The sequence below is a fragment of the Xenopus laevis genome, chromosome 3L, assembly GCF_017654675.1.
Source record: "Xenopus laevis strain J_2021 chromosome 3L, Xenopus_laevis_v10.1, whole genome shotgun sequence".
NCBI classification, from domain to species: domain Eukaryota; kingdom Metazoa; phylum Chordata; class Amphibia; order Anura; family Pipidae; genus Xenopus; species Xenopus laevis.
The window spans coordinates 87,008,865-87,141,994 of record NC_054375.1 but is presented as its reverse complement, the minus strand read 5'-3'; the positions used below and the strand labels follow the sequence as shown (position 1 = coordinate 87,141,994).

The window sequence follows — 133,130 nt, the reverse complement described above, 5'->3', positions numbered from 1 at the left end:
TAAACACCTGTTTCCTGGATGTAGAAGTTCCATAAGCGCCACTTCTCCTTTTGCAAACCGAAAGTCACCCGTACACAGAACTGTGCCACTGTTTCCTTGAAACAAAAACCTAGAAAACATTACTGATCAGAAACGGATATTAGAGCATTTCAGTTTTCAGAGAATAAAACCAGCACAACGCACATAAAACTTCTACTTATGCAGTGGATTAAATGACTTGCTAAAATGAAGAAAAGCTACCAAACACAATTTGTACAGTAAATACTAAGCAAGTAGGTGAACAGATCCAAATTGGAAGCTGCAGAACCAAACAAGGCAAATTGCTCCTGGCTCTTTAAGCTTTCCAAAGTTTACATAGATAGCTATAAACTAGCCAACATGCATATGGATGGCCAGAATATCACCACCAAGAAGGTTCACTGGAAGACCAAATTCTCACTCTGCACAGACTGACTGTAATCAACAGGTTGGTCTGTAGTAACACTCAGAAGTTACATGTATTTTCAGTTGGTGAGAAATATGGTTGAAATTAGCCAAACTTCCTGAATATATCTTAGCTCTTTTATGTCTTCTGAATGGAAAAATCTCCAGATAGCATGCTGCCAACTCTATAAAAAATAAAGCCTGCAACAAAAGCTACAGTTTCTCTTCTGCAAAGTGATTCCCAGAGAGTACTCATGGGCTACCAAAAGCAACCACTGGCCACTGCACTAAAGTAAGCAGATGGCAAATTCTGAGTTTTGATATTAACCTGCTCTTTTCAAGTGTCTGCTTAAGACTAACATTTGTGTCACTAACATTTTTTTGGCATGAAGGTCATACATTGCTGATCCTGGACAGTGACCTGCAGGTCTTTCTGAAATACAGAGAAAAAATAAAAAAATATCCACCCTCCAGTGGTATAAATATCAGTATACTGAAACTCTTCTACCAATAATATTATTAGTAATTGACACAGAAATGTTAAGCAGCATTCAATAACTATATTTGGGCTCAGAGCTAAAACAGTTTTAGGGAGATAGAAAGGTCCCAGAACATTTTGCCCTCAACACTTGGATTTAATAGTATTTTGCTTCTACAATACTATAAGAGCCCTGTACAATTTAAAGATAGTGTCCAAGTCACCTTAAGTCATTGAAGTTTCAAGTGCGGTGATTTGTGACCTCCCCTTCTGGTCAGGGACACTACAAAAAACCCACAACTTTTTCCTTTGGTGTCAAGAAAACGTACAACATGATGGGCCACTTGTCACATACAGGGCTAAACAAATATTGTTTTGTAAGCAGTATTCCCTGTACATCCATGATGGTTTTACAGCCCCCAGTGCAAAGCTCTCTGGACTAGCCCAAAAGCATATACACTGGCAGTCTGCTGCCCCAAGTAGTGCATTACAAGCAGATGACAGGTAAAGACAAAGAAAAACAACAAACTGGGAAGTTCAAATAAGCTGCGGAGAAGAGGGACAATATCTTTAGCACTGTATCTGGCAAATGGTACAATAGCTCTATACCATGTATCATTGCTATTGCAATATGTTGAGACATAGAGAAAAAGAAGAAAAATTGATCAATATGTTGAGAGGCTTTCCCTTTATTTTTACTAGAGCTCAAACATATTGTTATATATCAGTACTTTGTCAACTACAGGTTTGAGACCTGTTATCCAGAATGCTTGGGACCTGGGGTTTTCCAGATAACAGATCTTTCCGTAATTTGGATCATAATACCTGAAAGTTTACTAGAAAATCATTTAAACACAAAGGATTAATAACATCTTAATTTGGACTAAATACAAGGAGCAGGTATTGGATATGTTATCCTTAAACCCGTTATCTAGAAAGCTCCGAATTATGGAAAGGCCATCTCCGATAGACTCTATAATTAAATAATCCAAATTTTTACAAATGATTTCCTTTTTCTCTGTAATAATAAAACATTGTACTTGATCCCAACTAAAATATAACTAATCCTATAAAATGTATTTCCTTTTTCTCTGTAATAATAAAACATTGCACTTGATCCCAACTAAACTATAACTAATCCTATAAAATGTATTTCTGTATTTCTGTAGAGGCAGTTGTCAGAAAGCAGATTCAGCATTTAATGTTGAGCTGTATACAAAGCAGAGTACTGGTGGGTGTCAATTATTGTGCTATAGCCTGTGATTGTGGGACACTGGGCCACAGTTTACCCTCAAACCCTCGCAATGTAATTTACTTAGTTTCCCTGAGAATTTACCATGTAACATTAGGGCATAAGCACAAAATGTAAATGTAACATGACCTACATCTCACGGAAATAGGGAATTTTCTACATATTACCAATGTTTAATGCTGTACTGTTTCTGGTATGTTACAATTCAGTTTTCCCTTCTTCTACATAGCATCTGTTTATTTAAGAAACCTATTAGGGATGCACCGAATCCAGAATTGGGTTCGGGATTCGGCCAGGATTCTGCCTTTTTCAGCAGGATTTGGCGGAATCCTTCTGCCCAGCTGAACCGAATCCGTATCCTAATTTACATATGCAAATTAGGGTCAGGGAGGGAAATTGGATGACTTTTTGTCACAAAACAAGGAAGTAAAAAATGTTTTCCCCTTCGCACCCCTAATTTGCATGTGCAAATTATGATTCGGTTCGGTATTCAGCCGAATCCAAAATAGTGGATTCGGTGCATCCCTAAAACCTATCAATGCAAGGGAAACCCAAACGAACCGCATGAAAAAAGCAAGCGAAAATGCACAGACAGTGTGCATAAAGAAGTAGCAAAGGATATTAAAAAAGAAGATACCAGGGTTAATAGCTTTGTACCTCATACATGACTGTTCATATCAGACAGGGATCCCCAACCTTTTGAATCTGTGAGCAACATTCAGAAGTAAAAGGAGTTGGTGAACAACACTAGCATTAAAAATGTTCTTGGGGTGCCAAATAAGTGGCCATTTGGTAGTCCCTATGTGGATTATCAATCTACATTGAGGCTCTGTTTGGCAGTGCAACTAGTTTTTATACAACCAAAACTTGTCTCCAAGCCTTAATTTCAAAAATAAGCACCTGCTTTGAGGCCACTGGGAGCAACATGTAAGGGGCTGAAGAGCAACATGTTGCTCACAAACTACTGGTTGGGGATCATGGATATAAAACATAAGGCATATACTGAACTTTTCCCTAGTATGCTTTTGTACAAACTAGGTGGTGTGGTTAAAGGATGGGGGCATACCCCCTTGTTCAGCATGTTTTCAGAAATTAGGGCTAAACATAACATTTTTGTTAATTAAAAGGACAGAAGAAGGGTAATTTTAGTATTAAACTGATACACCCCATGCATTATGGACTTCTGCTTATCTGTAGGGATGCACCGAATCCAGGATTCGGTTTGGGATTCTGCCATTTTCAGCAGGATTTGGCTGAATCCTTCTACCCGGCCAAACCAAATCCTAATTTGCATATGCAAATTAGGGGCGGGGAGGGAAATCACATGACTTTCTTACACGAAACAAGGAAGTAAAAATATTTTCCCCTTCGCATCCCTAATTTACATATGCAAAATAGGATTCAGATTCGTTTCAGTATTCGGCCGAATCTTTCGCGAAGAATTCAGCGGTTCGGCCGAATCAAAAATAGTGGATTCGGTGCATCCCTACTTATCTGTGACCTAAAACAGGCACGCCAAAGGTTGAAGGGAGGGGGTTGTTTAAACAGAGCTCAACATCACTGGTTAAACTAACTCGGTTAATTAATGGATGGCGTGAAAGCACAACAATGCTCTGTTTTAAAAAAAATTAGAAAATGTGCATTTCCAATTAAAGAAAATAGGCAGAATGTATTTCCAGCAAAAGTTAAATTTATTGTTTTGGCACCCAAGTTTTTCCTAACAAACCTATTGATGGAAATGCCTGGAGACTCCTTCATGTGTAACGCATCGGGAAAGAACTTATGGTGAAAGTATGGGTCCAATCTACCGGCCCCACTACCTAATAGCTACAACTCTAGCAAAAAATAAATATATATGTATAAAAAAAAAAAGCCCGGAAGTGGTAGCAAGCCAATCAGAGCGTGTCGCATCCTGGCCAATAGGAAGAGAGAGATGAGTGGGCGGAGTCTTCATAACGTATTATGATTTAATTTTTAATAAGAAAATGGTAATAAACTCATTATTCATTTCGGTGACTATTTCGAAAGGAAAGCAAAATAGTTATAGACCACATAGGTAATGTTAACCACGCCTCTTTATAAAAGTACTTGTAATTCGAAGGGTATACGGCCTCCTGATACGGCAGGCGATTGGCCAAGACACATACGTGTGCATGCTGATTGGCTAAGACACATACATGTGCATGTTGATTGGTTGTCAGTCTGATACTCGAACTTACTTGACCTCGGGTTAGCTTTCACTTGGCCTGCTCTGCTTTTGCCAATAGCGAATTCGCATTATTAGTTGCTAGGTTACCAGCGTGCCTTAGAGACTGACAAAGCGTAATATTTGCGGTTCAGTCTTGTTGCAGTTGGCGTTCTGAAGATCAACTTAGCCGCCTATAGACAGGTAATCAGACAAGTCTCTTCTTTTCAGGACAGTCCTGTTAAAGCTATAGTAGAGGCGACATACGTACACGGCCAAAATGACTGAATAACTCTGTGCCAAAGTTGATGACTGCAAATTAAATTACTAGAAGTGTATTATGCCCTTTATAAGCGATCGGAGTTACACCTTTCATATACAGAACTGTAAAGACAATCTTAATACTTATATATGAGGAAGAACATTTCATAGATCAGTTGCCTACAGACATGTCTTTATTGCTATTCACTTTATTGTTAGCTCAATGTCTGCCTCTGGTGCAACACCAACGTCAATGACTCGTGCAGAACAGTGGTCAGATGAGATAGAAAACTTGTACAGGTTTCAGACTGCTGGATACAGAGATGAAGTCGAATACAGGCACGTAAAGCAAGTGGAAATGGTAAGTTTATTGCACCATTTCCTCCTTTTATTAAAGGATAAGTCAATCCAGCACACAGAAGTCTCATTCTTTATCATTAAACAGGAACCCCAGACCAATATTCGTAATTTGCATTTTGTGTGATGAAAGAAACTAAGGATTTCAGGATTATTGATACTAGAAAGCATGAGTAATTTAACTAGCATGCTTTTTTTTCCTTTGCATCACTTGCTTTTTATGTGCAGGATTTTACTTCCTAGATTGATTTTATTTAAAGGATAAAAAGCGTGGTGGATTTTAGGAAGCAAGCTTTATTTGTTACTTAAGGAACTCACTTTTGTTTTCTGGCATCACTCAACTTTGTCTTTCTGTCCTTTACTATTCCTTCACCTGCTCCCTCTGACTACATACACCACTGAAACAATGAAGCATGATCTAACTCCCCTCCAGTCAGTACTATTATATACAAACCTCAAGAAGGGTCTCAGTGGGGACTGCAATTTCTATTATACACCAAAATAATTTATTATAACATTTTGACAGATCCTTTGCATCCTTTTTTCTTTTTGCACTTGCACATATACGCTTCTTTTCATCAAGCTACATGTAATAGAGGGGTTTTCTCTAAATATATAGTATTGCTTCAACTTCAGAAGGAAAGAGTAACGTATTGATTTGGATTTAGTCTAAGATGCATGTTCAAATAATTCCTTCCATCCAGATAGAGGAACAATAATTCTTTTTGGCTCCAAAATGGTAATTAGACGGTAGACCAGTCCCTGAACATCTTTTTACAGTGAGTATGATACCTTTAGGACAATGTCACACAGAGAGATTTGTTGGCCGAGATCTGCGCTGCTGCGGCTAACAAGTCTCCGGAAAATGGCATCCATTTCGCTTTCACTTCTCTTTTCTTTCGCATTGCAGGTGCTAAAAAGAGCATGCAACACTTGGCTGTAGAATTCCACAGCTTTACAGTTCCTACAGTAAAAAAATTCCATACCTTAAAATAAAACAGTTTTTTTCTTTTCAACTTAAGGTGGATCGATGGCCTGAAACTGGATTTGTGAAAAAACTTCAACGGAAGGATGATACCTTTTATTATTACAATAAACAGAGAGAATGTGAAGAAAAAGAAGTTCATAAAGTTAAAGTATATGCCTATTAAAGTTCATGTATTTGTTGTAGTATTTATTTTTATTTTCTTTTGGCAAACTATTTTTATACAGAAGTAGTGCTATGTTCATTAAAGTAAAGTAGATGATTTATGTGCTGTAGCACAGTATTTTTTTCCTGAACGGCTATGTTTTCTAGTTGAAGTATATTATCTAGTACTTTGTATATTATATTATTATTTTTACCATTGGGGATACATTATTCCACATAAAGGCACAGACAGGCAGACGAGACAGATAGATTGATAGACAGGACCATGTTATCTTTTCTAACTCCATGTTATATTTTAAATCCGACGATGGGTGCACAGTGATCCAGAATAATGTTGCAATGAAAAGATGACATGGAATGCTTCTCATTATTACATATATACATTTCCTAATTGACCTGCACCAAATTCTGCAATAAGCTTGAGTGCAATGAGTTAAATATAAGGATATTATAAGTTACCGAGGCGTTCCATGACCATATATATTTTTATATATCCTTATATTTTGCAACAGGGGGTACTTTATTTATCCCAATACACAAGTTTCAGTGAGTCATGTACCGGAAATAACATCAGCTCTGACTATAACCAATGACATTGTTAAGCACTGTTTATAAGGATATATATATATATATATATATATATATATATATATATTATACACATGTATAATAGACATGTATAATAGTTTAGCTACATGCATTAAAATAGAGATGGCAATTAATATTCCTTCCTGTATTGCAAGGACATTTATAGAAAAGTATAATTGTACACTCATATAAATAAATAGCATTTGCAATTTAAATGTGTAAGAAATCGTGTTTGTTGTTAAGTTCAGCAAGTTTGAAAGTGAGTGAGTGGGTTCCATTTTGTTTATATTTTAAAAGGCAAGAAAAAGAAGATTACCATAGAGGGGGCGCCTTACACATTGGCATGCCACAAGGAATGCACTTTTCCTTGTCCTTAAATGGTTTCAACTCAAATTATATCAGATACTTTGGTGGAAGTGAGAACCACCAAATATACATAAAATGGATTCAGATTTGAATGCCTCTGTTGCTTGCACTACAACTTTCTTTACCTCAAGCAAAGATCGGCTGCCATGGTGACAGGGCACTGTTGGTCTCAGTCTGTGGGATGCATGATAAACTGCTTTTGCATTTTGCACGTTTGAATCAAACTTTCTGCTCTTTATATTGTTAAAGGAAATTTTATGTAAGGTGAATCTGTTCTAACTGTACATTATTGGCAAATAATAATACTAATATTTATGTGTTTAGGCAGGTTTCATAGTGACATAACAAACAATGTATCGTCCAGTAGTGCATGATGCCGTTAAAAACATATATTTACTTTCCCTTAGTGGGGAAGTCCGTGTCTTAAGTTCAGTTCAAACAATGGCTATGAGGCGGAATAATATGTATACATCAAATTAAATATCTTTGCACTTGAATAGCAACTATGAATTATGTTAATTGAAAGACCTACCTGGAGAATCTGAACTATTGCAACAAAGATTGTCAACATATCAGATTCTTTTTAGCCCAAATCATGAATTATATTATCTCAAGAAAGATCCTCACTCTTATTTTCAGTGAGGTGAGACTTATTTTCAGTTGATTTCCCCATTCTTCGCCTGATGTTCTGTGTTTCCAGTTTAAATCATTCCAGTATCTCCATGGGGAAACCCACTCAGAACATTCTTTTGCAATGCCACCATTTCAGATATTTGTTTCTGCATTAATGTTTAATGGATATACCACATTGACAGGAAAAGCTCTGAAATGACCCTCCTGACAAGGCCAACTATATAGGTCCGTATTCTCAGAAATCTTTTTGTCAGGTATTTTTATGATTCACCCAGATTATAGTATTTTATAATCAACTTCACAAAAACTACTTGCTCCTGAGCAGTTGTCCTATGTCTTGTGGCAATCAGCATGTTGTCTTGATAATGATTCATCTCCATTCAGCTTCACAGTGAACACCAGGAGAACATTACAAATTGTTCTGGGTGAATCCAAGAACCCGAAAGGACAATAGTTGAACTAAAGCGCTGTCTTCAAGATGAACATGAAAAAGAAAATTCCTTGGCCAATGGAATATGAAGATAGACCTATATTCTTTCTATGCAAGCCATGTTGCTTTGCTAGTTTTCATGGTTGGCAACCTAAATTCAGAACCGATGCCAAGAACCCTGGTCTCGGCTCGTGCTTCTGCCTGTAGCAGCCGCCTTTGGCCTCGGGAGGAGCCCTCAGCTACTCAGGTGCCGCCAGGTCTTATAACGAAAGGTGCAAGGCGAGGGGTTCTGAACAGGCAAAGGGGCACAATGGTATGCAAAGTCTTTGGGCAGAAGGTCGCGGTACAACCCTTTGAAAAACTGAGATGTCTAGTTCAAACTACAGAGGTGACAACCCTTTCATTATCTATATTCTGCCTGATGAGTAAGCCCAAACTTCTAATTACACGTATGGGATCTATTATACAGAAATCACTTATCAAGAAAGATCTTCAATGCAGAAATGCTAATTTAGAAAAAAAATTGTATTTTTGATTAATTCATTGAATGGACATAGGTCTTTTTTCAATCCAACTATGTAACTATGATGGGCTTTTTTTGTTTCTGTAATGATAGAAGAAAATAACAGCACTGTATTAATTTTTGAAAATGTAACCACAAAGACGCTACAGTTAAGCAACGGCTATATCTCGGGTACCTCTAATATTTACCTCTAGTCTGAGAAATGAAGCGGAACAGAAAATGATTTCTTAGTCATCAAACAATCGCGGGACCTTTGATCGTGAGCCGGCAATTTGCAGGCTTGTTAAGTGTCGGTTATTCTAGTATTGCTGAATTAAACTGAACACGCATTCATTTTGCTTCATTCATTGTCTTCACAGCATTAAGCCGAAAAGCTTTGATTCCGTTACCAAACCGTTCTGAAATTCACAAGGTAACCGCTTATATACCTATATTCTTAGGAACAGCGTATGCGTCGGGCGCTTGTTACAAAGGGGTGGATCGCCTTTAAGAGAACTTTAAGTATGTTATAGAATAGAATGTAAAATGCAACTTTTACATTGGTCTTCATTATTTATTTTTTACAATTTTTAAATGATTTGCCTTCTTCTTTGGACTCTTTCCAGCTCTCAAATGGGAGTCACTGACCCCATCTAAAAAACAAATGCTCTGTAAGGCTACACATTTATTATTATTATTGCTAATTTTTATTACTCATCAGGCCTCTCCTATTCATATTCCAGTCTCTTATTCGAATCAATGCATGGTTGCTAGGGTAAGCAGGACCCTAACAACCAGATGGCTGAAATTGCAAACTGGAGAGCCACTGAATAAATAGCTAAATAACTCAAAAAACACAAATAATAAAAAATGAAAACCAATTACAAATTGTCTCAGAATATCACTCTCTACATCATACTAACAGTTAATTTAAAGGTGAACAACCCCTTTAATACACAGTGGTTAATCTTTTAGGGAGGGGTAGGAACTGTGCAACTGTACTAACAGTATTAAAGGGGTAGTTAACCCTCTCCTATTAATATTCTCGTCTCCCCTTTTATCCTCTGCTTAGTTGCTACAGCAAGTCGGACCCTAGCAACCAAATAACTGATGGCATAGCAAACTGGAGGGTTGCTGAACAAAAAAGCTTAAAAAAAAAAAAATATTTAAAACCAAATGCAAAACTGCCACTGTCTGCATCCTACAAAAAGTTGACTTAAAGGGCAACAACCCTCTTTAAAGGGCAACAACCCCTTTAATGTGTTTGGCAAAACAATTCACAGAGGTTGTGGGTAATATTATTCACCCCCCCTCCCAGTGTGATATATTCCAACAGGGAATAACTGAGCTTGCTTACTTTACCACAACACCCTTTTCTGTTGACCCAAGTGCTGGAAAAAGAACATATATTATAATATATTTCTATATTATAATATATATATATATATATAGTTTATATATCGATGCCGCTTCTTTCCCAGGCATTGGCTTGTTGTATAGCATATGTGTGTTTAAACTTCATATTCACATTTTAAGTTAACGTAGCTTTTTTTTATTATTTTTCAAAAAGGACAGGAGACAATTAAATTAGTGGCGTAAAGAGCCGTTCCTCGTATAAACGCAAAGGAATTGCACTTGATTCTCATGGAGATTTTTTTGCAGGTTTTTTTTTTTTTTCTTTTTAGATTTCAGGGAAACTGCTCAGGTCTCTGACGCTGGACCATAATTGGGTCGGGTGCATTGACAGTAAACGGGACACAGTATAAAAGAAATTCGAATAAGGCTCGGGGTTTGCACTTTTTGTGATTTCCGATTGGACAAGGATCCGACTGCAGGATCTCTATCAATGCTGCTTTGGGTCTTGCCGAAGCTTTATTTGTGTCCACAAGCAAGTGCCAAATATTTGTAATATAAATTCTTTTTAATTCCCAGTAAGATTTGAGAACTAATGAACCTAGAAGCAGTTGGCTGTGTTTTGTGTATTTTTTTTTTTAAAAACTAAATGGGCAATCATTCAAATCAAGTAGAATGGATGATAAATGATATATTAAATAAAGTATTAATACTTCACTTTCCAAATAAGAATTCCACTGACTGTGATGACTTCTCTGCAGGTAGTACAGCGCTGCGAAGTATGCTGGCGCTACATAAATAAATGTTAATAATAACTAAGTCATGTTAAGGTGAGAACCTTAGTATTTAAATGTTTTTATTTATCGGACAGATTATTTTTCCGGTTTCACAAGGCTGAAAACCCAACAAAAAGTTGAGACCCGAACAGGTCTTAGAAAAACCAAACTGTTCTGGTCAAAACTGAACAGGTGGCAACCATTTTCTATGGACAACAGTTTTCTGGGTCATGTGGTTGCGGAGAAGACCCGACATTACTCCTTGCAATAAGATGTAGTTGGCATCAAGGTGTATTTGTAAAATGTGGGGGGGGGTGGTGATAACTGCAAATGATTTTCCCTTGTTGTCAGACAAGTCAATGATATGTACTAAGCCAAATCCGTTTAGGTACAGCAATTCCCCCCTCCTGTCGCTAGATGGCGCGCCTATCGTAAAATGTACGTGAGCAATCGCGGGATTTGCTGAAGGTGGAAGTGGATGCGTTCCAAGCTGGGATGCATATTGTTTGCTCTCACACACTGATGATAATGATTTACTGCCGTTTCTAGTCCAACTGCAAGAGGAGGAATAATATGCATAGACACAGACTGAATACGCGAGCGCGTAAGAGGAAATGCGATTTTATATGTCCCTCCGGCCTCTTTCTTAGCGTTAGAGTTGACTTTATGCAGCATTTATAGGCTCTATAATGTGCTGCTATCTATACGTAGCAACTTTATTACTAGGGCTGTTCTACATTTCGTTTGATGCTTCTTAGTAATCCTCTATATAGATATATCTAAATGAGCCTGTATTAGTCTCATGCTGCTTCTGGGCTAGTGCAGCTCTTTGCATTTGCTTTATGTAAGCGTGTTGTTTGTAGCATTAGGATTTCTCTTTTTGCCTTTATTATGAGCAAACTGTGAGTGTGCAGCAGTTGGTAAACTACAAGTAACTGCCTAGTATTGCTGGGAGTAGGAGAGGCCATGCCTGGTGAGAGGTACGAGTGTTTATTGACTGTGCCTCACAGTATTGTGCAGTAACAGGAGTGTGAAAGTCTCACAAATAGCAGGAAAGTATGGGCAACATTTTAAAAGAAAAGTAGCCCCATAAATTGTACTACACAAAGTATCTGCACTGTTTCTTTTTCTTACAGGGCTTGTTCACCTTCAAACAACCAGTTGTTTTCAGATAAATTACCAGAAATAATTACTTTTTAACAATGACTTTCTATTTTCTATGTGTCACCGGTTTTCTAAAATTGAAGTGTCAAGTGTAATATTTCACCTTCTGAAGCAGCTCTGGAAGGGGGGTCGCCGACCCTGTAAACTGTTCTAAATGGATACATTTAGTTGATCCATTTTGTATCTTTGTCCCTGCTGAGCAGAATCTCTGGGTTTCATTATAGGCAGCTGTTAGAATTGATACAATAATTGTTACAAGGGTTAGTGACCTGCCAAGCACATTTTTAGGTTCATTTGTTTTTTTTAATTTTTTACCAGAAATAAATACTTTTATTCAATTGCTTTCCATGTTTTACTTTTTACCATTTTTCCAAAATTGAAGTTTATAGTTTAATGTCCCTGTTTCTGGTGTTTGGCAGCTCAACAATTCAGGTGCAGACTGTAAACTGTTACAGTTTTGCTACATTAGTTGATACATTTCTCAGCAGTATCTCTGGAGTATTAGCAACTATTGTATCAAGTCTAACAGCTGCCTGTAATGAAACCCAGAGATTCTGCTCAGCAGGGACAAAGATAAGAAATGTATCAACTAAATGTATCCATTTAAAATGTATCCATTTAGACCAGTTTACAACGTCAGTGATCCCGCCTCCCAGAGCTGCTTCATAAAGACATAAGAAGGTGAAACATCCAATTTTAAACTTCAATATTAGAAAAATGTTCACAAATTAGAAAATTGAAAGTCGCTATTTTTGGTGAACGATCAAACTAACTGAACTGAAAAAAAATTGTCGGAAGGTGAACAACCCCTTTAAAGGAGAACTAAAGCCTAACTAAAGAAATAGCTAGAAATGTGGTACATGATGTTTTGTGCTTCTGTACCAGCCCAAGGCAACCACAGCCCTTTAGCATAAAAGATCTGTGTCTCCTAAGATGCCCAAGTAGCTCCTCATCTTCTTTTCTGTTGATTCCCTGCACATACTCTGTGCTGCTGTCACTTACTGAACTTAGGGACCTACTCACAATATACAGTACACATAGAATATAAATGTCACAATATACGGCTGATTAGTAATTAATACAGATAATTACTACATGACAGCAAAGAAACCAGTGCAACTAGCATCAGAATTTAATAATCAGCCTTGTAGCATCAGCTTATATTACAGACAAACCTCATTTTCTGCTTGATAATTTGCAATGACACCTAAGCTTTGCTGCTCAGAGCCCACTGAGCATGTGAGTGTCACAGACACTTTTTCCAAGATGGTGGCCCCCTGTGAAAAGTTTGTCCTAGATCATTGTTGCTGAAAACTTTAGACTGGTGAAATAGGTTCAGTATATAAAATATGGCATGTTTAGCCACATTCATCTTTAAGGTTTAGTTCTCCTTTAAGCACATAAAAGGTTATGAAATAGTTCCATGTCATGGAATAGTCAATATTACAAAGTCACCCACTACAAGTAAATTGTAACTGGCAAACACACTTTTAATTTGGCAAGGCAGCTCTCTCTGTGAAGAATGTGACTAAATGATTGTATTACACCTTTCATGTAGCCACACCTTTCTGTCAGCCAGGGAAAGCTTCATTTCTTTACATAATGTGTTTTTACAGGAAGAAGCTCACCATGAACTGAAGATTTCTCTTCCAAGCCCCAGACTGGCACTTCAAGTGTGAATAGTCCACGATCAAACAATCCATGCCGTCTTCTAAAGGTGCCTACTTTCCTGCTGTTTGGTAGATCCTCACACAGACAGCTTAGGTTAATGACTGAAGAAGCCAGTCCGTTTATCATGGAGGACTACACCACCAGAACCTATGGAACTGGGGGCATAGACAACAGACCTTTGTTTGGGGAGACCTCAGCAAGGGTAAGTGTGCTTAAAGGGGTTGTTCACCTTTGAGTTAACTTTTAGTATGATGTAGAGAGGGATATTATGAGATAATTTGCAATTGGTTTTCATTTTTTATTATTTATGTTTTTTTTTATTTAGCTTTTATTCAGCAGCTCTCTAGTTTGCGGTGTCAGCCATCTGTTTGCTAGGGTCCAAAGTACTCTAGCAACCATGCATCGATTTGAATGAGAATATGGAATATTAATAGGGGAGGGTCGGAACAGAAATATCAGAAATAAAAAGTAGCAATAACAATGAATGTGTAACTTTAGAAAGGAATTGTTTTCAGAGGGGGTCAGTGACCCCCTTTTGAAAGCTGGAAAGAGTCAGGAGAAGAAGGTAAATATTTAAAAAACTATAAATAAATAATGAAGACCGATTGAAAAGTTGCTTAGAATTGGCTATTCTATAACTTAGTAAAAGTTAACCTGAAGGTGAACCACCCCTTAAAGGTAGATTCTTCTGATTTTTCTACCATTTACAAATGCAAAAACATTTAAAAACCCTAAAAGTTGTTTACATATAACAAAAGTCTATTCTACTGTCCCAAACAGTCAATCTTTCTTTATATTTTTACAGTTGGTATAAACCAAGTCGTTTCTCTTCAGCACAGCATTTGATGTAAATGTATTTTAATGTAACTTTGATTTTCCCTCTAATTATTAACAACACTTTCATTGTTTGGAAACTATTTTTTTTAGTTAGGTGTCATGTGGCCTCCAAAAAAAACAGATTTCCTTGTAGGTCAGCTGAGGATCATGTCGTTTATGCCTATAATCATTTATTTATTTTTCCTTTTGCGCATAGTTGATGCATGGTTTGTGAATGTATTTTACATTTATTTTGTACCAAAAAAATGATGCCACCTTAAAGCAACAATAAGATATTGCCAAATGCAACTTTTTATCCTATCTATGTATTATATATAGTGTAGATCTCATATGTAAAAGAGCAGGGTCATTGTTCATTCACTTTTTTTTTCCTCTTGGAATTTAGTGCACCGTCATGTGACGGCCCATTTCGTCCTGCTCTTTCAGAATAAACACTCACACAGCTGAAGTGGCTCTGTATGTTCTGATAATAGTGCGTAAAGAACACATCAAATACAAGGGAATCTTTGGTGTTTGCTTACGAGAAGTGGCGTTGGGAAATATTTTCAGTAGCAGGCAGACATGGTGCCGGCAAATGAATGCTTTGAGATTTTAATACTCCAATTTCGATTTGCTGTTACAGCGCCATTAAATTGCATTGTGTATGCTTTTGGGAGGCCATTGACCATGCGAGGCAGATTACCAAGTACGGAAAGGGATCCAGCCCAGGCAAAACATCCTGCATTTTGACCAATTATTTTAGGATAGTGCCACATGAGGCTGATAAATAGAAATACAGGATGATAGTCAGCCAATCTGATGGCCTCTGCCTGCTCCTGTGTCTTCACTCACAGAAGCACTGCATCAGTCTGGGTACAGACACACCAGAGTGGATTTCAGCTTGAAAATACATACTTATTTCCAAGGCAAAGCCTCTCCGTGTGTCTTCACTCAGGCCAATGCAGTGCTTCTGTGTGTGCAGGATCAGGAGTGGACAGATACCAGCAAATCGGCTGATTCTCACTGGCCCAAAATCAGCTTTGTGTGGTTCTAAACTTAAAGGTTTAATCAGAGGAAACTAAAATGTATGGTGGTGGCCTTTTTATTCCGACACCATAGATTCTATGTTCCTGTAGCACCTAAATGATTAAAGTACTGACCTCTATAACTTAGTTAAGTTATCTAGTTTATTTTATTGAGCTTTAGTACATGCTAATGCTATCCCACTTACTGTATGCTTTTCTTTCTGTATTTTCAGGACAGGATCATTAACCTAGTTGTTGGTGGACTAACATCTGTGTTTGTACTTGTAAGTCTAAATATGTATCTATATGTCTCTTTTTGCAAAATGGTTGTCGCCTTTTAACTGCAAATGACTGATATTTCAAATAATCTGATAACAGGTATGGGTCCAATGTTTTTCTACTCTCTGTGAGACATATAGATGCTGTCATGGTAGAATACTTTAAAGGCACACGGGACTGTGTTTTTTTGCAATAGCTTGAAAATGCAGCACCCAAAGCAACTACCTGTAGTCTAGAATGTAAATCATCTGACAAGCACTTATGACAATTTACAATTGAATCTATTGAGTATTGCTTTGGTGCTGCATTTTCCGGTATCCTAAGAAGCTCTATGTGCCATTGCCTTGAAATACAAGGAAAGCTTAAATCTCTGGGACTTGCCTTCTGTTCCAGGTCACTGTGCTTCTATAAATAAAAATGTGCTAGCTACCATCTTTTTTTCCCCATCTCTCAGGTAGTTTTTGTAAAAGCTTGAACTGGATGCAGTGTTACAACTCTGTTACTGGTATGGGGTCCGTTATCCGGACACCCATTATCCAGAAAGCTCCGAATTACAGAAAGGCCATCTCCCATAGACTCCATTATAATCAAATAATCCAAATGTTTTTAAATTTCCCCTTTCTCTGTAATAATAAAACAGTACTTTGTACTTGATCCAAACTAAGATATAATAAGTACTTCATCAAGTACAGGTAAGAGACCTGTTATCCAGAATGCTCGGGACCTGGGGGTTCCAGATGACAGTTCTTTCCATAATTTGGATCTTAATACCAGAAAATCATTTAAACGTTAAAAAACACAATATGCTGGTTCTGCCTTCCTAAAAGATTAATAACATCTTCATTTAACTTAGATAGATTAAATACAAGGTGCAGGTATCGGATCTGTTTTCCTTAAACCCGTTATCTAGAAAGCTCCGAATTACGGAATAGACTCTATTATAATTAAATAATCCAAATTTTTAAAAATGATTTCCTTTTTCTCTGTTATAATACAATTGTAGTTTGTACTTGATCCCGACTAAAATATAACTACCGTATATACTTGAGTATAAGCCGAGGTACCTAATTTTACCTACGAAAACTGGGAAAACTTATTGACTCTAGTATAAGCCTAGACACAACTACAGCCCTGTCTCCCAGCAGCGCACATTCTGCCAAAGTGACCCCCCTGGCGATCAACCGGACTTCTTTGCAAAGTTGATGGTGACAGAGAATTGCCAAATGGATTACTGTGTGTATTGTTCCACTGTCCCACTACCATGTGCAGAGGGCGCTGTTTGATATTGCCATCACTGTTAATCTTTCGTATAACCAACAGAGGGAGCTGTGTGATATTGCAGTCACTGTTATTCTTTCATATAACCAACAGAGGGCGCTGTGTGATATTGCAGTCACTGTTATTCTTTCATATAACCAACAGAGGGCACTGTGATATTGCAGTCACTGTTATTCTTCCATATAACCAACAGAGGGCACTGTGTGATATTGCAGTCACTGTTATTCTTCCATATAACCAACAGAGGGCACTGTGTGATATTGCAGTCACTGTTATTCTTCCATATAACCAACAGAGGGCACTGTGTGATATTGCAGTCACTGTTATTCTTTCATATAACCAACAGAGGGCGCACTGTTATTCTTTCATATAACCAACAGAGGGAGCTGTGTGATATTGCAGTCACTGTTATTCTTTCATATAACCAACAGAGGGTGCTCTGTGATATTGCAGTCACTGTTATTCTTTCATATAACCAACAGAGGGCACTGTGTGATATTGCAGTCACTGTTATTCTTCCATATAACCAACAGAGGGCACTGTGTGATATTGCAGTCACTGTTATTTTTCCATATAACCAACAGAGGGCACTGTGTGATATTGCAGTCACTGTTATTCTTTCATATAACCAACAGAGGGCGCACTGTTATTCTTTCATATAACCAACAGAGGGCGCTGTGTGATATTGCAGTCACTGTTATTCTTTCATATAACCAACAGAGGGCGCACTGTTATTCTTTCATATAACCAACAGAGGGTGCTCTGTGATATTGCAGTCACTGTTATTCTTTCATATAACCAACAGAGGGCGCACTGTTATTCTTTCATATAACCAACAGAGGGCGCTGTGTGATATTGCAGTCACTGTTATTCTTTCATATAACCAACAGAGGGCGCACTGTTATTCTTTCATATAACCAACAGAGGGCGCTGTGTGATATTGCAGTCACTGTTATTCTTTCATATAACCAACAGAGGGCGCACTTATTCTTTCATATAACCAACAGAGGGTGCTCTGTGATATTGCAGTCACTGTTATTCTTTCATATAACCAACAGATGGCATTGTGGGATATTGCAGTCTCTCCCCAAGTGGTTTGTTGGTATAGGAATGATTAAAAGTGACTGCAATCTCAGCTACTGCCCGCTGACCCGAGTATAATCCGAGGTAGACTTTTTCAGCACATTTTGGATGCTGAAAAACTCGGCTTATACTCAAAGTATATACGGTAATCCTTATTTGAAGAAAACCTAACCTATTGGGTTTATTTAATGTTTACATGATTTTCTAGTAGACTTAAGGTATGAAGATCCAAATTGCAGAAAAATCCGTTATCCAGAAAACTCCAGGTCCCGAGCATTCTGGATAAGAGGTCCCATACCTGTACTTCCTAGTGTAACGTGCATGCATTCACCCCAAACCCAGACAAGGAGTTACTGGGAGGTGAAAAAGATGATGGTGGCACTCTCCCCAGATTACACACAAATGATAAATTAGTAGCTGACCAAGTGGTGAAGAACATTCAACACACACATTGTATTGACAAATGTGGAGTTAGTTGCAATTATAATGTACTAAGTAGGAAGTCATTGCAGTTGCTGTGACTGCTGACATAGTCCTTCAAGAGATGGGACACGTGAGACTATATATCTGTGAGAAAGTCTAATCATTTAATTTGATATTTCCTGGAAAGAAACCTCGAGGCTAGAACTGGGTCATTGTTCTATTTGGGAAAAAAAAGGGCTGATGCTGTGAAAAATATCAGTACAAATAACCCAACCCTCATTGTTTTTCCTTACCAATTGTATTACTATGTAACCTGTGTCGGTCCTCCCAGCTACTTGGGAAGTAATGCAGATTCTTTGCCATTGTGATAAAATCATGTGCCCTGCAAATCCTTCCCCCTCCTCTTGTCCTTGTGGTGAGGGAAAAGTCCAATGAGTTTTCCTGCATAAAGGATTCTATTGTTTACATGGCTACTTTACATCCAGAAATCCTGCTTGAAAGCCTTCTGATCCTTTCTCTGTGTGAGTCATTTTGGCCTAATTCAATGAGATATTTACTAGCTTCTCTAAACTGATTTTGCCGGTAGTTTGGAAGACTTCAGCTTTTGCTTGTGAGAGTTGCTGCCCCTGTAAGGTCAGTGGTTTTGTCAGCTGCTTGGATAGTAATGCAGTTGTGGTCATGCAGTTGCTTGAAGTGATAATACAAAAAACTAATAGTTCCTTTGCTTCTGAAAAGGATTACATAGATTCTCACAGGCTCCTATATGACCCACAATCCAACTTACCTGCTGCTCCTGAGACAGATACATGGGGCATTTTTATCTCAATGGCATTCGTTAAAACACTTTCCCCCTCCCGGTAAAGTCCTGCAGCGGGTCGGGTACCCTGCGGAACGAGGGTAGGCTTTTCAGGTGTATAGATGTGGGCCTGCGGGGTCGCGGGTCTCTTCCTGCTGCAGTTCTCCCCCAGCAGCGCGCTTCTGTCCCTCTTGGCTATCGGGCACTTTTGATGATGTCAACGGTCGGGCAGTTGTGGGTCCAGGTCGGGTAGCGGATCAGAGTGGATAAATATGCGGGTTCGGGTCTTAGCAATTGGTTCTGAGCAACATAATAGTCCCAGATTTTCTCAGGAAAGCATATATACAAATGCAACTGCAGTGCAACCCAGGCTTGTGTATTTGCTATCCAGCCAAGCAAGAAAGATGACTGACAGAGAAAGGCATTTTGATTGGACTGAACAGATCACAATACATTACGTGCCATTGCCTTTGGTGATGCTTATAATTACTGATTGGCACGTTCCCATTTACTGAAATGAAAAGTGTGCTGCCTTTGAGGATCTAATGATTGGGAAGAAGCCATTTGTTCACCCCAAGTGGTTGGGAAGTAGCTGTACAGTATGTAAAGACAGGTGTTTATACTCACTCCTGTACTCTCATGGGAGAACTGCAGAGATCAAGATGGCTATGGGTGGTGGGTTTGCATATGCTCAGCTCTGATTATGTAATGGCAGCCTGAAGGAAGGAGCTGCTTCTCTGCAGTCTTTCACTACTTACTAAAATGCAATTGAATGAGAACACTGGGCCCATAGGACCTATAAATGGCCAATGAGGAACTTTGTTACCTCCATTCTGCACAGTGCAACATTTTCTTTGGGAACAGAGTGCACAGTATACAGAGTGTTGTCTCATTGGCGACACCCTACATATTTAGTTATCTTTTTGGCAGCCCCCACAGGGTTAAAAATAACGTTAAAAGTAAAGTGTTTAGAACAAAATTCCCTTCCACATTTTCCATTCTTTATTTGGGGGGAAATGCAATTTTTTTGTTGTTGCTATTTTTTGTTGAAGGTGCTTTTCCTATGACTTGATAGCTATGGATTGTAGCATTGCTTTATATGTGTGTATATATTTTGTAATCCGTTTCTTCTAATTTATCTGTGCAGGTAACAATCGTCAGCGCTTTTGTTTTTCCACATACCCCCCCGAAACCAGTGAATATTTTCTTTGCCTTCTGCATTTTCTTGTGCTCAGTAACTGGAATTATTCTAGTAAGTATGAAATGAATGGGGGGGGGGATCAAGGCAGTGATGCCCAACTGGTGGCCCATGTGCTAAATTTTGGTTCCCACGTTCATTGCACAAAAGAACATTTCACTGTTTCTTTAATGGAAGGTATTGATTGGACTATGCTATTATCTACATGAAATCTATGTATGGTGCTTTTGGAATCCAATGGTCACATGCAAGGCCTTTGAGATTCACTACTACATAGTGTTGCATACTTTAATAAAACTGAATATAATAATAATTAAATAAAACTGAACAAATGTGTACTGGTGGTAAAGAGGAAGCCGCAGTGTGCCCATATTAGTTTATACCATATTATAACAGTGTATGTTTCTATATTAAGAAGGGGATCCTTTCTAATATTTTTATCCCCCACTTCTCCCTTTTAGATTTTCTGGTACAGACAAGGAGACCTAGAACCAAAATTTAGAAATCTCATCTATTATATTTTGTTTTCAATTATTATGTTATGCATATGTGCCAACCTATATTTTCATGATGTGGGCAAATGAAGCGGCACTAGAACATGATCAGAACTGCACTGGAAACAATGTTCTATGGAGGAAAATGGCTGAACAAAGGACTTGTGATTCTTTTATGCAAGAAATGGCTTAAACCATAAAACAATTTTGTGTTGCACTTAATCCAAAAGCGAGACTTTCCCCTTTGCCAACTCGGACACAAGGAACACAAACTTGGCACCGGATATGTGAAATATTCTTTATTTTGTTTAAATATAATACAGTGGTTTCTTTCTACTATGCAACAAATGCCAGTATCTACTACTTCACATTGCCAGAAGAGTAATATTAGCTTGTACAGGACAATTTAAGGGTTTAATAAATTAAAACAAAAAAGCGCTACACCTTTCTCCTTAATGGCTGCAAACTGAAGGCATCACCAGCCTTGGATGTTGCAATGTTTAGAAATAAATGACATTTGCAATGATTCTGCTTCTAAATATGGCGGAATTGCAGATAACATTGACTTCCTGTATTATATAGAGTTGACTAATGGAAAAAAAAAATCTGTTTAAAATAATTCAAGTGAAATCTTTGGTATTTCTTTAGACTCTAGAGATAGTCATGGTACACAGCTTGTTTTTCAGCCACTGGAGAAGTACATGATTGTTGCTTTCAGCTTACCCTTTACTGGTGCACAAAGGACAGGCCCTTCTCCATTGTCTGGAAAATGCAGGTGGATTATACACAAGTGCCATAGGCCTTGATCTAATGTATTTGTGAGCCTCTACAAAGAAGCACAAAGAGTATTGTTTCAGTGTCTACCAAAGGACTGCAACTAATGTACCAAAATACAAAAATAATATAAAGGAGAACGCCAAAGCTACACCTAACTTGCATATAGTTTTGAAGTGCTTTCCTACTTTTTCTACAAATACATTTTTATTATAATGGCAGTTATCATTTTTAGGGGCAAGATAACAACAACATAAATACAGAGGCCTTGGGATAGCTAAGGACAGAAAATATAGAACCCTTCTGGGCCATAGGCTTCAAGTTGAACAACCCTGACTTTAAAGAAATGTAAACACTTATGGAATCACATTTCACTTCAAATAATGGCAAATTGGCAAGAATACAGCAAGATAAAACCTGTAATCCAACATAGCAGCTTTTTATTTATTTTTTTAAGCGCAGCACTACTTTCTCATCTGCCGAGTGCTCTGTGTTACTCCCTTTACTCCCTTAGATCTTTATTCTTGTGATCACGATGAACATTTACCATAATCAAAACCCTAAGCAGCAAAGTGTCCTCCATTCTGATGTTTGCTCAGAGTCTAAAACTAGTGAGCTAAAATGTAGACTTTGGCAGTTAACAGCAGATGTAGTGCTGGTAGGCAGGATTCTCGCAGGGAAATCCTCATCCATTCACATTTATGCTGAGGACTAGAGTCGTGAGCAGCATGTGGCTTCTTTGGTCCAAAAGACTAAGATGATGGGCATACTCACAACATGCATAACCTTTTAGGAGTGGTGACCGATCAGATCATCAATACGCAGATCCACCTATCACCATACAGACAGTTTCTCTGTAGTGCCCTTTTTATGCATTCCAACACAAGAGAACACATACATTGGCAGAGTCCATTCTTTTCAATAGAGGCCACACTTACTGCACATTAACCACTGATCAGAGCCAGTTGTATTTGGCTGTTCCCTGCACTGCAGTCAGTATCACCTCGTTGGACATGGGCTCTGTCAACTCACTTGCAGTAGAATACATAAACTGGTTGTCTCTAAGAGCCCTTATGCATGATTCTGATGTATTACTATGGGTAGCAGCGATAGGTGGGTAATGGGGTTTTGCTCTCTGCTAGTTTCTGGTTTATTACAGTGGTCAAAATGGACAGTGTGCAATCAGCTTCATAAAATATAAATGGAGACAAATTAAAATGGCACAGATATTTGCTTGAATTCCAGCAATGTGATAATCGTAAGACAAAAGAACCAAGTTTTTGCTTTTTCCATCTAAGTGATTTACATAAACATTAAACACTTGGGAGATTCCAGAAGACAAAACCCCAGGACTCACTCTTTACAGATTTCAGTAACATTTGCCTGGAGCCATGTGTGCACTTCAAAGTTATGTCATTGTTGCTTGGAAACACTGAAATTAGTAGAGAACAATTGCAAGTAGTTGCCTAGGTGACAAAATGGCAGAATTGCGCTGAATGTCTGTACAGATGTGTGTTGTGTTTCCAGGCTCCAGTACAAATACAAAAAAAGGGGGCATAATGTAAATGCGTTTAAAAAAAAAAAAAAAATACATTACTACTTTTTAATACCATTTTTACCATCTGACTTTCATTGACGTAAAATGGTACTAAATATGGAGTTCAGGCAGCATAAAACAAATGCACACCTTTATAAAATACCATATTTTGAACACTGCTGCTTACACCATTCTTCCAACATAAATCATTTTACACAGCATGATAAATAGCTCTGAGCTAAGTTTAGTTCTATTTAGCACTTATATAAATATCATAAAATGTTGCTGCCTCCATCAAACCTGTTTTCTGCCAGCTCAGTTTTTCCTTACTCCTCCATGTTTATAAAGATTGTGATCAAAATGTCATTGATTTTACTTTTAACTTCCTCTGTACAGAAGAAATCAATATTTTTCTACCTGTTAAAGTACTTAGTTCTATTTTAGTACTGGACTAAATGACTAATTCTACTCTGCTCTTGCTCAATTACATTGCATGACCGCTTTAACTTCTAGCAGTTGATCTAACTAATCACCTACCAGTAACATTTACATTTAGTAATTTTTAGCCCCAGTAGTCTCATGTGTAACTGCCAGTATCAATGGCCCCTTGTATTTTCTCTCCATGCCACCATTAAAAGACTTTTTATCCTTTTTCTAAATTTGGTTCTAAGATATGAAGCATAAAAATAGCTAAACTTTGGTTTCAATTCCCCCTTACTATTGTTTAATTGTAGATAAAAAAAAAAAGAATAAATAATTTTTAAATTAAAACTATTTTACAGCTGGCATACAATTTTTTTTTGTATTTAGGAAATAGTCTTTTCATCCCAATGATGGCTCCAAATCAGAATCAATACAATGGTTCTTATAAGTCAAATCAAGAGATTGTAATTCCAGGTTTATATGTCTAAATGCCAGTTTGTTTTTTGTTTTTATAAATAAAATGGTACAGAGAAGGTTGGCTGCCCTGTGTGCAGAAAGTGAACCAATTTTCAAACTTGTATCTGAAAAAAAAAGTTATGAAGGAAATCAAAAAAGTCTGCTTACAATTCCTCTGTAACAGTCATGTTGGAGAACACAGTGCATGTGGTGCAGGTAATATATGCTGGGATCTCCAGGCTAACACAATGCAGTGTTTAGAAATGGTAAAGGAATTGTTCAGTGGAAAAATAAAAACTGGGTAAATAGATAGGCTGTGCAAAATAAATAATGTTTCTAATATAGTTAGTTAAAAATGTAATCTATAAAGTCTGGAGTGACTGGATGTCTAACAAGTCAGAACACAACTTCCTGCTTTTCAGCTCTCTTTTTAGCTACCAGTCAGTAACCATGTGGGACATAATTGTTCAGTTAGTCCTAAGGATCAATTGCAAACTCACTGAACAGTTATGTCCCATGTGGCCCCCCTTCAATTTACTGATTAGCTCAGAGTTAGAGAGCTGAAAAGCAGGAGGTTTGGTTCTGTTCTGTTACACATCCAGTCATTCCAGCATTTATACATTACATTTTTGACTAACTAACTATATTAGAAACATTATTTATTTTGCACAGCCTATCTATTTACCCAGTTTTTATTTTTACACTGAACTGTTCCTTTAAGTGAGGGTAAAAGAAGTGTGCTGTATAGGAATGTATTTTAGTGTTAGTTTTATAAATCTTCAAGATCCTTTGAGTCGTCTGAGTAAGGGCCATCTAGTGAAGAGTCATTAAGGTGTGATCTGTCCCCGTGGTGCTGCAGAATAGGATCTATGGACAAACAAAATGCAAACACTTAACATATATTTCTGATACCGCTCAAATATAGAAATGTACTTCCCTCAACTTCAGGAGTTACAATTTGTTTTCATTTCATTTTGGTCCCAAACTGTTGTGTTGGTACTCACTGGTAACCACATGAAGTCCTCTTTCTCTTTGTGGCCCTCGTCCTTTCAATTAGATGCAGACTAAACCTTTTAAATGAGTCAATAATGCCTGTCTGATAATGATCTTATATTTAGCACAGAAATGACCAGTTGTTAATATAATGGTCCTTCCACAAGATGTGCATTTGGCTGTAGCCTGCGTATGATCATCAGAAGTTACGGAGAGTTCAGCTAATTATTATCTCTTAATATTACCTTAGCGAAATGGAAAAACTAACACACACACCCCCCCCCCCCGTACTAGAAATATCACGACTGTAGGCATTGCCAAGATGACTCTGAGAATTACCTGCAAGTGTTGTAAGAGGAAGTACAGACTCTCCATCAATATCATCTTCTGTCTGGATGTAGCCAGGTGGTGATGAGACAATAAGTACTCCATCATTAACAGTGGAAGACTGACTAGCCTGTTCCTCAATGGCAGAAGCATGGAGGACCTATAAAGAAAGGCAATGACTTCACCCTATAGGCAGCAGGGACATGGATATCAAGTTGTTGAGGGCATTACATGCCCAGCAAAAAAAACCCACAGGTTTTGTTTTTTTTATAGTAATATCACATTTTTAAGTGTTTTACTCAAGGCATAGTCTGGCCTAGTTATCAACTGAAAGTTTGTTAAGATTACAACAAAGGGTGCAAAGAGGCAATCATTTCAGTATTAATGTGGACATGAAAATAAAAGCTTCCCACCTTTTTATTGAGGGGATATTATTTAAACAGGAAAAAGAAAAAAAACAATTACTAATTACCACATTTGTCATCTACTATTAAAGTGCATTACCTTTTTCATACAGGAGCTAGCCAGGTCATTGTCTGGCTTTATGTCCACCCCTTCATCATCCCCAACTTGATGCATTAAATCCATGGAACTTCTGCATTTTATCTTTAGAGACGGAGGCTCTCTACAATACCCAGAGTCTTGCCCAATATCAACAGGCTGGATCTGCCCAGATAAAGAGTTCACTTCCAGAGCACCCTGATGATTGTTCATATGATCTTGCTGTAAGTCTGAATCAGCAGTAAGATCTCTCGGAGTATGAGGTGAATTCATGTCTTCAGAAGCCACAGTGCGAATTATAATCCCAGGCGTATGGCAGTGAACTGTCACATTATCACCACTGTTGAGGAGATGTTCTTGCTAGGAGGAAATAATGGAATATATGTATTATAGCATGAAAAAGAAACTATCACCAAACCATGATAGAAAGACATCCTATTGTCTGTGGCATTGAAGGGTTGGGGAGGTGTAAACTTTTACTGAACAGCTTTTTATAATAGGAGAAGATGAAATTGTGGCTAAGAAACTGCCTACTAGGATATTGCTGGTTTAAGTAAAGTCTATAAGTGATCCAATGGCACCAAGCAGCCTACAGAGACCAAAGGAGCAAAGACACTGCTTAAAACAACATACATTTCTGCCCTTTACTTTAAGAAGCACTAAGAGGAAGTGAAGCACATTCCTACATGTTTAGAGGGTTGAGTCAAGTGTATTTAGGCTTGTGGTAAGGACTTGTGGCTTTACACAGAACGCTTGATCGTTAAAGGAGAATTTTTAAAAAGAAGCATAAAATAAACAGGTCAAATCATTTGCTGACAAAGGGCCAGCAACACCAAAAATAAATAGTTTATACTGTATGGTGTTTGCTAGAAGCTCTGCTGTATTTATTTTTTTTATCTATTGTCTCAGGCTCCACTGAACACCATACACCAGGTGGGGTTTAAGTAGGGATGCACCGAATCGCTATTTTTGGCGAAAGATTTGGCTGAACACCGAACCAAATCCTAATTTGCATATGCAAATAAGGGGAAACATTTTTACTTCCTTGTTTTGTGATAAAAAGTCACGCGATTTCCCTCCCGCCCCTAATTTGCATATGCAAATTAGGATTTGGTTCGGCCAGGCAGAAGGATTCGGCCGAATCCGAATCCTGCTGAAAAAGGCCGAAATCCTGGATTCAGTGCATCCCTAGGTTAGATATTTATAAAGTGTCCCTCAAAGCTGTACACAGATTGAAAAAAGTGCTTACTAAAAGGTGAAAGAACATTCAGCACCCCCTACCAAAGAGAAGGATGCTGATAGCTGTAGTTCTGTCAAAAGCAGCCTGCCTGACTAGGTGGATCTTTAACTGGAAACATTGCCTCCGCTCAGTTGCAGGCAGATTCGGTGGATTTCGCAGCAAAATCATTTCAGGGTCAAAATTGTCCACATCCGACTGTAGCTGAGCAGAGGCAATGTTTTCAAGTATAGGCACTTCAATCATCAAAGCAGCATTGGAGGAGCACATTCTCTTCACAGGCAGATATCTGCCTCGTTTGGCCATAGCCCTATGTATATCTATGTCATGAATGCATATCACGTTTGTTGGTTGCAGAGTTAATTAGATGTATACTCACAGATAATGTGTGCACAATGATTTGTTCTGGCGATGCTGGAGACGAGTTAGATGTGAGTGTCACTGCTTGGTTAGAAGTTAGTGTTAATGGAAGACTTTGGCTGGAACCTGTCTGAAGAATGAAGGTTCCTGTGGTCCCGCTTGGTTGTAAGTAAAATGACTGAAAACAAAGAAAAAAAGAGAGTAAAGAAAAAATATCCAGATTATTTTTTACAAATTCAAAAGAACGTGGTTTACTTTTTTGACCCATTGTAACTGCTAAGCAGTGTTTCTTGTACATATTGTAACAATTTTATCGAAACACATTTTCTTAATGATGATCATTTTTAGGCTTCAAGCCTAAAAAGCATTAGGTGCCTATGGTTTCATTTTGAGCTACATCAGAGGTACATTACTTCTCCACAAACTGTGGGGTGCAAAAAATTATTCTATATACCGGTATATTCATACTTCATTAATGTGCCAGATGCCACCACCTGGTACTCCTTAAAGAAATTAGAAATATTGTTTTGCAGTGGGATGTTTTTTAAAGGGTTGTTCACCTTTAAATTAACTTTTACAAAGATGTAGAATGTGACAATTTGCAATTGGTTTGCATTAATTAGTATTTGTAGTTGTTTTTATTCAGCAGCTCTCCAGTTTCCAATTTCAGCACTCTGGTTGCTGGGGTCCAAATTACCCTAGCAACCATGCACTGATTTAAATAAGAGACTGGAATATGAATAGGAGAGGCCTGAATTGAAAGACAAGTAAACAAAAATAGCAATAACAATAAATTTGTAGCATTAAAGATGGGGTCAGTGACCCCCATTTCAAAGCTGGAAACGGTCAAGAAGGCAAATCATTAAAAAAAAAAAAAAAAAAACTATAAAAAATAAATAATGAAGACCAATAGAAAAATTCTTATAACTGCCCATTCTATAACATACTAAAAGTTAACTTGAAGGTGAACGACCCCTTCAACAATTACATTCTAATTCCACAGCATTTACACAGCTGGACCAGCACAATTTGCTCTGATTGGAATCCTGTCACAGATTCTGTGTGACCCGAGTCTCAGTCTGGGCATGCTTGATAAAGATACATTCTAAACATAAGGTTTTTATTAAAATATATCAGCAAAAGATCAGTGAAATGAATATGAGAGAGCTCACTTACTGGAAGGATTTCAAATGTCTGTAGTGTGCCGCTGTTTAGTGCTATGGTTTCTGTGTCAGCCGAAGGAGAGGCTGGAGCAGAAGAGGCTGTAATACAGAAAAAATGCATATTAAAGGAGAAGGAAAGCTACTGAAGTGGTCTGTTGGCAGTAGATTAGCCACAATAGTGCAAGCTATGACACTATATTTTTTCTGCAGAATGCTTTACCATTCTTGAAGTGTTCTCTGTCTGTTTAGGATAGCAGCTGCCATATAAGCTTGGTGTGACATCATATCCCGCCTGAGTCTCTCCCTGTTCCCTCATAGCTCTGGGCTCAGATTACAGTAGGGTGGGGAAGAGGAGCAAACTGAGCATGCTCAAGGCCATGCCCTGGAGGTTTGAGCTGAAAACAGGAAGTCTGATACAGAAGTCCATGTGTACAAAATAGAAGGAAAGAAATGCTGTGTTTCTTTTGATAGAGGACTCAGAGCAGCATTACTTTGAGGTTTTAGTGGTGTAATTATATAGACCTTTCTGATAAAGATTACTTAATTTTAGCCTTTCCTTCTCCTTTTTAAAGCTAAGAGTAGCTTAGAATGGCATTTTAGCACAGGCAATATTCATGTTCATCATTTACACCACTAGGGCATCCACAAAAAAAAACAAAACTAAATTTAAAAGATGCTTAGGCTTTGTTTGCATTCCTTGCATAGAGAAGGCGGTAACCTAACTGGAATGCAGATTTCCAGAATTTGTGATGGTGTTATTGAAAAAATAGCAAGAATTACAGCTTAATTTCTGGGAAAAAAAGATAGGCATCTTTTATTCCCAGAAATTAAGCAGTAATTCTTGCTATTTTTTCACAAGCTTTGCAAGAAAAACAACTGACGTGTTTGCTTTAGAAACACTACTATAGTTAATATAAACAACAATGCTATGTAGCCATGGGGGCAGCCATTCAAAGCACAGGTTACATAGCAGACAACAGATACACTCTGTAAAATACCATTGTATTCTGTAACAGGGCTTACCTTCTGTTAAGTAACCTGTGCCTTTTCATCTTTTTCAACTGAAATGCCCCCATTTTAGCTGTCTTTCTAAAACAAACATAACTTTTACCAATGCAGGGCACCAATACATCTTAATTACTTTAAATCACTCTTATTTATTGGTGATAATGTGCCTTTAAGGACAAAAGAGAATACTTACCTAAACATTTCTCCTTTAATACGGAGTCACTTACCCACTGAATTTTCACGCTACTCACTACGATTCATGTCTGTGCATTCCCCAGGAGTTATTTCTATGCGGTGTACTACTTTTACAAAAAAATGAAACTTGTGTGTAAAACAATTCTTGGTCATTACTTACAAAGATGTGTAATCTGTACAGGAATCTGTAAGGCTGCCAGGGAGCTCTGGGATAGGCCTGCACTCTCCTCCAAATGTGCTACTCTGATCTGGACGTGCTGTACGGTGGAGTTACTGCTTTGTGATTGGACATCAGACTTGTTCTCAAGCTCTTCAGCACCCAAAAGAGTTGCCTGGCTTTCATGCAGCTGCCTTAGGCCTTTAATTAAAACTAAACACAAACCGTAGTTCGGCAAAGAATCAAAATGAATGAAGCATTCTCGTTTGCCCTCATCCTAAAGTGATTATTCTTAAAATTTGCTTTTTCTATATGTTAAACAATCCTTTACTTTTTAGTTTAAAGGGATACTGTTGCATCCAAACGCATCAGATAATAGTGCAGCTCCTGTAGATTTCTGCACTGAAATCAGTTTTTTAAAAAAGCAATGTTTTTTTTATATTTAATTTTGAAATTTGACATGGGGCTAGACATATTGTCAGTTTCCCAGGAACCCTCAGGGCATGTGAGAGTGCAAGTTGGAGTGATATCACCCCCCTCCCTTCCCAACAGCCCATCAACAGCCTATCAAAAGAACAATGGGCAGCTACCTGACACCTCTGCTGAAGAATTTGTTGGCATTGCTAAAAAAACCCCCAGCTTTTTCCTGCTTGGGTGCTATTCTTATGACTACCACTAGCACTTTTAGCAATGCAAACAAGACCTAGGGTCATGATATAATACAATGGGAAAGGGGAGACTCAAAAGATGTCTGAAAGCAATTCAATCCTGAAGTGCTGAGATGGCTGCCTCCACACTAATATTACAGTTAAAAAAAATATCTTTTGGTTCATCAATAAAATTTTAAATAGTAGAGTGAATTATTTGCACTGGGTGGGGAGGGAAATTGCATGACCTTTTGTCACAAAACAAGGAAGTAAAAATGTTTTCCCCTTCCCACCCCTAATTTGCATATACAAATCAGAATTCGGATTTGGTTCGGTATTCGGCCGAATCCAAAATAGTGGATTTGGTGCATCCCTAATAAAACCATGACTGAATCCCTTTAAATGTTTTAGTAGCCTTATGGCATGCTCCAAAGTCTAGAAAGAACCTCTGGCATCCAGGAAGGTATCATCTATGGCATACACCAAACCCAGACACTTACATCAGACTGTCTAAATCTGCCCAACCATAACATACTCTCACAGAATAGTCCTTGTACGGATTTGCTTGCGGATTCCAGAGACAGCCTGACGTGAGATTGTAGACTCTTTTGGTTATATGGCATATAACTGTATGTACATTATATATTCAGATATTTAGAAAAAATGTTCCAGCAAATTATACACCCTCAAATTATAGCCTATTTAAGGGAAGTTAGTGTAATATAAGCATTATGTATTACTAGGCGGTAACTTCCTTTAAAAAGACTATACATTGTGAATTCACCTATACATAAATTTAAAATAGTCCAGCAGCAGTTTACCAGGAAATGACACGTCCTTGTGATTTGCTATTTGCCTCTTGACAGTCCACCATTTACTTCTGAGCCACTGAGGTGACCGGACACTGGCCCATCCTTCTGCCAGAATATCCCAGTTTATGTCATTTTCATCTAAAACACCAAGCTCTGAAATTCTGTAGAGGGCACAAATAAAAAGCATTCACTAAATAAGATAGACTTTACATAAGACATATAGCATAGGAATCATCCATCGTGCGTTATACAAATATAGCTAATTTCATCCGTATTTTAACCTGCATAATATCAAAGAAAGTGACAAATATTAAAAATAAGATTAATAGTCTAGGCTAGTGTTTGAAGTTCAGAAAGCAGTTTTCTACCATTGAAAACATCTACATACATAATCAGATGTCCAATAGGTTACGTTGCCATACACATTTTCAAATGGGGAAATAGTTTAAGCATTGTAATTATGTCATATTTAAAGGGATTGTCAAGTTAAATAGAAAAGACATAGAAAGAACTTGCTCAAAGTGTTCTTTTGAGCTCTCTACTCATTTACCGTGGAAACGTTTTTTCCCCAAAGAAAATGAGTGAGCACATCAGGTTCATCTCAGGTTAACCACAGGACCAGATACATACTGAGTATGGAAATTGGAAAGCTAGAATGGAAGGAAGCAGCCCTTCACCTGGCTATCAGCACAGCTCGAAAATCCCAAAGACAGAGATTACTGTATGTAGAGTGGAGTCTCTGAAGATGATGCCTGCATATTTAATTAAAACATGAAGTGCCAGCTCTGTCCCTTTGACCTAGCTGCCCCCCGGGTAAATGCCCCAAACTTTATACTTACCCCTCGGCACAGATTCAGGCATTGGAGTTCACTGCATCCATGTTTAGGGTTTTCGGTAAGCTGACTGAGAGAACTGCTAAGCTGCGCATGCGCAGTTGGAGCAATTTGCCGGATTGCGACAACTTTGCATGCGCAGAAATGGACGGAAATTGCGGAAGTGCCGGAAGAAGACACGAAGACCAGGAAGATGACCGCAGTGAATATAAAGTTAGGGGCATTTCCCTGGGGGGCAGCTAGACTGGGGGGGAGGAGGGAGGGGGGTATACGTGGGGTGTATGGGGTTTTTTTTTGGAAAACTGTTGAATCCTCTTTTAAAACCTGTACGTGCACAGTTCCATGCACACTTAACCAGACCCATGTGCAAAAGGAATTAGTAGAAGTGTTTCTCCACTGCCATTTTTGCAAATAATCATTAAATGTCTCAAAACAGTATATAGAGGTCAACTGTAAATGTTCTCAGAAGAGTACTCTGAGCAAGTTGACTTTAATGTTATGTTTAACTTTATAACCTCTTTGATGCTTTACATGTTTCCACATTTCATTCCAAGAAAGCCAATGGCAGAGAAAAGGCTAAGATATAACTGCACATTGCGTATATAAGTAGCGCTATATGAAAAAAAAAATGTATCCATACATAACTCCATAATAGTCAGCACATCAGGATTATTATATTTAATATATTATAACAGCAAAAAAAATATAAATCAATTCCTCAGTTTGAAGTTCTATCTGTATAGTTTACATTAGTAATAAACAATAAGCTACATATGTCCCCAGCTTTCAAAATGTTATAGATCTTGCCTGCTAGAAGAACATTATCTAGAAATATGAAATGGCATTTTTCTCTCTCATGTACAAATTTCTATATGAAGGACAACTAAGGATATGAATATGCACACAATAAGATACGCTGACATTTTAAGCTGTCAAAGGGTGAAATAGGAAAAGCATTCCTTATACATATATAACATTTTCTCCATGTAATCTGAACGATATTATTTGTAGGTATGCCAAAAGAACCATTCTGGTAGCGTGAAGTCTGGATTTAAGGCTAAACAAGCAGTAAAAAGAAATTACAGGAATCTGGAACAAGATCTTCAGTGTGTATAATTCTAATAACAAACCTGAGGATGAGATTTATCTCATCTTCTTTGGTCCACTGCGTGCCACCACTCTGCTTCCAGTTTAAATAATTTAACCACTTCGAGCGACACTGCTTTTCGGAACGGGACCCAACTCTTTCAGCCACTGAAGCCCAAGACACACCTTGAGTTACAATATCTCCTGCCTCAGTCCCGGTAAGTTCATGGACAACCTCTGCTAGTCTTCTCTCTTCTTCGTCTGTCCATTTTCCTTTTAAGATAAACCAACCATAAAACACATCATCGATCTATAATGAAAATAGAAATTACTGCCAACTGAAAAAGATTTATAAAACACCTGAATATACTTTCATATTTTACGCAAGAAAGAGGGTGATTAAACAGGGAATGTATTTCTTAAAGTTATAGGAGTTTGCTTGGAGACACCTACTGCCTTTTGCCATTAAGGTGACAATTTCTTTGCACCCAAAGTTTTAAGTTTTCACACAAAGCAACAGTCGAGATTGAGGGAGAGAGAGAGAGAGAGAGAGAGAGAGAGAGAGAGAATTTAATTATTTTTTTGCTTCATTATTAGGATTTTGGGGCTAATCAAATGTACATGTACTGTACTTCCTTTAGGTGGCAGCACCAAGCTTTTTCTGTGCAAGCAGAGCATTGGTCATTGACGAGTGCTATGCTTTTCATTAGAGGGACATACATTAAATATAATGAAGATTGCCTGGTCTAGGTTTTTTTTGTGGCATAAAATGTACCACATAGCATTTTATGGCTGCTGATGTCTTATAGTATAATAGCAGTATAAAATTATGTTAAAACCCTGGTAGATGACATAAGAGTATAAGACTTATACTCTTATGTCATCGACTTGAGTCTTAACATAATTTTTTTCTGACTGTGGCTAGTTGGCAGTAGTGTCACTGTTTCAAATATATTATAATAGCAGTATAAAAACGACTGATATCTCAAAAGTTCTCAGAAGAGTACTCTGAGCAATTTTCAATTCATTTGTTTTGAGGGCTTCCTTTGATAGAACAAAGTAGTTAAATTGAGCATGCACACCGGTCTTGCAGGTCTCTTTCATAAGTCGGCAACGATCCTTTACAGAAGAGGCACTTCTGCCCAAAGCAGCCCCTATAGTAGCCCAATCATTCCCATGCTTCACTCGCAAGCTGCAAAATGAAAATCAAATTAAAAAAAAACCTGTTAATAAGATCAGTGTTCAAAAATCAGAAAAAATTACACATTGTCGAAACCCAGCACACTCACTGATATAATAGGCCTTTTAAACGGCGCCTGATATTATCTATGCCAGCAAACAAAACGACTAATGAAAACGCAGAGGCTGATATGTTGTGTATAAGGGGCAGATTTTTCATGGTCAAAACTCTCAAATTCAACTAGGGAATTATCCAAATTTAAAAAATTTGAATTCAAGATGTTTCAAACTCTGGCCTTTTAAGAATTTGAATTAGACTATTCGCCACCTAAAACCTGCTGAATTACTGTAGACGTCAATGGGAGAGGTCCAGTGACCAATTTGGAGATGTTTGTAGCCTTCCTGATCGAGTTTTTTTCAGAGAAATCGAATTCGAAAAACAAATTCAATTTCGAGTTTTAGGATTGTTTAAATTCGTCCAAGTTTTAGATACTAGATTTGTTTCTTAATTAATCCCCCAGTCAAATTTCAAATATATTTAAATTTAAGGGAGTTAAAAAAAAACAAACTCACATGAATTCGACCCTTGATAAATGTGCCTCCCCGTGTATGCAGTAAATCTTTTGGGAAATGGCATAATACAAATTTAAAGAGAAAAACTTACTCTCTAAGTCTCTCAATCTCTGCATGTGTGTACCTGCACAACAAAATTGAACATGAGCCATCCAGTAAATAAATACAAATTAGACCAGAAAAAGAACACTGCAAGATAAATGACAGCAGCTGCTACATTGAAGCAGAATTGTGGTGGTCATGACCATATTTTTGGGCAACACAAATTTCTAGGAATTTAAAGGATGATCTGCAGGTGTTAAAAGGGAACAACACCAATAAACTGTTTCATAATGAAAGAAATTTTAATTCCAATTTAGTTGTCCTTCAGGTCTGTTAACCAGCTGACTCACAACATTGCTTCAGAAGTAAAGAGAATATAAACAGACAGGCATTTACAAATAACTTTAAAACCACTGAAGATTTGTAATTTATGTATATTGGAAAGTTGCTTAGAAAAACTTAAATACAGGTTTTGAGAGAAGAGCCCTTTTAAGATACTTTATAAGAAAGTAAACAGAATTCAACAATAAAACTTGCATACATATTACAATAGAAAAAAAAAGGAATGCACTTAACCACATCCTTAAGTTTTTTGTTGATTTTTAATATCACCCTAGTACAGTAACTAATTATTACTCACTATACATGGTATGTATAACTTTATTTGAGTGAAACTGTACTCATTTATAACCACCCATAAACCTGTTAGGAAACAGCCCTGATAACCAAAATAACTTAGTACCTACAGTAAGTAACATTATTGTTTTTAAATGGACACTACTACTTTGGTGCTTTTTGAATTGTTGTACTTTATATCCCTTAGCGTTTTGACTCTACATTTTGCCATCAGATGGTAAAACTATAGAGAACATGTTCTGATAAAACCTTGAAAAATAGACATCTTTGAGAATAGCCCTTTAAGAATTCTAACTTCTATATAAACCACAATACAATACCAAATGTGGAAAGCTGCCTCCAAAACTTAAAAAAAAAAACAGAAAAAAGGGTCTGTATGACTGTAAATATGATGTACTGTTACCCTACACTAGCAAAAACTGTGTGTTTAAATCAAAGATAAGGCTACATATATAAGGAGCTGCTGTAAAGTCACAGGGAAGCCATACATTCATATACAGGTAACAAGAATAACTTTTGTATTTATTTTAATACTTTTTGTTCATAGTTAATGAAATAAAAAACTTATGTTTACAATCAAACAGAGCTGATATAAGTTTGGCACTGCAAAAAGGAATGGTTGCACACGCTACAAGTTCGCTTTTTCTCTTACTTTCCCACATGATTCCGGTCATCGTACATGCGCAGAACTCTTCTGTATACAGCAAAGAGTGGCCGATTCAGACCCCATGCTATCGTTCTGTAGAAGTCTTTCCTCTCATCTTTTGACATTTCGAAAATAATTTCAGCTGCATCTTTAATGCCATGACTCTACAGAGGCAAAGATATTTAGGTCATTGGACAATACTAAGTTGTTTGCTTTTCATGCTACAGTCCTAAAGGGATGCTGTCATCAGAAAACATGTTTTTTTCAAAATGTATCAGTTAATAGTGCTACTCCAGCAGAATTCTGCACTTAAATCCATTTCTCAAAAGAGCAAACAGATTTTTTTATATTCAATTTTGAAATCTGACATGGGGCTAGACATTTTGTCAATTTCCCAGCTGCCCCTGGTCATGTGACCTGTGCCTGCACTTTAGGAGAGAAATGCTTTCTGGCAGGCTGCTGTTTTTCCTATTCAATGTAACTGAATGTGTCTCAGTGGGACATGGGTTTTTACTATTGAGTGTTGTTCTTAGATCTACCAGGCAGCTGTTATCTTGTGTTATGGAGCTGCTATCTGGTTACCTTCCCATTGTTCTTTTGTTTGGCTGCTGGGGGGGGGTGGGGGAGGGAGGGGGGTGATATCACTCCAACTTGCAGTACAGCAGTAAAGAGTGTTTGAAGTTTATCAGAGCACAAGCCACATGACTTGGGGCAGCTGGGAAATTGACAATATGTCTAGCCCCATGTCAGATTTCAAAATTGAATATAAAAAAATCTGTTTGCTCTTTTGAGAAATGGATTTCAGTGCAGAATTCTGCTGGAGCAGCACTATTAACTGATGCATTTTTCCCATGATACCATGTTCTCTGCATAACATTGCCTGGTATGCATGTACAGTTGGTGCATTTCCTAGGAAAATGACATTATAAAATGCAACAACATTTTATGGATTAAAACAAAATATAAAATTAATGTTTACCTTTAAGTACCTGTCAATGTTGCTCATCAAGATTGCAATTTCTTCCTTAGACCACATCCCCTGCTTCCATTTATGTCCTTTAAGAAGAAAAAGAAGATTGGCTATTGGAGTACCTACACTTAATAGCACTTGTGAATATGTTATCAATGTAAATCTTACAGGGCAAGTATAAGCCTTTGTATAAAGAAAAGGGTTACTTTCTGCCTGTATTTTGCCTTTTTAATAGAAATTACTTGCGTTTGTTTTTCTTTCTCCCCAAAATTGTTTGCATTATAACACAGGTCTATTTGATACTTTACAGGAAGTTTTTAACAACTTGTTTGTCCTTCTAAGACCAGTAATAGGCCACTAAACACATAAACATGTGACTCCTACTGAAACTGGATAGTTACTTAAACAAGATGACACAGCCTTTTTAATCAAATGCCTGGACAACCCCAATATGGATGGTGCTAAGGCCAACAATTTAACAACAAGACCAGAAAACTGGTCAATAGCAATCAACCAAAAGGGCCATATTCACAGCACTCTCTAGGATATCAGTTAAATATTTTTTTATTTGTAAAGTGCATTTGAAACAGTCATACACAACATGTACGTTCTAACCATCCAATAATAACATAATCATAAAACATATCTTAGGAAGGAGCTCCCACCAACCACCATATTTTTATATGTCTGGTGGACAATATTGTCATGTGTCAGAAGAAATTGTAGACCTATCAGTTTAGTTTAATTTGGTAACATATGTCTGGCCAATTAGCATAAAGAAAAAAAACTATATTTGTGAAGATTTGTGGATTATACTTGCAGGAATACAAAAATAATTTTTGCATTGCACTGTTCTTTGTGCTGGTGTCATAAATAGTATACACACAACCACACATTTTAGAGGTCACATTGTTTACAAATAGCATATCTAATTTCAATTCAATTTAATTCCCTAACAAATATCAGTGATGTGACTACCTTTGTTGGTAAGGGAATTTTTATCTTCTTTACTTGTAAACCAGGCTCGGCTTACTGCTGAAGCCTCTTCATTACCTGTGGGTGAAATGTCATCGAGTTGTTCATTCTGGAGAATCTTGAAAAAAAAAAAAAAAATCCAATGGATATGTTCATATGAAGAATATAGTCTGATATGAAAAAATAACCCTGTCATAGAGTAAAAACTGTGGCCATTTATTAAATCCTCAAGAATTAAAAAAAATAAAAGCCAGCAATGGTACTGTGTGGATTTTAAGATTCTTGAATATTGCTTTGGTTCTATGGTGGGTGATGATCAATGAAGACCAAACAACTGTTTCCACTGTCAGTGTGACTGTTGTTTTTTCTCTACATCTCTTTGTTGAGAGCACCTGCAGTTCTTTGTCCCCTGTATATGTGCTCAAAAGGGGCAACAAGGATTAGACGAATACTGACAAATTATGCAGCAACACTGGCAGCTGGTCAAATAAATAAAATTAGTATTTCTAGGCAGTTAAGAAGGCTGGGAATTTCCTAGAGAGGGAAACTGAATATTTACTCTGCCTTTTCAATGAAATTCAAAGAGTATTCATAGCCACTTTACAAATGCTACTATGCAGTTGTTTGCAACACCAAGTACTGTATTACAATCATTTGTAAAAACATCTAATAATAAAAATAGTGAAATTAATTTTCACTATACAATGCAAGTTTTTTTTTTAAACTTGTTCCCTCCACTGACCTTGACTGACAAAAGGTTAACAGCCGCCACTGCTATTTTCCTTCTGATACTCTATAAACACACTACCTTTATGGATTATACCTCCCCATACATCCCATTCAAAAAAAGGTCTGTAGGGGGCGTCCTAAGTAACGTGAAGTATAAATATATAACGGTGCTCCAAACAGATTATCATGCTAAAAGTTTCATAGGTACAAAATAGTTTGTCAGGCACATTAACACATCGAAACCGGATGCAGCCTGCAACAAGCCTGAGTTTAGGGAGAAGATATGTCACCCACCATGGTGATAATGCAAAAACTACACACACACTGCTAAAACAGCAATGTTAATATCCCGAAATTGCCAAGGAAGAGTCCAGATCTCAATTCAATAGAGAATTTGGGTGGTTTCTCTCACAATCCCCATGCAACCTCACAGAGCTTGAGCAGTTTTGCAAAACTGCATTGTTCAGATGTGCAAACCTGCCACATCTGGAGTATCATAAGTATCCACACAGACTCAGGTTATAATGCTTCCATTTATTTAGTGTTTCTACATTGTAATTCATGTGAACCACTTTGCAGAGATCCCATTTTACATTGACAAGACACATGGGGTTGTGTAATAAAAGGCACTGAGTTTGCCCAGGGGCAGTAATCCATAGCAACCAATCAGCAGGTATAATTTACTAGTCACCTGTTTGAATGCAAGCATCTTATTGGTTGCCATGGGTTACTGCTCCTGGGCAAACTTAGTGCCTTATATTTTATATGGAGTATAGTCTATTTCTGTTGATCACTGCCTTCTGTTGCATTTCACTGCATTTACTATGCATTTAGTCTTTTTGGCTTTATATAGCCTATGTTGTCATGTTCTTCCATTTAAATGATCTCAAGTTCTACCCCTCAGAAGGCGTGTTCCAATATCTTGCACGGATGGGAGATTTAGCAAGGTAGAAATAGACTATTTATAAGTTTGGATATATGTTTTGGAGTATAAAACATTGTCAGCACTGGTAAATCCGAGGTTCTTGATGTATAGCTGGACACAGGGACATGTCTCTGCCCATACCTGGCTTAAAACATCTTTTTTCTGTTCTAATGCAATGCCAGGCGTGCATATGAACTGGCAAGTGGGCGAAGGTCAAAACCATAAGCATTAATAGTGCATATGATGCATTTTTCCACATTTAAACTATGTGGTCTAGGTTATAATCATACCTGTATCTGAGTAATGGAGTCTTCACTGATGTCATCCTCAACCACCTCAGTGGTAGCAGTCATGGTCACCTCAAAACTTTGATCATTCTCTGACACTGAAGTAGAAACGTGTGAAAGAATTCCAGTAAGTAAATATGAGAGAAAAGTCCACTGTATATGTTGAAATGTTTTGGATAACTGGGATATTTGTTTATTAGCATAAACTTCGATATACTCTTTGTTTATTTATCTGCTCCTTGAAGGAGGAAAACAGCTGTGGCTGCTGCTATTCCTAATTGTTGAAAATTTGGTATATCACATCAACAACGCAGACAAGCCAAGTCCAAATGTCCACAGCCACTGCTAGGCTGTCACATATGGCATGGTCTGCTTTTTCAGGAAAAAAAGACACAGAAAAAAAATGCTTGCAATGGCTATAGAAAATCCAAAGAAAACGGAAATATATTTGATTGTTTGTGAGTTTTTCATGGTGGAATACCTTTAATTAGCCTCCACTGAACAGCGAAAGTTTATGGATATACTGTATATGGTTACTCACTCAGAATGAATATTTATTTACATCCCCATCTCATCTAAAAAATATAGGTAATACATTAATACACACCGAATTAAAAAGAATCAAAGACTTACACGGGAGTGCAACAACAGATATGCAGGGTGACGTTTCAGTAACACTGTGCTCATGCTCAGATGACAAACAAAGTCTCTTTGTAGGAGTTCCCACAATGTTTTCAGAATCTAGTCCTGAGTCTACAAGCAATCAAACAGAAATGTAGAGCTTGAGCTGTCATTTACATGTACGTAAGACAAATCCCTTAGAATGACAGCACACAAGACACCTGGCTCTATTTTTCAGTAAGCAGAAAAATGCCCTGAATTGGTGCCTCCCAATGACTTGAATGGGAAACAAGTAAAAATGTTGGTACTGATGCTTTTCATCTCTAGTAGAAAGTCAGCAGTGTCATTCAAATTAATGGAAGGGAACAGCAGTAGTTCTGGGTGATTGTGTGCCTACTAAAGGCTTTGGCACACAGGGTATTTTGACTCTGTAATCAGACCGCACCTATCCATCACTATTTTACATACTTCACAACTCAACTGTTTTTTTTATAACAGTAGAATTATAGTCAAACTCGTAAATAAATAAAGTGACACGTTGCATATTTGATGGTAGCGTGACCTCTTTATGTGCTGTAAAAATGTTTCCATTATCTTTGATTTAAGCAAACAATAAGGCAGTATTAATTGTAAGAGATATATACCATTTTGGGGACAGTGGAGAATGATGTTTCCGTCAAAGTCCTGTGTGAGTGTCAGAGAGTTTCTGGTTTGTATTTTTACTGTGCCAGACTCTTCTTCACCTGTGCTCATACTCAATCTGTTCAAAAAAACAGCAACAGTATTATCATTTTTTACACTAAATAGGAAAACTGAAGCTACTCCATGTTTGGCTCTTGCAAGGTAATGAATAGATTTCCAGTGGTCATATAATCCCCCATGCATAATAGAATTATGCTTATCTGCATGAGAGCAAAAGGAAGGGGTTTATTATATAGAGCTCATTAACTAAAGTAACTAAGCTAATTAATGACATGTGCTGAGGTTCAGGTATGGAGGTCGAGACCTGGAGGCACATCATACAGTCCACGTGCATATAATTATATGTGAGGGTATATAATTGTATGTGAGGGTATATAATTATATGTGAGGGTATATAATTATATGTGAGGGTATATAATTATATGTGAGGGTATGGAGGGGTCAGTGTAAGTATATGTACAGATGCTGGCTTTCATTTGGAGGGGTTGAACTTGATGGACTTTGGTCTTTTTTCAACCTGATTTAAGTATGTAGAATGACAGCAGTGTTACTTTAAAAGGCAACTACAACTTTTTTTTGTTGAAACCTGCATGTTCAATGTGAATCATGTTGCCTAGCAATGTGTAGCACTGCTCCCTGATGGCAAAAAAAGGGCTGTATGGGAACGATTGTGCCGTGTTTAAAAATGTTACTACATCAATGTTGTATCTTATCTTAGATATATTTCAAGGAAAATGCATTTATTTTGGATGCCTCCATGAAAGTAACTTTACTGTAGGATACAGTCAGATACATCATGCATATACTTAGGGGCACATTTACTTAGCTCGAGTGAAGGATTAGAAGGAAAAATACTTCGAATTTCAAAGTATTTTTTTGGCTACTTCGACCTTCGACTACGACTTCGAACGATTCGAACTAAAAATCGTTTGACTATTCGACCATTCGATAGTCAAAGTACTGTCTCTTTAAAAAAAACTTCGACCACCTACTTCGCCACCTAAAACCTACCGAGCACCAATGCTAGCCTATGGGGAAGGTCCTCATAGGCTTTCCTAGCAATTTCTGATCGAAGGAAAATCATTCGATCGATGGATTAAAATCCTTCAAAACGTTCGATTCGAAGGATTTAATCGTTTTTCCTTCATCGTTCGATCAAACGAATTGCGGTAAATCCTTCGACTTCGATATTCGAAGTATTTAACTTCGATGGTCGAATATTGAGGGTTAATTAACCCTCGATATTCGACCCATAAAAATGTGCCCCTTAGAGTAAGTTTAACAGCTCCAAAGTAAGGCAAGCCTTATAAACTGGCTTCAACTCAATGCCAGTAAGCCTATGGGGTGATAGATGTACACATTATTTAAGTAGTGCTAGTTGCATATGCAGCACTGCATATACATACATATGCATACTTTTTACAATTTTTTACAATGCATAAATAGTACAGAATAGGTTAACAAAAGCAATCATTTTACAAAATAAGAATCTTAAGTTTCAAATGTTAAAGAATAACAGTTAGAAGAAGGGACCTGTCAGGGTAGGACTACATGGACGTTTTCGGCGCGATCCGACAAAAATAAGGGAAGAGATAGAAATGTCGGATGAAGTTGCAGTGCTGATCCTACGCAACACGATTGTCGGATGCAGATGCTGCATGCTGTGTCTGCATCCGACAATCGTGTTGCGTCGGATCAACGCTGCAACTTCATCTGAAATTTCTATCTCTTACCTTATTTCTGTCGCATGAGCACGTCGGATCGCACCGAAAACGTCCATGTAGTCCTACCCTTACTGTACATTTTACAAGCTAAATAGGTGTTCAACCGGCACACTGGAAATAGAAAAGGGGACTACTGGCAATCAGTGATACTGCCTTGCTTTGGAACTGCCCCGTTACCTCCAGCTAACATGGCGGCACCCATATGTAATAAATATGCATACAATAAATACACGTAGATGCTAAAGAAGGATTTTTTTTATTAATAGATATAATTAGATAAAATATTGATATTTATACAAACAGATCCTTGGATAAAGTTCAAAACTGGCCAGCCTTGTGCAAACTGCATGCATATATGGGATAAGAGCAGGTAAAACAGGGAGTCACCATGGTGGTCAGAATGATGCCAAAAAAGAATACCTAGTTTGTTCAATGGTTTCTTATCCTGCATGGTAACATGTTTTTTTTTTAACAGAAACATACCACTTTAAAACATGTATTTAAACTCTGACAGTGTCTTATGCTAATGCAGCAAACACATCAACTCGTAATATAAACATTTGCACATATGATATTATCTGTTGCTTAAGTGTTCATTTTGGGGGTATAGTTTTCCTTTAACAAAGATATGTTAAATAGCCGGCCAGTCGTGTATCCCACTGCCACAATATATATGTAATAACGCTACACCGTTACAAAGACTGACAGCCAACGCAGTACAAGGCTTGCACGTAAATACGCCCCCATAATTGAAGCGCCAGGCGGAAAAAGGTTCCAAATAACAGAGCCTTTCACTCGGGGCCTTCCAGCCTGTCACACACAGGGCCGGGCTTCATACTCACTTCCTGTTTTCAGTCCGGGCACTTGGAGAGCAGGATGGAGGTTCCGAGATACCAGGATGCAGGAACAGACCAACACACTCAGAACAAACCGCAGTCTCCGCCTCCACCCCTGTTACCGGAAACAAAGCATAACACCTAAATATCATTTCCGCTTTAAGCGCAAAATGGTGCTTGGTTATTTCTACGGGATGGTTGGGCGAACTTTTGCCTCTCTGTTGCGGTTTCATGTATATCTTATAAACTCCATTCTCTAAAGTGTTTTCTGAGTGGCTCATGTCTTTTTTATGGTGGGTTGTTATTTCACGTGGTTGGGCGAGGGACGGCTTCTACATCTTTAACCTTGAACGAGATAAAAATAATAATAAACGGATTTGAAACTTGTGGGGAGAATCTCGTGTCGTATATATTGATTTGAATCTGGCTGGCCCTGTATGTCTCACACTCCCGAGAGACTACTTTTAAAATCCACGACACAATCATGATCACTGACACATCATTATGACATCTCGGAGAAAACATTTAAGGGGTTTTAGTATGATGAAGAGAGCGATATTCTGAGACAATTGGTCTTCCTTTTTCATTTGTTATTACAGTAATAAAAAGGAGCAATAACAATACTGTAGCCTTGCAGAGCATTTGTTTTTTTAGATGGGGTCAGTGACCCTCTTTTGAAAGCTGGAAAGAGTCAGAATAAGAAGATAAATAAATATAAAACTACAGGTATGGTATTCGTTATCTGGAAACCCGTTATCCAGAAATGCCGTCTCCCATAGACTCCAAATGATTTCCTTTTTCTCTGTAATAAAACAGTACAGTGTACTTGATTCCAACTAAGATCCTTATTGCAAGCAAAACCAAACTATTGGGGTTATTTAATGTTTACTCGATTTTCTAGTAGAAAATCCTAATTATGGAAAGATCCGTTATCCGGGAAACCCCAGGTCCTAAGCATTCTGGATAACAGGTCCAATACCAGTATAATAAATAAATGATGGCCAATTTAAAAAAGCAGCAGGTCAAGTGCTAGTAATTTATTAGAGTTTACAGTTACCTCCCAACTGTCCCGTTTTGAGCGGGACAGTCCCGCTTTTGACAGCTCAATATAAAGTCTAAAATTTTTTACATAAATACCATTAATGTTTCTTGGCTATTGTAGTAGTGGGTGGTTGCAGTCCTGTTGTTCAATATGTAAATTGATAGGAGCCTCTTGCTAACCTGAAGTCAATAAATGTGTGCTCCCTCCTGGATCACATTTATAAAGCACCAATATATTATACAGCACCGGGGAGGAGGGGGACCCATGAGACAGCAGCCCTGGGCCCCCCAGTACGACCCCCGCCAATATCGCAAAGCCCCCTGCCGCTCACGCACCCCCCCGCACATGGAAGCGATTGAACATTTTGTGGCTAGTAGGAGGAGGTTCACAGCACTGGTGACAGAGCAGGTCTGGGCTGGCGGGACTCACGAAAGCCGGGGTCCACCTGGTTTTTTCCCAGTTTCCCGCCAGCCCAGTCCGACCCTGCACAGCTCTGTACAATAAACAGGTATATACATTAAACATACAGATTACATAGAAAAAAAAATAATCAAAAGCTGATACAAGAGGTAAAGACAGCTCTACCAAAAAGATCTCATGGTTTAAAATTAAAAACATTGGTTCAAAACATTTTTCCACACATCTGAAAAGTCACAAAGTAACCAGTTGCTTGTGACCAGTAACCATGTGTGTAACTATAGAAGAAGTTGATCACACAATTGAATGGGGGCCAGGAAGCAAGGGGAGTGGAACGCCAGTTGGCTTGGAAAAGCAACTTGAGACCCACGCTAGTTGCTCATTGATGCACCAAATCCAGGATTCGGTTCAGGATTCGGTTCAGGATTCAGACTTTTTTAGTAGCATTTGAATTTGTCTGAATTCTAAGTGCCTGGCCAAACCAAATCCTAACAATCACTTAAATTTTCGTCACACAAAAAAGGAAATAGAGGTTTTTTTTCCACACACTGTGTGCTTTGTTTTAACCCTTCCATGCCACAATTTGCATATGCAAATTAGGGTTTGAATTTGGACTGAGCCTTCTAAAATATTCAGGAAAACGCCTAATTCCAAAATAGTAGATTTGGAGCATTCCTATGGGAGTGCTGTACCAATGAGGCAAGTTGAAAACCTCACCTCAGACAGGTTACTAGTGGTGGCAAAAAGACACTCTTGGTACCTTTAAATTGGTGGTTCACTTTAAGGTAACTTTTACTATGTTATAGAATGGCCAATTCTAAGCAACTTTTCAATTGGGGTTTCATTATTTTTTTTTATATGGTTATGTGCCTATTTCTTCAGATTCTTTGCAGTTTTCTAAAAAAACAAATGCTCTGTAAGATAATTGTTATTGCTACTTTTTATTACTCATCTTTCTATTCAGGCCTCTCCTATACATATTCCAGTCTATTTAAATCAGTGAATGGTTGAATTTGAATGCAAACCATAAATAATAAAAAATGATTGCAAATTTTCTCCGAATATCACCCTACATCATACTAAACGTTTTCTTAGCAAAAAAACAAAGTAAATATGCATAAAGAGCTTGAATGATGACTTTTATCACTACATATTTTAAGGAATAGTGTCATATTTTCTTCCAGGTTTTTTAACAATCAAGGATCACTGCAGGACAAGAGGCTTAGGAATGAATTCCTTATGCAGAAGGCTTCTCAATTCTTTGCAGAGGTTAATTGCTACCATCCACTGCTATGTCTTTGTGTTGGGCTCTGAAAGAACAGCCTTGAGCCTAGCACTACAAGCAAAACACACAGGCACACGTATTATGTCCTTGCTTTGCATACCATCCAGAATCCCTTTAAAAAGGCAGCCTTCTGTGGTGTGCTGCAGTCTCATTATTGTAATGAAAGTAATGCAAGGAATACACATTAAATAGGCATGCGGATATTTCTTTAACCCTGGCACTGCTATATTTTTAATGGGCATCTTAAAAGCTAAAAAAGTAAAATTGCTCTATTTTGAATATTTGCAATTTATGTACATTTTACAGCTATTTAAACCCTTAACGTGCCAAGCCTTTAGGATGTACATGCTTTGTTTTAAGCAAACACAGTCCTACATTTATATCATCTGTGTTTTCAGAGCTGTTCAGTTGTTAGAACTGGAGATCACAGCTATTTTTCCTTGCAATTGCACTAGAGACTCCATCCCTTTCACTGGAAACTAATAGAGGTATCCAAAGTAAAGTGTCACTGTATGGAAAAAAGATACCCCATGCCAATATGGAAACTCTAGGGTCCCCTCATTCATAAAACGTCAGTAGTAAGAGCTTTTATTGATAACGGTGGCCCCTGCAGTGGAACAAGACAGCAAGTGTTAGATAATCAGTATTGATCCCCTTGTGTTAAACAGCACTGCAGAATATGTTGCCACTTTATAAAAACATTTTATACACATTTATAATAATACATTTTCCCACCTATGAAATGACCCCTGGTGGCCAAATGGTGCATAGTGTTATAGAAATAGCTGACAGGCTTCTGTATGTACATTTGAAAATATTCATAAAGCTAAAACTTTGATTATGCTTGAAAAAAGTGTACATAACATACATATCAAGTGAAAAAAATTACACCCCAGGTGTTTTTGGTTTGGAAACCTGTATCCCTTTCCTATCTGACATACCTTAAACTGCAAAGCCCAAGGCAAGAAAGACCATTTTTCTATACTTGGTAACAGGGAACCTTGAACATCTTTCCAGTAGGGGCTACTTATTTACATAGTTTATTTGGGTTGAAAAAATACCAAAATCCATCAAATTCAACCCTGCTAATGAACCCCAGTGAATATATACAGTATATACATTTTACAGACATATACAGCCACCTATATAAACTATATATACTGTAAGCTTCTGGGATCTACAACATGCACTTTCTTCTCTATAATGCAGGTTATTTACACACAGGGGTGACCATTTTAGGAAACAAAACACAAATCATAAAAATAAATCCTGCTCACTGGGTGCTACCTTCATACATTTGATGAGTTCCCTCACTAAACTAGGCCATTGTTGTGGACTACCAGCAAAAACACACAACTTGTAACTCATTGTTATGATCCTTTAGAAATTTTTCTCAGTTTGGCTGGCTGTTAGCGGGGCCTGCAGCTGCTTCATAACTTGGTCTGTACCTGTATGCATTGCTCCATATCCTTTTTCTGGGATTTACTATCACACAGCTTTTTCTCCAGTATTCCGTAAGACTTGGAAAATTCATCCTTCATTATATTCAATGCTGCTCTTTCTGCAGTGTCTTTTCTCAACTGTTCCTGTAGACTCTTTTCTCTCTCAGCCAAAAAGTCAGTTTTGTACATTGCATTTGCAAATTTACTACATGTGTGCAGAGCTGCATTTACCTGGGCCAATTATGTACACATTTATTTTCCTTCTGTAGCTCTGTCACAATTTTACTTTTTTCACTCTGATTGCAGGGCTTTAATCTCAACCTCGGGAGCAAGGCTTTCCTTTAGTGACAGAGTTTATTTTCCCATTTCAAGGATCTTTATAGAGTGCACCTCTATAGGTGTCACTACCTCTCTTTGGGACTGTTTAAGCTGGCTTTGTTTCTCTTTAAAATCATTGGGCAGTTAAGTATACATCACTTTCAACTTTTCAATGTATTTTACCTGTTTAGGTTGATCACTCCTTTCAGCCTCTTTTACCACAGCTTTAGTGGACACTTGCACTCCAGCTGCCATATTTATCTCCTTTGCTTTGGGTACAGTTGAGGCACCAACCTCCTGAGAGGCTACAGCACATTCAGAGGAATGTAATAAAAGCCGGTAATAGAAAAACTATTTGCAATGCGAAAAGTTATGCCTTTGCGCAAAAATTTTTGCTTCACGAAAATTTAATATATCTTTTGCAAACCCTGGAAACTATTTAGCGACCACTTCCGACAGTGGAAGACGGTTTGCAAATTTTATAGTTTGCGCCAATGCGCAGTAAATGTAATAAAACTTCTTACAGAAAAAGTCGTTATGTTTGCTCCAAAAGATTACAACATCTTCAAGCACTTCTTAAGAGTGCGCAATAAATTTCGCAATGCAATAACAGTTAAAGGAACACTTCCCACCAAAGATTCACCCTCAGTATTTGTCAGCAACTGTACCAGTGGGAGTAGGGATGCCACAATCTTCCCTTTGCCATCACATTGCAAGATGTAGGTTACCAGATCAGGACACAATACTTTTTCCTAAAGTATTTGGTTAAACCTGAAGTTATTTATGAGGTGCATGAAGCACAGGAGTATACTTTCTGTTGACTCCTTGTCTGCATGGTTTAACCTCTGTGTTAATTCTGGCAAAGCTATAGCAACTCACTGGGTTGAATATCCTGGTAACATTTGGCAACCATGGCTAGATCATTTCTCTGTGCTTGGATGCTGAAGAACTCTAAGTCATAGAAACAGTCACCCAGTTCACAATTCTGTAATATGGCCCTGCCATGTATATTGGACATAATCTCAAGTATTGTAAAAGCTTGTATATATAATTAAATAAAACACACTACAAGGAATTTATAGGTGAAAAAATAAAGATTGTATTTTATGTTTGGTTTTGAGTACACAAGGCAGGACTGTAAATATATATATATATATATATATATATATATATATATATATATATATATATATAGTCCACGAAGCAGCCAGCACTCTCGATAAATGGTTTAAATTGCTGTTTATATATATATGTATATAACTCTCTGCAGGAATAGCGACACTCACGGGACTCTTCTGAAGCTTAACAAATGCGATACTTTATTACCATTTATTAAATAAAGTATCACATTTGTTAAGCTTCAGAAGAGTCCCGTGAGTGTCGGTATTCCTGCAGATATACCATTACATGTTTGCTGGCACCCGGGCATTTACACAGGAAACGGAGTGCACATTTGGGACTTGTTTATATATATATATATATATATATATATATATATATATATATATATAAACAGATGCTTCACCGGCACTCACCCTCAATCAATCGATTCCCGGGTGCTCCTCATGGAAGAATTAAATAGATATAAATAGGAGCACTCACGGTTAACCGTGAGTGCTCCTATTTATATCTATATATATATATATATATATATATATAATCCATCCAAAAGTCAGCACTCTCGATAAATAGAAATAACTTGCCTGGGTGCAGTATCAAAAACCAAAGTAATAGTCCATCGAATACAAACCGCACTCATAGGTCTTAATATTTTTTAAAAAAATTTATTTATTATCACATTGGCGGCTAACGTTTCGGCCTAGTCCTAGTCCTTGAGAAAGGCCTATGTTTAACCGTGAGTGCTCCTATTTATATCTATATATATATATATATATATATATATATAATCCATCCAAAAGTCAGCACTCTCGATAAATAGAAATAACTTGCCTGGGTGCAGTATCAAAAACCAAAGTAATAGTCCATCGAATACAAACCGCACTCATAGGTCTTAATATTTTTTAAAAAAATTTATTTATTATCACATTGGCGGCTAACGTTTCGGCCTAGTCCTAGTCCTTGAGAAAGGCCTAGGACTAGGCCGAAATGTCAGCCGCCAATGTGATAATAAATTCATTTTTAAAAAAAATACTTAAGACCTGTAAGTGCGGTTTCTATTCGATGGACTATGTATATATAGAGAGAGAGAAACTTGTATTCATAGGTTACAGTACTTAACAAACTTAGTACAGTACCGTACAGTGCAAGGTTCAAAGCATCATTCTTAAAAAATATAATGTATTATTTATTTTTTAGAGTGAATTTCTATGTGGCATGTAGTTTAGTAGTGTACATATTAGTTATCAAACAATTCAGAAGACCTATGGCATTCATATTTCATATCCATAATGGTTTTTCTTTTTTTTTTTTTTGCAAACCCAATCCTCAGGAATAGGGCATAGGGAGATAAATGAGCAAGAGCACAGTGTTTTAGTCAGATCTCTAACACAGACTCAATAAATTGCCAGTGGGGGCTTAGTAAAGCATCTGCTTCCCTCTGAGCTGTCAGCAAAATGGTAAAGTCCAAATGGGACACAAAGAGCAATGGAGACACTTCCTGAGTTTTCAGTTAACTCTCAAACAGCTGTCACAGTATCTCAAACACAGAACTGCTGGGGAAAATGCCTGGTATCAACAATAAAAATCTGCATGAAATCTTAAATTAAATTGCAGGAAAATAATGATGCCGTAAAATACATGTAAAAAGTCTGTATATATTTGTGTGTGTGTGTACACATGTCAATTTGTGTTAAGTATGTGTTTGTGTTGTGAGTGTGTAAACCCAAAAACGTGTGTGAGTTAGTAGAGAAGAGTGGAAGTTATTGTATCACTTACCAGGGTGCAGATAGGTTGGCTGAAGATGCATTGTGTTTGCAGGTACTGTATAAATGAAGGAAACATTGACTATAATGGAAATCAGCCTGACACTGCTTGTACAGCTGGATTTCATTCCAAAAGTGATCTGGATCATCTAAGTGGATCTATGTATATGTAACGATCGCCGCCCGGAGCAGGCCCAGGAGCTCCGGGCGGCGCGTCCATCTTCGCCGGCGTCGCTCCCAAAATGGCGGCGCCCATGGCCGCCACGTGGGTAGCGGCGCCGGGCGATGACGTCAGCGCGCCGACGTCGGCGCAAGAGCGTCAATGACGTCAGAATGGCGCCAAATTTGAAAATAAAAACGCCAACTAGACGCCAGAATGGCGCCCAAGAATAGGATTACTTTCCTGAAGCATATCCTGGGTTTCCTGTGTGCCTTATTGCCTAATCTTGTTCCTGCCTTGTATCCTGACCCTTTGCCTGGACTTTGGACTTTGTTTGTATTCTGCCTGCCTGTGAACTCTTGCCTGATCCTGACTATTCTCCGTTTAACCCTTTGGATACCGCGACCTTGTTCCCTCAAGAGGGCTTCCTCCTTGATCCAGACAACCTCCCTGGAGGGAGCTCCCGGCTCCCTGACATTATTCTTGGGCCATGGATCCTTCTGAGGAAGCCACACCTCATGTCGGACGAGCGCTCCGCGGACTGGCATCCCGCATGGAGGACTACGAAAACCAGCAGGTTCGCATTGGGCAAGCGCTCGATGTCCTGCTGGCTCAAGTGCCCTCTGCGTCCTCCACTGCTCCACCTACTGGGGATCCCCCCATGGCGGCAGCCCCCACGAACACAAGCTACCCGACAGGTGAGCCTCGCATTCCACCTCCCCCTCGTTTCAGTGGGGACCCACAAGCTTGCAGGGGATTTGCCACGCAATGCCAAATTCAATTTGAGTTCCAACCCACACAGTTTCCAAGCGAGCGTTCCAAGGTGGGGTATGTGATGTCTCGATTGGAAGGCAAGCCACTGGAGTGGGCAACGTCTCTTTGGGAGAAGAATTCCCCGCTGACTTTTGATGTTAAAGACTTTCTCCAAGCTTTTCGTATAGTCTTTGATGCTCCAGGTCGGGTTACGAACGCCCCTGCCCGTCTCTTGCAGCTCCGGCAAGGAAGCCGCAGTGTCAATGAGTATGCTATAGACTTCCGAACACTGATGGCGGAGACTTCCTGGTGTGATGACGCTTACAAGGCTGTATACTACCAAGGCCTATCCATCCTCATCAAAGATGATCTCGTCTCCAGAGAGACTCCTGACACCCTGGAAGGGTTGATCGCTCTATCCATTAAGGTGGACACTCGTCTCAGAGAGCACCAGGTGGAGAGAGAGCGCAGTAGACGATTTTCTCCCATGTTGGCCCCTCGCTTTCAAAGGCCGATTCTGCAAACACCCGCTGTTCCTGTGACCCATGTGTCGACGTCTCCCTTGGAGGAACCCATGCAAGTAGGAAAGACTCGCCTCTCCGAGCAGGAAAGACTCCGAAGACGTATGGCAGGTCTCTGTTTATACTGTGGTGGGCATTCCCATTTTGCCAACGCCTGTCCTGCCAAAGCCAAGAGTTTTGTACCCCGAGGTATGTCTCAGGTTTCTCATGTAGGGGGCATCACTCGAGGTTCTCTGGAGAAGTATCAAGAAAATTCACGCAGGCTTCTCCTTCCTTTGCAGATTCACCTGGCAAGTAAGTCTATCTTCGAAAGGGCCTTCCTCGACTCCGGAGCGGATGGCAATTTCATGGATGCCTTTTTTGCCGAACGCATGAAGATTCCTCTGCTTCCATTGTCTTCTCCCCTGCGAATTACTGCCATAGATGACAAACCCCTGGAGTTTGAATTCGTCACAAAGTTCACGGCGGAACTATCTGTACAAGTTGGGGCGCTGCATCAAGAAAAACTTTCATTCTTCATCATCCCCTGTCCTTCTACTCCAGTGATATTGGGTCTTCCATGGTTACGTCTGCATAACCCCACCATAGACTGGTCCACTGGGCAGATCTCTCGTTGGAGTTTATTTTGCCTGCAACATTGCCTTCCGCCAAAACCCCTCGAGAAGGTGAATGTCTCCTCTGCGGAATTAAAGACTTTGCCCTCCACTTACAAGGGATTTTCCGATGTGTTTTGTAAAAAGTCTGCAGAGTTCCTTCCCCCACATCGCTCCTACGACTGTCCGGTTGAACTCCTGCCTGGAGCTATGCCCCCCAGAGGGCGCACCTACCCTCTCTCTCCTGCAGAGACTACCGCTATGAAGGAGTACATCCAAGAAAATCTCCAGCGGGGGTTTATCCGCCCTTCTACCTCTCCTGCAGGGGCTGGGTTCTTCTTCGTGGAGAAGAAGGACGGAGGCCTTCGGCCTTGTATAGACTATCGGGGTCTGAATAAGATCACCGTGAAAAACAGATACCCTCTGCCCCTGATTGCCGAGCTCTTTGACCAGCTGAAAGGGGCAAAGATTTTCTCCAAGTTGGATCTCCGGGGGGCCTACAACCTCATTCGCATCCGGGAGGGTGACGAATGGAAGACGGCATTCAACACTCGGGATGGGCACTATGAATATCTCGTTATGCCCTTCGGCCTATGCAATGCCCCTGCCGTCTTCCAGGAGTTTGTGAATGATGTGTTCCGAGATCTCCTAGGAAGGTTCGTAGTCGTATACTTGGACGACATCCTGATCTTTTCCAAGGACCTTGAAAGTCATCGCTCCCAGGTGAAGGAGGTACTCTCTCGTCTGAGGAAGAACTCTCTCTTCGCCAAGTTGGAGAAGTGTGTTTTCGAGGTATCCAAGATCCCCTTCCTAGGATACATTATCTCTCCAGAGGGATTTGAGATGGACCCCGTGAAAGTGTCGGCCATCCAGGAGTGGCCTCTCCCACTGAGTACCAAAGCAATCCAGAGATTCATCGGATTTGCTAATTATTATCGACAGTTCATCCGGGGGTTCTCTTCCCGCATTGCACCTATCCTGGCCCTCATCCGAAAAGGGGGTAAACCCAGCCTGTGGCCTCCATCTGCTATAGAAGCCTTTCAGTCCTTGAAAGAGGCCTTCACGTCCGCTCCTGTTCTTCGACATCCCAATCCTGCACTACCCTTCTGCATCGAAGTTGATGCTTCTGAAGTCGGAGCCGGAGCTATCCTGTCTCAGAGACATTCCTCTGATGGAAAATTGCACCCCTGTGCGTTTTTCTCCAAGAAGTTCTCATCCGCAGAGCAGAACTATGACGTCGGGAATCGAGAACTCTTGGCAGTCAAGCTTGCCCTTGAAGAATGGCGTCACCTCCTGGAGGGTTCTGAAATTCCTGTCCAGATTTTCACTGATCACAAGAATCTGGAGTTCATACAGTCCCTCAAGAGGCTAAATCCCAGACAAGCCAGGTGGGCCCTTTTCTTTTCCCGATTTAACTTTGTTTTGACTTATCGCCCAGGTTCCAAAAATCTGAAGGCCGACGCCTTGTCTCGTAGCTTCACTCCGGTGGACCGTGACCCTGAGAGACAGGAACCAATCATTCCACCAGTCAAGATCATTGCCTCTCTGTATCCCCAATTTGCCGACCAGATTCTGGCTGGGCAGTCCTCGGCTCCTCAAGATACTCCGATTGGCATGGCCTTCGTCCCTCCAGAACTTCGCCTGGCCATCCTGCAACAAACCCACTGCTCCAGGCAAGCTGGACATCCTGGTTCGGCTAAGACCCTTGAACTCTTGAGGCGCCTAGTCTGGTGGCCTGATATCCGCAAGGATGTAAAGGACTTTGTGGCTGCTTGTAATGTCTGCGCCACTTCTAAGCCTAGCCATTCCCGCCCCAGTGGGTTGTTACAGCCTTTGCCGGTACCCTCTCGTCCATGGACGCACCTCTCTATGGACTTTATTGTCGAACTTCCTCCCTCCGGTGGGAATACTGTGATCTGGGTTGTTATTGACCGCTTCTCCAAAATGGCCCATTTCATCCCTCTGAAGAAGTTGCCCTCTGCGGTGGAGTTGTCCCAGCTATTTATCCAGTACATCTTCCGCCTGCATGGTTTCCCGGTGGAGATCGTCTCCGATAGAGGCACCCAGTTTACTGCCAAGTTCTGGCGTTCCTTATGCAAAGACCTGGGAATTGTTCTTCAGTTTTCATCTGCATACCACCCGCAAACGAATGGGGCAGCTGAACGTGTCAACCAAGCCCTGGAGCAGTTCCTGAGGAACCACGTATCCCTCTGCCAGGATGACTGGTCTGATCTCCTCCCATGGGCGGAATTCGCTCATAATAATGCTTGTCATTCCTCTACAGGAAGGTCTCCGTTCATGTCGGTGTATGGTCAGCATCCTCAAGCTTTTCCCCAAGACTTTGTGCTATCTGACGTCCCGGCTGCTGACGACTCCGCAGCCCATATGTCTGCTATTTGGGCTGCGACCAAGTTGAACCTAGAGAAGAGTGCTCTTGTTCATAAGACTTTCGCGGATCGTCGTCGAAGATCCTCTCCTCTCTACAAGGTGGGTGATAATGTCTGGCTCTCTTCCAGGAATATCCGGTTGAAGATACCATCTCCCAAGTTGGGTCCAAAATTCGTGGGACCATTTCCCATCTTGGAGATAATCAACCCTGTGGCTGTCAGACTCCAGCTTCCACCAGAGATGAGAATCCCCAACGTGTTCCACGTGTCTCTGGTGAAACCCGCCATCACCAACCGGTTCTCTGGCGGTCAGTCTCCTCCTCCTGCCATCTCAGTGGAGGGTAAACTCGAGTACGAGGTGGAGAAAATCCTAGACTCCAGAATCTCCAGAGGGTCCCTTCAGTACCTCATTCAGTGGAAGGGCTTTGGCCCTGAAGAATGCTCCTGGGAAGGACACCGTGATGTTCACGCTCCTCGTCTGGTGAGGGAGTTCCATTCCAAGTTTCCCCAGAAGCCAAGTCCTGGTGGTCCAGAGGCCCCCCGTGAGGGGGGGGTACTGTAACGATCGCCGCCCGGAGCAGGCCCAGGAGCTCCGGGCGGCGCGTCCATCTTCGCCGGCGTCGCTCCCAAAATGGCGGCGCCCATGGCCGCCACGTGGGTAGCGGCGCCGGGCGATGACGTCAGCGCGCCGACGTCGGCGCAAGAGCGTCAATGACGTCAGAATGGCGCCAAATTTGAAAATAAAAACGCCAACTAGACGCCAGAATGGCGCCCAAGAATAGGATTACTTTCCTGAAGCATATCCTGGGTTTCCTGTGTGCCTTATTGCCTAATCTTGTTCCTGCCTTGTATCCTGACCCTTTGCCTGGACTTTGGACTTTGTTTGTATTCTGCCTGCCTGTGAACTCTTGCCTGATCCTGACTATTCTCCGTTTAACCCTTTGGATACCGCGACCTTGTTCCCTCAAGAGGGCTTCCTCCTTGATCCAGACAACCTCCCTGGAGGGAGCTCCCGGCTCCCTGACAGTATATGACTGACTTAAGGGTATGTAGTTAAGGCAAAAATTGTTTCCCATATTTTAAGCTAGTTTTAAGTAGAAATGTTTCAATACTATGTAGAGACCCATCGGGATCCATGTCAGCAGCTCTGATTAGCTTGTTTTAATGTGACAACAAAAAGCACAAACACTGCATACAAACAAGCATACAATAATATATATAATATAAATCCCTGAACGTTTCTCAAAATGCAACAGACATGGTTAAATTTCAAATGATAATCAGTACAGAAGTGTTTACATATTAACTGGGAAATGTTCCTATATGCCTCTTTCTGTATCAGTAATCTTTTAAACATTACTGCCTTTTTTTTAATAGTGAAGATTTTGAATGCATTTGTGCCTACTTTGTAATGCATTTATAATGCAGAGAGGATTATGAATACTGTTACTATGGTAGTGAGATAACAAGAAAGCCATTCTGCACCTGTTGACTTTCAAAATCAATGCATACAAATTAGGTTAGCAAATTAATTTTGAGCTGGGTATTTAGTGCTACAGTAGACATTCATTTCACTAACTACCCAGAAAAATAAACATGGCAGGAGGGAATACTTTAATAAGAAGATACTTAAGATTGGTATGGGTAGGCAGGCTAATTTGGCTAAGCACAAAGTGGGATAAATTGTCCAATGTAGGCTTAGTGTACTAGAATAAATGAATAACATGGCTCATTCACCTAATGTAGTTACTTGCAGCATGAGCTGTTTGCTAAACGTAGACTTGAACTAATATGAGCACTGGCTGAATAAATACAGGCCTCCAGCACATATCTAAATTATATGTAATTGCAGACAGAATGGCTGGTCCCAAATAAAATTTGACGGTAGAACACAGGGGATCAAATTCACTGATTTGTATTGAAGTGAACACAATTTCTTACAGTGCAATTTCCAGTTGCATGATCACATCGGTTTGCGGCATATCAGAACTTGGATCTGATTTCTCAGTTCTTGCATCCAGTTTTATAGATGAACAATCATTCTGACCATGTGTATATAAATCATATGTGCAAGAGGGCTTACCAACATTTCTCTTTAAAGATCTTTTTGCCCTAAATGGACATTTGGTGAAAGTGGCCACATATACCAATGTATCTGCTTGTGTGTACCCAGTTTAACTATTGTTTAGATTCAGATTGAATCTGGAACTTTCATTTATTATTATAGTGCTTGATTATACTCAGTGCTATAAAATGAAGTAAGTCCAGCAGCACAAAACAAAATACCATAACACAGGGTTCTGTGGAGCAACTGGAGACCTGAACCCCCTTTGAATATTTTTGGATTCATAACTGATAACATCATGATGGATTTGTTATTTAATTTATTAAAACCGGGTGGATTGCTGTTTTCTGGATGATGATAATATGTACAAAAAAACAGCATTCACTCTTCAGTTTTCCCTAATGAAGGAGATTGTTGCGTAAAGTGTTTGATTAGTAAGATAACCATGCTGTTTTTGGCATAGCTTTTATGCAATTTCTTTGTTGATCATGACAATTCTGCTAGAAAATACAATATAATGAGTTTTTCTGTATCTTGCACTCTGAGGGAATCATACCTTGAGCAATATTATAGCTGAGGAGGCCACTATTTGTATAAGACTCTGTTCTACATTGTAGTTAAAAGCTATAATCAATAATAGTCTTGTTAATTTAATGATAATACATAATTTTGTTATTTTTATTGGCCTTGTCAGCAGAGGTATAGTGATAAAGAAGAAGAACCAGCCACTTCCTTTGGACCCATATCTAATTCCCACCATGCACTGCACTCTGAAAATAAATAGACACTCGGGCCTCTTCTTACTGCAAAGTTATCATCATTGCTTGCGAGACACACTGATTCTGTTTCTGCATGAGTTCATAAACTTGGCCTGACTTCTAGTGATGTCTGCAAACATTAACAGCTAGAAGAGCAGAAATGAGTTGGGGCACAGCTGGATCTCAAATAGACAGAGGATGGTCCATAAGGTGCCCCCCTGCCAGCCGGGATCTGGGGGGGGGGGTTAAGTGAAGCTCACTAGTTGCTGCTGCCCTGCTGTTGAAGTTCTCCTGAGGTTACAGGTTGGGGCAGTTCAGATGCACCTGGAGCCGCAGAGGTGCACAGGCGCTGCTCCTCCACCAAAGACCCGTACAAGGCGGCAGGGTCGGCAGGAGCACGTTGGTGCTCTTCCAATAGTTGCAGATAAATTCTTTAAAGATGTTGTGAGCCCTTTGAAAATTTTCCTCTCAGTAAACATTTGTTTCTGTTTTTATAGAAGCAGTAAATTTACATGGACTAATTCTTTAGTAGAAATCTGCAGATTTCATATATTTGTTGTCATTCTCAATAAATCAGTAAACCAGTAGTGCTCATTGTATTTCATCAATAAAAAGATGGTTTAAAAAAAATGGCTTTATATTTCTGGGGTCTTCAAAGATTGCACCTCTGTGGTGAGGTGTATGGCGTGTAAAGGAAATGTTTAGCAGAGAGGCTGGAGAAATCTAAATTAGATAAGGGGTGGGTGAGTTAGGAAATTATGTGGAACAAGTGTATATAGGGACCTAGGGACACATGAGAGGAGAAACAACAGAGTGAAAATTGTCAATTTCTACCACCAGCTTCTAATTTCATGTATCTTGTTAGGCAAAGTGGTAAAGCTAGAGTCAATTGCATGTACAAGGAATTATGATATAGTTGGTATTTGTGGCAATGAAACACTTGACTGGACTGTGACTTTGGAGCATAAGTGAAAATGAAGATATAAGAGTTTGTGTGTATCTAAAACCATGATTAAACTTGTGCACAAAAGAAGGGTATCAACTGGGGATGAAGTTTCTTTTGGAGATAAGATGGCTAGGAAATTACCAGTCTTCAGTTATAAAATGGAATAGCTTAGGTCAGGTTATATTTGTATTGCATTAGTACAGGCAGTTTTAGTCATCTAGATAATGACCTTCATAATGTGTCAGAAAAAAACATACACATTTCTAAATATGCTATTCTGTATATAATAGTTCATGAACCAAAGGAAAAGATGCACATTTGTTTGGGGAAGCATATGGGTAATAGTAAACATTACACGGTCTCCTCTGATGATTTTGCAGAGACCACTGCATAAAGGTCTCTGAAATTTGCAGGATAAGTGCATCGCTGATTATTGTTTTACAGGATTAATCACAGAATGTTTCTGGACAAATATACATTTTTATGTGCCCCCCCCCATAGAACAATGGAAGACAAAGCAAAACAATATGTTTTAATAGAAAGGTTAACATTGAGACTCATCAGAAAAGAATTTGCATTTTAGACATCCAAGTCAGTTGGTTCATGCAGGCCAAGCAAGCATGCAAAAAAGCATTCAGACAAGCAACATTTTAAAATGAAATGTACAAACAAATCTTAGTTATTTTATTAACCATGTAAGTAGTAAAAATATGGTGTGGGTGTGAGATCCTTTGTCAGATGAAATGCTTGATGAAAACAGAAAAGGCAGAGATTTTGAAATACAGGTATAAGATATGTTATCCGGAAAAGACCTTATAGACTCAAATTTATCCAAATAATTAAAAATTTTTAAAACACATTTTAAAAACATATTTTCTCTGTAGTACAGTACATTGTATACGATCCAAACAAAGTTAGAATTAATCCTTAATGGAGGCAAAACCAACATATTGATGTATTTAATGTTTACATGCTTTTCTAGTAGACAAGGTATGAAGTTTATGAAAATGGAAAGATCTGTTATCCGGAAAGCCCCAGGTGCTGAGCATTCTGTACTACTTTTCTACTGTTAAACACAAATATGGAACCTGTTTATGAATGCTTCCTTTTAAATAGATTTAGTTTAATATGTTGCCACACAGGGCTGAAACTTGGCCTTCTGAAATGCTGAAAATCACAGGCGAAGAATCAGCCCCTATCTTGCTTGTATTCTGATTAATAATCAGTCTTGCTGTATAGGCTTCTATGGCAGATATTATTTGACTTGTGCTATTTTGATCATTTATGACTATCCCTAAGCTCAACTCTTCCAACAGAAGCCCAGACCACACTGAGCATGTACGTAGTCTTGGTCTTGCAAAGATGTTTAACATAGTTACAAGATGACAGCTCCCTGTGCCCAACTTTGAAAGCATAAATCATTTGTTTAATTAGGTTTCTGGTGCAGAAAGTTCAGGTTTATATTAAGTATACAAAATACAGTATTTCTAGCATTATTCTATTTTAGACTTTAGTTCTCTTTTAATGTTTAGCATGATAATAATCAGTAAATTACTTATTGTTTTAAAAGGTATCCTATTTTCAACTTGATAAATATATGTAGGCCTGATAGCACGATATTGTAGAGCCGTGTACTAAACTTTATATTGTATATATACTGTATATTATGAGTAGGTATCAAATAATTAAAAAAGCTATAAAAAAATAAATAATGAAGACCATTTAAAAAGTTGCTTAGAATTGGCCATTCTATAACATACTAAAAGTTAACTTGAAGGTGAACCACCCCTTTAAATGAATATTGGCTTTTAAAATTCTGGAAAGAGCTTTTTAAATATGTCACCATAAAAGAGCAGTACAGCTCACCAAGTAATTATGTGGAGTCTGAGTGCACATGCCCCAGACTTACAAAAATGTCTTATGCATTTTGTGCCTTGGCTCTTAATCACAGGCTGAACAAACTTAAATATACATGCAAATCCCACCTATGAGTATAGTTCATTAATTAAACATTGCGACAAAAAGGAAGAGTTACCACATTTCATACAGATTAGCAGATACAGTAAATTACATTCATAGAGTTACAATTAAAATATTGCTTAATGTAATCAATCTTACTTTGTACTGTACATACAAACATTTTCACTACAGATGCTCTACTTGTGTACAGATTAGGAAACTCGTGGAGGTTCAAAATTGTACCAGTGCAGTTGCCCATAGCAACAAATCTTTACTTTCATTCTCTATCTGGTGACAGATTGATTTAACTATTTGGTTCTATGGGTAACCACCCTAGTGCAATTTAGCATGTGCCTTTCTGTAATTCTGATCTTTATGGATATGGATAATTGGTTTCTGAATAATGGATCCCATGCCTGCATTAAAGGAAAAGGAACGCTAGCAAAGCAGTTTATTGCAAATAGATTAGCCACAATAGTGCAAGTTATAACACTATTCTGTAGAATGCTTTACCATACCTGAGTAAACAGCTCTAGAAGCTCTCTCTGTTTGTTTAGGATAGCAGCTGCCATATTTTCTTGGTGTGACATCACTTCCTGCCTGAGTTTCCCTGCTCACTCATAGCTTTGGGCTCAGATTACAGCAGGGAGGGGAGGAGGGAGGGGGAGAGTAGCAAACTGAGCAGGCTCAAGCCCTGCTCTGGAAGTTTAAGCTGAAAACAGGTACAGAAGCCCATGTTTACACAATAGAAGGAAAGAAATGCGGTGTCTATTTTGGCAGAGGATTCAGAGCAACATTACTTTGACGGTTTACTGATGTATTTATATAGACCTTTCTGATAAAACTTACTTAATTTTAGCCTTTCCTTCTCCTTTAAAGGGATACTGTCATGGGAAAAACATTTTTTTCACAATGAATCAGTTAATAGTGCTGCTCCAGCAGAATTCTGCACTGAAATCCATTTCTCAAAAGAGCAAACAGATTTTTTTATATTCAATTTTGAAATCTGACATGGGGCTAGACATATTGTCAATTTCCCTGCTGCCCCAAGTCATGTGAATTGTGCTTTGATAAACTTCAATCACTCTTTACTGCTGTACTGCAAGTTGGAGTGATATCACCCCCTCCCTTCCCCCCCCAGCAGTCAAACAAAAGAACAATGGGAAGGGAACCAGATAACAGCTCCCTAACACAAGATAACAGCTGCCTGGTAAATCTAAGAACAACACTCAATAGTAAAAACCCATGTCCCACTGAGACACATTCAGTTACATTGAGAAGGAAAAACAGCAGCCTGACAGAAAGCATTTCTCTCCTAAAGTGCAGTTACAAGTCACATGTCAGATTTCAAAATTGAATATAAAAAAATCTGTTTGCTCTTTTGAGAAATGGATTTCAGTGCAGAATTCTGCTGGAGCAGCACTATTAACTGATGCGTTTTGAAAAAAACATGTTTTCCGATGACAGGATCCCTTTAAGATTGTTATACACTTCAAAATATGCTTGTTTGGTGAGGTCCCCAAACAGATCTTTGCCCAATATGATTATGTATGTGCTGGGCCATATTGGGTAATCTGATCGTTTGGCCCTGAGACCAATGATCGAATCATAACCAAGGTCAGTGCATGCCATCAGAAATCAGGAGAGGAACACATCAATGAGCTGATGTGTTTATCTCCCCGTCAGGATTTTTAAACCTGTCCACTAAATATTGGTGTTTTAGTTTACTAATGTGAAGTAGACAGAGAATATCACATATAGGGGCCTGTTTATTAAACCTCAAAATTGTATGCTCGAGTTTTTAAACAGGAAAACTCAAATTTTTAGAGAAAAAAGCCTTGAATTTTTAGAGATTTATTCTACCCCAAAGCTGCTAAAAATCCGGATTCATTCGAAAATACTCCAGCTAAAACCTGTCAAGGTCATGTAGAAGTCAATGGCAGATGTCCCTGATGATGTTTTTTAACATTGTACTTTGCTCTGGTTTTCGTCCGATAATCTGATAAATTCAAATTGTCAATGCGACAATTTGATAAAGTGTTCAGAGCATCAATTAGAAAAAGTATTACAATTTGAATTGACACACAAATTTCTTGCTTTTTTGATAAATGAGTGAAATTCCCGGATGGGAGTTAGGTTGAATTTGTTTCAATAAAAAATTAGAAAAAGTCTAGTTTTAGTAAATAATCCCCATAGTTTCCTCTACTAAAGTGAAAATGTTGGTAAAAATGCATGGAAAATTGTACCAGTAGTATAAACAGGGAGTGGGGTAAAGTTAGAGTAAGGAAGACTTAAATCTTATATTGTAAAAATAATGTCAGTCAGAAATGACACACTCTAATTGGTGTTTTATACTCTTTTGGCATTAATCTGACATAACATGTACCACTTTTATTTAATAATTAATTTAAGTTAGTGCCAGTTTTTTGACATTGAGGTGCTTTAAGAAAAAACAAAACTTGAAAATATACAATCAGTGCAAGAATTTGTAACAATCAGTTGTGGTATGTGAAACCTTGTTATTCCAGTTTGCTTTTCATTGGAATCATTTCAGTTGAAGATATACACACATCATTTCATTGGCTGTGATCAACAATTATATTTGCTTATTGCAACATTGCACTTTTTACACCTTTGGCATGCATTGCACTTTGATTTACTAGTTTGTTGGATCTGTTAAAATGTGTTTACTTTGCTATAAATTGCTATTAAGGTTGATAAGTTACATTGTAAAACCCAAGGAATGCTAATTGTACATGATATAATGTTGCATATCAACTAATTGAAAGTATATAGTTGTGGCTATAGAAACTATAGACTACTGAATTTAAAGATGTAGCATATAGAACAGGACATGAGGTTAACAGGTGGTGCACATTCAAACTACAATTAAATGATAAGATAAGATAATTCTAAATAAACATTTTAAGAATTAACCACACTCATCTAAAGAGGTTAAAACTTTTAGAAATGCCCAGCATATACTTGTATATAGCCTTAAAGCATGTGCCCTAGCTCAATCAAATAATGGAAACAGAAATAACTGTTAGTTGTCCAATCTACTGTTTAGGCAGAAACACACATAATATCAAACAATATACAAATATAGCAGGCTTTAATGACCTATTGTAGGGGTATATTACAAAGTGCAAAATGGTGTGTGGGTGTGTGTGTGGGGGGGGGGAACTGGCATGTGTTTTTCACACTTGTGCCCTGTACTTATATAAATTGCTGTTGGCCCTTTTGCTCCAAAATGGTATGTGGAAGTTTTGTATTTATTAAGGGTGGGTGGGGGATCCATGTGTTTAAACCACCCCCTAACTGTCTCCTAACTTGTGTGTCACTCAAATACTAAGCAATGCTGGCAGTTGCGGGCTGCAACTAAGTCCTGTATTTACCAACTTCCCTCTAATATACAGAGTACTTTATGCTCTAACACTTGCATTCTGGGTCATAGTAAATTACACCTTATATAGCAAACCTTACAACATGCACAGGAACAGAGCACCAATCACTACAGTACAAAAAGGTTTATGTTGTGTTGCTCTGTGTTTATTAAGTGGGTTTTTAAAATAACCTGATCCATGTGAATATACAGCTTCATAATATATTAGGTGTAAAGCACTCTTTTTGTGGCCAAGGCTCATTGGCTACAATGCACATCATTATTGGGAGCAATGCATATTGTCTACACAAATGAGGAACCAGTAAAACAAAGGTCTGGGCCAGATGGTTTTTATCCCAGGGTACTTAGCGATCTTAGCTCTGTGATTTCCAAACTGGAAAATGTTGATAAATGCAAGGTTATACACTTTGGCAAAAATAATATAAAAGCAAGTTATATACTAAATGGCAGTGTGTTGGGAGTTTCCTTAAATGAGAAGAATCTTGGGGGTTTTTGTAGATAACAAGTTGTCTAATTCTGGGCAGTGTCATTCTGTGGCTACTAAAGCAAATAAAGTTCGATCTTACATAAAACAGGGCATTAACTCAAGGGATGAAAACATAATTATGCCTCTTTATAGGTCCCTGGTGAGGCCTCATCTGGAGTATGCAGTGCAGTTTTGGACTCCAGTCCTTAAGAGGGATATAAATGAGCTGGAGAGAGTGCAGAAATGTGCAACTAAACTGGTTAGAGGGATGGAAGACTTAAATTATGAGGGTAGACTGTCAAGGTTGGGGGTGTTTTCTTTGGAGAAAAGGTGCTTTCGAGGGGACATGATTATACTTTACAACTACATTAGAGGACATTATAGACAAATAGCAGGGGACCTTTTCACCCATAAAGTGGATCACCGTACCAGAGGCCACCCCTTTAGACTAGAAGAAAAGAACTTTCATTTGAAGCAACGTAGAGGGTTCTTCACAGTCAGGATAGTGAGGTTGTGGAATGCACTGCCGGGTGATGTTGTGATGGCTGATTCAGTTAATGCCTTTAAGAATGGCTTGGATGATTTTTTGGACAGACATAATATAAAAGGCTATTGTGATACTAAGCTCTATAGTTAATATAGGTATGGGTATATAGAATTTATGTGAGGGTATGGAGGGGTGTGTGTATGGATGCTGGGTTTTCATTTGGAGGGGATGAACTTGATGGACTTTGTCTTTTTTCAACCCAATTTAACTATGTAACTATATGCAGTGCACTTTATGGGACCAGTATTTCTCTGATGCACTTTTATTACCGCGGTTCATTTTATGGAGCTGATATGCCAATACCGACTCCACCAACAAAAGTGATATTAATAATAGAAGTGTAATTAAATACCTATGTTTTGTTTACCTGGACATCAACATAAAAAAGAGACACTGCCCTTGAATGTTGAAGTTTGAAGTGTGCAGGAACCCACCCAGTTAATGTTGATGTTTGAAATGTGCAGGAACACACCCAGTTCACCTCGGGTGTAGTCAATACAGGAGGGTGAATATATCCAATTATGCTAGCCCCCCCTGTGCAGGCCATACAGGTGTAAAAGAATGTAAACCATGGAAAATCAATTTCCAACATACTAGGTTTCATGCATTTATATTAGTTTCAGCCACTTTCAGCAGTCGGGTGTGTTCCTATTTAAGAACATGATCTTTAAGAACTTGAAATTGTTGTACCTATTTACAACACCCTTTAATCAATAATCTGGAAGAGTGTATGCAAGCTAATTCTAATTTACCAAATTAATTAATGAACAGTTTACTCTGCATGCTTATTCAGATATACATTATAGTGCAGCTTGTTGAGCTAAGAATATACCATACCACATCACATGCTCCAGTGTATGCTTACTATTTGGATGTTTGTTGGTTGAAAGCAAAAATTCGGCGCTTAGGAGGCGATTTATAGAATTTTCAATTTTTTTTTATGGTCAAAACTGTAAAATTAGACTAGGGATTTATTCAAATTCAATTAGAGTTTTTTAAAGAAATTTGAATTAGATTTTTGAGATTTAGCATACTCTGACCCTTTAAGAACTCAAATTCAACTATTTGCCACATAAAACCTTCCAAATTGCTGTAAGTCAATGTGAGAAGTCCAGGGATCAATTTGGAGTTGTTTCCAGCCTTCCTGACATTCAAGTTTTTTTTCGGTGAAAAAACTCAAATCAAGTTTTTAAAATTCAAATCGAATTCGATTAGAGTTTTCAGGTTGATTTAATGAATCAGAGTTTAAAAATTTGATTTTATTAATAAATTTAGATTGGTCGAATTTATCCGAGTTTAGGGATTTCGTTTGCAAATTGAAAAGATGATAATTCTAGGATTGATTTACTAACATAGATGTTAACTGCAGTAGCCAGTCATATGTTTGTTTGCATTTCCGGCATGTATTAGACTTTTAAAATTTGTTTGATTGGTTGCTACTGGTAACTACACTTGGCGATTCATCACCTATGTTTGTGTTACTATTATTACCTTTTTTAAGAGCATAGCAGTTAATTCAAATCACATGCTTACCGTTATTTTTATAATGTGAGTGATTATCCCAAGTTACTAGTATGTACACATTTTTAGTTTTTCCATTTTTTCTTTGTTCTATTTCTGTTTTGTCCAGTTTTGGTGACAAATTTAAGTTTTGCAATCTTGTCATGACATTTCTGGTTTAATTTATATAAGTAAAAACACTTGTATAAATAAAAATCTGTAATTGTCTTGAAGTTTATGTAATTGTTTTAAAGTTTATTTTTATTCCATTTATATTGTCTCTTTTGATGCTGAAAAGTTTAAAACAAGCCAAGCACACTAACGATTATTTATATTGATTGTAAATAAAACAAAATCCTAATTTCTGGTTTAGGTCATATTATATATAGATATTATAGGTCACTGAGGAGTTCCATGACCAAATAAATGAAACCAAAGGCTGGGTGCTTTTATACAGATCATGGAACTTTGAGCAGCATAGGGAATTTGCACAAACTATTATATTTTTCAATATAAGCACCTAACAGATGTGGAAGAGATAGATGTCATTTTGTTAAAGGCTGGAGCAATAGCTATCTGGGATTAGAAACAGTTGAACAGTAAACAGTGATATACCACTGTACTGCCGAACACTTTGGGGCCGATTCACTAACTTCGAGTGAAGGATTCGAAGTAAAAAAACTTCGAATTTCGAAGTGTTTTTTGGGCTACTTCAACCATCGAATGGGCTACTTTGACCTTCGACTACAACTTCGACTTCGAATCGAAGGATTCAAACTAAAAATCGTTCGACTATTCGATAGTCTAAGTACTGTCTCTTTAAAAAAAACTTCGACCCCCTAGTTCGCCATCTAAAACCTACCGAACTCAATGTTAGCCTATGGGGAAGGTCCCCATAGGCTTTCCTACGTTTTTTTGATCGAAGGATATTCCTTCGATCGTTGGATTTAAATCCTTTGAATCGAACGATTCGAAGGATTTAATCGTTCGATCGAAGGAATAATCCTTCGATCGTTCGATCGTACTATCTGCGCTAAATCCTTCGACTTCGATATTCGAAGTCGAAGGATTTTAATTCCCAGTCGAGTATCGAGGGTTAATTAACCCTCGATATTCGACCCTTGGTGAATTGGCCCCCTAGTCTGTGCTTCCTCTAACACACTGGCAGGGGACAATCCTGCTGCTTTAGTAACCTATTGCTATTATTACCCTTGTACCTTTCACAGCTTGATCTGTCTTAAAATATGGATACAGCAATTGACTGCTATATCAGTAACTATAGTGGTATCTTTACCGAGTAAACTTTTTTCAGAATATGTGTAAGTATTCCTTAGTTATCTTTTGCCAGGGACTATGCTTTGTCCAACCCTTTAGAATTCTCTAAACTTTGATGCTTCTTAAATTTGGGAAGCCTAAAATGTTAATGCACCCATCTAGGGTGGAGAAACCAGTTGATTAAATTAATTGGAACCAGGGCCGCTCCTGCCACAAGACAATATTAGAACTTTGCCTCAGGCAGCAGTGTGAGTAGGTTACTAGGGGTAGCAAAAAGACACCTTGGTAACGTTTGGAGCAATAGAAGAGAAATTCTGTTTTTTAGTTGGAAATGCTGCTCTTCTGGTATAGAGAGCACAGTTGTACTAGTGATGAGATCAGAAAATGTAAGCATGGGGGATGGCATTGAGAAGTCTGTCTCAGGCTGCATGATTCATAGAATCCCTCCTGGTTGGGACAGCCCTTTTCTTTGGGTTGCTGGTGCTAATCTATAAACAGGTCTAACATTTCTCTGGAGAGTGTGCCAGGTACTGTGTTCCTGGCTTTGAATAGTTTGTTATATATACTCTCTGGTTATGGTTGTCACCTGGCTGGTATTTTACCAGCCTGGCTGGTAAGAATGATGATTGGTGCCAATGTTATTAATAGGGAAAAAATGATAAAAATATAGGGAAACCCTATCTGTGGTAGTGCAGTGGGTATTCCCCCATCCTTCCTGTCCCACTTGATGTCCCTCCATTGGAAAGTTTAATTTATCACAAAACGCAAGTGACTTTGGCACAAGTGCCACACCGTCATTTCTGCATGCTGTTCCTGGGCTGCAGTTTGGTGATTAAAGCAATTGATCTGCAGAACATGTAGCAACAACAAAACAAATAATTACATCTGATTCAAACAGGCAGCATGCAATAATCCACAACCTATTTCTCCCTGGCTACTAGCACAATCACTGCTTTCCTTCCTTCATGGCTAGTGGCAGGGGGTGGCTAATAAGCTGCTGCCTGCCTTCCCCCATCTATGCCTACTCCCACAGCATGCCTGACTCCTTGTCCCTTATCCAATGTCACTGAAATTTGCCTTAGCTTTATATTTTTATAGAATATCTACTGCCTATTCTGTGGACATATCTCCTGTTTTTTTGCTGGAGAATTGCCAAAGCTTACCACTGGCCTTCTCTCCCATAATGACTGGGCTGCCCCAGTCCACCCTCTCCCCCCCCTGTTGCTTGTGACTCCACCTTCTCATGACATCACTAGCCGGCTTGTCGCTTGTTCCATTTGTGTGAGCAGCAGGTGAAGCAGCAGTAGGAGCATCCCGATTCAGTGTTGACAGCCTCCAACTGTAACAGCCCAGCGTAGCAGTCTCCATACAGCCCAGCTCACACGATGGGGGTTTTCTGCTGGAGTGGATGCCTAGTGATCAGCCTGCAGTTGCTGCTGGGGGCAGCTCTGGACAATCTCTCTACTTGCAAAGAGGTGAGGCTTGGATTTGCCTAAGCTTATTAGCCATGATCATTCTCTAGCTCACTGTCCTTGTGTGATCTGTAATGCAGAGAGTGTCTTGTGTTTGGCAGATGTCTCATAGGTGATGTGGGATTTAGTGCCTTAGATACCTGCCTATGTTTACACTGCTGAGACAGGGCTGGGTTCTGTAAGCCAATACCTAGCACAATGACAGATTGATATGTTAGCCCCTACCTCCATTCTACTACACTTGGTTTGTAAGGTTTTTACATGTTCCGATTATTCATTGGTCTGGCTATTTTGATGTTGCCATTGTGCCAGAGACACAATGTAGAAAATTGTTTCTAGCAGCCGTGGCTGATCAGATATTTGTTTGAAGATCGACAAATGATCAGACCAGATCTGTTACAAAGCACCATCAGATACATGCCACCCATCAACCCCCCTCCCAATCCCCTATAATCTTCCTCCTATCTGTCAAACCAGATCAGCTGTATTGTACAGAAGGGACAGCCTGAGAAACAATAAGAACCATTCTTGCTGTTTGTGTCTCTGTACATCACACGGCCATATCCTACTGCTGTGGCAGGACAAAGGGAGGCTTCCTGCTTTTATTTCAGGATCTATGCCATGGATGTCCAACCTGTTTCCTTTTAGCTGTTGTTCAACCACAACTGGCAAGCAAATGCTAGCAGTTGTAATTCAGCCTGAGACGGGTATTATGAGTACTGGCAAGGCCAAGGTGCTGCTTGCTGTATTTCTCTTAAATATGTGATAGGGGCCTAGGAGATGCAGTTGCACAATAAATATTTTGTATTTATTGTGCAACTGCACAATTGTAAATTTTTAGCTATTTGTATTATTTATGATGCAGGCTTGGCACTGGTTCCTTTTAAAGTAGAAGGAAAGCTATGGAGGCATGTTATTGCCAATAGATTAACTGCAATAGTGAAAGCTAGAATGCTATATTTATTCTGTAGAATGTTTTACCATACCTGAGTAAAAAAAAAAAAAAGCTCTAGAAGCTCTCTGTTTGTTTAGGATAGCAGCTGCAGTATTAGCTTGGTGTGATATCACTTGCCTGCCTGAGTCTCTCCCTGCTCACTTATAGCTCTGGGCTCAGAATACAGCATTGAAGGGAGGGGGAGGGAGAGGAGCAAACTGAGCATGCTCATGCCCGGGGCAAGGAGGTTTAAGCTGAAGGCAGGAAGTCTGATACAGAAGCCCATGTGTACACGATAGAAGAAAAGGAATTCAGTGTTTCTTTTGATAGAGGACTCAGAGCAGCACTACTTTGAGGGTTTACTGGTATATTTAGGTGGACCTTTCTGATAAGGCTTACTTAGTTTTAACCTTTCCTTCTCCTTTAAGACTTGTAAAAGGTGCAGGCCCGGATTTGTGGCGAGGCCACAAAGGCCCGGGCCTAGGGCGGCACATTTTTCGGGGTGGCATGCCGCCCAGCCGCTCTATGGGAAGCACTTGGGAATGCGCTGCTCCCCAGTGCTCCGGAGCTTGCACGCCAACGCTCTTGCGCCTGCTTGAGGTAGTGTGGGCGGGCGCTAGGACCGGAAACATATAAAGTCTCAACTAAAATCTGCCATTTAATGTTCTAAATGCTGGATAGTTTAAGGTTTAAAGCTATTTGCAAAGGGAAATAAAATGTAATTCTAAGCAAATTTCTAAAATACATTTATTAAATCATGTTAATGATTTTACAGTTATTTAAACATGTGATTGCAACTGAAAGCAGGGTCTGTCTGGCTGTATATATTCTCTGCCCTTTTGGGTCTAAATCCTAAAACAATGTAACAGAAGCCAGCTGTTTGACAGAGCCGGAGGAGGAGACCTGACTTCTGCTACATTGTTTCAAGAGTCAGAACCGAAAGGAATAAATAAATACTACTGAAAAGGGACAAACAAGGGATACACAAAATGGCAATAAACAAATACTACTTTTAGTAGCAGTTACATTTACAAATAAGCGTAGAACTACTGAAAATTATGTATCAATGTATAGAGCAAAGTTGCTTGGAATGACATTTTCTTTTATTATGCTAACACAACAATTAGATGTACATGGGGCTAAATGTAATAGATGTCTTATAGACATATGGTGTAAAGAAGAAAGGCCTGATGGGAATAGTCTTTGACTAGGACCTACTGATGCTGCGGTTCACCTGTATATCCATTTATCTGGTAGGCCAGTCTGACCCTGCTGGCACCATTTGTTTATAGCCACGGTGCATAAAGAAAGTATAATCAGATATCACACTCTTCATTATATGCACATACAAATATTGTTATGTTATGTACTTCTATAAACCAGTCTCTTATATTTCTCTGTGTTTAAATAGCATAACAAAAATAGACTCTACTTATGAACTATGTTTCCCTCCTAAACTCATGTTTAAAACTTTTTGTTAGCTTGAATCAAAGTTAATTAGTTTTAAGGTTTCTTTGAAATGTATATATGAAATGCAAGAAAACACAATCATAGACTAAAATCATTAAACACACCTAACAACTTGGCACCCCCCCAGTCATTTTATATTTTATCCTCTTTAAACTTTAATTACAAGAAAGTGCCAAAACTGGACAGATACCATAAAACCAGCAGCAGACCATTTCTTTTTAAATTTCCACAAATATCTATTGTGTCACCAGAACTTGAGATGATCATAGAGCCCACACAATCCAGTAGTACCAAAAAGAAATGTTAATGAATCATGCATTTTTGGGGGCATCTTGTTTTTTTTGTTTGGGTTTCAGACTTTTTAAAGCCAGACAGTGTTTCCAGAACCAGACAGAACTTGCCAGATCCAGACTTTCTGGTTTTAGACTAGACAGATGGCAACTGTGTATATCCAAGTTAAAAGCTATACAATATTCCTTTAAGGTAGAGTTGGTACTATGAGGGATTTTATCTCTAAACTAATCTTATGTTTGCATAAGCATACCCTCTGTTGTGTGATATGTTTGCTTTTTCCAGTGCTTTTCCTTAGTCCAGATTGCATATAAACAATTCTAAAGTAATTAGCAATTCCTTTCAAAGTGAATAACATACCAGTTTAACCTGTCCTTCCTCCATGACCCCCTTAGGGGGTTTTGCTTACAGCTAAATGTGTTTTAGTAGATTCTATAAACATGCTAATCATGTTATGTACAGCAACTGTTTAGACCCATATGTGCTTCTCATCGGTAGACCTTCCAACAAGGGTATAACCACAAACTGCTTCACGAAGCAAATGCAGGTTTCCGTGTGTCTCCAGGTAGAGATTGCAAAGGCCATGGTCTGAATACTCAACATTGATATAAAGGCATTTAGTAAGCCATATGGACTGTACGGAGAGACTTGTTTATACATATATCCTTAGGCTTTGTAGCATAATTACAGTAACACAGAAAATCCAAAAGTTGTGCTAAAATTAGCACAATTGTAAGTGTGCCCAAGTGAGTGTAAATTCCATATTTTTAGAGCGGGGATAGTGTTTTTAGAAACTGTCTGTAAAAAAAAAATGGGTGTACCAATTATATACTTTTTATCGCATTTGGAAAGTATTGTGCCCCATAAACAAGTAATAATAGAGTGCTATACTTTTTAAAGTATTTGTGACATTTTTCATTAATGAACACTAGCCATGCTCATTCCCACAACACTAATGTACCAGATTCAGTATCTGTTTATGTCTCCTGGCACTGACCTCCCTCAGCCCAAAAATCTACAAATAAAAGGAGTACGTTTTTCACAGGAATAGGTGAAGTCCCATGGAACTAAAGCAGGTATAAATCTGAGTGTCAGTGCATTAGTAGACTTCTGACATAATATATTATTAATATAATATTTTTTATAATCTAAAGAACAAAGGGATATAGGCAAGTCTTTTTGTTCCTGGATGGTGCCCCCCAGCCCAGTTAAAAAAAAACGAAATTATCAGGGCATGCCTTGTTCTTTAAGCAGTATAATTTTAATATTATGTATGAAGGTGTCTAAGAATCCACCCACGTGACTCTCCTCTGGATGAACCTGCTTCAGGGATATGTGTAGGCAGAGAGCTAGCTGCAGTTTTCTTTCAGTAGAAGTATCTTACAACCTGAGCTGCTGCGTTGAGTAGGCAATTAATACAGTTGCCTAGGTGAGGTCTCATAATAACTCATATTCATTGCAGTGCCATATATAACAACAAAAGATCTACAAGCAGAATGTAATACAGATTACTGTAGTAGAATAATTCCATTTGTTTTACCTTCTATCATTGTCTGCAGTGCAGGGATGTAACAAAATGTTACATTTCAGTTAATAGTTTGTAAGAAATAATTGGCAAGGCCCTTATCACCAGAACAGTCAGTAAAATTTCATTCTTGGTTTATAAATATAAGGGTGTGCAACTTTATGCCTCAAAAATCTTAACAGGCTCACAATTTTATATAAAATATTTTGATTTATTTTAGAGGACTAGAAGTGTGTAGTTATTATTACAGATGTACAGTACAGTGTCAGTATTTTTCATACTATCGGGGGAATGTAATAAAAATCGCTAACGGAAAAACTATTCGCAATGCGAAAAGTTATGCCTCTGCGCGAACAAATTTTGCTTTGTGCGAATTTAATATAGCTTTTGCGAGCCCGGAAACTGTTTAGCGACCACTTCCGACAGTGAAAGACCGTTTGCGAATTTTATAGTTTGCGCCAATGCGCAGTCAATGTAATAAAACTTCTTACTGAAAAAGTCGTTATGTTTGCTCCAAAAGATTACGACACCTTCAAGCACTTCTTATGAGTGCGCAATTAAAATTCGCAATGCGCAATTAAAATTCGCAATGCAATAACAGTTTAAGGAACAATATTACATTGCGAGATGTGGATTTTTAGTCTTATTGGTGAGAATTGTTTTGCTCTTTGCGACTTTAATTACATTCCCCTGTATGGCTCTTAAAAATAAAAAGTATATGCTGAATGTTGATGGGGAGGGGTCAGCCTGAAGGGCAGTTAGGGTAAGATATGGATGAATTTCTGATGCCATAGATACTTCTGTTGGCCATAGCAGGGTCACTGATAAAAAAAATGAACAAGGAGTCAGAAAATCACTGCATTAGAGACACTAAAAGACAGAACCACTCACTTATATTCCACCCCCTGTCTACTAAGTTGTTCTGTTGTGTTTTTAGATAGATTTTTTTAACTTATCTGTCCCACACCTCTCTGGCCACTGTTACTCCACAAACATATCTCTCAGTCCTTTTTTCAACTCTTTAAAATTAGTTTTGGAACTGTCAGTACACAGTACAACATGCCAGCTCTCTGCACAATCTTTTTTTTTTTTTTATAGCAAAGACATCCACATCCTCCATGTTGGACTGTTATTAGAACATTGCATTATGTTCACTGACCTGTGTTGTGTTGACAACAAGCTGGTCTAAAAATGGGTGGCAGGTTCAAAATTGCCTCCTTATCATCTATTAGGTGTCATAGAGCTCTACTAAATTTTGCAGACCATAGAAACAATTTAACCTCCAGGGGTGAGTGAATTGTTAACATGCATTTTGTCTTTGAGAAGTTTAAAATTTGCATCAATCAATTTGTATTAAACATTTTGCAGAACCATCTGATCCTTTTAAATCCAACCATTGTCATTGCTGCTTTAAATTATATGATATATTTTTAGTACTTTATATAATTTTGATTAGTTAATGTGCTCCAAACAGTACAAGTAAATTCAAAATAGAAAGCGAAATGTTAGCTCCTGTACAGTTTGAAGTGTCATAGTTCAGCATGTGTGATTTCAGTAGTTCTAAAAGAAGAGTGTCTGAGACAGCTCAGTTGATAAGTCAGCACTTTATCACCGATAAAGCACCCAAAAGCTTCTGTGTGTCAGTTTAAACATCTGACAAATCCATCGGCATTAACGTCAAGCTGCCAAGTCAAAACGTGATCTACAGTATATTGAGCATAAAGATATTTTCTGCAGGCTTTTGCATACCTATTTACCTTAGCATTTACAGTATCTTTGTTTTAACTTTGTGTTTAACTTTTGTTTTAACTTTTGAAGGCTACAGTAATAGGATCACTGCAATCACCAAATATATAAATTCTCTATTGCAGGATTTGTGACATTAAGACCAAGCACCCTGTCCTACTAACACCCTACAGGGATTTTATTTCAAGAAATCTGATTTGTTCCAGCCACTAATAAGAAAATAGTATAAGTAGTTAGGGTCTGGCAAGGCAAAAGCAACTGATCAACAACAAACAAAAAATAGTAGTACAGACTCAGTGAAGCTTGTGTATGATAAGTAATAGCGTGAGGATACAATGATATTATACGTTACCTTAGATTAAATTAATTGTATTACCCAGCCTGTGGCCTAGTACCTTTATGTGGTCATGGAACTCCTTGTTGACTTTAAATATGCTTTTATAAAAGAGGGTACATTATTCCAATTTTCACAAACCTTTCTTTATTAATAAGGTAGTACTACTATGATTTTAGAGTGTGGTGGTAGGTTATGAGGGGCCCACCACTGATATCTTGCTCTGGACACGGTAGGAGAAGCTGAAATACAGTGCTTAAATATGATAATTTGATTGGCCTGCATGAAGCTTCCTGCTCTTGCTGATTATGATTGTGTTTGCAATCATTGGCATTGTGGAGTTAACTTTGGGTACAAATTACTGAGAGCAGATGACTGGGTCAGGGGTGGAAAACGAGTGTGTTTCTCAAAGAATCCATGTGAATTGACATATATGTTATTGTTTGTTTACTATATAGAGGTATGGGATCTGTAATCCAGAAAGCTCAAGACCTTGGATTTTCTGGATAAAGCATCTTTCTGTAATTTGGATCTCCATACTTAAATTTATCAAATTTGTTCCTGAAAACACAGTCAACCTAACTCCCTTCCACAAAGTTAACTCATTTATCAATAATTTTTCTGGAAAAAAATCAAGAGTCGATATGTGTCAAAAGATTGACACTCCGACAACACGATTTTATCAAGTTTTTGCTGCGAAAACTCAACTTTTTCGGATTATCGGACAAAAACCTTTTGAGATTATGCAGCACAGATCACAATGTTTTTAGCATTCATGTGATTTGCCCTCGAAAAACCTATCAATTTGAGGTATTCAATGTTTTTTTTTTGCAGATAATTCAATCAATTCAAGTTCTTTCCCCCGATTGCATTCAATCAAGATTTTTACATTCATGTTTTTTTTAAAAACAAGCAAACATTCAAGTTGTGAGTTTATTATAGGTAGAAAAAACCTCACAAACCTCACAAACTCAACCTTTGATAAATAACCCCCTAAATAAAGCCATTAGTATTGTTTTTCCTCCAATAAGGACTAATTATATCTTAGTTGTGATCAAGTACAAGCTACTGTTTTATTATTACAGAGAAAAAGTAAATCATTTTAAAAAATGTGAATGATTTCATTATAATGGAGTCTATGGGAGATGGGAGATGGCCTTTTAGTAATTTAGATCTTTCTGTATAACGGGTGTCCAGATAATGGATCTTATACCTGTACCTTATATTTTTATGTCAATCTCTGATTTGCTCCTTTGCCTTATACAGATTAGATTTTTTTGGAGCTGGGCAATGAGTTTAGTTGCTCTTCATCAGTGTCTTAATATGCTTTTTATCAGTGTTTGCTTATGCCTTGTTTAACTTTGTAAGCCTTAAATCATCCACACCCTTGTTATACTTTTATCTGGAAATAGAAAAAATGCCAAACCAAAACTCTGTAACTGACTGCATATAGTTGAGCTCTGCTATTATTGTTCTAAACATAAAGAAAAAGATTTTTAGTATAAAAAATTCTAAATCCTGCTACATTTAGCATACATGCCTGTGTGCATTTGAAAGCTACTGCTAAAATAATAAAAATAGTGAATTTAATAGAAATGTCCAACTTCATAATCAATTACATTTTGCCCTGCAGAGAGAACAGGCTTCAAGTGGTTTATTCTTGAAACTCAAGTTTCCTCTGAATATCCCATGTTATATATTTGCAGTTAATCGGCTTGGCTATAAAAATTAATCTGTTTTATCAGTTATTTTGTACAGAGATGGACCTCCACAAAGGTGATTTAGTTTAAAACCCTACTGAGATTTATTAAGCTTCTTTTTCCCCGCTATCTAAAAAACAGCAAGGACACACACTCATAGATTAACTTTGTGCAAAATCATTGCAATTACATTTTCTCTATAAACAAAAGATTACAGTTACAAATACAGGCCTTTGCTAAATATGTTCTTAACATTTTCATTGTCAAGGACAGAGAATATTTTTGAAGAGATGACTTTTAATAGAACTTTTTCCTTGGAAAAAAGACTGAGCTTGACAAGTATCCTTTAATAGTCTTAATACATTCATTTCTAGTGAAAAGCTATACTGGTGTTTTTTGGTTTCCCAAAGTAATGTATGGGGGTAGGTAATAAAAGTTGTTGGTAGACACAATCTTTACAAAATATAATCTTTACAAAATATGTCAAACTTGCATTTGACAATGTTACAGATATAAGATCCAGGAATTCCATCCAGGAAAATTTATACCATTCTACTCTCTAGGTGTAAGAAAAGGCAACATTCTTTGTATTACAGGTATGGGACCTTTTTATCAGAATGCTCTGGAGAATTGATCTTTCCATAATTTGCATCTTCATACCATGGGGCAAATTTACTAACCTCCGGAAATTCGCCATCGACGGCTTCGCTCACAGCGCAACACTTCGCCAGGCGTAGATTTGCCAGGACAACGCTAATTCACTAAAATCAGAAGTTGCGTCCAGGGTGCCGAACGATGGCGAAGTTGTGCTATCGTTACTGCGCCTAACGAAGCAAAGTTGCACTAGCGTTGCCTAATTTGCATCCGGCGGGAAGTTAAAGTTAAATGGACATATATGTTGCAGCAAATACATTACACTACGCAAGCCCAGGGAAACCTTAATAAAAGAAAATAAAGTTTTTATATTGCCCTACACATGAACCCAGTGTATAGTTTATGTGCCATATGTTAGGAAATGTAGGGGGGAAGCCGGTTACCCCCAAAAAAATCTAAATCTGAAAAAGGAAAAGACGCTAGTGTTTTTTGGGAAAAATATTCAACTATTTTTAAGGAAGTCCTATCTAATCTATTGCACTTCGCCTGGTCTGAGGTGGCGAAGGCAAGTCTGGCGCAAGAGGTAATGTTCAGTAAAATCTGCATCTTAGTGAATTTGCGTAGTTAGTCCATTTGCATTAGAGAGCGAAGTACTGCTAGAGTCTCCGAGAGAAGAATCTCCTTCTTACTAATCTCCATTAGTAAATCGGCGAAGTACCAAAATAACGTCACGTTTGCAAATTTTCACCCGCATTAGTCACTTCGCCCTTTAAAATATTTGCCCCCATAAGTCTACTTGAAAATCATGTAAACATTTAATAAACCCAATAGGCTGGTTTCAATAACGATTAATCTTAATATTTTCGTTTGGATCAAGTAAAATGTACTGTTTTATTATTACAGAGAAAAAGTATGTTGCCCCTTTGTTCTGGGGGTTGTATCCTGCTTATTAAAAGAAATTTTATCACAATAATTTGTTACAATAAATTGTTAGTAATTCCTTGGCTTATAATGTGCATGTATCTTTACTAGTCATTTTTATCAGTTTCCTGATAAAGAAACAGATTTCCTGTCTACTTGCCCTCGGTGAGCTCATTTTGTTCCTGTAATGTGGAATGAATATAAACAAAGTTTGGCAATCACTTGACTTTATTCTTCTAAGTATTTCATTTGCATACCTTTTTATTAACCAGTTCCAGGCTTAAGGGCTAGTCCACACGGGGAGATAGCGACGCGTTTGCGGTCGCGGCGACAAAGCGCCGCGACAGTCGCCGCGACCGGCGCAGGCGACAGTTTTGTATGGGCGCCTATGTAAAAACGCCTGTGCTAACCACACGAGGCGATGCGCTTTTCAACAGTCACCTGAAAATGCCTCGCCAGGCTTTTTCAGGCGACTGTTGAAAAGCGCATCGCCTCGTGTGGTTAGCACAGGCGTTTTTACATAGGCGCCCATACAAAACTGTCGCCTGCGCCGGTCGCGGCGACTGTCGCGGCGCTTTGTCGCCGCGACCGCAAACGCGTCGCTATCTCCCCGTGTGGACTAGCCCTAAATGTGTCAGGCAGTGTTGTGTTTGATTTGAAGTTTGGACAGAGACTCCCACTGGCTAAAATGAAAATACTTTAGTTTAGGGTATCTACTGAATCTACTCAACTAAAAGGATTAATGGCTTGTGAACTATAGGACGTGTTTTACTGATGAGAGGGAACAAGTCGTGGTTGGGAGCAGACCCGTATAATGGCTCAGCTTTATTATATTCTATGTATAACATAAACAATGAAATGCTATTAGCAGGAAATACTTTTAATTGCTTTAAATCAGTGATCCCCAACCAGTAGCTCATGAGCAACATGTTGCTCTCCAACCCCTTGGATGTTGCTCCCAGTGGCCTCAAAGCAGGTGCTTATTTTTGAATTCCAGACTTGGAGGCAAGTTTTGGTTGCATAAAAACCAGGTGCACTGTCAAACAAAGCCTCAATGTAGGTTAACAATCCACATAAGGGCTACTTAATGGCCAATCACAGCACTTATTTGGCACCCCAAGAACATTTTTCATGCTAGTGTTGCTCCCCAACTCCTTTTGCTTCTAAATGTTGCTCACGGGTTCAAAAGGTTGGGGATCCCTGCTTTAAATGTTGCTTTAAAAATTTATGATACTTTTTATGGAGTGAGCACCACAGAGCCCACAATGATGCCACTGGAGTTAAACATACTGGCATGTCCCAGCCCGTCTGAATTAACTCCGTCAGAATCACTGCACAAAATAAATAAAATTGAAACAACATATGCAGGAGGGACCCCCTTAACCACCAGGACTACACAGCTCCTTCCCATTGATTGTTTGGTCCTGAACATGTCATTGTTAGGAAGTGCTCAACTGCAATGCGAGATATCATCGTGGACACTGGTGTGCTGACTCTTGGTGCGGCACATTGTTGCTGATGCGATGCTAAGTGAAGGCTGGATTTGGGTTCAAATAATCTAGGAGCCGAAACCTTGAAGGAAACTGAATATTTTTTTTCACTAAGTCCTGTGTTGTGCAGTTTGTTTACACTATTGATCTCTCTCTCTCGTTGCGCTGAATAAAGAAGCTTTTTATTTTTGCTAAACAAATCCTACGAGTGCCGTAATTTCCTGCATGCCTTATACAATTTTCTTACGAGCACTTGGGTATCAGCAAGGTTATTGGTGTGCACCACCACATCCAGTATATATATATATATATTCTGTACATTACTAATTTAAATTTAGAAATAGTATGAGGGGCTCCTCTTTATCATGCTGGGCTCTTAGTTTTATAGGTTTTAACTTTTAGGGTGCACGCAATAAAGTTTGCATGCTTTTATTCACAATTGTGTAAGGCATTTATTTAGTTGGTTGCCCTTGCTGATTAGGTCTACAATAAGATAATGGTGAATGATGCTCTCATGAGCTCTCATAGTTTTTACCTTTAAGTGATAAAGTGAAACTGATTTTTTTAGTGCTAGAAAAGATATTTCCTAATTAAAACAAGATTTGAAAAATATGTTGAAAACAATCCATATTCATTGAGTGCATGTTGGAAAGGTGTGTATTCTTTTGCTTTAATGCAAGAGGATCTTTTGTTGAGAATCCTGTCTGTTTTACACATTCCCAGTTCCCTGTCCGTTGTTTCTGCAATTGGAGAAAGAAGCCTTAAATATAGTCCTTGAACTTTAGCACAGTTGTGAGACTGACTTAGCTTCTACTATAAAAAATTAATTTAATTAAAAAATTGCATACAATTAACCAGTCTATACGTTAACTTAAAGGTGAACTGCCCTTTTAATGTGTAACATACACAAAGCTGAATATTGTATCTTTTTCCCTGCAGGAAGATTACCACTATGAGTACACAGAATGTGACAGCACTGGATCAAGGTGGAGGGTTGCTGTACCTAATCCTGGTAAAGCCTGTGCTGGATTGCCAGATCCTGTAAAAGGAAAAGAATGCAGTAAGCTGAATTATTTATAATCATATATAACATTAATATATAACATTAAATGAAATATTTTTTATCTATAAGGCTAGTGACACATGCGAAGATTCGGGGAGATTTAGTCACCCAGAGACAAAACGGACGACTAATCTCCCGAAAAGCCTTCCCGCCGGCTAGAATCTAAATTGCCGGCGGGATGGCACTCTGAGCGATTCATTTTTTGGAAGTCAACCAACGTTGCCTCATGAGGAAACTTTGGTGACTTCGGAAAATGTGCTCTGAGTGCCATCCCGCCGCTGATTTAGGCCTTTCAGTGAGATTAGTCGCCCGAAGAAGAAACGCTTTGTCGCTGGGTGACTAAATCTCCCCGAATCTTTGCATTCGTCACTAGCCTAAGCTTTTATTTTTAGAAGATCTACCTATTAATGAGATTTTTAGATTTGAAGGACAAGGAAAGTCTTATAAAAGAGTTATGCCCATTGGAGAGGCATGTGTGATGTGCAGTACTGTTGATTCTCCTTTATTTCCATCCATTCAGCAGTTTGAATGGCACACTTTAGAAAAAAACAGCGCGTTAATGAAAAAAATATCCCAGAATGCAGCTCTTCTCCCCTCAGACCAAGACCACGAGCATGTGTTTTACCTAGAATCCGTGAGTGGGGCATGTGCATAAAGTAAGCTTGTGAAGGCACTTTTTAAAACAACTAAATGGACACTACACTTGCACATTGATCCCTGCAATGCCCACCCTGTCTTTTGTGCATACCAATAGCAACCTAATCACATGGTTGCTGTGGTGATGTGGGGTTAAAGTAGTAAGACATACACCAATCAGCAAGCGCCTTGTATTTATTCTCTTTCAGCGCTGATTGGTGTGGTTGTGTGTGCCAGCTTTTTCATGCCTCCTGTCCTGCCTTGCCTGCGGTATGATGTAACCAGCTCTTGGCTAGAATCAATGAAGCCCTACACCCGTGCGCAGAGAAATTGCAACGGCCATGTTAATTACTTAATATAAGCAAAAATTGTGCCCGCGACAGACCTTTCTTACTATAACTTAGGAGATGTCACCAAATGAAAAATAAAAAGGTTTTGCCAATAAAGGTTAGCGGTTAGGTACAAAAAAGGGTTACATATAACATAATAAATTCTTGCTGCAAATGGTTTCCTTTTCCTTTAAAGGAGAAGGAAAGGTTGAATCACTTGGCAGCGCCCCCGTTATCCTCCACCAGTAATTATAATCACTTACCTGATACCCCTGGCCAGTGCTCCTGTTAGAAGTAAACTCTAGTGGCTCGGGGTACTCCAGAGTAAGCACCACAGAGCAACAGTCTTCTCCCACCTCTTCGCTCTTTGATGGCTCCAGGCCAACGCATATGCAGTAGAGTTAAAAAAATGACTTTTTGCTTAAAGTTCAGCTTTTCACTTTACTGTGTATCTGTACCTGTGTGAAGCAGGAAGGAGATTGCTCCGTGGTTCTCACTCTGAAACCAGTGCAGATTTTGGCTAACAGAAGCATTGGCCCCAGAGTATCAGGTAAGTTATTTAGCCTTTCCTTCTCATTTAAAGCAGCAATTACAAGGTAATCAGCATATTGCATTTACTGGTCACCTGTTTGGTTTCTATGGGTTACAACACCTGGGCAAACCTTGCACCTTTTTATTACATTTCACCTTAAAGGAACAGTTCAGTGTAAAAATAAATACTGGGTAAATAGATAAGCTGTGCAAAATAAAAAATGTTTCTAATACAGTATATTGGCCAAAAATTTAATTTATAAAGGCTGAAGTGACTGGATGTCTAACATAATAGTATGCCACTATTTAGAATTTTAATTATTTTATATTGCACTATATAAATGTTTCTAATATATATGATATGGAGGGTTCAAGATATGACTCTTTTTTGTACAATGCTCTCGATATTTGTTTCTGAGCATCTGATTCTGTAGTCATTTGAGTGCTGTGGATTTGACATTTCCTTATAGTTGTCAGGGAAACTGCAGCTCACTCAGTAAAATAAGAGTTGCCTAAAGGATTCTGTAGGATTTATATGAATATACTTCCAGAAGACATGTACTACTAAGCTATTTCTATGTATACTGTTATTATTACAAGATGGTATTCAATTCAATTATGACTCATGAAATGTTAATACTTCATCCATATACATTACCTTTTGTTATTAGCAGCATACCAAGGCTATTTCAAAAAACAGAGCCATGGTGAAAGGTACAAGTTGATGAAGATATGAAATAGCATTGGACTGTTGTGGTCAAGGCCCACCAGGGCTGCCTCATCAAGGGTCCACACACACCCCCAGGCCTCCCCCCCCAACACCTCCACGGGCCCCTCACCTTTGAAAGGAATCATCTGCACACTGTGCTCATGTTTATAAAGATCACCCCAGGAAAAAGATTAGCTTTAATGCTTAAAAAAATATTTCATTAACAATCATTTAAGAATACATTTTAAGATGTGTTCAAACTATAAATATACAAAACCTAAGTATCTGATTGCCAGACATTTTCTGCTTAACATCATGCAGTTATAAAGATAAAATGATTTCTTGCAATGTTGCCTTTCTGTCTGTTAATATGTAACTCTTTTCTGAGAGTGAACAAATGATGAATTAAAGACACAGTAGAAGCTTAGCAAGATCACCATAAATAATTCTTTGAGTATTGATTGTTTCTATATAGAATGTATTGACCTAATTCACAGGTCTTTGTTATAAGTGCTAAATGCTACAAATGTCGTGTTCTAGTCACATAAATATGGAACAGTCAGTTTGCACTAAAACTGCTGCGATTTTTTTGACCCTTGTGTCCTTAGCATTATCAGTGTTCTCTGGATTTCATCTAGTTTTTAAAAATCACTTTAATCCTCAGCAGATCCGTGATTATAATTTCCCTGCATGGAAAGAAGGTGTGATTACAATATTTAATTAATTTGCAAATAAGGGTAGCATCACTGAAAATGCATTTTTGTTTTTCAGCCTTTTCTTGTGCTGCGGGAGAGTTCCTGGAAATAAGTAGCCAGCTTTGCAGTAAGTGTGAACCTGGCACCTATTCTTTAGGAACAGGAATCAAGTTTGATGAATGGGACAAAATGCCACAAGGATTTTCCAACGTGGCCACTTACATGGAGAACACTGCAGAATTTTCAGATAATAAACCAGATAGCTGTGTCAAGTAAGTTTATTATTTCGATAAAAGCAATTTTTGAAGGCAAAAGCAAAATGTTGAAGATCCAAAAAAACACCCAAATGGAAAATGTATGGCGGTATTGTGTGAAACTTCTTCTTCTTCTTCTTCTTCTTCTGTGCTAAAAAATAATTATTTCATGCTTCAGCTCTTAACCTTTACAAGTACTTCAGTGTTATTGACTGATTGGTATTAAAATGCCATTAGTAACAAAACAACAAAAATGAAAATGCACAAAGTGCATTTAGACATGAAGGGAATTTGTCACTAAGCTGTTATACTGTTGTTTTGTTGGGTTTTGTGAATATGAATATAATATAAAGCATTTAAAAGTTCACCGAAAACTGGTGATTATACAGTAGAGGAAGCAGATAAATTAATTTAAAGCAATACAATAAGGACCACTGCATTAGAAAAGAGCATTTTTACATATACTGTATGGAGATGACTTAACAGGTCAATTTAAAATGATAATGCAGTTTTTCAGTGTTACTGCAAATTTGGACGAGTTACTGCTTGAAAGGACTATAGGCCTTATTTATGCACTTAGGGACACAAAATCGGGGCACTTGCGTCTCCGTGAACCTTGCATTAAAACTCTGGCACAAGGTGCAGAGTGCAATGACAGGTATGAGTGCACTGTGGTTCCAATGTTAAAGGGGCCCACAAACCCAGAGATCAGGCACCACATAAAAAAAATAACTGCAATTTGTAGGGGTGCAAATGCAGGATGGAAGAATATGGCTTATAGGGATTGTTGGATTGTTTCAAGGAACTGTTGGTAATCGGGGCCATGTGTGTTTGGAGCAACAAGGAAGGACACCCAAGACCAATCATTTAATAGGAGGTCATTGGTGTACATGCTCTGCATTTTAAACATTGTTTGACCATGTTGTTAGGTTGTTGGGCTGACTTTTGTGTTATCCTACCTGTCCAGACAGTTTGAGTATTATGGTCAAAACTGGACAAAAGTTTAGACTACCTTTAGACTACAACTATAATAATGCTAATCGAGGGCCTGTCAGCTTGTGCAAAAGTACGCTAAGTCTAGTTATTTAAGGAGATAAAAAACAAGACCTTATATTCTGCAGTTTTTATGAATTTAAAGCTTACACTGATCTGCATTGCCAGCTGTCAGGTTAATCAGTTTTGGTTTGGTCTGACAGTCACTGTTGTATAGAAGATATAGAACTATTCCTAAAATAACTTTCTGCCTCCCAATCAAGTAATGGAAATAATACAGTGACCTACTTTACGCTGTTAAAGGAGTTTTATTATTATAAAATTGGTTCATCATCATCTTTACCTTATCATATTGTCACAGATGGACAGGATTAACAGAGTCTGCAGATAAGCCTTGTGAGGCGTAAGCCTTACACACACCACTACAAATTATAGGTTCTTCTCTGTTCAAATAATATATTTTATTGTAAAATTATAATTTTGTTAAAAATAATTTGTATCAGCTGCCAAGGTTCATAATCTTAGTTTATATTTGTTTTGCTAATTAAATATAATGTAATATTGTTGGCTTTTTAAAAATGTAAAGTTAAATTACCACAGGGTTACACACTTGCACTTTCAGTTGTAAAGGAGGAAACTCAGTTATTTCATTTTTGTAAAAAAAAAAAGCTGTTTTCAAATTTCCTCAGCTCGTCCTGGATTCCTCGGGGAAACTACATTGAGTCCAACAGCGATGACTGCACAGTTTCGCTAATTTATGCTGTTCATCTGAAGAAAGCTGGTTCTGTCTCATTTGAATATCAGTATCTTGATAACAATATCTTCTTTGAATTCTTTGTAAGTCAATTTACATACCCTTATATACTGTATACATGGTTACAATAATTATTTTGTTTGAATTTGTGCTGGGTGCACAATAATATATATTATTTATAGCAACTATTTGCTACTCTTTCATGGCAGAATTTATTGGAGAAGCAAACGTTCACAGAAATATGTTGTTATTGAATATAATTTATGATACAAGTCATCTGAGTTATAAGATATTTTCCTAAAGGTGATATATCACCCCCTTCTAATTAAAAATAGTTTTATGAAGGCATACTAAGTTATTTAGACTATAAAGATCAAATTGGGAGCAGAATCAGTAAATACTATAGAAACGCATACTGGAGACCTCTAGTGACCAAACAGAGGTAAAACTGCAAATACGAAAAAACTTTTCTCCAAAGCATGCTGATTAGTAAAAAATATAAATTTTATTCACATCAATGATTAAAAAGCATTAAGAGTATACCCTCTAATGCCTGACGCGTTTCATGCTTACCCAGCACTTAGTCATAGGCAGAATTCTGCCTATAACTAAGTGCTGGGTAAGCATGAAACGCGTCAGGCGTTAGAGGGTATACTCTTAATGCTTTTTAATCATTGATGTGAATAAAATTTATATTTTTTACTAATCAGCATGCTTTGGAGAAAAGTTTTTTCATACTAAGTTATTTGCCATCATTGCTATCCATCTAGGAGTGCACCTGGTACAGGGGTTGGGTTCAAAAACTGAGCACAGAAATGTGCTTTACAATGGGATGTTTTACTGTGTTTTATTCGGACCCCTCTGTGTTCCATTTATTTAGGAGTCAGTTGTTGTATCAAGGAGCAATAAGTGTAAATGCCAACTGCATTAAAAACCAATTATACAAATACTGGTTGCTGTATGTATATGAGAGCTACAGCTATTCTAGTACTCAGGAGTAGCATAATTGTCATGCCTTAATTGCTTGATATGCATACATGTATGTGGATTAGCCATTTTCCCTACGTCGTATTTGTAGCTTTGACTCAATATAACATAATAATATAATTATGTATTTTCATTCATAAATTGAATCTCACTAGTTCTACTTTCAGTATTCATATTTCATAACCTGTGTGTAGCGTGAATATGGCTCCTATATCATGTCCTAAGACATTTTACACTCATGGGAGTAGGACTTTATCCACATGCACATAAACTGTGCTGATATGCTCAGATTCCAGATTAAATTAGATAAATTTAAATTTTACGGAAAATGATTGTGATGTGAATAATGTATATTATTCACATCTCATAGCTGATCTTCATCCTTATTACAGAATTAGACATGAATTGTCCTTATTAGATGGCTATGTTGTCCGTGGAGCTCACCGTTCACCGCTTACTAGTACCAGAGACCTTGCAAGAAAAGCTCATACAACTTGCGCATGAGAGTCATCAAGAAATTGTATGTACAAAACAAAGACTACGAGAACTATACTGGTGGCCAGCAATGGATGCTGATGTGGTAACTGCCATTCATTCTTGTGTTACCTGTCAGAATCATGACAAAACAGCTATTACACATACAGCACCACTTCAGCCAGTACCATTCCTTGATTCAGCATGGGAAAAACTTGCTAGTGATATTGTCGGTCCTTTTACAGATGCTCCTATAGACTGTAGATTTGCTATAACCTTGATAGACTATTACAGTAAATGGCCCGAAATTACACTTGTTTCTCATATAACATCAGCTACAGTAATAACATGTCTGTCTACAGTCTTCAGCAGAGAAGGTAATCCAAAGGAGTTAATATCAGACAATGGACCACAGTTTGTCTCATCTGAGTTTGAATTCTTTCTGAGAGAGAGGAATATTGTGCATAGGAATTCTTCAGTGTATTACCCACAAGCAAATGGAGAAATTGAGCGATTCAACAGAAGTATGAAAGAAGCACTACAGACAACAAATCTTACTGGGAAATATTGGAAAGTATTTACAACAGAGTTCCTACATAACTACAGAGCAACGCGCCATGCAACAACCCAATCATCTCCAGCTGAATTATTACATGGCAGACAGTTGCGCACTTAGTTACATGCAGACATCAAACTTCCACAAAATACTGTGCCTACAAAATCATCTACTGCTGACATTGTGAAACGTCAACAAGCCAAATGCAAGGCTTATACTGACAGAAAATGTGGTGCCAGAGAAGAACACTTTCAGCATGGATCTTTAGTCAGAATTAAGAAACCAGGAATACTGAAACAAGGACAATCTAAATTTACTACACCACTTGAAGTGAGACGCCAGCGAGGACCATACACATATGAACTGTCTGATGGACGCATATGGAATCCAAGTTGTCTTGCTCCTGTCAGATATGACTTTAGAGAAGCTCCATTTGATGAAGGACATTTTCCTCCTCCTGATGTCAACTGCAATAGGCCTGAAGAAAGTGAACCAATAAGGCGTACTGAGAGAATCAGAAAACTACCTGCATGGACCCAGGACTATGTGATGTGAATAATGTATATTATTGCTTTATGATGCATTGTTGTTGTTTATTACATTTGCCCAAATGCTTTCCTACTATAGGGGGAATATGTGGTGTTTATACAAATGGCCTGCAGGTGTCACTGTCTACATGAGTTACTGTGCATACTTCCTGGTAGCTTAAAAGTCAAAGTGAAAGCTTAATGTTGTGTAATTCCTGCATGACTCTGCTAATAAAGCACTGTTATACTCTACTCATCCTCGGCTACCCAAAACATAACAATGATTATATAAATACATACAGTATATTTTCATTCTTCTGCTTTGTTTTTTGTTAGCCTTTTGCAAGTCAAGGGTGTTTATTTTCTCATTTTCTCTCAACAGATTCAAAATGATCAGTGTCAAGAAATGAGTTCTTCATCTGACAAGTGGGTTAAACTATCAGACAATAGTGACTGGATGAATCATATGGTACAATATATTTTTCTGCTTAATTGTTCCAATATTTTTGCATGTTTTGGTAAAGAAAAACCTGCTGGGTTGAATACTTATCTTACAGGGATACTTATGGTACATAATAAACCACTTCTATAATTCAATCACATTTTTTACACATGCTATAATATTGATGTTTCATGTTTGGATGTATTAGAGATTAAGATTTATCAATATATTGAGCACTTATCTCATTCACTATCATAACTATATTAGATAAAGGCTTATCAGTCTAGTATTGTAAATTAACCTTTTAGATAAACTATTTGTGCTCTTTGCTTTGAGAGGCAGCAACTGGTCTGGAATGTTTATGCAGAATCCATGCCAGTAAGGAAATTGAGATACTCACTTAGGGACTATAAAATACAGTAGTGCAGTAGGGATAAGCCTGTGAGTGTATTTGGAGTAACAATGGGATGAGGCAGGTCATAGTCAAACAGATCTGAGCCAGATGAGGCAGCAGTCTGTGTTAGTCTAAAAGGGACAGACACCTGATGACAACTGAAGTGTCTGCCATCTTATTTATTTATGAAGCAGTAACAAATAGTATGATTGGAGTAACATAAACTGGCCAAAATTGATGCTGTTTTTGTCACTTGTATGGACTGCAAAAAAAGTTGCAAAATGGATGGCAGTGGGCACAGTACAGGTTTAGACATTTTGAACGACAATTGTTGCTCTTTAGACAGGAACAATGATGAAGCAGAGCACACTCCTCACTTCTATAGAAGATAACCTGGTGCACAGAGTACAGGGTACGGCAATCCCCAAACGAATAGAAAGGGGCTCGCCCCGAAACGTCGCACGTCCGCACAAATAAACAGCAAGGGGACACCCTGCACTGCAATTTACCTTGTGTGCCTGTGTATCTTTCCTGGAAGTGCTCTTTAGACAGGACATGGTGCATGCTTGAGATGCACGTATTAGCACACCTAAACACATCAGCTAATTAATCCCAATCTGTTTGTACTCATATGCATTCTGAATTCCATTTAGTTGCAGTTAAGTTTCACTGCTTTTTGTAAACAGATGTTCCATTTTTTTACCCTGAATGTGTGTTTATAACACAATAGAATGTTCATATTCAGCTCCCATTTTTAAACATGCAAAAAATGCCTATGTGTTAGAACTCTAACTCTGATTTCAAAACTGACAAGATACAGGGATTACCAGTAAGTGTCAGTACTTACGGCAAACAGAGGTTGTGTGGCACAAACCCCCATTCTATAATAATCTATATTATTCTACCTTTCATATATTTGCAGGTCTCTCTAAAATCAGGCACAAACATATTATATTGGAGAACCACAGGCATCCTTATGGGTACAAAAGTGGCGAAGCCAGTGTTGATAAAGAACATCACAATTGAAGGTAATAAAAACAGCAATTTTCATTAGCAGCAGTTGCATATTTTTCATGTCTGCACGTTGTATGTCACTGTCAATATACCTGCTTTTAATGGTTATTTACCACACCGAATCCAATGTGCAAAGTACAAAAAAAAATTGCAATCACCCATTTTTCTGCATTTTGCATACTACATTCTGCCTTTCTAGTACTGCTGCTTGTCTCTGCTGTCCTTTTGGGAGTGCAGAGACATGTGGCTTCCCCAACTGAAACATCGCTGACTGTGTTAGTCAACATTGTATTGGTGAGGGGCAGGCAGATGGAAGCACATAAACTAAGAATATGGCATTCTATAATATACTAAAGTTAGGACTATCCTAAAATGATCCAATATTTGCAGTTATGACTTAAATGCAATATTTTTTGTTGTTGTGGCTGCCAATGTCAGTGACCCCCATTTTAAAGATGAAAAAAGGCAGAAAACAAAGCAAATATTGAAAAAATGTAGTTGCTAAGAAGGGGACATTTAATTAAAGTTGAACTACCACTTTAAGACCCTTTTTACAGATGTATTATCAGATATATTGCCTGCTACATAGAGTATGTGTATTAATGTGGCATTGGAGGTAAAAATATTTGTCTTCAAGGGATGAGGAGGGCTTTTACTCAAGTCATGTGTAAAGTACGCCTTGTGTCTCATGCACTAAAATAGGGCTTATTGGTTATCGATGAGTGTTTTGTGATGCAAATACTTTATGTATGGCATCATTTTTGCACTAATTTTTGGCTCTTATCTAGTATTAGACCTCATTTGTACCCTAGTCCTAGTGTAAGAGAAAATATCCCAGCACCATTTTGTTTCTAACATATATAAACTGTTACTTTTAGGGGTTGCATATACATCTGAGTGTTTTCCTTGCAAGCCTGGAACATACAGTGATGAAGCCGGATCTTCTTCTTGTAAAATTTGCCCCAGAAACACATATTCAGACAGACAAGCAAAAGAGTGCATAAAATGTTTTGAGGAAAAAGAATATTCGGGTAGGTGTAACTTTTCTCTTGCTTGTAAATTCTGTTCCCAAACTGAGGGTGTAAAAATGCTCTATTCGTATGCACTGTTTTCAAGGACTTCATTTTAGTAGATGACAATCCTTATACATAGTTCCATGTGTACAACTGGTACTGACAGGAAAGAAACCTTTTTACATGTTAGGCATTTTGGATATCACTTAAGCATTTGACTCATGTGTGTTGTATGACTCATGTCAGCAGTATTCAGGTTTCCTGCAGTCACTGTGCTATAGTTCCAGGAAATAAATATATGTACTCTTAAGGTGGCCATAGACGAAAAGATCGGCTCGTTTGGTGACATTGCCAAACAAGCCAATCTTTCCCTGATATGCCACTAACGGGCATGGTTATATCGGGGGTAATCTGAATGTTCGGCCCTATGGCCGAACGATCAGATAACGATGAGAGCACAATGGGCTCCGGTGGGATCGGTCAGGATAAAATCAAACCTGTCCGATCGATCTCTGCCGGATGAAAAATGTCAGGACTCTCCACACACGGTCCGAAAATTGTACGAATCCTTTACTGGCCTTCCTCCTTTATTTACTGCTCCACCTCCCTAATGGGCCCTAAACACTGTGGGGCAAATTCACTAAGATGCGAAGTTGCGCCAGGCGCAACTTCGCCGCACTTCGCCGCACTTTGCCAGGCGTAGTTTCGCCAGGGCTCCGCAAATTCACTAAAATCCGAAGTTGCGCACAGGGGTAGCGTAAGGTTGCGAAGTTGCGCTAGCGTTGATTTGCTATATAAAGCGAAGTTACGCTAGCGAAGGCTAATTTGCATACGGCGCGAAATTCAAATTTCAATGGAGGAACACGTATCTGCACTACAAATGCCTAGAAAACCTTCAAATCTGCAAATAAAAATTTTATTTTGTCCTACACATGTGCCCACTGTCTAGGTAAGTTGCCATGAGTCAGGAAATGTAGGGGGGAGGAAGGGGAACCCCAAAAAATTTTCGATCTTTTTCAGCCTATCAGCCATCATGTAAAAAACACGGCAGCGTTTTTTTGGGACTTAGAAAAAAAATTGACTTTTTTTGAAACAATCCCTATCTACTCTATTGCGCTTCGCCAGGAATGAGGTGGCGAAGGAAGTCTAGCGTAAAAGGTAGCGTTCAGTACACTGCGCAAGTTAGTGAATTTGCGTAGTTTCGTCGCTAGCGAAACTTTGCCTGGCGTAAGGTTGCGAAGTAACACTAGCGAAACTACGCCAGCGTTCGTTAGTGAATTTGCGCAGTAGCGAAAATGCCAAATGCTAGCGAATTAACGCTAGCGTTCGGTGCTTCACATCTTAGTGAATTTGCCCCTGTGTCCCTGTAAGATTTTCAAAGTGTGCCAGCAGACTGACATATTTTTAGCTGCTTGGTGAATGCAGTGCTGTTGTGGTCCAAGAAAAATGTCATGCCTGTGCCATGCCTGTGCTTCTGCAGTTAAAGTGCACTAAGTAGCCCGAAAACATGACAGACTGCAACGATGTGTTCTTGACTAGTTGTAGAACCAGTCTCTGTGGTTTTTTTTTTAAGCCTGATCGAAGTGAAAGGTCAGATTGCTAAACTGTGCTCTGTTTAAAAAAATCTTATCTGATGGTATTCACCAACACCCATAGGAGTGTGCATATTTTATGCATGATAATTGACCCATAATCCTACAGTCACACTAGGCACAATAAAGCTTAACTTTGTGATTGTCGCTATCTAAACCTTAGATACAAAAGGATTGGCAATAATACCTTCTAAATGTTATTTTTAATTCTGATTGCAAAGAGCTGCTCTAAATCAGACTTTAAGGAACCCAGTTATCAAGTTTCAGTATTCTATTTACTTTTATGGTAAATGTATTTTGATGTTGGCATTGGCAGTTTACTAAAGCTTTGGAAGAAAAATTTATTTAAAAGGAATTACAATAACATATAGTTGGAAAGTGTTGAGAACAGCACACAGGTTATTTGTAAACTTTGGCACTGCTAATTGAGATGGCTGCAGGCAACATTTCACTGGAGACACTAGATTTAGGGGATGTGACGTCTGCGTTATTGCGCAGCTCGTTGGATCGCAGCGGAATCGTCCGTGGAGTCCTGCCCTCAAACTATTAGGGGCCGATTCACTAAGGGTCGAATATCGAGGGTTAATTAACCCTCGATATTCGACTAGGAATTAAATTCGAAGGTTTTTAATCCAACGATCGAAGGAATATCCTTCGATCCAAAAAAGTTAGGCAAGCCTATGGGGACCTTCCCCATAGGCTAACATTGACTTCGGTAGCTTTTAGATGGCGAACTAGGGGGTCGAAGTTTTTTTTAAAGAGACAGTACTTCGACTAACGAATGGTCGAATAGTCAAACGATTTATACTACGAATCCTTCGATTCGAAGTCGTAGTCGTAGTCGAAGGTCGAAGTAGCCCATTCGATGGTCGAAGTAGCCCAAAAAAAACTTCAAAATTCGAAAGTTTTTTACCTTCGAATCCTTCACTCGAAGTTAGTGAATCGGCCCCTTAATGTTATGAGATTTATTAAAAAATCCTAATAAAAAAGTATGAACAGAAAATTACGCTGAATGATTTGCTAAAATATGAATACATTGGAAACCTCTAAAAATTCAAGTTTTTGTGACAATTCTTAGCGAAAAAAAATCTGAAAACCTCTAAAAGTCTGACTTGATTTAAAGTGGTCCAATAGAATCAGCGCAGCTCCCATTGACTTCTATAGGACTTGGACAACTTTTACCTGAAGTTTTGTATTGGTGATTTTTAAACTTAATTTTCTACATTCTTAGAGCTTTTTAAAAAAAATTAAAAAGCCACACATTTTTAGAGATTCGAAAAAAAATGTAAAATGTTATTGTAAGTAAATGGACTCCTTAGACATTACTCTTTTATTTCAGAGGAAGGAGCAAGCAAATGCGAAGAGCGTCCTCCATGTACAAAAAAAGATCTGTTCCAGATTCACACACCATGTGACAGTGAACGCAAGGTCAGGTGCAGCAAAAAGAAAAATTACTTGCACTATACATCAGCCTTATATAGGGGAATTTGAAAGGGGAGTTTATTGCGCATTGTGAGAATTCTTTAGTGATTCCAGTCAACAGTGACCTCTACTGGCTAAATGTTTATTGGAATTCTAGAATTGGAATTTTAGCTTTCTGTTAGCAATTTTTGATTTATCAAATCATTATTTCTTAATTATAATGATCATTTATTTATGAAAGCATAATATCAGTCAAAAAAAACTTCTTCTGCATTATTCCCAGCATTTTCTAATTAATCCAGCTGCCTGGATTGTTTTACCAGCATAAAGACGTAGTTTATAAGATGCTATATTGCTTGTGTTGTATGAGCTTGCAAGTATTTAGATCTGGCTGGATCTGTAGTCAGCCAATACTGCTAAATAATTAAAAACCTTATACTTACTCTAGACTTAGCCATAGCCATTGATCACTAGGTGAAATATTAAATAAAAACTAGCAACTTTAGCAATAGAGCTGTCTTTGTAATGCTTTCACCACTAACTAGGTTGCTCTATTTAGTTCTTATCCCATGAGCTTTGAAGAGATACAATAATGTTTTTGCTTATTTGGTCTACCATAGTGAGTTTTGAGTGTTTGAATGTGTTGAATGTTTCATTTGGGCTGTTTTCAGACTCAAGTAATATATAAATGGATAGAGCCAAAGATTTGTCGAGAAGAGCTTCCTGCTTCAATCAAGCTTCCTGCTTCTGGGAATAAAGAAGACTGTCCTCCTTGCAATCCAGGATATTTTAGCAATGGGACATCTGCTTGTTCTCCATGCCCTGTTGGGACCTATTCTAATGGATTAAGCGGCAAGTATTTTTAGAGACTGTAGGCATGATAAGCAAGACGCAAGAAGTCAAAGTTCAGCTAGTATTATGCATTACAATCTCCCAGACAACAAGTTTCCATAAAAGCAACTTGACAGATGTATCTTATTAATTTTAATATGTTAACACATATTTAGGCTTGGATAGACAAGCCAATTTGACGCAGTGCAAATAACTGTATGGAAATCCCCAATTATTTTGCGATATTTTAAGAGAGAAGCAAATAATCATCTGATGCACTTGACAGGAAATAAGTTTAGTGTTTCAGCAGCAATAATAGCTAGTCCCTGGTTTTCCAGCTATGCATTATTAACAATAGACTAAATTATCACACAATATCAGTAACACCCCTACCCTTGGGAACCAGTGTGGAAAGTCCGACCCTGTCATAACCAGGCAAAGTCCCACACTCCACTCTGGTTGGATAAAGACACTCAAGGTCCATTTCCCCCATGAGTTCTTACTTTCCCCAGGTACGCGCTACCTGCCCAAATACCTCTCTGGTTGGACAGAGGTAGTTGCTGCCACGTCACAAGCACACAAACAACACCCAAGCCCTCCACTGGTCTCACAATTCCTCAGGTCCTACATGTTTGCTCAAATCCACTCACTCCCTCCTGGAGTGAAAAAGAGAAAGACAGACTGAGCACATGCTAGCTCAGTATTTTATAGAAATGGCTCAACAGTGACACCTTCTGGCCAAATCTGGAATCTACCAGGGCACACTGCACGGGGGGGGATGTACTCACTCCCCCTCCCATATCCAGTTTAGCTCCAACACTTAGGGGCACATTTACTTATCTTGAGTGAAAGATTAGAATAAAAAATACTTCGAATTTCAAAGTATTTTTTTGGCTACTTCGACCATCGAATTGGCTACTTTGACCTTTGACTCTGACTTAGAATCGAACGAACGATTCGAACTAAAAATCGTTTGACTATTAGACCATTCGATAGTCGAAGTACTGTTTCAACTTCAATCACCTACTTTGCCACCTAAAACCTAATTAACTCTTGATAATCGACCAATAGTTAATGTGCCCCTTACAGTAGCTGTACACAGAAGGGCATTTCCAACCATGTGGGATTTTCAGACCACAGGGGAACTTAACAATATGGGTCCCTACATATATATTTTTTTCTGAGAAATGTTTTCTGGACTTTTGAAATAAATGTATGCAACTGGTCTTATTATTGCATATCAAGCTTTAATAAACAGGGCCCTCTTTACCTTCTGTATTGATCAATATTCATATGTAATATGTATAGTTTATATGTATACTTATTATACAGCATATTGGAATATTGATACAGGTTAACTATGATGATAAGTATAGTACTGGTTCAGCTGTCTCTGAGATCATAGTCAGTTCTTTCAAGTTTAAAATATCTGCTTGTGAGCTTAATATTTGCCTATGAAACTCCTAAACAAATAGACAGACTGATGGAATATTATTAGTGATGGGCGAATTTATTCGCCAGGCACGAATTTGCAGCAAATTTCTACATTTTGCCTCCTGTGAATAAATTTGCGAATTTGGGAAATTTGGGAAATTAGTGGTGAAACGAAACGGGACAAATTCGCCCCTCACTAAATAGCTATATAAATAAATGATGATGATATTACTGTATAGCAAATTAGGAATAACTATATTTTTCTTTTATTTTTGTCCACAGAGTGTAAGACATGCCCTGCAGGAACAGAGCCTGTTTTGGGATTTGAATATAAGTGGTGGAACATCCTCCCAGGCAACATGAAGACATCTTGCTTTAATGTTGGAAATTCCAAATGTGATGGAATGAACGGTGAGTTCCCTCCAGCTTTAAGGCTTATTACCTTTCATCTTCTCTGCGGCAACTGATTTTGTGACCAGACCAGTTATTTTATAACTACCATAAAGCAGGTGCATATAGAACAGACGGATGTGATAACCATATTTCCCAAGGCACTTTTGTGACCTTATGTTTAGACTTCCTATGAAATAGGCCTCACAAGTTTTAAAAAGTGGTAAACTCATTAACAACAATCAAGCTAAAGAGGGAAATATAAAATGTAATCATTTGATGGCTGATCTGTGTCAAGGTCATGTAGAAGTCAATTGCAGATGTCCCTGAAGTTGTTTCTTGACATTGTGATCTGCACTGGATATTCTTATAGAGGGCCGGATTCAATTCAGTGAGAAAAAGTTATCTCATGCTTTATCATAGAAAAACTCACGTATGAGATTCAATTCGAGGAGAAAAAACTTTTCTCCAAATTCAGTTTCCGTTTTCCCCATAGTCTTCAATTTTTAAACAGAGAGATACGCTTTTCTGAATTTAATTGAATCTCAAATTAAATCACGTTCATGATGCTTCACGTGATAGACTTTATTCTCACTGAACTGAATCTGGCCCATAGCAATAGAATCTGACAAATCTGATGATCGAGTTTTCGCAGGAACAATTCGCATCAAGTTTTCAGAGCGTCAATCGTACATTTTGAATTGACACTTGATTTTGACGTGCCTTTTTTTTTCTCAGACTTTTTAAAGAAAAATTATTGATAAATAAGTTAAATTGTGGATGGGAGTTTAGTTGACTTTGTTTTAATAAAAAACTGAGATAAACTCGAGTTTACGAAATAACCCCCTTAGAGTCAAGCATTATTATCCTGGCCTGTTTATCTGACTCTGCTTTCCTGCAAAGCACACGCGGCGATGCATTTTCTATAGTCGACCGAAGTTGCCTCATGGGCGACTAATGAAAACGCATTAGCGCATACGACTTTTCATTATAGTCTATGGGGAAAACACGCTGAGGCAGTTCGGCGAGATAGTCGCGCAGAAGACGAGGCGATTAGTCGCCAGGCAACAAAATCTCCCCGAATCTCCTCGTGTGAACTAACCCTAAGACCTTGGCTAGTCATGATGACTATTGCTCTTTGCAATTTTTAAAAATGATTTCCTTTTTCTCTGTAATAACAAAAGAGTACCTTGTACCTGATCCAAACCAAGATATAATTAATCTGTGTTGAAAGCAGAACCAGTCCATTGGATTTATTAAATGTTTTCGTAATTTCTAGTACATTTAAGGTATGAAGATCCATATTACAGAAAGATCGGTTATACGGAAAGCCTCATACCTGTATTCACTTTTATTTTTTCCAGTGAAAATAAAATTGTATGATTAGCCTAGTGTCAAAGCCCAAAGAAAATATGCTTTTCTGTCTCTGAATCTGTGCTGTGCTTGTTTGTCCAAAGTTCATTTATTTACCAGTGTGACTCCTTCAGTTCATAATCCTTTTTCCTATTACTTTCATTTCAACATGATTTAAGAACCCTATCATTCAGGTAGGATTATTGGGAGGTTCAATACAGCATATGAGGTTAGCATTTTTTTTTTTACCAACTGCAGCATTTTTCACATAGTATCAGCATAATTATAGTAGAGATGCCAATATACAATGCTATGCAAGAATCACCCCTTTATTTTAAAATATTAAAATAAAGGGGTGAATACATAATGAATACATTATCACAATATTGCCATATGAATAAACACACTATAGGGGTTATTTACAAACCCTGGAGGTGTAAGTACAAGAGTGCAAAGGGGTGCTTGGAGCAGAGAGCAATGGATTTCTTATGTTTATATTTTAAATGAGTAAATAATATGTTTTACTTCATTTTCAAACAAATCACTCAGAAGCAATATGGAAGAGCAGCAAAGTACATCAGGGGAGTCATAAATAAACACTCATACTTCTGTTGTCCTTTCTAGGTTGGGAAGTAGCAGGAGATCACATCCAAAGTGGCATTGGGGGAACAGACAATGATTATCTAATCCTAAATTTGCATATTTCAGGGTTTAAGTAAGTATCTCACATATTAAAGGTGATCAAAATTCAATGTAATTTATTATATGAATTCATATTATTTGGCTGCAACTATGTACTGTATACTGTATCAGTGTGTCAGAGCACTTTTGGCTGTGCTAAACATTTCCAGAATTTCTCATACCTGCCCATGTAGTAGCCTGATTCACACTACAGGCATAGTATGTCAGGTTCTGACAATAAGGAAAATGAAAATAATCGAAATTCATTACTATGTAAAACTATTTTGTGGCTGAATGATATTACAAATACATTTTAACACATATAAAACGTTAGGGGGCACATTTACTTAGCTCGAGTGAAGGATTAGAATAAAAAATACTTTGATTCGAACTAAAAATCGTTCAACTATTCGACCATTCGATAGTCGAAGTACTGTCTCTTTAGAAAAAACTTCGACTACCTACTTCACCATCTAAAACCTACCGAGCACCAATGTTAGCCTATGGGGAAGGTCCCCATAGGCTTTCCTTGCTTTTTTGATCAAAGGATATTTGTTCGATCGATGGATTAAAATCTTTCGAATCGTTTGTTTTTAAGGATTTAATCGTTTGATCGAACAATTTTTCCTACGATCGTTCGAATGAACGAATTGCGGTAAATCATTCGACTTCGATATTCGAAGTCGAAGAATTTTACTTCGACGGTCGAATATCGAGGGTTAATTAACCCTCGATATTCGACCAATATAAATGTGCCCCTAAATGTTTGTCAAAAAGTATATATTTGTTAGACAAAATAGGATACAATTATCAACCTGTTTAGTTGAGCCTCAATAAATTAGATGTTTTTCTGCAGCTCCATTTGGCTATTGCATTCTAGTTTGCAAGTGTGTAAAGACCCTTCTATCCCTCTCAGGGTGACTCAGTCTGACCAAACTTAATCAAAGTCTGTAGCAATGTTCCCTCTAAGCTGTGTGCTTGTGCGTGTCAACATAAATTTTGAGGCCAGCGCACACAACAAATTGTGGTGCACACAATGAATTTTATGCGAAAACAAAACATTTTGCATGAATTCTGACCTGTGCACACAGTTTTTAAAAAAGCATAGACAGGTTTAAAATCTTCACACAAAATAAAAAATTTTTCGCACTGAGAAGAAATTATAGGGAACTGTGGTCTGTAGTAATCTTTTCTGTCCTGATTCAGTAATATGTACTGAACAGAGTAAAAGAAGTATTAAAGAGTTTTGAAAATTAAAGAAAATATAGAAGTTTCATAATCATGCAGTTACTTCGAGATCTTTTCTGACAGAAAAGCTTTGACTCTTCATCTATGACTTCCCTGGCCCCCTAACAGTTTTACAGACTCTGCCCCAAGCATAGATATCTGGTGGGCACCAGACGGGAAGGAAGAAGGATGTGGAAGTTACTGGGTCAGAAGATTGAAGACTGGATAAAATATTTTATTTTCAACTATACATTTCTGGAGTTTACTACACCTTTAAACACAATCTACCAGGGGCAAATTTATTAAGGTTCGAGTTGTGTTTTCCACAAAAAAAATTAGTTTTCAAGGTCATTTTTGAGAAAGAAATTGATATTTCCTGTAAAAAAAAACCCTCAATTTCATTGAGATTTATTATACCCCAACCCTGAAAGATTGTAGCTTGAATCCAAAATTACACCATGTAAAACCTGTCGAGATCATGTTGGAGTCAATGGCAGAGATCCCTTGAACCATTTGAAGATGTTAATAGCCTTCATGATGTTTGAGTTTTTTCAATTTGATCGATTTGAGGGGTTTTTTTTCGATAAAAACTCAATCAATTCGAGTCTTGGGGTTTCGCAACTCGAACTTGCTGATTCGAGTTTCTTACATTTAAGTTTTCTCTTAAATAAGAAACCGATCGAGCTGTGAGTTCATTCAAGTTCATTTGCATTCATTCAAGGTTTAAAAAAGCTCACATTGAACTAAAATTCAACCTTTGATAAATAACCCCCTCAGAGCCATAAGGGATACTTAAGCAGCTTCTAAAGGAGGACATATACAACATATTTTTAGTTGTATTTTGATTACTTTTATTTTTATTCCAGGCCACCCACATCAGTGACTGGAGCCACCGGAGCTGAACTGGGAAGAGTTACCTTTGTGTTTGAAAACATTTGTGTGTCTGACTGTGTGCTATACTTTATGGTGGTAAGTTTGTCACTACACTTTGAGTTGTATTGTCTACTACAGATGCTTTCTTGCACAACACCCATCTTCCCATAAGCAGATCTAGAGATATCGTGCAATTTGTCATTTCAGGAACAATAAACTACAGTTTAAATTTTCTAAGAAGTGAGTGCGCTCCACTCTTTTATAGACAACAGGTTCACTTATACTCTCAAAATATATAATGTACCAATATGCCTCGCAGCCTCAGTAATAGAATAGCTAAAAAGAGACAATAAATTACAGTGTTGTATTGCTCAGTGATGTGTCCTACACTGTTAACCTTGCTACAACAGCTAATGGTGAGGAACAGGACTTGTGTTGTGCCTAAAGACACTAATAACTTTACTAGTCCGACTTATTACTGTTGTAAAATGTTAGTCAGCTAAGTGTTTGAAGAACTGCACAGTGTTTTATAACTGCAATTACTATGACAAACCATTATCTTTGTGTCACTTGTACTGATTAGTTTATTGGGACAATTTTTGTTGACGCTGTTTATTATTGTTAATTCTTCCTTATTTCCAGGATATTAACAGAAAGTCTACAAGTTTAGTGGAATCATTTGCAGGACGCAAAGTATATCAATCATATACCCATGTAATACACAAAAATGCCACCTACATGTTCACTTGGGCGTTCCAGAGGACAAATCTAGCCCAAGATGTAAGTATATGTACAAAAATGAAGGGTATATATAAATTATATGAAATATGAGCAGGAAATATTAATAATAGAAACCTATATATACTTTATTGCATCAATATAATATTAACCATAAGGAGCAAAACATTTATTTTTAGGAATATTTCCTATTGATGGAATAAAGCATTATATTTGATGGAATAAAGCATTATATTTAGCATTTCCCAACAGTCTCCTGAAGGTGTCACACATGATTGATTGCTCACTTCCACAGCACATGCTGTGTAGTGTACATTTTCAGCTAGTGCGCTGAGAATTGCTCTCTATCCTGTTTTTCTTTTATTGCTTATGTAAAATCTAGGTTTATTGCTTCTATACTACAATGGCCAGCTTGTGTGGTTATTTATATTTACTTCATTAAATATATTCAAAATGCCACATTTTAAATGACTTAAGAAATGGTTTAATACAACGGGCATATGAAGATAATTATATTCCATGCTTCTTTATGAGGAAAGGATAATGAAAACCACATTATTTTGGCTCATTACAATCTAATTCATGATATAATACATATAACAGGTCATAAATCACATGCCTAATTGAATCCAATGTTCAATATTATGACACAAAATCTGATTACATGTGCAAAGGTTTGGGCAGAAATTGTCTGTTTCAGTGATACTTGATTGCCAAAGCTATAACAGGAACTATTTGCGTAGAACATTTTTTCTTTTCTTATAGAGCCGACGATTTGTAAATGACATTGCAAAGATCTATTCCATCATGGTTACTAATGCCATTGACGGAGTTTCATCATCATGTCGTGCCTGTGCTCTGGGCCCACAGCAATTGGGATCATCATGTGTGCCTTGTCCTGCTGGTCACTATATTGATAAAGAGAGCAACATGTGTAAAGAGTGTCCTCCCAACACTTACTTAACTCCACACCAGGTTTATGGCAAAGAAGCCTGTGTCCCCTGCGGCCCAGGGAGTAAAAGTAATAAGGTAACTTACTGTAAACTTTGTATATGTTATTAAACAGTGAAAAAAGCCACATGCAGTTTTATTTTGCTAGTAAACCAATTTCTATAAATAATATCTCTTGGAGCCCACTGTGAGACCCTACACATTGTTATAGAAACACCCAAGCATACTTTCTGGTGTTTGCAGTTGCAGTATTTTTGTGTGATCGAAAAAAATCTTAAGATGTAAAATCTGCTTCATTTAGATGCTTTCATTTAGATTAATTTAGACCAAAACCAAATATCTGCTTTGAAATCTTGAAAAATGTATGTTATTCCTTGTTAACTCTGTATATTTGCTGTTTAAGGTACATTGAAAATACTCCAAACTTTAGCCTAGTAGTCAGCAAGAATCAATTTGATTCAATAGACTCTTCTATCTGTGGTACTAGTCTACTAAACATGTATATATGATGTATAAATTATCTGTTTGTAAGCAAACAATTACAGCTAGCTTCAAGTGTAATTGCTGCTTCTGGGAAAGAAACAACTACTGTCTTGGGTTTTTATTGGAACTGGATAAAGGAAGAAATAGTAGTATTAATTATGTATTTTCCTATGTGTTTTTTAAAGGATCATTCTGCCTGTTACAGTGAATGCCTAGTGACCTATACTAATGAAAACCAAACTTTGAGTTACAACTTTAACAATCTTGGCAAAGTAGCTACGCTCTTAAATGGACCAAGTTTTACTTCCAAGGGGACAAAATACTACCATCTTTTTAACATGAGTTTGTGTGGGCATGGGGTAAGTATTTTTTAAGATTTAGCTTGATTTATCTTATTTAAAAGTATTTTTGCTAAATATTTCTCCAGGGTGTAAAAGGTGGCACCACAGAATGAGACATAAACACTCTGAAAGTGAGATGTTACAAAAGAGTTAAATTAACAGATCTTGTGCTGAATTCTACCATAAAAGTCTTTGTAGCCTACTGTAATATGTAACCCATATAGCATAGTCATTTTATTAGCTTTCTTGCTTGAATATGCCACTCACTTTACTTTCATTTATCTGCAAGGGGGAAAAGATGGCCGTCTGTACAGACAATATTACAGATGTAACTGGAAAAGACATTGAAGCAGATTCAGATGACTACTCTAATGTTGTAAAGACCTTTGTCTGTCAGTCTACCATTATCCCATCAGACAGCAAAGGTTTCAGGACAGCATTGTCATCACAGTCAGTCAATCTGGCAGACTCATTTTTAGGTATGAAATTCTGTATATAGAAATGGGGCTTGCGTAGCTATTTTTACAATCACAATTTTTATTCTATGTAAATAATATATTTATAGAAACAGAATAGAGAGACTCTGGGGATTATTATGAATGCATTTTCTCCTTATTCACCAGTGAAAACTTGCCTGCAGAACTCCATGGAAGGTGCTGATAACTATAACTATATATAGGATCTATAGTTTGACTTGGAATTGATGTTGGTTTCACTTTGGTTCTAAATAACCCCCATTTGTGATTTCATAATAAAGTAATACAAATCATTTCATCACCTATACTTTATTTTAATATTAATGTGTGCATTTTTATCAATATTGCATTTCTTGTGTTTTTAGGTGTTACAAACAATTCATCTCTTCGTGGGATCACCATTAGTCCAGACATATTCCCATCGCATTTAAAGATACCTGATGTGAATTTCTTCTTTAAGTAAGTAAATGGTTCATGTTTTGTTCAGCTGATTCTGGTAAACAGTGGCACAGAAAGTCAGTGGCTAGAAATGCTACACCTTATGTCTTGAGCTTCTGTATCAGATTTTTAATATTTTATGGAGAGGGCCCTCTGATCTCTTGCTTTCTCTGTACTTGTTTCATTGCTTATAATTTGTTTGTTCTGTTTGTATTTGCCAAAAATCAATGCTGTAGAATATGATAAATAAACTGCACAACTTGCTTAATGGCTGTCACTTTTTTAAAGTTAAAGTTTATTCATTTTAACAACAACAAACACAAAACAGGCAAAATACATTACAGTGCCTGGTAGAATTGTACAGGCTTGTACAGGTAGGAGAATACTATCACTGAAAGTTACCAGTGTTAATATCCATGTAGCTGTAGTTAGTAGTGTAAAGCAGGTTACATCATGTTTAAAAGGATAGGTTACATGTCCAGAGAGTTCTGATCACACCAGTACCCCACAATCTTGTCAAATTTATCATGTACCCCACTTATCTCATAGGTTAAGTTAATAAGGGGAAGAGCTCCATTCACCAACTTTTTCCAGACGGTTAGGGAGGGGAGGATTCAGTGCATAATTAATGCTTTTTTTTAGCATAGAACTCTAACCTCATTGGTGGATAGTACCTCATCTATTACTCCTAGCAAACAGACTGCTGGGTCCACTATCCTTGACTTGATTCACCAGAGTATAGGGATAAAGTTGGCCCCAGGAGATTTGCATCGTGAGCAGAGGTCATTTTAATGACTTTTAATGATTATATTTAGTTTTGAGGATTTTTAACATAAAAGCAGAATCATTTGTTGAATCTCAGAATTTCTGAATCCAACAGTATTTCTAATATCTGTGTTGTTTACATGGTCTGGTCTTGGTTTTCATAGTCAGACAAGCAGAAGTTGAAAACAAGCAAGAGAATGTCTTATTACATTTTTAGTCCACATATGTATCCGAACAACAATTACATTTTATTAATCATTGAATGAGCCCACATTTGATGATCTACCAATTTTTTTTCTATACGATAGTATAGAGCCTGTTGCAGTAAAGACTTTTGCTGATTTTCAGATTTTTTTAAAAAAAGGACCAACTCAAGATAAATTAAAACATTTTAATGGCAGCTGTGGATTACTCCCATTTCATTTTTGGCTCACTTAAATAAATACATTACAAATATAATTTAAACTGTATGTGATTTTTTAATAAATTATAATTTTCTTTCCTTCTTCAGATCTTTAGCAACTACATCATCATGTGAACAAGGTCGAGCAACAGTTATATCTATGAGGTGCAACCCTGCAAAGCTGGGCCAGGGTGACATTTCTGTACCAAGGTGAGAGGAAACTTTTCCCATTCCAGTTCATTTTCACTAACTTACTACAGACTGCTAACATACAACAAAATATGTTTTCATAAGGGTAGAATGGCTTGAGCCATCAATGCCAGTTACTTACCTTGAGTCCAGATAGGGGGAAATGTAATAAAATTCGCAAAGAACAATACGCTGAGAAAAATTTGCTTGTAACAAAGTAATATTGTTAGTTAGGTTTTTATTGCATTGAGAATCTTTATTGCGAATTGGGAACCTTAAACACCTGCTCTGGAGTTTCGTTAAATATTTTGTCGCAAAAAATGGTTTGCGAAATTTTATAACATACACTGTGAACCTTTGCAAAAGCAGTTTGGTAGAAAAACTTTGCAAGGAAGTCATTGAGGGCTTAATCAGTCAAAAATGGAGCAAACGTGGTTGATAACAGGCGCAAATGTCTTTGCTAACATTTTTTTGCGATAACTAAGCATGTTACATTCCCCCCATAGAGGACTATTTATGAACAGTCTTGTGGTTGTGGTTTTTTAAACCGTGACTAAACTCACTTTCTCTAAAACCACAAATGTCATGAAATGTATTAATAAATATGAACTGAAAAAGCAGGAAGAAGACGTTACAGAAAAGTCGCGAAAACCACATCCTTTTCGATATTTTCCACAATAAGTACCAAAACACCCAAAAATGTCTGCCATCTGCTGTCTGCCATTAACTTCTACATCTTTTAGACAGGTTTTAGCTGGAGTATTTTCGTATTCTGAATTGACGCAATTTTATCACATAATAAATCCCTTTGTAATTTTTTTAAGCTACAACTTTTTCTGATTTTTGGCGTCAAAAAGCCTGATTGGAAAACACATTGATTTAATAAATCGGTCCCATAGGGTCCTATACCTATATAAGGCGCAGGGCACGCTGGTATCCCTTCAGAGAGTTGCAAGAGATCCTCAGCACAATCCCGTAATCTATATTATTAAGGAATAATAATGCATTTTAGTAGTTTTATGCACAGAATGTCTTAATGTTCTTAAGATATTGATTATGGCTTAGTGATGAACACTACTAGTAAATTAACCTTTTAAATCTGTTTTCTAAATCAGTTTTCAGCTACAAGGCCAAAATCTCATGACTGATGGAAATGTATAGAATTACATGTTACAAGAGTTTATATCCTTTGCATGATTTTGTATTCAAGTGGACCAGCTCTGCATTGTGTAAATGTATGCTTAATGCACATTGGATTTAAAAGTGTGTTTTGCTTAATTTCGTCTAACATAACAAATGCAATAACAAATAAATTGTTATGTTCCATCTCTGTAAAAGCTGTAACCTAAAAACAACATGCTGTGCAGAGATGTTCTGCCCTTTAATGGTGGTCTTAAGTCTAATAGAATGGGTGTTGGAGATATCTCCACTTTAAAAAGCTAGTGGGGGGTATTATCCTGATCCATGCATTGGTTAGAAGACATTTCTTCAAAATAAAGCTTAGGTAACAGCTTGATAAATATGACTGAAGTCTCCTTTTACTATTTACCTACACATACTTTCATTAGCCTTGAAGTGCCCTCAGAACCTCTTTTGTATTCTGCCATTATCTCATGCCCCTAGTGACATCAGACCAGGCCTCCTACTTGTAGCACAGACCTCCACAATGACTAGCCTCTAATGACCCCTCTTTGAGTAATAACTATCCCAGTTAGAAAGGTAAAGCCATGCAGCCAGAATATGTATATTTTTTATAATGTATATTATATTTCATAATTCATCACTCAGTGGTAAATCATATATTTTGGTAAATTCAAAAAACTGAATTTTATTTTATTTTCATTAGAAATTGCCCAGCAGCTACATGTGATGGGTGCAATTTTTACTTTCTTTGGGAGACTGCAGAGGCATGCCCACTGTGCATGGAGAGTGACTATCAGAAAATAGAGGGAGCTTGCAAACATGGGCAACAGGTAATTATTATAAGCCAACTACCTAACTACTTATGAACTTCATATGAACAAAGTTCAATAAAAAAAAGTAATCTGAAGAGTAATAACTTGTTTATAGAATGAGTTCCAATGTGCTCATTTACTAGGTCCAGGTAGAAGGTATCTGATTTGCAAACTATTTGGTAATATATTTAGTAAAATATATTTTGCTGCTCTTGTGTCATTTATGGATATTAATGTGTTTCATAATCATACATATTTGGCATTAATATACTGCCAAAAATGGTTATCTACAAAAAAAAGCTGTGTGCAATCTAAACTTCAGTTTATGCAGCCATGGTTCAGCTAGGACAGGTGACTAAGGTGACTGTATCTCTGCTTAGAAATGGAAACATACTGCTATTTTAAGAGTTCTTTACACTAATTGGAATATGTAATACAAGTCATTTTTCCTTTGTGCAAACAATTTATTCTTTCTACAAAGCTTTTCTCTACCTGTACCCATACATCAGTGAAGATAATATTGTGCACCTTCTAGTTTCCTAGTTCCACCAGTGTGCCCTGTATGTAATCAAACTTTAAGTGGGTCTTGAAAATATAACAGGAAATATTTGCAGTTTAAAACACATTAATGAAGATTACATTGCCAAATACTGCATACATATCTGTACTATGAAGCATATTTGGGTGACCAAGTCTTGTCTTTTATCATTTGAGGTTGCTTATTCCTGACTGTAATCAGATGAGAATGATGTATCACTGATATAACAAAAATTATGTTTATATAAAAAGTATTTGAAACTTGTGTAGTATCTGCAAGATATTTACCTTGTATAACCGCATTATGTTTTATTTTGTAGGAAACACACTATGTGTGGAATGAAATGAAGCTCTGCACAAATGGTGTCTCTTTGCCAGAGAAGAATGTTTCTGCCTGTGAATCAATTGATTTCTGGCTTAAAGTAGGAGCAGGTGTGGGGGCCTTCACAGCCGTCTTGCTCATAGCATTGACATGTTACTTCTGGAAGAAAAACCAAAAGTGAGTATGCACAATGATCTGATGTATTTCCTCTATGAATTAAAGCAACAGCAAATTCACAGAACTCCAAATTTATATTTGACAGTACTAATAACTCAGCTTGACAGAATTAACAATAGGGAAAAATGTCTTTGTTCTTTATTACCATTGTCCTGTTTTATACTTAAGGTAATTTCTTAATGTCTTAATATATTAATTGATGGGTAAAATCAATATTTAAATTTGACTGTAAAATCAATATTTACAACTGCAAATAACATGATATATGCTGATATAAATTCATAAAGTCACAGATTATATATTGATATATGAATATATCTTATTTCTTTAAAGGCTTATAAATTAGATCCTTCCTGATATTTTATTGCATAAAGCTGACTGATAAAAATAGATTTATACACAGATTTAAAGCATTTTTCTTGATAAAATGAAGCATAGTTGAAAGAGGAAGGAGACAGTTGCATGCCACAAAATATATGTTTTAATCAACATTTTAATGCTATTGTTAAAAGTTATTATATGTCAGGGACAATTGTAAAGAGGCTAAATGATAATAATTTTGCGGAACACATGTCAAAATTGTTGAAGCCCTACTTCCCTATGCTTTTCTTCAATAGCAGGATAGCACAAAAATCTGGACCATCACAGGAAAAATTTATACAGTTAACATAATTTCTCCTGTCATGGTCCAGATATTTTAACCACCCTGGTATTGAAGAAAAAGTGTCTGTAGCCTCGCCAAAGCTAAAGGTCTGGGACATATGCACCTGGAATCCTACTTGTTCTGGCGAGTTTACCCAAACTGTGTACAACTGGATTTTCTATCTATGTACTCCACTTCCCAATAGCCTCACATATATATATATATATACTGGTGGTTATTTATAAACACTGGGCAAATTTGCACCAGGGCAGTAACCCATAGCAACCAATCAGATGATTGCTTCCAGTGTTCAACCTACAGCTGAAAAAAAGCTAATCACTGATTGGTTGCTATGGGTTACTGCCCAGGTGCAAACTTGCCCAGTGTTTATAAATGAGCCCCACTGTATTTTAGGGATGCACCGAATCCAGGATTCGGCCTTTTTCAGCAGGACTTGTATTCGACCAAATCCTTCTGCCCGCCTGGCCGAACCAAATCTGAATTTGCATATGCAAATGAGGGTCAGGAGGGAAATTAAGTAAAACATTTTTTCCCCTTCCCACCCCTAGTTTGCGTATATGAAAATTAGGATTCGGTTCGGGATTCGGCCGAATCTCTCCAAAATGGTGGATTCGATGCATCCCTAATGCCTAATATATATATATATATATATATATATATATATATATATATATATGTATATATATATATATATGTATATATATATATATATATATATATATATAATATATATATATAAAAAATCCAAAATAAAGGTGCACACGGGGAACCTTTAAAAAGTAGTTAAAAATCAATAATTTTATTTAATGGTCTTGAAAAAGGTCTTAGGAACAGACCGAAACGTTGACCTCCCGTTTTTAATGTATTAAATAAAATTATGGATTTTTAATTACTTTTTAAAAGTTCCCAGTGTGCACCTTTATTTTGGATTTTTGTAAAATGTTACAATAGGTAGCACCGGGTCAATTTATTGTTGGTCATATATATATATATATATATATATATATATGTACTGCTACTCTGCAGTTATGCAGTATGTTGATTTTAATTTTATTACCTATAATATAGTCTGTCTATCATTTATCTCATGGATAAAATATGAATATATATTATTCACATGCAGGTTGGAATACAAATATTCAAAACTGGTAATAACTGCAAACTCCAAGGAGTGTGAGCTTCCTGCCCCAGACAGCTGTGCTATCATGGAAGGAGAAGATAATGAAGATGATGTGATATATTCTAATAAACAGTCATTACTTGAAAAGTTAAAGTCACTTGCAACCAAGGTGAGACAAAATATTTTTTTTTGGTCAGTACATGTAAAATGAATAGTAAATTATACTTTTATTGGTGGATGTTGCAGAGCATTATACAGGGCAGTAACTTTTTACATTTATACTTTAGGTTTATATTTTATAGATGTGTTGGTTTACCTAAAGTTTCAAATTCTTGCTTTACTTCTAATTTTTTTTCTTAGTAAACTCCTTAGTTGCTGGGCAGACCTAAATATTTTCAAGGCCTGTGCTATAGAATAAAAAAGTTAATGCATTAGGAGTATAACAAAATTACCAGATCAATTTAACAAAATGACCTGATCAATGTACCTGTTCAAAAGAGCAGCAAGCCTTAACAACCATTCCATCAATGACTTTTATTAAGCTTTCAAGTCAACACTTCACTAAGTGCTGGTTGGCTGGTAGGATTTACTGGACTAATATAGATCTGGCTTCAGACCCGAGATGTCCAAATTGTAGCCTCCTGCTAAAAAGGTACAGTCTCCATATAATGTCGCAGATTAGAGTGGTTGTTATTTAACAAAAGCTGGAAGAAGCAGGTTGGACCCTCATGTCTCAGGCAGGAATTAATTGCAGACACAAAAGCATTTTGATGGATTTGATTGAGATCATTTAAGGCTACTAAGATTTTACAGCTAATTATGTACTCATTTCATCTATTTATCTTTTCAGGAAAAAGAACACAATTTTGAATCTGTCCAGTTAAAATCCTCCCGAGCACAAAATATATGATCCTGATGCTGCCTTCTTGGACGCTGAAAGACTTTTTTTTTTAAAAAAAAAGAAGAAAAAAAAAGCTATAAAAAACCTATTTGTGGTACCTGGGCAGATTACTGAGGCATCAGAAGTAAAAAAAATAATACAGCATAAAAAGCTTGGTTGCCTTATTACATGGTTGAGTGTCTTGCCAAAAATTTCATGATAATTTGAATTTCAAGTTCAACTCAGGAAGAGAAACAGATGCAGAATATTTTCATTAAGAATGCATTGCCTGTGCATGCCCGGCTGTACCTGTAATCCTTTGTTCCTTCAACTACAGAAATAGAGTGCCTGTATGGTAGGCATCACCTCTATGTGTCACAGGAAACTGGAAACCAGCTGGATTGTGTATTCACGGGCATAAAATGTTTGGCTACAGATGTTAAATATAAAAAATGGTACATTTTTTGAGTCCAAACCTATAAGGAATTAGTAAGAAAACATGAACTGCAATGCCCAAAGATTTTGTATTTAATTCCATGGGGAAGCAGCTTGAGCATCTTTTCATCTTAATTGCTCAGGTACAGTAGCTTGACCATTAAGCCTGAAATCCATTATTTAAAAAAAATACACTTTTTTAAAAAAAAATATGTCCATATATATATATATATATATATATATATATATATATATATATATATATATATATATGTATATATATATATATATATATATATATATATATATATATATATATATATATATATATATATAATACTTCTTTATTATTCAAAAATGTAAAAACATGGTCAGAGGAAATTTCAAATGTTTGAATAATAAAGTTATATTTTTTAAATTCATTGACTGCTGCTTATAAACATGGATTTGATGCATAAGTAGCATTGCAGCAGCACCAAGTTCTGATTTTTTTGAATGGGTGTGCAGATGGGTGCACATACTTGTCTGCACTAATGCTTAACAGTTAGTAGAGGGAAATGTGCAAGAAGTGAGACTATGAGTTTCCTATATATATTATTAAATGCCTGCTATGCTCATTCAATGCATTATAAGAGGCCGTGTCCCCTCTATAAAAAAAGTTGTTGCTGTTCTGCTCCTATGGAATGAATTGTGCTGTCTGTGAGTGCCTTTGTTTGCCCAACCTGAGGCTGCCGCCATGCTGTCATTTATCATTTCATGTGACCGCACTTGGTGCATCTGAGAGCTTCAAGAGCTCTCATATGAGAATATTTATAAATGAAAATGACACATTTCATGTTTCAAGACAGAACTTTATGGAGATTGAAAGTTTTAATCTAAGAACAGCATATTCCAGTTTACTGCAATTCATAGGGGTAACTTCCAGGTCCTCTCAAAGATGGCAAAGAGCAGATCCTAATGAAAAATATTTGAGATTTGAGTTTTAGCAGCATTACTATGTTAAAGGACCTAACACATGCTGAGTACTTGATCTGTTAAAAATACTTATGCCTCGTAAGTTAGGACACTTCAGCTTGTCACATGCCTGCAGGCGCAGCAGTTTCGGAGGATTCTGGAAATCATAGTTCAGGTTAGACATCAGTGGTGCAGTTATTCAAGTGAAACCTATCCTCTTCATGTTACAGTTTCACTTGCATCACGTTATGTAAGCCTTGTAGTAAAGGACTATTCCTGTTCTAATGCATTTTTAAGTTATTTTCGTGATATATGGTAATAAACAGTGCAATGTTAGTGTGAAGCAAATGTATTTCAAGGTACTAAAATCTAAAACCTCCACTTGTTTTGTTGATATCATCAACTAATATTTCTGAGATAGTCAATTCACTTCTTTGTTTTGCCGGCTGAAAGTCGTCCATATAAATGTTACTGTAAATGGCTGATGGGTTGTACAAAGTGAAAATGTTAATTGCATATTTATACCAGCAGCTGACATTAGCTGTTTTATTGTATCACACATTACTAAGGTCATTTGTCTAGACTTATGTCAAGTAGTGGGCTAGTTTATCATACGCACATCATAATCCCTATTGACTTAATGCAAATTATAAAAAAACCTCATTGACACCTTTTGTAGCAGGGGCGATGGTTCCCTTGTATAGGATGAATTTTAGCATTCAGGTTGAAATTTAAAAAAAAAAGTAATGATGGTGATATTTAAAAACATTTTTTTATTGAAAAGGTCACTTTTACAAGACCAAAGATTTTTTTTTTAATTGCCTACAATGTCATAGTACCCCTGTTTGAAATTTCTTGTTTAAGAGCTTGTTTATTTTACTGTGATTCTGTTTCTTTAGATCAATTCCTTGATACATAAGGGTTCATGTTTGTTCATGAGAATTTCATTTCTGAATGTCATTTATGGCGTAAATGGACGATGGACAATATCTTTGTTTTATGCTATATCAAGAGTTGAGGTGGAAAAATATGTAAAACTGTAAATTAAGATATTATTTTATTTATAGGCCACTGCCACCCACCAGATATCAAACAGTTTAAAAAGTTTTACAACACAAAATACACACACAAAAATCATTAAATCAGATACAAAACATCAGACCAAATACAAGCATAGGTGAACACTGAGAACTTTTCCTATAAACTATCGACTACTGATCTAAGAAGCTTTTCGTTGTGCTAAAAATGCTTGGAGATTGGAAAAGCAATGTTAGGATGTGCAACATTGTTCATATCAAAAGTTAATTCTATCATTTTGAAATGTATTTGATATACAATTAGGGATGGGCGAATTTGACCTGTTTCGTTTTGCCAAAAATTCGCCACTGGCGAAATGTGGCCGACACCCATTAAAGTGTATCGGTGTCAAAAAATTGTTTGTTGTGCGGTGAAATGTTTTCGACGTGTCTATGGACGTAATTTTTGCGGCAAAACAAGGCAAAAAATTTGCCCATCCCTATGATACAATATGTATAGAATGCAGAGGATGGCAGTGTTGGAAAGTAGGAGCAGAGGTAGATATATCTAGTTGCAGTACTGATAATGGATTGAACTGGGGTCGCTTTGTTCAATGAAAGGTTACAAAGAGGTTTGCTGCAGTAATTCATATGCAACATGATAAGTACATTCTTAATATTATATGGAGTTCTAACACGCTGAGGAAATATGTTACTGAACATCTGCTGTATTTAAATTTTATTAATCTGAGATTTTCTTAAAGCTTAGAAAAGCTCAATTAGGATGAAGCATCTGCTTGCCTACAACACATGTTTGATGTACAATTAAAAAAACAGGACAATTTCATTGTTGTAGTACTTATATGTGCAGTTGATCCCAATCCAAAAAACAAAAATGCAGCAATCGCCAGTTATTATTGGTATGCATTAAAAGGCAAGAAATAGACAAACAGCATGACTGCTTGCTTGACACTTTTAAGGTATCCTTTAATTAAAGGCATATGGCAGTAATATGTCATGGCACCCTCTAGTGCCTATAGAATCAAGTACATTAAAATATGATATACTTATAATTATAAATATGAATATTAAACATACAACTTACGGCCACAAAATGTGTAATTGGCTCATCCAAATGATTAGAAATAGAGCATAAAATATGTTATTGAATCAGACACTTAATATGATAGGGTTAATTAACATTGCCCATGCAATGTGCAAAGTGGAAAAACAAATTTCTTTTAACTTTGCACACTGCGTGGGGCATTTGAAGAATGGCCCAGTCCTCTACACACCTGCAGCATTAATCTGGAGGCAACACTCAATCCAAGAGAGTTGGGGAGGGGGGGCATGCAGATGCACATGCACCCCTTAGTTCTCCTGGCACTTGCACTCTGGGAATAAATAAATAAATACTTGTGGAATATAGGTGCTTACTTTAACATCTTCATTTTTTATTTAAGTTACAGCATTCTTTTCTGTAAACACAGAAATTATCTGCTGATAAGAATACCTAACATATCATTTTCTGCCAATAATATGCATGATTTCCCGGAAGCCCTTTTATACTTTTCTCTTTAGAAACATATCTTTAAAATAATCTGTTTATTTTCCCCTCAACTAGTCATTAATATTGAGCTTATCTACCTTTATTCATAAATGCAAATGTCAGCAAGGCTTTTTTACACTGAGACAATTGGTGCTTATCTCCAGTTATATATGGCATGATGTCAGCTCTACTTCCCATAACTTTACTTTCCATAATACAGACACATATGTTTTTAATATGGGATTTAAAATGTAATTTCTTGGCTTGCTGAAAAACAAAAATACCTTAAATGAGAATGATGTTTTCATTTTCTTTGATAGCATAAGGTATTTCTCTATTACCAAAAGGATCCTTCTTGCTTTAAAACTAAATAATTTAACATGCATTGTAAACATTTTTATTGTTGTACAGTACATTTTCTTAGTACAGAATATTTGTCTTGTGTTCTATAATTAGACCCAAAAGTACAGTTTTAAAATTTTCCTTTTTTGTATTACTAATGTATTTTTCTTGCACTGCAATCAGGGAATGAAAAAGTCTCTAATGTGTTATCATTCCCTTAACACTCCTTTTGCTTTTCTCAGACAGGTTGATAATGCTTTTTTTTTTTTTTACAGAGACTGTGACAACATTTTGCCTTGTATTATATCTGTTATATATATATAAAATTATTATTGTGATTAAAAAATTAAAAACAGTAAGAAAATATGATTTATGTTTGGTTTTAAAAAAATTAATTAAGTGAACAAAAGAAAACCATATTTAATTGTGGACTAAAATATGTAGGTGACAGTTCAAGCTGTAAACACATACTGTATAAGTACATTTTATACAGCAGGTATTTATAAGACTTATTCCAATGGCCTAATTAAAGAACATGGTTACAATAAAATGCATAAGAGAGATAGGTTGGACATCTCTGATATATGTAAAAAACATCCACACAGGCTTATGCGTTCCTGCATTGCCAGGGTCCCTATATTTCTAAATCCAGCCCTGGCTACAGTATATTACGAATGAAGGATAAATATTCTAAGGTAAGGTGAATGCTATCTGTTGTTAAACTTACTATGGTTTCTCTGGTATCTTAATAACTATCTCCTCATGTTTCCAGCAAGATATTTGCTTTTATGATTCCATCTAAATCCCAAAGATGCAATGATTATGGAAATATAGGTTGGAAGTCCAGTGAAGAAATAGGATATATTATTTTGATGGCTATGTCTATTAAATTGTATTTATACAATTAACTGCTCCCTCGTTTTCTTTTGAACATGTAATAAAAATACCTTTTTCATACATAGATTTATCATGGGAGATAACTGAAGAGGTTTTTTTTTTAATTGCTTTGTGACATTCCTCAGATATTTGTTGTGAAGCCAAAATATTTCTGCTTTTAATATGTATTCATTTTGTTCTGACCTTTTGTTAGTATCAGAGTTTGTTTACAATTAACTCTTTTGTAATAATATGTATTTGTTAGCTGTTTATGAATTGTATATTCCCTTCTTTTCCTTTTGCCCAGAAGAAGTTATGAAACTAAAAGCTCTGAAAAAGAATTTGTCTAATTTCTTAAGGAAATATAGATATATTTGGATCTGAAGTTGTGTCTTTTTATTTCTGTATGTGGTGTTTTTCGTTACTGACTTTGATGACATGTAATGGAATGTACACCATTTGTAATTTGTACATTTTTAAGTTATTAAAAGGAAAACAAGACAAGGAGACAAAAAAAGTAGAGAAATAAAGATAGGAGCTCCTCAGTCATCTGAAATGATTCATAGAAATCTTTTTTAGGAGTTTAGGACATTACCTATAGTTTTGGAACTCCACCATAAAAACACAAAGAAGAACTAAAACTAAACAATAAAGTAAGTTAGAAATGCTTCACGTTATATAGCTTGGGCTTGCTTACTACAGTTAAAATCTGTGCTTCTAAATATGCCTCCAGTAGCTCACTATCTTTATACATGCTCTTTAGTAACTGACTTCAAATATAGAGAATATATAAAATATAAAATCCACCTTACAGGAAACATTAGTAATTAATTCAGAGAGAAATTCAGACAGAAAAACCTCATGTTTTGCTTCATGATCTATTATCAAATACACATATATTCCATTCCAGTATTTTTTTTATAGTTTAGGTGTGGATGCAGCTTTAATTTTAAAATGTACTGACTAGTGTAGCATTTTATGTTTATCAATAATTACCTATACTATTTATGCAAATCAAGGTTAGGATAAAATAAGGAAAATAAATGCCACTTCTGCAGTAATACCACTTTCTTGAAGATTCAATATAACTTCACCATAAGTATAAGTGTTGGTGAACTTTATCTAGTCTGGAAAAAGTAGGTATGCCACAAGGAGGCAGCACATTTCCTTGTATAGATTTCCCATTTCCTGTCTCAATTTGGTACGTTAGTTTGAATAAAACCCATCACCTCAAGCCTATGCAAAGTGACTTAAGTAATGATAATGCATAATGCATTAATTAACATTCTTTACATATTTTCATAACTTCCTGGATGTCCAATTAGAAATGCTGTGTAAATTTTACTGAACACAAAAACAACTTGACAATAAAACATGTTATAGTTAACACACTGTATTATTAATACAAAGAGATGTATCTAGAACAAAAATCAGCCTTTACTATGAACACTAAACATAAACCAGAAACCTGTTAACCAGAAAGCTCAAAATTATAACAAGGCCATCTCCCATAGAGTCCATTTTAAGCAAATAATTCTAATCTAATTTTTAACAATGATTCCCTTTTTCCCTGTATTAATAAAACATTACATTGTACCTCATGGCAACTAAGCTGCATAAATCCATATTGGCAACAAAACAATGCTACTGTTTATAATTAATGTTTAAATGATTTTTAGCAGGCTTAAACCATGGTTATCCAAATTATGGTAAGATCTCTAATTTGGAAAACCTCAGGTCCCAAGAATTCCAGATAATAGATACTAAACCTGTATGAAGAAGGATGTGACGAGTCAACCTATGCCAGTTGCATCTTAGGCATCTCAGATCTCCCAAACGCAACCTAAAAAAATGTAGCTAGCTAACACAGTAAGGATTATTTTAGCAAATTAGTGGGAAATGAATAAAGTTAAGTGCCCAGTGTCCAGTTGCTATAGGAATTTTCTGGATAAAAATCTTTGTGAGTACAGTAAAAAGCTATAACGCAGTAAGTAGGTGATCAATAATGACCATAAAAAATGATGATGATACTGGACTTTGATTTGTTACATCCCCCTCTAATTTGCATCTCCAACATCCCTTCTTTCAATTGATAATTATGTGGCCCACATGTAGAATGACACCCTATAGAAATTTCCCACAAAAAAAAATCATAATTACATTGCCAATTTATGCTGGTATCCAAGTTAAGAATGCTTGAGCCTGCCACCTAAATTCTGTCAAAAAAACCTGATCGAAAGAAAGTAGAGATATTTAAAGGAAGAAACCACTCAAGATTTTAGTAACTCTAAAGTGGTTTTTGGACTTGAAGGCTTGAGCATGAAGGCTAGAGCATTCTTAAATTGAGCCCGTCATCTAGCTGTAGCCTTTCTTTCCTGGCTAGACAAGCAAGATGAAGGTGTGCACTGTGGGGAAAGAGTATCCCCAATACCAATGTAGACAGGTAGAATAAAATAAGTTGAGGCTGTTGTACTTTGTAAAATATTAAATATACAGACATATATTCCAATATTTTAGGAGTAATTATTGAGTACATGAAGCAACAGTTGTACATTTTGCAGACTACACGTGCTTTTGGAATAAATGCTAAAGCAACTGAATGTTTCCCCACTGATTTTAAAGATTTCACGTCAAGTTCCATTCTATTAGTGCACTGGATCATGAGACAATTTAGAGCAATGCAGAGCACTTGCACAGATTTCCAGTATCTCCGGGTCAGGTGATTATTGCTTGGAGATGATCAGTGCTGAAATTCCAAGTGGTGATAGCCTGACCTTTGAGTGCATTGTGTAGGTCTAGGTTATTACCATTCAAGTGAATGGAGGGCCAGATTGGAAAGTTTTGTTTGGCAAGCTGGAAATCATGTAGCTGGATTGCCTCTTGTGCCAGTGCCCTTAAACATACCCTTATTGGAAACTGTATATCAGGATCTGGATAAAAGAAAACCTTAATAGAGACAAGCTTTGTGAAAGTTTCAGTTTGCCTTCAGGAAAAAAAGCTCTTTAATGAACTCATGCAGAATAGAAGCTGTGCAAGTTCATTAAGTCAGTTCTTCAAATGTAACTTACATATTGAGGAAATGGATTCATTGTATACTGTAAAGGGAATGTAATATTCTTGTTGTCATTATCTAAATGAATTCTAGATTATCTATGTTAGTTATTTTGTACATGTCATTTTTAAGTACTGGTTCCAGTACTTCATCAGGGAATTATATATTTTTAACAAAATTTTACTTTAAAACAAATACACATACTGTATTTGTGTTAATTTTAAATTACACTAAAGCCTGACTTTAGAAGAATAAAACTATAGGGCCATATGGCAGACAGTAAGCACTGTTCTCAGTGACATAACTATAGATGAAGCAATGGCTGGGGTGGATAGAGGGTCGGTATGACCCTTACTGTACTGGTATATACTGTATACTGTTTGTGTGTGTATATACATACACATAAAAATGACACAGTTAGAACTTTTTGTTTCTCTTCAGAAACTGTGACTGAAATTTTAGTTACTAAGTAATAAAGGTTTTTGTCTTTATTAAAACCTGCTGAACTTTGGACATATAGTAATGCTTTTATCACCCAGGCTATCCAAAAAAATATATAAATGGAAATGCTTTGGCAATTCCAAAGATGCATCATACCTTAGGGATTCAAGGATATAAATATAGTTCTGATGTTCTTTCTCCAAAATCATGCATACTTGGAATTACCAAAAACTTTTACTGTCAACACATCACGATAAAAGGTAATATTTATTCCTGGCACACTTATAGTGACTAGTCAAGTGACTATCCCAAAAGTCTTCAACTGCATGGATATGGAAAATTCTAGATAATGCACACATTGCATACAACCAGATGGTGTTAATAAAGTACATAGATGTATCCCTGTAAAATCTGATACATTTTTGGGTGGACTGACTCAATGAGCAATGCATTTTGTTGCCTCTTATAAGTGTAAATTGTATTTTGCAAAGGTTACAGTTGTAGCAATATGTAGATCATTAGGGCTGCTAATTGGGCACTTATGGTAACAGGAATGGCTTGTGTCATTAATTATAATATACTTTTGGTTATTCAAAATCAGTAACAGCATTGGTGCATATATTTTACAGAAATCACTACTGTAGGTCCAGGATCCAATGACCTTGATAATGATGGTCTGAGAACTATAGCCTACATGTATCTTTTACATGGTCTTTTATGACCACAGGGCCAGAACTAGGGGTAAACAGCAGTGGCTCAGGTTGCAACTATTTTTGCAACAGGTACGGTCACAATTCCAGAAAATATGTTTATTGTGGTATGCACAGCAGCACACTATTGAGCTTGTCATTGGATCAGCTCCTTGTCTCTCCTATCCCATCTTGTGTTAATGTGTCTGTGTTCACCACCATCTCTTCCAAACAGGGTTAATGGTGTAGTAAGACCATGGGTGGTATAGAGAGCAACTCATGCCCTAGGAACAAAACTCTTGGCTCAGTTCATGTCCATTCACTTTGTTGATGAGCACACCTATAGAGTAGCTTACCTTTTTTTGCTCACTATTTTACAACCCCAAAGATACTGGTTCAGCAGACTCCAGGTATCTATTTTGTTTCAGAGGCTATGTAGAAATGCACATACATTTTATTATTTTCAAATAAGAACAGCATTTCCAATGAGCTCTTATCTTGAAACCTTATGATTTATGTTTCCTGTTTTATTTGAATCATTAGTTATTTGTGTCACATCCATTGGTCCACAATGCATTTCAAAGGAGGCTACCATATTCTGTTTACATAACAGATTATCACCAACAGATGCTAAGGATCTCTTTATCTGTGTAGTTCAGGCTGTCTGTCAACGAGATGCCTGGATGCTTGCATCCTAGTTTGGCTTTACTTTATCTTGCTTGTTGGTTATTGTGTTCAGAGTGCCCTTCTCATGTTGTCTCTTGTCTGATGTCCAACTTTGTAGTTTATGCTTTCCTCAATCTGTTCTCTCTATTACAGTCATTTCTGTATCATACTGTTTGAAGTCTTTCTTTTCTTTGCCAAGCTGTGTCTTGTTTGAGTTTTAGTTTGCTATCAGTAAATTCAATTTACAAAAACTAATGTTGTTACAAATGGCACCAATTTAGAAGCTCAAAAATGTTACAATCTATTGCACATATCTTATATCTAAGGAGCCTATTTATGAAGCCTCGATTTCTCTGGTTGAGTATTTTAGGGGGATAACTTTAAAAAAACTAAAATTTTTAAAGATATATTATACAACAAACCTGTTAAAAATCAGAATCCCAAAATACTCCAGCTAAAACCTTTCGAGGTCATGAAGTCAATGGCAGATGCCCCTATTACAATTTGAAGATGTTTCTTGAGATTGTGATCTGCGCTGGTTATCGTACGTTAATCCGAAAAAGTCCAGGTTAGTGGGCAACAACTCAAAAACATTATATGATTTGGGCGTCGAAAATGAAAAAGTCATACGATCCGGATTGTCAAACTATTGTGTCGAGATTTTTCTTACGCTGCCTTTTCCAAGCTGATTTAAATTTGTGGATGGGAGTTAGGTCGGTTTTATTTTAATAGAAAAATGAGATAAATTCAAGTTTTGTAAATACCCCCATTATATCTGACTTAACTATTCAATTACATTTAATTCATCTTGGAGTTCCCTAATAAGGGAACACTTTTTTGCAATTTAAAGTACATACGCAAGACTATGGGAGTTATTTTCAAAATGAAGCATTTACAAAATGTACTACAATTTATACAAAACAGAATCAGTTAATGATGGTAAGATTAATGAATGGGTATTTCCTCTAAGACAACCCAGAGACCTAGAGAAGAGTTAAAGGATGCACCGTATTGTATTGTTTGAAACTATTATGACTATAAAGTTTTGATCACTGTCTGACTTAAAATTTTTATCTCTGTTCACCCTGGATCCATGGTCAGAAAAGATCCAGGCCTTGACTACTGGAAGCAACCTGAACTGTCCTATCATCCCCCAATTATAACATCTGCTCCCCCAAACCAAGAGACACCACAGAAATAGTTTGAAACAATGCAAGCTTTATTGATGCTTCTATCCATACATGTGTAAGACGGCATTTAACCAAACATTAATGTTATGTAACTCATTATCTTTAAAGGGATACTGTCATGGGAAAACATTTTTTTTCCCAAATGAATCAGTTAATAGTGCTGCTCCAGCAGAATTCTGCACTGAAATCCATTTCTCAAAATAGCAAATAGCAAACAGATTTTTTTATATTCAATTTTGAAATCTGACATGGGGCTAGACATATTGTCAATTTCCCAGCTGCCCCAAGTCATGTGACTTGTGCTCTGATAAACTTCAATCACTCTTTACTGCTGTAGTGCAAGTTGGAGTGATATCACCCCCTCCATTCCCCCCCCCCCCAGCAGCCAAACAAAAGAACAATGTGAAGGTAACCAGATAACAGCTCCCTAACACAAGATAACAGCTGCCTGGTAGATCTAAGAACAATACTCAATAGTAAAAAACCATGTCCCGCTGAGACACATTCAGTTACATTGAGAAGGAAAAACAGCAGCCAAACTCAGTTAAAAAGATAAGTAAGCACACAACATATATTACTTGGATCAAAGCACATTGTGGCACACTCTTTCTGCTGAGAACTATCTGGAAGAAAGGTGTTGTTGCTGGACTGTAACTTGAAGTGTTTCTGAAAGTAACAATTTAGCACAGAATTGATTCTTTAGCTTGAACAATGCTTTATTGAACAGAAAGGCATGTTTACATCCTTTATACACTTAGTAGTTGAGGCAATATATAGAAGCCTGTGCAGAGACAGGCACACAGAATGTACTCACACGCCATCTGGGCTGGCAAAGGATATAGTCTTACTAACAAGATGGACCCCACGGTGAATGGATTGCTCTCAGGGGGTGAATATACCCTAAATCCCTTTCCAAATATGGTCCCTAAACTAAGGTGTGTGCCACCTGGGTAATACTAACCCCAGATCACTTCTTCTTATGGCTTGGTCTTTATCTCCTGTCATGGGGCTTACCTTCATCCCAGCCCTCTGTCTGATCTACCTCCTGCTATGGTGAAATCCAGAAACTGAATACAAGTTTACTTCCCTTTTATACACTATGGAACAGGAACTGGTAAACTACACATGGGTCAATGATGATTACTTTTTCTCATAGTACATAGGTTACTGGCCAGGGGTTTTCTGAACAGTAGTTAACTATTTAACTGTAGTGGGACAGAAGGAAGTTGCCATTGGCAGATGCAGAACATAGTACTAAAATATTATTGCAAAGGTATTTTGAAAGAGGGTCTGGGGCCAATTTTAGTCAGTTTTGTTATTTCCGGTTTTCTCAGCATCCTTTTGAAAACATTATCATATCCCTGGTACTTATAAACCTATCAGTATGACATTTGTATTAGGCACCTTTTTTAGAGATAATTATTTAACAGAATCAAGAATATTAGAAAGGACAAATCCATGTCAAACATATTTACTTTAAAAGTTATACAGGACCCTTTACCCTTGATAGGGGAAAGACAGATAAATACTTGAAGTATTTGGGAATATTTATGGAAGCTATAGGAAACAATATTATTTATTCTAGAATGTTGCAATGAATGCCAGGTACAGATTGGATTCCAGTGCAGATGCTCCTGGCTAGCAATGGACACCACGGAGATGATGGCTGCCAACCTTTCTGTGTAACTGCCAATACCGACAAGGCACGGAGAGCTCTGGGTTTTTTACCCCACTACCAATGCAATTCGGGAGGGGGGGAAGAGGACACTTTCCTTCAGTTTAGTTCTCCTTTAAAGTTTACCTTGAGAGTGCTTGGCCTATAAAATCCAACTCAAGTTTTCTATGCCTCAAAGAATATACTGGATGTCACTATGTAGTTATAATTTTTATAATTGCTTTGAATGTTAGATACAATGGCAGGTAGAGAAAGAATGTGTAGGATATTGCAGACTACCTCTATACTGGATATTTTGCAGGACAATTAAAAGCTAAAAGTATTTATGGCATGTAAGTTAAATATTATATGCTTGCTATATCTAAGACAATAAATCAATTGCTGAATAAGACCAACAGGAGTTCTAATATTGCTTATATAATCACTTATCATTTCCTGCATAACTAAAATGTGCAATTAGCTTGCATAGCAATTTTTCTCTGTATAGTCAATAGGACAGAAGATGAAGACATACTGGGAATTACTGCCAAGGACAGCAAAACAGATTTTTACAGAACTTTAAAAGGCTCAAAGCTGTGTAATCTACTCTATACGAGGAATAAAGTATCACTTTTGGAAAATTCTATGAATAAATACATTTGACCAAAAATTTAATTCTTGGAGGTAAAATCTGTAATACAGCTTATTTGGTTTATTGTTTGTCTACTTTTTTGTTTGATGTCATGTACCTAAACACTAAGGGGGGTGAATTTTCATCAGCTTTGCCACACTCCACGCCACTTCTCCAGGCGCAGATTCATTACGACTATGCTCATTCAGTAAAATGCAAAGTTGTGTGTTACTTCAGCAGTGTGAGGGTTTCATAGTGAACTTTCGCTAGCATTCATTTCTGCCTAGTGAAACTTTGCTAGCACTCTTGCGCTTAGGTTAATTTGAATAGGGCGGGAACCTGAAAGTCGTATGGACGTCTTTAAAGGAACAGTTCAGTGTAAAAATAAGAACTGGGTAAATAGATTGTATGTGCAAAATAAAAAAATGTTTCTAATATAGTTAGCTAAAAAAGTAATGCATAAAGGCTGGAGTGACTGGATGTCTAACAACAGAACAGAACACTACTTCCTGCTTTTCAGCTCTCTAAATCTGAGTCAGTCAGTGACTTGAAGTGGGGCCACATAGGACATAACTGTTCAGTGAGTTTGCAATTGTTTCTCAGCATTCAGCTCAGATTCAAAATCCACAGTTATAACCCATATGACCCCCTCAAGTCACTGATTGATTACTGTCTGGTAACCAATCAGTGGAAACCAAGAGAGCTGAAAAGCAGGAAGTAGTGTTCTGGCTATTATGTTGCATATCCAGTCACTCTGGACTTTATACATTACATTTTTAACTAACTATATTAGACAAATAAAACAAAAAAGAAATATTTCTTATTTTAAATTTTTTATTTTGCACCTACTATCTTTTTACCCAGTTTTTTATTTTTATACTGAACAATTACTTTAATAGTAATGTTGGTGCAAATGTTTGAAGTGGCCACTTTTTAAAACAAATGTCCAATGAGCCATAATAAAGACAGAAGAGATCCTCTAATGCCCTAGACATGAACTCACCCTTATATAAATGTAGCATTCCCCTCAAACTAGTTAAAAAATTGTTCACACATAAGTCTTTAAAGGGATATTGTCATGGAATTTTTTTTTCAAAATGAATCAATTAATAGTGCTGTTCCAGCAGAATTCTGCACTGAAATCCGTTTCTCAAAAGAGCAAACAGCTTTTTTTATATATATAATTTTGAAATCTTACATGGGGCTAGACATATTGTCAGTCTCCTAGCTGTCCCCAGTCATGCGACTTGTGCTTTGATAAACTTCAGTCACTCTTTACTGCTGTACTTCAAGTTGGAGTGATATCAGCAGCCCATCGGCAGAACAATGGGAAGGTAACCAGATAACAGCTCCCTGACACAAGATACCAGCTGTCTAGTAGATCTTATTACAGCACCCAATGGTAAAATCCAGGTCCCACTCCGACACATTCAGTTACATTGAGTAGGAGAAACAACAGCCTTCCAGAAAGCAGTTCCATCCTAAAGTGCTGGTTCTTTTTGAAAGCACATGACCAGGCAAAATGATCTGAGATGGCTGCCTACACACCAATATTACAACTAAAAAAATATTACAACTAAAAAGAAAATACCGGTTCTGGAATTACATTTTAGATTGTAGATTGAATTGTTTGCAGTGTAAACAGTGTAATTTAGGTAAAAATTCCCGCCAGAGTTTCTGACAAATTTAATCCATTTTGGGCATACAGGATATGATGTCACTGACATAAGATTGAGGAAGATGTTGCTTAATTTTATCAGTTCATCTGATCTGAGGTGGCAAAGTAAACTTTGGTGAAAGAGGTAACAATCAATAAAATTCACACTTTACTGAATTTACAGATTAATGACCGTTCACCAGAGCAAAAAGTCGCCTGGTGATAGAGTGCCTACGAACGCTAGCAATGGTCTCGTTCACTAGCAAATTGTCCTCTACATCTGAATTGGCAATGTCCCTGTGGATGAGATTTCTGGTGAATTGTCGATAGCAACGACCACTTCATCCTTTAGTAAATCTGCCCCTAAGTATTTTGTATTGAAAGTTTATCAATACTAAACTGTGTTAAAAGTATTTGGTATTATTCTTTCTGTCTTGGGAAAATAATAAAAAGGACAGGTACCACTCCATTATTATTATTGACATCATCATCAACATTAAAGCTGTCACCATCTAGATTCTTGTTATGTGTTTATAACACATTAGGGTGGCAGTGTGGAAGGTACAGGTATGGGATCCCATATCTGGAAACCATTTATACAGAAAGCTCTAAAATACAGAAAGACTATGTCCTATAGAGTTCATTTTAAACAAATAATTCTAATTTTTAAAAGCGATTTCTTTTTTCTGTAATAATAAAACAGTACCATTTACTTGATGGCAACTAAGCTGAATGGATTTATATTGGTGGCAAAACAATCCTATTCAAAACAATCATATTTATTTAATGTTTAAATTATTTAATGTTACATATGGCTTAAGGAATGGTGAAAAAAATCCTTGATCCAGAACCCCAGGTCCTTTATACCTATGTATATGAAGAAGAATGTGTTGAGTCAATGTAAGCCAATGGCAAATGTAGATAGCTAGCACAGCAAGGATTCTTTTAACAAATAAGTGGGAAATTATAAAAGTTAGTTAGAAGATATATTTAATATCAGACTGTGATTAAGGATGAGTCTATATTGCCATGTATAGGTAATTGATATGTAGATTTGTTATAGATAATTTTTGTTCAAAAACAATATATAGACATATAGGCATTGCTGATTCAATGGAGAGTGGTAGAAGCATGGTTGGATTCATGTTGATTTGATATTAAAAACATGTGTTGATTAGGTTTGAACTGGACAATTTGTTAATAAATTCATGTTGAATTTGGATAACAATTGATGTCCAAAATTCTCAGAATCTAAAGAAAACACAGGCTATGAATCATTGTAATTCATATGAACTCATTTTTGAGAGGAACATTTCCGTTATCTCTAGATATAATATAATCCATGTAAAATGCCTCAGCACGTTCTTGACTGCCTACAAATTGAGTTAGATTTGGATCCTGAGGTATGTGGAAATATGTGATCTCCTGCCATGTATTAAACTAACTGTATTAAATACACATAGCTGAAATATAAATATCATGAGGTCGGAGAATGTAACATTTTATCTAAAGAAAGCAAATGGTATAAGTGAGAAATGGTGCATTAGAAATCTGAACATATGATAACTTTGAAAGTAGGTCACATTTGTCAAGAACAAAGTGCCACTAGCTCTAGCATACTTACTGGAGAATTACAGAGAAAAAGACTTGAAGCAATCTTTGAGAATGATCTATTTGTCACCAATTTATTACCAAATTAGATCAGTGAAGAAATCAAGAGAGATGTCGCTATAAAAAAGCAAAGTCACATACAGTAAATGCACACAAATCATTTTCCTATATCAGATATAAAGTACAATCGCAAAAGACCATCTCATTTATCACCAAATTTTATTTGTAACATGTCCCCAGTTGTTAGTTTGTTCATACCCCACCTATCCAAGCAAGGCTGTGGTGGGACCTGAAGGGGATTGAGCACCATCACATTACTGGTTACCATTAGCTCACTAATCCAGTAACATTTTAAACTATGAGCTACATGTACATTGCTGCTCCAAGTTCATAGTGGCTAATGGTGGGATGCAAATGACCTTATAAGTAAAATCTTTATATTTGACATATTTATTCCTGTGTTTTTATTGGTCATAAAAAATAACTTTGTCTAACATCAGCAATGTATCTGCAAAAAATTCCTCATTTGCATGTAATAGCTAAATTAAGTTACCTGTAAAAATGAATATGAAAAAAGTAAAAAGTTAGAAACAAAAAACAGCCTGGAATAATTCCAACAACTACACTGAGCTCACTTGACGGCACCTTCAGTGACTTCATTATTTGCACACGCAGTGACTACTACGTGTCCCTCTGACACGAATACTTGACTTCAGTATGAAAAAGTAAAAAGTCGCTCTGCAGAAACATATCCCATCACATGGACACAATCCATGTACATCTCAGCAGTACCTCCTTAATATTCTGTTAGTATAAAAAGCACTACACTTTCATCTTAAATTCCCTCTATGCCTGCTGCTCATGTTACTCAATGGAAATGTCTCAATAAACCCGGGGCTTTATCACATTCATATCCTGATCAGATTCCAATAATAATTATCCCATTCATGTTTGCCTGCACAATCTCATGCAAAATCCTCTCTCACTCTCATTAAGCTGTGTTCTTTGGAATTCTTACAACACTAATAAGAGCCATTCATGGCAAATATTCCTCTCAACCTGTAACCAAAACATTGCTCATTTCCACAGATTCTGCATCCTCAGCAGCACTCATGTATGGTGGTCTCTCATTCTCTGACACCTCTAGACCTGGTAATAAGGAAGAGGAGTTCAGCTTTTCTAGTGCAGAGTGCACAAATCAAGCAGCCCCCTCAGACTGCCTCCACAGAGGGGCACAAACTAGCTTTTTTCTCAGCTTACTAACCCAAACATTAGTCCTGGCAGACACACATGAAACATTATGCTTCACTTCTTCCTTTCTCTGTACCTCTCACCCAACTACCCATCCTTTCGATCCAATCACTTCACAGCTTATCCACTCTCTGCCCAGCATTTGCTAATATCTTCAGTCTCTCTCTACTGGGACATCCCCTTTTGCAAACATGCACTACTCACACCAACTGAAAAAAAAGTTTCTTGAACCTTTGCTCTCTTTCAATTCATCATCTCACCTCTATCTCTACAAACTTTTAGGGGCAGATTTATCAAAATGTGAGTTTAGAGCTTAATCAATAAATTCACCCAAGTTCGATTCATTCTTATGGGATTTTTAGAAATGGTGAGTTCTAACTCTCACCCACTGATAAATACAATTCTAAAAATCCCTTAAGAATGAATAGAAAATGAGCATGTTTTTATTTATTAAGCTAAATTCACATTTTGATAACTCTGCCCCCATTTTCTCTCTACCAACTCTCAAACTAACTCCAATCAAAACTACATTCATCTGAAATTACACTCACCAAACATGCCATTAACCTTCTTCTTGCTAAATCTACAGGACAACTCTTCATGAATTAATTATTGTTATTATTATTAGTATTATTATTATTATCACTCTTGACCTCTCTGATGCTTTTGACACAGTAAATCATCAGCTTTTCAGTGACAGGGAACATCACTCTCCACTTCATACATATCTAGCCATTTTTTGCTGCATGTCCTGAATGGTCTTCTCTCCTCTTTCTTGTCCTGATCTTAATATCACAAGTATCCAGTCCAGCATGTCAGACATTTCCCTACCCTGTAGTGTACAGTTTGAAATGTTCACTTAAAACTCACCTCTTCATGTGTAGTCATACAGGCAAATTTGTTTAATCAACCATGACTATAAAATCTTCACCAAGATTCTGGCAAATAGGTTACAAATGATTTTGCCTGCTATTATAATCTCAGAGCAACTGGGTTTTACCTGTACTGGGTAGTCAGTCAAAGCCATCCGTCTAGCATTTTAGATTTGGCTAAAATGCATTCCCAGATAATTATTTTTAATGTAGATGCAGATAAAGCATTTAAGTATATCTTTCATTCCTATCTTATATAGGTAGGGTAGTTTTGTTTATCAATAAGTACTCTTTAACATCCCATAGGCCAAACTGCTTAGCAATGATTTTTTTAACTTTTTTCTTGCAAGTGGCATTAGACAGTGATGGCGGCTTTCCCCTCTGCTTTTTAATTTGACATTAGACTACTTTTTAAGACATTTATGATCATCTGATTATTTTAGATGGGTGTCACTTGTTACATATCATTTCGTATTCATCGTTTTTAGTGATGATATTCTGTTAGCTGTTAGTAACCTTTGACAAGCTATTATACCTCTATTGCAATATCAGGATTTCAGGTTAATCTACATAAGACAATAGCCTTACCTTTAGTCAGATATATTAAAGACACTTGGACAGGTGCCTTCCAGTTGCAATGGACCTCCAACAAAATGAATGCACCTCTACACTCATATATTAACTTCTACCAGCATTATTACACAAGTCCTCTATTCCCATAATAACAGACTTTTCACATAAATTCTCGCTGATCATAACTGCGTTCAAGTATGTCCTAATCTCCTCATTTACAGCTATTACCTTTGTCATGAATATTTATTTAACATTAATTTCCCCATACAGCTACATACTGAATTTTTACTCCCTACGTCTCACTTATCCCTACCTCGGTAGATTGTTAGCTTGAAACTCTTGTGTCATATTTAATAGCATAATAGCTGATTATAAGACATTTTGGATTTAGCTGTGCCATTCTGTAAAATATATGCAGCAATCTTGCACTTAAGTGTGTAAAAGTGTGACCTTTTTCTTCATTCACCTGCACTATATTCCTTAGATTATTGGTAAGTATAGGAGTGCAGGGTCTAAATGAGTAT

At 37.3% G+C, this 133,130-nt stretch overlaps 4 protein-coding genes across 7 annotated transcripts; 3 read left to right on the top strand and 1 right to left on the bottom strand.

Moving 5' to 3' along the window:
• Positions 1–4,074: 4,074 nt before the first annotated feature.
• On the top strand, positions 4,075–6,205 carry meig1.L (meiosis/spermiogenesis associated 1 L homeolog). The gene is made up of 3 exons (XM_018252710.2): positions 4,075–4,542; positions 4,819–4,960; positions 5,979–6,205. Exons 2-3 carry the CDS (start codon positions 4,823–4,825, stop codon positions 6,105–6,107), a joined length of 267 nt encoding a protein of 88 aa, XP_018108199.1. The 5' UTR covers positions 4,075–4,542; positions 4,819–4,822; the 3' UTR covers positions 6,108–6,205.
• Positions 6,206–11,204: 4,999 nt separating this feature from the next.
• Positions 11,205–21,658, top strand: tmem243.L (transmembrane protein 243 L homeolog). 2 transcript variants are annotated; one of them, XM_018252708.2, is made up of 5 exons: positions 11,205–11,358; positions 13,535–13,791; positions 15,664–15,714; positions 20,437–20,541; positions 20,949–21,658. In XM_018252708.2, exons 2-5 carry the CDS (start codon positions 13,687–13,689, stop codon positions 21,069–21,071), a joined length of 384 nt encoding a protein of 127 aa, XP_018108197.1. In that variant the 5' UTR covers positions 11,205–11,358; positions 13,535–13,686; the 3' UTR covers positions 21,072–21,658. The 2 variants fall into 2 exon arrangements, with proteins under 2 accessions (XP_018108197.1, XP_018108198.1); XM_018252709.2 differs by lacking the exon at positions 11,205–11,358 and adding an exon at positions 11,396–11,734.
• A 3,176-nt stretch (positions 21,659–24,834) lies between these two features.
• On the bottom strand, positions 24,835–44,490 carry dmtf1.L (cyclin D binding myb like transcription factor 1 L homeolog). Of its 3 annotated transcripts, XM_018252706.2 has the most exons (17): positions 44,342–44,490; positions 41,718–41,833; positions 41,086–41,205; positions 40,456–40,550; positions 38,515–38,629; positions 37,546–37,622; positions 36,573–36,730; positions 35,334–35,366; positions 34,573–34,682; positions 33,535–33,763; positions 31,581–31,732; positions 30,116–30,325; positions 28,766–28,851; positions 27,609–27,767; positions 25,996–26,352; positions 25,504–25,651; positions 24,835–25,038 (listed from the first exon to the last, which is right to left on the bottom strand). In XM_018252706.2, exons 1-17 carry the CDS (start codon positions 44,485–44,487, stop codon positions 24,941–24,943), a joined length of 2,409 nt encoding a protein of 802 aa, XP_018108195.2. In that variant the 5' UTR covers positions 44,488–44,490; the 3' UTR covers positions 24,835–24,940. The 3 variants fall into 3 exon arrangements, with proteins under 3 accessions (XP_018108195.2, XP_018108196.2, XP_041442493.1); XM_018252707.2 differs by lacking the exon at positions 41,086–41,205; XM_041586559.1 differs by lacking the exons at positions 41,086–41,205; positions 41,718–41,833 and having other exon boundaries at positions 44,342–44,445.
• A 25,914-nt stretch (positions 44,491–70,404) lies between these two features.
• Positions 70,405–108,315, top strand: elapor2.L (endosome-lysosome associated apoptosis and autophagy regulator family member 2 L homeolog; the record flags this gene model as incomplete). The annotated part of the gene is given in 18 exon segments (NM_001093278.1): positions 70,405–70,532; positions 82,474–82,594; positions 85,574–85,769; positions 87,434–87,581; positions 90,425–90,511; positions 91,801–91,906; positions 92,771–92,923; positions 95,837–95,925; positions 96,591–96,771; positions 98,467–98,595; positions 100,552–100,642; positions 102,702–102,804; positions 103,351–103,488; positions 104,212–104,475; positions 105,066–105,239; positions 105,511–105,700; positions 106,063–106,156; positions 107,412–108,315. Coding segments are annotated over 18 exon segments (2,460 nt in total). The 5' UTR covers positions 70,405–70,442.
• Between the last annotated feature and the right edge of the window lie 24,815 nt (positions 108,316–133,130).

Bases quoted from the DNA above. Each gene is read 5' to 3' on its own strand.
- meig1.L (XM_018252710.2), top strand. From the start codon at position 4,823: ATGTCTGCCTCTGGTGCAACACCAACGTCAATGACTCGTGCAGAACAG. The intron at 4,961-5,978 runs GTAAGTTTATTG...TTTCAACTTAAG, and splicing joins ACGTAAAGCAAGTGGAAATG to GTGGATCGATGGCCTGAAAC.
- tmem243.L (XM_018252708.2), top strand. From the start codon at position 13,687: ATGACTGAAGAAGCCAGTCCGTTTATCATGGAGGACTACACCACCAGA. The intron at 13,792-15,663 runs GTAAGTGTGCTT...CTGTATTTTCAG, and splicing joins TTGGGGAGACCTCAGCAAGG to GACAGGATCATTAACCTAGT. The intron at 15,715-20,436 runs GTAAGTCTAAAT...TTATCTGTGCAG, and splicing joins TAACATCTGTGTTTGTACTT to GTAACAATCGTCAGCGCTTT.
- dmtf1.L (XM_018252706.2), bottom strand. From the start codon at position 44,487: ATGATATTTAGGTGTTATGCTTTGTTTCCGGTAACAGGGGTGGAGGCG. The intron at 37,623-38,514 runs GTAGTCACATCA...TTCTTCTTAAAG, and splicing joins AAATTCCCTTACCAACAAAG to GACATAAATGGAAGCAGGGG. The intron at 27,768-28,765 runs GTAAGTGAGCTC...CTTTGTTTTCAG, and splicing joins AGACATTTGAAATCCTTCCA to TCATTTTACTTACAACCAAG.